This window comes from Rhinatrema bivittatum, chromosome 4 (assembly GCF_901001135.1).
Source record: "Rhinatrema bivittatum chromosome 4, aRhiBiv1.1, whole genome shotgun sequence".
Lineage (NCBI taxonomy): Eukaryota > Metazoa > Chordata > Amphibia > Gymnophiona > Rhinatrematidae > Rhinatrema > Rhinatrema bivittatum.
The window spans coordinates 118,551,784-118,673,679 of NC_042618.1; the positions used below are offsets into that span (position 1 = coordinate 118,551,784).

The window sequence follows — 121,896 nt, forward strand, 5'->3', positions numbered from 1 at the left end:
CAAAGCGGGGAGTAGCTGGCTTGTTAAGGCGGTTACTACCCCAAACCAAATAAGCCTGATACTTCACTTTCAATGCATATCCTGCTTCAACGGCAGGGGAGAAGAAAAACTGATACTTCACGCATATCCAGCATAGCTCTCTGCTTCAACGGCAGGGGAGAAGAAAAACAACCAATAAGGGCTGAATAACACAGTCTGGGTAAAACAAATAAGCATGGGTGTAGCTTGCTTACTGCGGCGGTTACTTCCCCTACTACCCATAACTAATCAAGCTTGATATTTCACTTGGTTGCAGCTCCATCACTGCTCTCTACATTAATGGTGGGGGTGGAAGGGAAATAGAACCAAAGAGCTAAGAGAAACAGATAAGTATGAGAAAAAAATGTGAAGCTTGCTGGGCAGACTGGATGGGCCGATTGGTCTTCTTCTGCCGTCATTTCTATGTTTCTATGTTACACAGTATTTAATGTGACCATGCTACTTAACATGACCACACTATTTCACACAGTATTTAATATGACCATGCTACTTAACATGACCACACTATTTCACATCATTGTACACTTTTTTTTTATTTTTTATTTTAGCATGAACATGCTGTTGGGCTATTTTATTTTCTTCCTGCATGCTAAAAACTTACTTCATAGCCCACAGGGAGGGTAATTTGCAAGGATGGGAAAGTCTCTGGGTACTTTTTACCTGCAGACTTTCCACAAATTTTCAAAGTGAAAGTACACACATACTTTTTCTTTGAAAATTCTCAAAAAGTACATGCACAAACTCCGCCACAAAATTTATGCCTTCTTCTGGCATGGTGTACCTTGTGTGCGTGGATTTATGCGTATCCCCCAGCTCCACCCCTTGAATGCCTCTTTTTTCCATGCATAAATGTACATGTGAAATTGACTTCCTCGCATACTTTTTGCATGCAAGTCACATTTTTTTAAGGTGCCTTTTATGCACATAAATGGCTTTGAAAATTAGTCCTTAAATGACATTTTACCATGCACACTGATTTTTTAAATCACAGATTGTGTTGCATAAGCACCATCATGTTAACAAAGATTACTACTCTATTTTGAAATTTGTTAATTTTTTTCAAAAGTTCCCCCAAGTACAAATTAGAATATTGCAGTGAAACAGAGATATAAAATATTAAAGATTAAACCTTATAAAAATGTGCATCACATGTTGATGTAAAACAAACTGACAAATATTGTAGAAATTATTTGTAGATTCTTTTGGGAAGACTGAGGGTTGTGCATTGTTATAAGGTGAATGAAAACAAGAGACTACAAAATGATCTTCTGAAACGGAAAGCTAAACTATGGAGACTAATGACCTGACTTCATCCTTTGCTTCTGGTTCATGAATCGTGGATAAGCATTACCTCCGCAACCCTAGAAGTTTTGCCATCGCTTGTCAATTAGGGATGAGTGGCTGCCAACACTGATTGGCTCGACCTTCTGCCCAAGTGTTTCATGAGCACTGCGCTCAAGTTTCGATTCTGAGCTCGCTCGGAAGCTGTGATTTGTGCAACAACTGCTATGATGCTGCTCCTCTGAAGGAAGAAAGATTAAGAAGACTAGCAACTATTGGTGGCATCCAAAAGGAAACCCACTGATTGAAGGTATATCATGGGGGGGGGGGGGGACGACAACGAGCCTACCAGCCCTCCTGTGAGATGTAGTTATCATTTGGACATTCAAAAAAGAGCAAACAATATTTTTTACACGCATATTCGTGATAACGCATCTTTCTAGTTGTGTGTGTGTGTGTGTGCGAAAAACTATTGGTTTATACATTTCAATTTCACATATATCAATAAAACCTACAATCTTTACATTTTTCTGTTTTCGTTTCTATTTGATTGTTCCCTCAAAATATGTGACTTATGTGTTGCTTTTAATAGCAGAAAACTCCAATTTACTTTTAGTCCTGAGCATAATTAAGGTTTACAACTGCACTACAAGTTTGCAAAAAATATTATTTCTTTTCATTTCAGAAACAAATATTCAAAGCAAAAGAATTTCCCTACAGTCACCCCTCCCCCTTTTTTGTTTCTTGGAAAAATAATTGCATGACAAAAAAAAAAAAATCCACTTCCTCACTCCTACGCTCACACGCTTTAGGTGATGAAAAATAATCGCATGATTTAATGTACAGGTTAAGGATTTCCGTCATTTATTTAAAGAGACCAGCATCAACCCTGCAAATGTAGCTACATTGCACTTTAATGGCTCTCCTGCAGTCTACTGTTTCCCTCGGCAGTCCCAGAAGGACTAGGGAATGCTGGGCTATGCTGATGTAACCAGGCTCCCTGAGATTCCCATTCAGACCTGGTTGGCTGTAAACCCGAGCTACGCCTCCGATTTAGATGAGGTCACCCTGCTCCTTTTTTTGGCTACTACACGATCTGCGCTGTATCAGCATTAAGGTCAGGCTGATTTCTCCCTGAAGTCGCAGGATTCAAGGACTCGAGGAAACGGGCAGAAGAGGAGCAGCAGAAAAAAAAAAAAGCAACGGGGAGCTGTCCCCGATGTCTCTTGCAGTTCACCCTCTCATCCAGGTCAGATTGGGGATTTTTTTTTTCCTTTGGCTGTTTGCAGAGAGCGGCATTCTTTGCCCCAGCTGCAGTCTCAAATCTCATCCGCATCCGGGGAAAGTCCAGGTTTTAGCTGCTGTCTGAAGTGACACCACTTTGCTCAACCGATTTCCGTGATCTGCTCAGACTGGAGGAACTCCATCGCTTTTTTTTTTTTTTTTTTTTTTAATGGAAAATGGGTGGGCTTCTTCCGCTGTCGGTCACCAGGCACGGTTCTAGGATTCACCGTGAGCTGGTACAGAATTAGCTGTTTGTTTTTCTCCTTCCTCACTTTATATTGAAATCCATAGCAGGTGAGAGAAGGGGTTCGGCAGAGCCCCATTTCCAGCAGCAGTCCGGCTGTAGCCTTTCCCTCTTCAGCACCTGGACAGCGCTTTGCCGGTTTCCTGCCAAAAAAAAAAAAAGGCAGAACAAACCCATCTGCAGGAATCTGCAAACAAGATCAGTAAAAGCATAAAACTGAAAGCCTGAAACTTCTGCACTGGGGCAGCTCTCTACGCCTATCTAATATGGTCTGCACAGAAGCATAGTGGAAATTTCGACATTACACAAGAAATCTTTTTGTTTTTTTCCTTCTAAAAATTACTGCTTCTTCCAATACATAATTTTAAAATCCTTCAAAACGTTTGTTTACAAATAAACTTTACATTCGGCGGCTAGCCTCGCGGGGCGCAAGATCTGTGGAAGGCAAATTAACTTCAGCACTTGGACAGTTCCCACAAGCGGCTGAAGAGTAACCAAAGAAGAGGAGCGGATAACAGGCTCGAGGAGGAGCTTGCAATCTGCAGGGAGCAAGGCTGATTGGAAGAGAGAGAAATTACATTCTCCCAGTTCGTCAAGACCAGATGAGCAACAGTCAAACTGACTTTATCGTTTTGTATTTCCAGTGACAGCGTGGTACAACAGTTATTGGGATCACCGAGAGAAAATTGGCCACTGCCGTCCGTATGCAGTTTTAATGTATACGTCAGCTGCAAATATGATCGGTATATTTTTATTACAAAGGTTTTCCTATTTTTCTTAGGCAACTATGTGGAAATTGAAAACAATTTTAATATGTATGGGGTCACATTAATTTTCACAATCTCAAGTGCATAACCGCAAAGTAAAGGTGCCTGATTAGCACCCTGGAGAAATACAGCAATATCCATGAGTTACAGTGTTAGAAAGAAACCACATTTCATTCTGAGGTTGGTAAAACTTTGGAAGAAGGAAAGACCAGACCTGTTTGGAACTCATAGGATGAAAAATTTCATTCTTGTGGGCTGAGGATGCAACCGTCAGTATCCCAGGAGACAATAACACATCTGGAAGGGATTTAAAGAGTGAACCAGACTCAGATGCGACCCACGATGGCAAATGAACCAGTGATTTTAAATGTTTATGATATGGTGAGTATTACATTGACATGCATCACATGAACACCACCTACTAGTGGGAGAAATGATTGAATGTCTAAGAGGTCCTATGTTGTCATAGGTAGAATAAATTATGATGTGATGATCTTATGACAGTACTAGGAACAACCGTTTTGATTGTTAGATTTGTAACACACCTTACATAAGAAAATTGAACTAGATGTTATGTATATTATTGGAAATAACCTTTACAGAGATCAGCTGGATTGGTGTGATAACTCCTTATGTTTACTACCAGAACTAAGAATCATAAGTCTGAAAAATAAGCAACAGTAAAAAAGATGAGAAATTGCATATTCACAGTGAAGAAATCTTTTATTGCAGGTAGCAAAGCAATATAGCCAAGACAATCATAGCCTGGACAGCAGATAACACCATTATGCAGTATTATCAATTCAATGAATCCCAGTAAAAAATGCAACCTTAAAAGTTATAGCTATGCCATAGCCTTCTTTATCTGAATGTCAGGGGAGAAATTAGTGTTTTAGCCTTATAAATCCTCTGAACTAAGTGAAAAAAAAAAACAACCCACATAAACTCAGTGCTCAAAACATAGAAAGCCTATGAACAGATGGCTTTATTTATTGGCCCCTTTCAGCTCATAAAGGTAATTTTTATATGGCTTACCCCCTCAGGACAACAATATTATATAGCAAGTATTCCACTGATATTTTATGCAGAATTTGTTTTTCTTTCTTTCTTTTCTTTTCTTTTTTTACTATTTTGAGCAAAGGAGGAGGAAATATATGATACCAACCAATCTGAACAACTGTATTAAGAGAGGCAAACATTGTCAACTGAAAAGGATTGAATAGCTGTAAATATATATTATTATGATGTAATATAATATTTTAGTGTTATACTTGGGTTCAACTATGGCTAAATCATAGAAACACCTGCAGAGAAATATTGATTATTGGACATAAATATTGCTGACATTTATAATCCTTTTCAAATCAATTATGATCAATAATTTTGCACTAGGCATCAATAAGCCTTCATGATAGAACAATACCGTCTTCAGTGAATTATTCCCAACTTATATGTACTCAACTCTGTCTACTGAGTAGCCTAAACTATATTTCTCTTCCTGAATAATTAGGCTCTTATCCCTCCGTATAAGGTTTCAAACCCAGATTAAAATGCCACACACTACAGTGCTCCAGTTAGGGTTTCCACTTCACCCAAGTCAACCCAAAGAGACTGAGCCAATCCTAGTTATCCACATTATATGCCAAGAACTGTAATTATGATTTACTTAGAATAAGTAGGCCTCCAACTCCAGGTATACAATGGAGCAAAACCAGGATGGGATCAGCTTCTTCAGGGTGACCCGGGTAAGGTGGACACGCTCGCTTCACTTGAAAGGTCAGGCTGCTTATTTATCCACTGTATACATTATATACCACCTAATCATAAATTTCTTCTTCTGCAAATGCATTGTTCTGGTTCTTATGGTTTTTGATTAATAGTCCAAACCCTCAAACATTAAGCTAAAATAGCAGCAGTAGAACAGGCTTTTTCATGGGAATGATCATAGGAAGATCACATTTAGGTATCTCTTCAAAGAGGTTTATTGCTTACTTTATCTCGCACAAAAAAGATTACTGTATACTTTAAAAAGTGGACTACATGTGTGTGTGCTATCCGGTGCACACGCATGTTATAAAATCCAGGGTCGGCGCGCACAAGGGGTGCACAATTGTGCACCTTGCACGCGCCGAGCCACACTGCCTTCCTCCGTTCCCTCCCAGGCCGCTTCAAAATCGGAGCAGCCTGGAAGAGAACTTCCGTTCCCCCTAACCTAACCTTCCCACACCTAGCCCTACTCTAACTGCCCCTGCCACTCTGTCGGAGGCCTCTGGCTCTGCCCCCGGCCCACGCCTTTTGTAAATCCCCAGGACTTACACGCGTCCTGGGGCTTTACACACGTCGCCGGGCCTTTTTAAAATAGGCCCGGTGCGTGTAACCCTTTTAAAATCTGGCCCATACTGCGCATTTACATTTCTGTATAGGGATTGCTAATACCTTAAAATACACTCTAATTTCCAAATTGCTCTCTTTCTTTCTATCTAACTTTTAAAAAGGTGCACAGGCACTTTTATAACAGGCATGCTTATATGCACGCCTGTTATAAAATAGCCTGACCATGCGCACATGTGCGCGCAATTTTAAGTGGATGAGCACCTATGTGTGCAATCGCCATGTCTACCATGTAAGTGGGGGGGATTTTAAAAGACACGTGCACCGAAACCATTACCAGTTTTACCAGTTTGATCCTAGTTCACCCAGGTAAGGAATAGAACTTCCAAACCCTCCTCATTTAATAGCGTCCCTTCTTCCCTGCTTGCCCTGACTTTTAAAACTCCGCCGCTCTGTCCATTTATCTTTATTTTATAACTTGCACATCATCCATAGCAGAAGTAAGGTTACACAGCAGGGACCCGGGCGCAAACCTGTGTGCATAAGTATTTACTCTCTAATTTCAAGTTAAAATCCAGGAACTCCCATACCCATGTCACACCCCTTTTTAAAAACTTGTAATTTGTGCACATATTTTGTGCACATATGCACATATCCAGATGGCTTTTAAAATCTCCTCAGCATGTGCTGGCCCAACTTGTGCACACATCTCTCAGTTTTGGTGCATGCTGGGCTTTTAAAATTCACCTTTTTCTGTTTATTACTGCATTTGAATATCTGTCTATCCTAGAATATTTACCTTTAGTTTATAGAAATTCAGATGAGGACGTTCAAATTCATCCTAGTTAAAAAAACAGTTTGCAAAACTTTTGACTGTCTGACATCCTTTTGGACTCTAGCACTTGAAAGATAATTCCTTTATGCCAATCAGTCTGCTAAAATAATTGAACAAATGCACAAGAATGCTCTAAAATTATTTAAAAGAAAAAACAATGATAAAAGCAATTCATTACACATGCCAAAAGTTTTAATGTTTTCATTACTGCTATAGAAATATGTACATAAAGGCTGTAAAACTTCAGGGGGCATGTTACCACTGTCAGTGGGGCTGATGCAATACAGTGTGCTCAGCCGAGCGCACTGTTTAACCCGCAGTTGGACATGAGTTGTGTAGGTGTAACCTAGTCCCCTTACAGGTAGACTTTGAAAGGTGTTTCCCAGCGCATGCACACGGATGTGTCGATTTTATAACATGCGTGCGCCAGCGCACGCATGTTATAAAATCATTGGGCCGCGCGCACACATGCGCATTTAATTTTGTAATCCATGTGCAAGGGGGGAGTACAGTTCTGCAAAATTTGCACGGTGACGCATCCTGGCCTTCCTCAGTTCCCTACCCCCTACTCTAATCTCCCTTCCCCTATCCTATCTACCCCCGATTTTTTTTTTTAATCTTTTGCTCCTCAACAGAAGCAGTAGCAAGATGTGCGCACCAGCAAGGTGCTGGCACATGCTTCCTCGGCACAGCAGCAAATGGCCGCTGTACTGGATGCCTCCAGCCCCGTCCCCCAAGTCTGCCCCTCCCAGCCCCTTTATCTAGGCCTGGCACGTTGGTGCATAACGGGGTTATGTGCATCGCCGGGCCCCTTTGAAGATGGGCACGGTGTGCGCAAGGCCCGGCCATGTGCGTAATCCCCATTTTTTACGCGTGTGGGGGATTAAAAATCAGGCCGTTATACAATAAGGGGATTAGCGACTCCACAACGCACATCTAATATGCGCCGAAACTAATAGCGCTTATCACATGCCAATGCATGTTGAGGAGGCTATTAGTTACCTGAAATGCAAAAAAAAAATGTGCGTCCAAAATGCATCCTAGAGTAGGCATTAGTTTCTGAGCACTCCCAAAAGTTGAACAGAAAAGCAGAAAATACTGCTTTTCTGTACATCCTCCTACTTAATATCATTGCGATATTAAGTAGGAGGAACTAAAAGATAACAAAAAAAAATGTTTTAAAAAAAGTGCTGGCGGTCAGGTTTGGGAAATGGATGCTCAGTTAACAAGCATCTGTTTCCTGAAACCATGGCTGTGCGCCTGTTACGGAAGGCCTTCCTGTTCGAGAAGGCCTTGCATGCTGTTATGGGAGCGCTGAGGGAGCGGTCCCACTCGAGGGGATTGTGTGCCCTTGGGCCTCGGCACGACCCCAGAGAGCTCCAAGGCAGCTCCGTGGTAGGTGAGGCGTGTCCCACCATGGGCTGGACAGGAGCAAGGCTGGACTGAAGATACTGACCCTCCTCTGGACCTGCACGCTTCGGGAAGACCATCAATGCAATAGTGGTCTTATGAACAGTCCTCCGACCATTCCAAGCCCTTTCGGACCTGCTGCAAGGTATGGCAAGAAGCGGCAGGCTGGATGGAGGCCAGGGCAGTGAAGACCAGAACATGGGGATTCAGACGTAGACTCAGGAACAAGGTACTTGGGTGGACAGACATAGACTCAGGAACAAGGTACTTGGGTGCACAGATGAAGGCTCAGTAACGAGGTACTTATGTGCACAAACGAAGACTCAGGAACGAGGCACTGCAGGCACGTATTCAGAAGCAGGATCAAGGACTGGGTTGAGACTGCGATGCAGTGCGCCCTACACAGCCACTACCCATGGGCTGGTTGCGGAACACGCTTGCATGCGAAGCAGGCTCTAGATGAGGTGTGGAATAACTGAAGCTGGAACATGGCGAAGATTCGGTAGAAGCCTGTACCAAGGCGCACCCTACACAACCCATCCTAGGCTGGTCACGGACCACGCTGGAAAGGCACAGGTTCATTCAGAGTCTTAGGCATGGACAGACACAGGGCAAGGAACTCCGAAGACCGGGATGGAAGCAAGCAAGGATTCTAAGACAACTCAGGTCTGAAGCGGAAGTTTTCCAGAGGCTTTTACTTGCACAGGTGAACATGGCCTTGTACCATGAGCGCCCTACAGAGCCACTACCCATGGGCTGGTCACGGACCTCAACATGGCACGCCAGAAAGGAGGCAATGAGGAACCTGGGGTACAGGCATCAGGAACAGACTAGGAACATCAGGACTGGATCTCAAACATCAGGAACAGGTGACGGACATCAAGACGAGACATGAAGCTCCAATGAAGAACAAAGGCCTGACGGAGCACTGGAAGGCGAGACATTCAGGACCATGCATTGGCAAGGCAAGGCAGAACTGAAAGCAAAGTCCTTTTGTAGTGGAAGAAGCAGGCAACTCCCTGGGAGGAGTTTAGATAGGCCACACCCGGCTGGCCCTATAACTAAAGCGAAGAGCTGTGGGCTGGCCCCTTAGGAAGGCGGGGCGAGGCCCAAACCAGAAAGTCCAGGAGGAAGAAGAGCAGGCCTCAGGCAGGCCCAGATGGCAAGGAAGGCCTCCCAGGCCATGGAGCAAAACCGGGATAGACTGTCCAGGCAAGGCCCCGGCTTCGGAGCGGGCTCCAGAGAAAAGGTGAGAGGTCTCCTGTGGCACAGCTACAGGAGGAATCGTAACAGCGCCAGTTAGGAAAATGGATGCCGATAAATTCAACAACTGTTTTCTTAACCGGCGGATGGCTGCTGACAGCTGACTGCTCGCGGGTGCCAATTATCAAGGAGGTGCTATGGGCATGCAATCGACCCTAGTGCCTCTTTGACAACATGACCCCTAATTTAAATATTGCATGGCACCTCCAGGAGAGGTGCCTGGGGGCATGTTAGGAAAGCAGGCACTGAACACTCAGCACCCGCTTTCAGTGCCTTTTTTTGGCATCAGCCCCAGTGTTAGCTGCTATGTAACAGTCTGATTGTGTATTTTCTTCATGCATACTGCATTAAATATCCACTTTGTTCAAAACACAGGATTCTTGATGTCCTGTTCAAGTTTATTCAACAGTGTTTACTGAATTTTACTAAATAGCATCTCTAGAAGTACATATTTGTATTCAAAAAAGACCATTCCTGAAAGGAATAACTATAGCAAAAATTTAATTGTCAATGACACCAAGGTGGTTTACAATACAAATATCACAAGTTAATTTTATCAAATATAAAAATATGAATTCGTGTGGATCCAATGCTTGTCACATCCAGCAGAGCAATACTGCTCTCTGGGAATAAACTCTCCTCAAGGTCAAAAGTATTGTTTTTGTCACTGGAGTTCTGCCTTCCTCACACAAATAAAGGGGAAACCAAAGATTCTCAAAACTCATTTTAATTTTGTGATTTTTTTTTTATTTGGAGAAGACATAGCAAATAGTTTCTTTGGTAAAAAAAAACCAAACCAAACAAATCCACCTCTAGCATAGAATGGCCAGGATACCAAATAAAGGCATGGATCTAGAAGTAGGGTCATGCTTGGTAATTCCTCAACTGATGCTGCAAACCACTTGCAATGACTTGACTCATTAACTTCTTGTTAGCCTATCATTGTGGATTATTTTGAAAACTTATGAGGTCAAGCGAATGGTCAATTCTAGGAGTCCAGTTTAAACCATCAAGTTAAACAAGTTCATTGTCTAGGCCACTGTGGTAATATTCTACAAATGACTGTGATGAAAGCATTGAGATAGTCTAAGTTGTAGTAGAGGTAAACCAATCCAAAATGGGTGATCTGGGAACATCTTGACTGGTGAGCTGTGGCTTGACTGTTTGTTTTTTTAATCTAACCCAATGATTCATAAATCGGTATTTGTGATTTATAGTTCATGATTTGTGGATTATAGGTTATGAATCTTGAATCAGTTTTGAGAACAGAAAGTATTTTGGAATGATATAAAGGAGGTATAGTGGCAAGCTCAAGATGGAGAATGGAGAGTTGGGTAGTAGGAGAGAAGTTGAAAATGTCAGTTTTTCTGATGGTGGTATTTTAGTCATTCAAGAAATTTATTTTATTTATTTATTTTTAACTTTTCTATACCGATGTTCCTGTAAGAATACAAATCACACCGGTTTACAATGTAACTGTAAAAATTCGCTTAGGAGCGTTACATAGAAGAAATGTGATTCACAATTCATTTGAGCTTTCACAATCCTACCCAGTGAGCCAGTGAATTGTAGATCATGGACCATGGAGTGTTTGATTGATATATGGTGATTTGATCCATTGCAGAATGTTCTTGTTAATTCACTGCCATGGGACAAAGATCGCACTATACCACTGATACACAGGACAGCAAAGGACATAGATGAATATAGTAAATGTCTGTCTTAGCATAAAATCTATGACAGTTTCAATTTCCACATTATAGCAAATTTGTGGGATATATTACACACTCATAAATTGAGCCTTGAAAGCGTGGTTCTAGTGCATAAATTCTAAAAGGTTTTCCATCACAATTACTTGCTAGCAGATGGGCACATATTGTTTGGTAATCTTCTTGGTGCAGAGGTTCTTCTTTATAAGATATGGGCTGCTTGTCAATTAATTCATCTGTTATGTTATAAAGACAATGTGTTAGAGAAAAATTTAATTTCTGTTAGAAATAATTAATATAAACCATTTGTGGGGGAGAATAAGAATTTAGTTTAATATAGCCAAGGAATGTTCAGGTGTGTAATTAATTTCTGAAACTTGAATTTTATGGTGTTTTTACTTGATGATAGCATTTGCTTTTTCACCTGTAATACTTCCTTTAACATAATAATCTTAATAGAATTACTTCAAGCCTGGAAGCTGCTGGCTTCTTTTGTTTCTGTGTGCTTTGCAGTTTCCCTCCTATCTATTTTGTTTATTGTAATCCAGATGGCCAGAAAGCAGCAGTAGCTACCAACAAGGAGCTGCCTCTTAAAACATGAGTCTGGAGATCCTGGAAATATTGTTTAGGTGATTATCAAAGGATGGTCTTTCTATTTGGTCTTTATTTTAATTCATTACTTAGTAATCTAAATTCAGAGATAAATTAGCAAAGAGAAGTGGCACTTATTAGTAAAGGTTAATTAAGGCTTCCACTTACTATGGCTTACTAGGAAGGAAAGTGCGGAAAACTCAGTGAAGCATTAATGCCAAAACAAAGTGCACAGATGCTCATACTTCCAAGACATGCTTATTAAGAAACAAAATTGCACCATTTGACCATGTTACAAAGCAGACTGCAGTATATGTTATGGTCCTTGATGTATAGCCACAAACAAGTTCATGTTGCTGATAAATATAGCGTGACCTGCTAAACTCAGGGGTAAATAACTTACAGAGTGTTTGTGGGGAAGAAAGCATATTCATTTATTGTATTTATTCATTCTTATATTCCACAGCTTCCACATTGCATTCAGGATGGATTACACTCATAACATTCATATAATATAAACATATAATATAAAACAAAAAGCACAAATCAATAATTCTTTCATTTATTTGTTCATATTTGATTGACAATCAGAACCTCCCAATGAAAACATGGCATAAGCACTGAGATTTAGTTGTGGGGAGAGCGGGTAAAATGGGAGTTGAGTTCAGTCTGTAGCATTGCAGCGGGAGGGGAAAGTAGGCAGCCTGGGTGGGCCTTGAAGTTATCTGCTCTCATATTATGTTTCTGGATTTCAGTGATATATACGTTCCTGTACAATACGAAGCAGATTTTCAAAGCAATGAAGAAAAAATGAGAATTGTCTAATTACTCAAAAAATATGCAGAAAGAGTAGGTTGAGAACTTTGCCTTTACATTTAATGTCAAATATGCCTCTGTGTATCAGGGCTGGGCAGTAGAGTCAGTCATCGCTGATCTCCACACTAATGAGAAGCAGCTGAAAATATTTAAATTCTAGTGAGGGACATTATCGCCGGCAGTAGCGCGGCGAATAGCACCACCTTTTTTGGTGGCGCTATTTGTGTGAAAGGCTGCAGCTGGCCGCACTGTGGCTGGCGACATCACACCGCCGAGGCGAACGACTGCGGCCTTTCGCAGGCCCGCCCCGCCCCCTTTTTCGCTGGATTCATCATTCTGCGAAGAATGATGAATCCAGCCCTATGTTTGCTCGAGTAGCAGCTTAAAATTAGGAGCATGCATACGTGTGCTAGGCATATTTTAAATCTTAAGTGCGTAAATGCATCCATAATTTAAAATTCCAGCTTATGTTTGCTTGCGCGCCCAGTACATGCATATATGGGTGCCCACACACTCATTTTAAAATTAGTCTGTAAGATTTTAAAAGACACCAAATAATTTAGAATCCCTTAAATTGAGAGACTTGCCTACTCCATAACCAGCTTTTAAAACTTTAGCAACTTAATAAAATTAAGATGCAAATAGAAATCAAGGAGCGAATTGGGAGCTATCCAGTCTTTTTCACAGAGTGCCAGATATATTATTATCTACTTGTTGGCAAGGTGCTGTAATGTTAGCACTCAGGACAAAGAACTCCAGGCTCTCAGACAACGAGTACAATCTCTGGAGGCTAGAGTGGCAGACCTGGAGAAGCTGAGGCAGATAGAGAGGTATATAGCGGAGACCGTCAGGGACGTAGTAGAGCAATCTCAACTCCAGTCAAGCAGCCTTGTGTTGCTTTGGAGAAGTGAGATCACCTGGCAGGATAACATCACCTTGGTGTGGCAAGATGTGATCCTGTAGCTAAGACCTACCCTATTGCACCAAGGATGTGTCTCCAGGGCCATGTACCCAGGAGGGAAGGGTTAGGATGGCCATTATAGTGGGTGAAGTCGATAATTAGAAATATAGATAGCAGGGTGACTGGTGGGCATGAGGATCACTTGGTAACTTGCTTGCCTGGTAGAAGGTGGCAGACCTCATATGTCACCTTAATAGGATTTTAGTCAGTGCTGGGGAGGAGCCTGCTGTCATGGTATATGTGGATACCAAAGACATAGGGGTGTGCGGGAGGGAGGTTCTGAAAGCCAAATTTAGGGTTTTAGAGAAAAAGTTGAAACCTAGAACCTCCAGGGTAGCATTCTCAGAAATGTTTCCCATTTCTTTCATAGGACTCCAGAGACAGACAGAGCTCCAGAGTCTCAATGCATGGATGAGATGCTGGTGCAGAGAAGAGGGTTTTAGGTTTGTTAGGAATTAGGCAACATTTTATTTGGGGGGGGGGGGAGGGGGAGCTTTTCCCAAAGATGGAACCAGGCTACTGGCACTAACCTTTTTTTTTTTTAAAAAGATAAACTAGATGATGGGGGAAAGCTGATGGTTTGGAATGATACCTTTGAAGGATACTAATAAAACAGGGAAGTTAGGGTATCTCCATAAGGAGGTTGCAATAAATGTTAAATAAGCCCAGATACCTTTAAGCAAAGAGCAGACAGAGCATAACAATTCCAAATTACCCCTGTCAACTGATAAGCAGGTTATTAATACATACAAAAAAAATACTTTGAAATAGCTGTATACAAATGCTAGAAATCTAAAAAATAAGATGAGAGAGTTAGAAGGTATAACACTGAATGAAGAGGTAGATGTACAGTAATTGGCATCTCAAAGACCTGGTGAAAGGAAGATAACCAGTGGGACATTGTGATACCAAGATTCAAATTATATTGCAATGATATGATGGATTAAGTTGGTGGAGGGGTGGCACTATATCTTAAAGAGGGCATAGAGTCAAACCGAATAAAAGATCTGCAGGAAATAAAATGCACTGTAGAATCTTTTTAGATAGAAATTCCATGTGAGAAGGGGAATGGGAATAGCAGTGGGGGTGTACTAAGATCCATCTGGCCAAAATGAACAGAAGATGAAATGCTAACAAATTAGGGAAGCTAACAAAATTAGCATCACAGTAATAATGTGTGATTTTAATTACCTGAGTATTGGCTAGGTAAATGTCACATCAGGACATGCTAAGGGTTTAATTGAAATAAATGACTGCTTTATGAAGCAACTGGTACAAGAACTGACAAGAGGGGGAGCTATTTTAGACCTAATCCTGAGTGGTACATGATATTTATTTATTTATTTATTTAAGTTTTTTATATACCAACATTCAGGACGGTGGTCCCATCATGCTGGTTCACAAGAAACAGGGGTGAAATTATAATAAACTTTACCATTTAAACAAAAGTGCAGAAAAGCAGTTACATATAACAAGGAAAACAATAACTTGGAATGAGAGAGGAAATGAAGATCAGATAGCACGTATAGTACTTGAATGTAATCTGAAATGACCAAAAGTCAGAATATAAAAAAATAAATAAATAAATAAATAAAATATGATGCGAGGTAATGGTGTTTGGGGTCACTTGGCAATAGTGATCATAACATTTATTTATTTATTTATTTAGATTTATGTTCTGCTTTTCAGCCACTTCAAAGTGGATTACATTCCATGATCCAATTTGACTTGATAACTAGAAGGAGGATACCAAAGACATCTATTGTGATACATTTAACTTTCAAAAGGGAGATTATGAGAAAATGAGAAAAATGGTTAGAAAAAAACTGAAAGGAGCAACTGCAAAAGTTAAAAGTTTACATCAGGCATGGATTTTGTTTAAAAATACCATCTTGGAAGCCCAGACCAGATATATTCTTTTTTTTTTTAATTTAAACTTTATTGAATTTTCAAAAATCATGACACAACACTGTCATTTACAGATTATGAGTGTCTACAACGCACCCTAAGGAGAGAAAACAAAGAAGAAATACAAACTACACTGAAATATTTATATTCCTGTAAGCACTCAATGTACAATGAAATTGGGGGAATCAACCTCTCATGAGCAAAAAACAAAGCAAGTTTAATTCTATATAAATACTGGTACTAATAACCCCATACCACTTCTAATTGCGGTTACCTTTAATCAAGAGCCACTTCCCCCAACAAATTCTTGGCTTCTAAGAACTTTTTCAGATCTGAGGGTTCATAATAGACATAATTTACATTATTTAATTTTATCATGCATTTGCTGGGATACCGAACAACCATCTGGGCCCCCACCTTATCTGCAAGCTGTTTTAAAGCCAAGAATTCCTTTCTTCTACTTTGTGTTCATTTTGTTACATCTGGAAAGATCCATACTTGTTGATTATAATATTTCACAAATCTATTTCTCAGAAACAGTTTAAGCACCATATCTCTATCTGATGGAAAAATAAATCTAACAAGAACTATTCTTCTCTTGTAAACAATTTCTTCATTTTATGACTCCAGTAGTTCTGTAACATTCAATATTTCTTGTTGTTGGTCTTCCTGTTCCACTAGTTCTTTATCTTTCCCTCCTCTTTCAGGTAAGAAATATATTTTTGCAAATGGCGGGAGAGATTCTTTCGGTATTTTTAATACTGTTCCAAGATATTGCTTAAATTGTTCTTGAACAGAGATTCCTACCACCTGTGGGAAATTAATTACCCTCAGGTTCAGGTATCTCAAATCATTTTCAATTCTCTCCATTTTAATATGATTTTTCAATTCTCCTTGTATTAACCCAGTCTGTATTTTCTCTATTTTTGAAATCCTCTGTTCTAAGTCCTTTATTTGTGTCTTCTGTAGATCATTCTGTTGCTCTATATTTAACATTCTTTTATTAACATCTGTAACCACATTTGTAAGAGTGGTAATAGATTTTTCCAAAGTCATTATAGCAATCCAGATGCTATCAAGTGTTATTTTAGCTGGTCTTTCTAATTTATGAGGTAAAGAAGGCTCTGACCCTAAGATTCCGGCACTTATCACTCTCTTGTGTGTGCCGTTACCTTCTCCTTCATCTAATTTACAAGGTTCGACACCTCCTCCACTTTGTGTAGCCTTGTCCCCTACTAAAGAAGCATTGGACTCAGATTATTCCAGCACAGATAATCCGGCTAGGGGAGGTGAAGGCGTAACCGACGCTCCCGGACTCAAAGATATTAATGAGGCAGGTGATCCCTCCTTCTGCTCAATAGAAGGGATCCCAGCGCCTCCTTCATCGGGAGTTATATCTGGGGCCTAGATTAAAATACTTTTCAATTTTAAGCTGAGAAGAGGTCGCTGGGGAGGATGTAATTGTTACCTCCCTCAGTTTCCCCTTCCGCTTTGTATGTGGCATTTCAAGATACCACAAAGAAAATAATGTCCAGGCCAGATATATTCTACACATTAAAAAAAGGTGGAAGGAAGGCCAAGGTAAGGTGAGAGAGTCTATTCTAGCCAAAAGAACATCTTTCAAAAAAATGGAAAAGGGATCCAAATGAAGAAAACAGAAAATAGCATAAGCACTGGCAAGTCAGATGCACAGCATTGATAAGTGAGAATTTGAAAAGCAGCTTGCTGTGGAAGCAAAAACTCATAATAAAATAATTTTCAGGTATATTTGAAGCACAAAACCTGTAAGAGAGTTAGTTAAACCATTAGATAATTGAGAGGTAAAAGGGGCACTAAGAGAGGAGAAGGCCATAGCAGAGAGATTAAATGATTTCCTTGCATTGGTCTTTATTGAGGATGATGTAAGGACCTGTGCCAGAAGGGATATTTAAAGGGAATGATTCAGAAGAACTGAAACAAATCTTGGTGAACCAGAAAGATGTAATAGGGCAATATAACATAACATGAGAGGTTTTAGGCTTTAGCAGGGTTGGAGGACAGAACATTCTGAAGTCCAGTCTTTCCTTCAAAGAGCAGTGCTTTATTGTACTTTATTTAAAATAGTAACATAAGCAGTCTGCTTACCTCAGCAGCGCAATTCAGAGTTATGGCCCTCACAGTTAGGACAGACTTATAACAGGAGTTGCCTTCTCACAAATTAAAAGTTAAACACACAATTAGGACAGAAATGTTGAAGAAAATGCTTTCTCCTTATTCCCGATACCTGCAGTTCTCAGCTGAGCCCTGATGTTGGGCCTGGGTCTGGGCCTGGGTCCTGGCGTTGGGACCTGGCCTCTGGGCTGAGCCCCAGCATCAGGCCTGGATCCAAGCTCTGGCCTAGGCTGAGGCCCAGGTGGAAGGACCTGAACTCCAGATTGAGTCCAGCATCGGGCTTGGACTTGGGCCAAGGCCCAGGTAGGGACCCAGCTTTTGGCTGGGACCTGGCCTTGGCCCTGGGTCCGGGTCTTGGCCTAGGCTGAGGCTCAGGCATCGGGACACGGTCTCTGGGCTGGACCCTGGCATCGGGCCTGAACCTGTGCTGAGGCCAAGGCGCTGGTGTCGGGACCAGGCCTCCAAGGCTGGGCCTTGCGTAGGGCCAACAATGAGGCTGCAGCTGCCTACCATGGCCTAGGTCTAAGCAAAGCTGAGGCTTTAGCCTTGGTCCAGGCTTGCCAGTGGATCCCCCTCCTTGGACCGAGTAAGTGGGGGATGGGAAGGATCCTGGCCCTGGCATTTTTCTGGGTTGGAGGGATGGGTGGTGAGGACAAGAGGCCTCGGAAGGCCCCATTTCTCCCCCCCCCCCCCCTTTATGTTTATTTTGTTTGAAATGTTTATTTCATTCTTTAAACTAAATAAACATGAAAGAAAACAAAATTTGTGGGCAATCCGTCCCCTGAAAATGAAATGAAAAACAAAACAAATTTTTTACCGCTGTACGCCCCTATGGACAAGTTCCTAGAAGAAAAGTCCATAAACCATTTTTAAGGTGGACTTGGAGAAATCTTCTCCCTATCCCTGGGTTAAGCAGAATGGAATCTATTGACCTTTTTCTGAACTGGATTGGATGGACCTTTGGTCTGACCCAGTATGGCCAGTCTTAGTTCTTATGAAGGCACTCTCCCAAAAATGAAATCCCAGCAGCTCCCCTTCCCTTGCAGCCCTCGCCAGTGTGAGGTCTATGGATGCTGAACCAGAGCCAATACTGTCAAAGAAAGGAGCGCTATGCTGGAGCTACTGCCACCAATGATCTAGGTCAGCAAACATGCTTGCATCCAAGTATAAAATTGTACTCTCCACTTGTTGTTGGCTCTGTCTTCCCTCAGAACCCCCTTACCTGAAGGAGCCTTCATGTGGTAATGGGTCAGGACATTCTCAATGGCTTCTTCCCCACTGGCACTGGAATCCAAAATGGCATTGACTGTCCTGAGACTTTTCTTTGCCTTGCATGAGTGATAAGAGGGTATTTTGGAACAAGTGGCTTCATCACCCTTGCAGTGTCACTGGGTTAAGAGGTAGGAATGTATGGACATTGCTGCTATTGGTAATATCTATGCATTCCCAGCCACAGGAAGCACCCCCAACTGCAATATTCTCTAAACCGCAGTATATGGTTAATAACATGTAAAAACTGAGTGCTAAAACCTGGTTTTATTGCAGTTTTAGCAAATAGGCCTCTTCGCTAGCTAGCACTGAAAATTAGTGCTAGTCAGCTAAGTTTCTCCCCCCTGGGACTGTGCATTCCCCAAGGACAGCCCAGAATTTGAGCAGCCACTTAGTGAAAAAAGTGATTTATCTTCTCCTTGGAGCTAGATTGACATAGGAGATGATCGAGGCACCTAACTCCATAGATAGGTGGCAAGATTGGTTTGAAAATCTACCCTTATGGCTTCAAAACACTTGCTATATTGTAATGTACCAATAGACAGGAGAATCTTGGGATTTTTATTTTAAAAACATGGCAGCAATTTCTTGAAGTAATTGGAAGCATTGAAAGCAAGGCAGAGCACTTTAAATTTTCTTTAATCACAGAGGGAGCAAGAGAAAAATGTATGTACGGTGCATGCTTTATTGGCTTATAAAATAAAGAATGAGTACCTTTGCAAGAGAATTGCCTCGTTGTTTTTCTGTCTGTTCTGATTTCAAGGATTCCCACAGTCTTTCTTTAGCTCGCTATATTATGTGGGTGGATACAATCCCATTTGTAGGCCCATCAGTCAAGAAATGCCAGATTAGGCTTAGCAACAATTGCTTGGCAACAGATTAGCACTGACATGCATGTGCATTCTAAACAGCAGATTTGCAGACAAAATGTAAACATAAAAAGGCACAATTTAAGATGTTTGAACTGTTATGAATCAGCATGGAAAATGGGTGGTGGGAGGACCACAGTTTTCGCACACACAAAAGCCAATTACCTCATCTAATTGAACACAGTTTTTTCTAGCATATCTAGTGCTGGCTGCTGAGAGCTCCTGGTAATCAAACAGATTGGCCAGAAATTGCCCCATAAACCTAAAATGAGTCTTTGACTTCAAAATATGGGGGGGGGGGGGGGGGGATCACAGATTGTGACCCATTCTCATTTAGTAGTGCAAGATATTTTGGGTGGGGGAGACCCTGGGATTTGTCATTGTTTGAAGTGTTATGGAAACTGATTGAATGTTTGATTCTGCAGTCCTGCTAAGTGTTCTCTGGATGGCATTTGGTTTGATATGGAATCAATGGAATGCGGTTTCTGGGATATTTTAGTGCGACATAGGTTAAGGGGTTTTGATGAGGTTGTCCTCTTAAGAGTAATAGGAAGGCAGAATTGATGGGGGCATAGCCCAAGAAGGTATAAATTCCAGGTCAAATTGGTTGTGGTTGCCCTTTCTAGGTTGGAGCTTGGGAAGATAGGGATCTCCAGGAAGCAGAGCTAGCCTGTGGGCTGATGGGGGCCCAGGATCTCCTCCTGTATGGAATGGATCCGGCAGAGGCTTTTGCCCTCAAGGGAAACGGCCCAAAGCCGAGGATGGCAATTTCTTCCCTGAGGAAAAAAGCCTGAAGAAGTAGATAAATGGGTGACCCACCAGGAGGAGAGCCCACGTTGGCATTGTGCATCCAGCTGCAGATGGGCCACCTCCAAGAGCTTCTCCAGTTTCCTCCATAGTCCATTCTGCCTTGGGCTCAAATCCTGGTGGATCACTCATTTACCTACTTCTTCAGGCTTTTTTTTCTCTCTTCATCCTTGGTCCTTTTCCCTTGAGGGGAAAAAGCCCTGGAAGGAGACGCCCAGGATGGAGCAAGATTGGCGCCTGAAGTCAAAAAGTTGTGAGTAGCTCATGGGGTCAGGTGCGAGTGGGTATAGAAGCTAATTGAGGATTTTTGCTCCATGTCCTCAAGAAACAGAGAGACTGAAACTTGGAGGATGGAAAGGGATATTTGTGATAAGGAGGGTGGATTGATGGATCTAAATTCTGTTCAAGAGTGGACTGACAGATTGGTATTCCAAACCTTGGGGTACCAGACAGTTTGATATAGGGTATGGCTTATTCTGACTTCGTATCCCATGAACTCTGAGAATTCAGTGCAGACTGTATACCTTCTACTAAAATTGTACCTAATTGCTGGCAGGAAAATCCAGAAAAAGAAAGTTAGTGGGATTGGTTAAGCCTGTGAGTGGTATGATTTTGTTTGTGAAACTCTATGTATGCCAGCACTAATTGAGCAATGGGGGGGGGGGGGGGGGGGGGGGGGGGGGGGGGGGGATCAGATTCATGGAGAGGAGGATAGGAAAGGTTTACCTTGTACTTGCCAGGAAAAAGTATTCTGCTTCTAACAGGGTCCACTTCACCATCTGCAGGACCCAATTTTTTTGAATCCACAAAATAAATTGGCGAGATTAACCTTCACCATATGGGGACAGATCCTTTTGATATTTTATGTGCCTGGTTGGAAGGGTTACAGATAGAACCAATCGCGGGTTTTACTGACAACCATCAAGAAAATACTGGCAGTGGTCAGCAGCTGGCACTTATAAGTGCGATGCAATAAAATGTGGGTTAAAAGCCATGCTAACTTTTAGTGTGTATATTTGTTTACTCATATGGTAAAAAAAAAATGTATTTGCATGGGATACAGTAAGCAAATGGTATACAAATAGACCATAAGTTTAAAAACTGCTCTAAACCAAAAAAACTGCATAAAAAATATGAATAAACTTGAAAATCTATGTTAAACCTTGAGTAATGGAGAAACATGCGGTAAAAACAGAAGTGGGAAGGTGCTGGAAATGGTTGGAAAGTGTGGCTAGCTGTGGATGCCCACTCCAGGAAACTTGCACTTTGAGCTTGTCGTGCCCCGCTAAAATGGACTTGAATGCCAAATTGGTGCTCTGCCTCCCAATTTTGGGCACGATCTTGCATGCAAGGCCATTCTGGCAAGGCACGGAAAGTAAAACCAAAGCCTGAACTCTCTTGGGCGGGCATCCAGAGCCGAACGGTATGCACTTTGGTGCTGTGAATCCTGACTTGGCACAATATCCCATGCAAAGCTGTATTTAGCAAGGCACGGCAAGTAATAAGGAAAAGTAAACTCTCTGGGGTGGGCACCTACAGCTGGATCACAATTTCCAACCAATAAGGACAATGTAAGCAGTTTCCAGCCCCTGCCGAGGCAGAAATCACAGGCTGATCACTCTGAGGATGGTATCTAGAACATGTATAGCCAGCATATCTAACATGATTGCACCCATGTTACTCTCACCCCCCACATACCATTACATGAAGCATTTACGATAAACCAACGTGTCAGCTCTCTGGGGCGGCACCTAAGCTGAACAGTACACACGTTGGCATTGTGCATCCAGCTGCAGATGGGCCACCTGCAAGAGCTTACACTTTGATTTAACATTAATACTTCTCGCTATGGTTTCTCAGGGGCGGGGGGAGGAGAGTTGACAGTAACAAGAAACCCCCCCCCCCAACAATTGCACCCACTACTTTCAGCATGTCAGCTATATCATAAAATGCATGCTTCTCCTATGCTTCTGGCAATGTAATTCCTGACTTGCTTCATCATGGCCCACAGTAGTCTATTCCACTTGCTACAGCCACCAGTGGTAAAAAATAAAAAAAAAATGCAAGGCACTGTTAGCTTGAGCCAACCTGGTATGGCATGTCCACGAACAGAGGATCAATATTTGTAATTGCTTTAGCTGGCACAATGCTGGAAATGGAACTCCTGGGTCTGAGGTGGAGTAAAGGTTTACTCACATTTCTGGTAGTCAATGTTATCCTATTTCTATACCCAGAAACAGCTAGACACTTTCACATGGTGTACAGGAATAGAATAACATGGCCACCAGAAAAGTGAGGTAACTGTTACTTCACCTCACACCCAGGAGTTAAATTTTCAGTGTTAAGAAAAAGTGCTTTAAGCTGTCTGCCATTTAATGTGCCTCCCTGTATTGCTGGGGGAATAGTTAATACCTTCATTATCATGGGACTTTACCTGCACTCGCAGTAATCTTAGCACAGATTTTAACTCACAGTTTAGTGCAGATTTTTTTCCATGGAAAAAATCATATTCAATACCAGAATTAAGTTAGCACTGAAAAGTCTGTGCTAAAATGCTGGCTAAAACCTGTGGTGAGATCAGCATACCTTATTACATCAGATTCTAAGTTCTCTCTATGCAGGAGATACACCCCAGTTATAAAAGCTTGCAATGAGCTTATAAAGTTATGGAAAAAAAAAAAGCAATGTTATTAAATAGAAAATTTATGTAATCAAGGTACATCTGTAGATTGGATTTAGTACAAAAACCTCCATGTTCAAACTTGCATATCACTGTTGGACATTTGTCATGGATAAAAGATGATTAAAAGGAAGAGTTAGTACTTAACACGTTTTCAGGCACACCAAGGAGTGTATCTAGCTGTAATTAAGTGTCTAAAATCCACAGGTAAAAGTCATTGTTCATTTCAGAGGTAGGTAGCTCTGGTCCTGGAGTGCCATAAATAGGTCTGATTTTCATGCATGAATTTGCATACAATGGAGTCAATACATGCAAATGTATCTCATGCATATTCATTGTGGATATCCTGAAAAGCAGATCTTTTTGCGGAACTTGAAAACCAAAGCTGCCTTAGTCTTATTCTGGACTTCCTGACCTAATTCAAATGTATGACTAAATGGAGCTTATTTTCGGTGTGCATTGTTGCATTGATAAGTTAGGTGTCTAAAATCTAAAATCTGCATTCTGGCTTTCTTTACCTTATTTCACAGGAAACATGTCATTTATTTAATCACAGTAGTGTGCAATTTCTAAATGTTTTTGAACCCACCTCCAGCAAGTCAGGGAGAGAAAGAGGCAGCCAGAGAACCAAGAGTCTATTTTCAATGCTGGACTAATGAATAGGTGTGTCAGCATTACAGATGAGACAAATAAACTAAACTAGTTTAAATCTTTCTGAGGACTTGAGAAGCTCTGAAGAATCCGACAGAAGAGGCGTAGCTTACTTATCTGTAACTGTGAAAACAGCAGCTATTTTAAGCTTATTCACAAATTCTTTTCAAATCACTGTTAATGACACAGGAGTAAATAACCAGTGTGCCGATAATGGTAGAGATCTATTTATTGATGCAGTTCTCAGGAGAACTCACCCGACTACTTATTTTCCTTCTGACAAAACAGTAGCAGAAATGTACGAGACATATTTAACAATCCTTCAGTTTCTATTGGTTTTGGAGGTGATAATAATTCATGTACCACCTGCTAAATTAGCAGAGCTTTAAAATGCCCCAAATTGTCCCCTTCTTTCATTTATAGGTTGTGTGCAAAGCCAATGTTTCAGCACTGTTTTCTCTTTAGTTTTTTTTCTGAGATCTAAACATATTTGTTTTTATTTTTCAACACCTTTCTACATTTTTGAAACACTACATGCTTTTGTTTGGTTTTTTTTGTTTTGATGTAAAGACTTCAGTCAGATGATTGATTTTCAGATACCGTAGTTGTGTTTCATATTTAAAACCTTGTATCAGGATGCTTGATTCTGACGAATTAAAGCCAGAATTGCACTTAATGGGTTCCTTTTGCCAGCTACTGCCGCTATTTTGTTAGAAAGCAGAATAGTATGTGTTTAAAAACAAGCTATTCCTGCTGCACCCTATAGTCTACTTTTATAAGTTCTAGTTTGGATATAAATGCAGTGAACATTTCAAATAAGCATCATTTTTTTGATAACGATATCTTTGCACAGCGGTGTTTAAGAAGATATGTGTTATGGTGTGATAACCAGACATCCAGGGCATAGTGCAAGGAGCGGTCAAAGGTTAAATGCCTCTAGCACCTAAGAACTGTGATTACCTAAAGTGCTGCTATATTGGGAGTGATGAGTCATAGCATGGAGTTTTCTAAGAGAAGGATGCCACACATCTCAGTACAAGAAAACAACTATTTAATTTTGTTAACTTTGAAGTCATTAAAACCCAAATGTAGACCTCTAACATCTCGTACCATTCAGACCAACATAAATCTCCTCTGACAATCAGAAAATACCAAATGTATTACACCACTAAACTACCCACTCCTTGAGCTGTTCTTGCTTATGGGATCCCCACCACCCCACCAATGTAACAATATCGAAACACCCTCTGGAGCATTGCCGAGCGAAAGCCCAAAGCCACTGCTGACATTACCTCTGTATACTGTCTCTAAACTTTGACTATTAATTGCAACAGCACCTTATTACTGATTTCATGGTTGTAACTCACTTTAAACTCTTTTTCAGGTCGATCCAGTAAGGGCAGGTAGGAAGAGCTGCGTTAGTGCCGGGCGCACCCGCGGTTGCCGCACGCACAGTCCGGCTCTCCTACCGCTCGATCCTGTACTCTAATCTCATGCAAATGTAAGCAGCGTCCAAGAAGCGTTAGGCGAAGCGTTAGGCCCGCGCAACCCATTTTACTGTATAGGCGCTTAATACAGCGCCTATACAGTATCCTGGGTGCGCTGGTACCTGTCATTTCAAATGACATTTGAAATGACAGGCACCAGGAAGTGGATCCCAACTTTAACCCTAAACCCTAAAACCTAAAACCTAAAAACCTAAAATCCCCTCCTCCCGAAGCGGCTCGACATGTGCCAACTTACCTTTTGTTGTTTTTCAGCCCTTTCAGCCTTCTCTGCCGTCCTCTCTGCCGTCCTCCGGAGGGGGGGCAGCCGTTGGAATAGTATATCCTAAATAAACAATGATGATGATCTGGTTTCTTTCTCACAGAAAAGAGATCTCTTTAGCAGCTCTGAAATCTTCTCAATATTTGTAACATAAGTCATTGAGTTACTGAGACTTTTTTCATTTTCTAAGAGAAAAAAGCTTAGTAAATAAGGCCCCTACTATTACGTTACCCTAGCTTACATTTAGAGGATATTGTAAATATTTTAAGCAATTTTGGAAAAATGTCAGCTATAAATTTTGTTTGCATTAGGTTGTTATTGAATTTTTTAAAATTCCCAGTTAGTTAACTATTTACAGTTGTACTTTTAATATAAAACAGTTTTTAAATAATTGGGAACACTTGCATTTAATAGAAAATATTTTAGGTCTGACCATAACAGGGGAGAATTAATAACTTCAACTATAAAGGACAAATATTAATGCTCAAATAAAAGCCAGATCCTTTGTCATGTGAAGTAGTTGAAAACTGCCCCACAAGTTGTTATAACTGAAGAGTTCCTAAATGTTCTTATGCTAGACAGCCATTAATACTGCCGGTTCCATATATAATTTTGAAATATGTTCTACAACATATTTTCCTCTGACACTGAATCTACATCTTTGATTGGACTTCAGACTGACAGCAAAATGGACCAACCAGTAGTTCTGCTAATCTGTCCTGACTCTTCCCATTTTCTCTAAGATAAATATGCATGTTAACATATAGGGGTAGATTTTATGAATCTACGTGCGCGTGTACTTTTGTTCACGCACCAGGCGCAAACAAAAGTACGCTGGATTTTATAAGATACGCGTGTAGCCATGCGCATCTTATAAAATCCGGGGTCAGCGCGCGCAAGGGGGTGCGTGCAAGGGGGTGTTCCCTCCACCTTCCCCTCCCTTCCCCTACCTAACCCATCCCCCCACCTCTGTCACAAAAGTTACGCCTGCTCGAGGCAGGCGTAACTTTGTGTGCTTCCGGGCCGGCTGCCGCGCACCATGTTCCGGTCTGGGGGCTGGTCCGTAGGCCACAGCCACACCCCCGGAACGCCCCCGGGCCGAAGCCACGCCCGCGGCACCGCCCCCGGATGACGTGCCGGCCGCGTCACGCCCCCCGATGATGCGTGGATCGCAACACGCCCCCGGCATGCCCCCCCCCCAAGAAAGCCCCGGGACTTACGTGCGTCCCGGGGCTTTGCGCGCGCCAGAAGCCTATGCAAAATAGGCTCGGCGCGCGCAGGGGCATTTTAAAAGGGTTACACGCATACCTTATGTGCGTAACCCTTTTAAAATCCGGCCCATACAGCGCAGCTCACTGCTTCAACGGCAGGGAGGATGAAGAAAAGAGGATTTATATTAAGACAACCAACAAGGACTAAATTGCACAGGCTGGGTAAACAAATAAGCGTTGGAGTAGCTTGCTTATTGCTGCGGTTACTACTCCTAACCAATTAGACTTGATATTTCACTTTTATGCAGCTCCAGCACTGCTCTCTACATCAATGGCAGGGGTGGAAGGAAAATTAGAACCAAAAAGTTACCAATAAGGGCCCTGACCTCAGCAGTTAGAGTAACAGATAAGTATGAGAAAAATAACTGAAAGCTTGCTGGGCAGACTGGATGGGCCTTATGGTCTTCTTCTGCCATCACTTCTATATTTCTATGTTTCCTTATTTTCCAAGGTATAAAAAGCCCATAAAAGTGTATCTAGACCAAATGTAGAACATTTTTATAACTTGTTGAAAATGTTTTGTGTGAGTCTGGCTCACCTTCCTCCACACCTCAGGTTTCAGCTCTTTTGGAAGCTCTAGCCTTGCTCACTACCACTTATGACAGAAGGAGGCAGATAATAATATGAGGGGGCATTAGGCTGCCCTCTAACCTCTGACAGTTTTAGAGTCTTTTACAAAGCTTTCAAGTTTTTGCTGAGCTGCTGCTAAATGATTGAAGCTGAATCTTCTGTAGCTTGGTAGAAGAAAGCACTTAGTATGAGCCTCTCTGTCTTTCAGAAATTACAGAAACTGCCCACCCTTGCTTCAGATATGCTTTTAGACTGGCTTTTTCTGTGTCTTAGGGGAAAAAGGGGAATAAGCAGTCAGATGAGAAATGGAGGAGACAGAGTGAGAGTAAGAGAAGGGAGGATTTAGAATTGAAATGTTTCTGCTAATTGGGTTATTCTAGCTCTAACTCATTTAGAGGACAAATAACTTTGAGTCCTATACAATAAGATGCATTTGGCAGAGCTCACAGTTCAACCCTTTTTTTGTGTGCAAACTTTACTACCAATGCAGCAAGCAATTTTTAATGCAAAACATTTGCAAACAATAATGTGCATTTTGGGGTAGATTTTCAAAACTAGCGCGCATGCATCCATGTGTGTGAGCTACCCAGTACACACACATTGACGCCCGATTTTATAAAATCAAGGGTTGGCGCGCGCAAGGGGATGAACAATTGTGCAACTTGTGTGTGCCGACGCCCACGGCCTTCCCTCATTCCCTCCCAGGCCGCTCCAATTTTGGAGCGGCCTGGGAGGGAACTTCCCAACCCCCTATCCTAACCTCCCTTCCCCTAACCCTCCCACCACCTAGCCCTAATCTAGGACCCCCCCCCCCCGACCTTTGTTCTACCTGTTGCGCACCCCCTGCCCTGCCCCCTCCCTGCCCATTTTTCGAAGCCCCGGGACATACGCGCGTCGCCAGGCCTTTCTAAAATAGGCCCAGTGCGTGTAGGCTTTTGAAAATCTGGCCCTTAAGTTAGTGCTCTCACATGGAAATTCCATGCTAAGGATGCATTAGCTAATACCCCCAATGCAGAGAAGTGCACAGGCTTACCTGGTGCTTTCTTAGGGCTAGAAATTTAACTCCTAGTCAGAGGTGGAGTAAGGTTTCAGGTCTAATGTTAGACTATGGGCAGAAACTAGAGTTCCGTGCCAGGACTATACTCAGTATATTATGCGTGGAAAATATTTTGTGCACATTACTCATATTTTATGTACAGAAAAAATGTTTTATGTGCACAAAATGTTTTCCACACGTAAAATATGATTTATGCATGTAGAGATCTCCATGGATTTCTAACAAAAGGATTATTTCATTGTTATAGGGGGAATAGAAAAGTAGTTAGTTTGGGTTTCTAGCTCTCCCATGAGGGAGCTTCCAGCCTATATAAACCTTAACCTCCATTTTACTGTGCAAAATCTCAAGATGATCCTTCCAGAGAGAGCCTGTCCATGGCTGTGCCCTGGTTTTGTTTATTTTCAAGAAAAAAGGCTTCTGAGGTCTCTAGGAGTGAGACCTGGTTTGAGAGAGGAATCAGAGAGCCTTTCCGTTTTTTAAAAGACCACGTTTTGGAAACCTTTCTTTTCCTTGAGAGGGGAGTTTTTCCACCCTCTTCATTTCAGGTTTTGGTTTCCCCAGTGTATGTAATTTTGCTTTTACATAAAGATTCAGATTTTTCTTTCACATCCAAAGGAGAGATACCTTTCACTGAGAAAGGACCAATGATCCATTAGTCCTAAGTGAAGAGGTGACACTGAAGTCATCTACAGGGAGAAAGATCTGGGCATCATAGTGGATAATACTTTAAAATCGTTGGATCAGTGTGCTGCAGCTGTCAAAAAAGCAAACACAATGTTAGGATTAGGAAGGGAATGCTGAATAAAATAGAGAATATCATAATGCCTCTGTATCCCTCCATGGTGAGACCACACATTGAATACTGTGTGCAATTCTGGTTGCTGCATCTCAAAAAAGATAAATTTGTACTAGAAAGGGTACAGAGAAGGGTGACCAAAATGATAAAGGGGATTGTTCAGCTCCCTTATGAGGAAAGGCTAAAGAGGTTAGGGTTATTCAGCTGAAAGAGATGGTTGAGAGGGGTATGATAGAGGTGTTTAAAATCATGAGAAGTCTAGAATGGGTAAATGTGAATTTATTATTTACTCTTTCAGATAATACACGAACTAGAGGGCATTCCATGAAGTTAGCAAGTAGCACATTTAAAACAAATTGGAGAAAATTATTTTTCACTCAACACAAATTAAGCTCTGGAATTCATTGCCTGAGGATGTGGTAAATGCAGTTAGCATTGCTGGGTTCAAAAAAGGTTTTGACAATTGCCTGGAGAAGTCCATAAACTGCTAGTAATCAAGTTGACTTAGGGAATAGCCTTAGCCACTGCTTTTTTTCCGGCATTAGTAGCACAGGATCTTCTTAATGTTTGGATACTTGCCAGATATTTGTATCCTGGATTGGCCACTGTTGGAAACAGGATACCGGACTGACCCAGTATGGCAACTTCTTATGATAAGGAGTGGAATAGGAAAGAAGGAATTTTGTAAGTTCATGTTCACCTCAGAGAAGATTTAAGGAGGAGTAAGGCAGATGACCATCAGGTACCAGGAGTAGTAAGGAAAAGGATGAACTACAGGAGAGGTAGGAGAATTGGAACTTTGTATTATGCATCATCTAAAATGGAGTAGAAACCATATTTACCAACCATGTGGGAGGGAAGTTTCCACTTGCCCTAAACTGACAACTACAATTAGAATTGGCTTTATTACCCAAATTAAATTTAATGGAAACTGAAATCACAAATCTGTTAAGAACTGAGAATGCAATATCAACTTGTGGATAATGAGAGCTGTAAAGAACTTTCATAGAAATACAGAAACATAATGGGATTTGATAAAATTGCAATAAACAGGGTCTTGAGGATTATTCTTTCCTCCCACTCAGGGCATCGTGGACACTCAGATGAAATAATAGCTTAGGAAGAGTTATACTTTAAGAGACTGTTTGAAGTATGAGTCCTGGAACCTTATCCAGGATTATCATCAGCCAAGGGGTTACATACACAAAAAATGCTTTCTGTGCAGAAAGCATTTTTTGTGCGCATAAATCCTACTTTATATACAGAAAACATGATTTGTGTACATAAATCATGTTTTCTGTGCATAAAATATGAGTTATGAACATAAATCATGTTTTGCTGTGTGTTAAGCTTTTCTTTGTGTGCATTTTGTAACTCCTGATGTATTAGCATACTATTAGCTTACTGCATAGGAAGTTGTAAAATATAAGCTTATGTGTTAAGAAACTGCACTGAATTTCAGCACAAAGTTTTATCAGTCAGCTTTTTGCTTTGGCCCATATGTGAGACTAAACTCCAGTTAGAAAATTAGGTTGATCGGATATTTTAGTTGGTGTTGCGAGCGATGTAAGCACAAGTCCCTTTTGCCGTGGTGCAAGTGATGCAACCTTGAGGGCAAATCCCTAAGGTCCGTGCCGACTGCAGGCGAACAAGTCTTTGCAAGGCCAAACTAAGGGAAAGTCCAAAAGTCAGTAACTATGGACAGAGCCGAAGACTTGGACGAAGACTGTGGCTGATGACTTAGACGAAGGCTGTGGCTGAAAGCTTGGATGAAGACTGTGGCTGATGACTTAGACGAAGGCTGTGGCTGAAAGCTTGGATGAAGACTGTGGCTGATGACTTAGACGAAGGCTGTGGCTGAAAGCTTAGATGAAGACTGTGGCTGATTACTTAGACGAAGGCTGTGGCTGATGACTTAGACGAAGGCTGTGGCTGAAAGCTTGGATGAAGACTGTGGCTGATGACTTAGATGAAGGCTGTGGCTGAAAACTTGGATGAAGACTTGTAGCTGATGTCTTGGATGAAGGCTAAAGCTGAAGACAAGACTGTGGAAAACCTTTGCTGAGGCATCGAGGGAATGTCAACAGGGCCCTTTTATAGGGCAAAGAGTCCTGACATCATCTAAGGGCATTGCCAGCTTTTCCACCATGGGTGCACCAGTTGCAGTGATCCTGACAGCATTCCACCGCGCTGTCACCCAGCAGTGTCTCGCCGCAGCAAGGCCCACCAGTCCCGGGGTGAGTACAGCCAGTTGTGGGGTCGACCCGCAAGTGGCAAACATAACAGATGGTTATAGGGTGGCCAACTTGAAGTACCTGAAAAGGAGGACACTTGCCTCTAAAAAGGAGAACGAGTATCCAAGAAGGAGGACAAAATGCAGCAAAAAAATTAGCATTGAATGTGCATGCAGATATAGTTAGCAGAAAAGAATTTGAATATGCTAATTTGTTTACATAGATGCAACATTACAATTCATTACTATAATTTAAAACATTCAAAAAAGACCTAAAAACATTTTTCTTCCGCAAATTCTTCACTGACCCTCTGTCTTCTGGCCATACCAGCCATCAAATGAACTCTCAACTATAATCTCCAACCAATCTTACTTACCCTCCTCATCCAATCAAATAATAATTATTGGATTTGACTTGTTTTATTTCTGTTTATGCTCATTCTGCTATAATGTTTCATTACTGTTAAAAATGTTCACTTTGTAAACCGTTATGATGGCTCTACCGAATAACGGTATATAAAACTCATCAAATAAATAAATAAATAGAAATACAACTCATCATATTATAGAGAAGACTCTAAGTATTGCAGATTACAGTATATTTAGAATTTAGGTAAAATAATTCCCTGCCCCAAAGAGTTTACAATTTATGTGCGTTCCTTGCTCTATCTCTCTCTCTAGCTCCCTACCCCTACAACCTTCTTGATATCTATGAATGTAACCTACTCCTAAATCCCTCTTCCACTCCTCCAGTTCCCCTCACTCTCTTCCCCCATATCCAAATCCCTCTTTCTCCTGCCCAGTACCAGGTCCCTCAACCCCATGTACAGCAACAGATCCCTGAGCCCCTGCTCCTTGCCAGCAGCAGATACAGACCCTTTCACCATCACCAGGTCCCTCTCTCCAACCTGTCCCACCCCCTTTCCCCTGCCTAGAAGCTGTTCTCCTCCTCCCAATCCTTCACCTTTGCCTCTCCCCCTACCAACACCAGTTCTCTCTCTTTCTGTCTCTGACATACAGTAAACTTACTCTCTGATACATACGCACATGCACTCTGCTGTTGTGGTGCTGCTCATGTACTCATTTCACTTCCACACTTCCCCCAACCTGCAACAGAGATGCAGCAGCATCACACAATGTTTTTGCACTGACTGGCAGCCCTTCTCCAGCCTGTAGCAGCCAATTTTTCCCTTCCCCATATTCTCATTCTTCCACATACTCTTTGCCTTTGGCTACTCCTCTTCTCTGAGCTCAGGCTGGCTTCAGGCACATAGAAACTGCTGCTTGTAAGCTGTTTTGCAGCTAGTGACTACCCCTCCCCCCTTATTACACTGGCTGGCAAAGGAGTTTCCCCTAATTCACGCCCATCCTTCCTGTGACTAACTTTGCTTCTACCTTCATATCCACAGAGTTTTCCCATTGGCTGATGGGGTCCCACATAGTCCACTTACTGCTGCAGTCTGCTGTACCTTGGTGAAATTTTTATTTTTTTGCTAGGTAGGAGGGCAGGGGTCTGGACTCCCAGACAGGGGCAGAGAAAAGGGGACACTTGACCACCCTAGTTGGTTGTCAGCAAGTAAAGGGTGTATAGCTACCAATACTAGTGATAGAAATGCAGATTGGAAATACTCAACCTTTTCACAGGGCTGGTGTAAGGGTATTAAACGCCATAGTCAAACCTTCAGCCTTGTGCTCCCTTTCCCAACCCCTGAATTAAACTTGCAGGGCCCTCCCGCCCTGAGATTTTGATAATGGTATTAATGTATTTATTTAATCACACTTGATTTCTCACCATTATTGGGCAGCCATCATGGAGAGGTAGAGTAAAAGCATTAAACTTAACAACAAATATGTTTAAGAAATCATTTCACAGTTTCTGATGAATGTGTCATCTGTGATTTTTGGGGATGGATTGGAAAGAAAAATCTGAAATAGATATATTTAATAATTTAAAAAAATGCATATTTCATTGCCTCTGAAATTGCTGACTGGTCTAAACAAGGATGTTCCCCTTACTATTTACCATACAAAAAAAAATTCAAATTCTATGGTCACCTCAGTAACTGGGACACAGATACTTTCATAGAACCCTTAAGAACATAAGAAATTGTCATGCTGGGTCAGACCAAGGGTCCATCAAGCCCAGCATCCTGTTTCCAACAGAGGCCAAACCAGGCCACAAGAATCTGGCAATTAACATAGAAACATAGAAACATAGAAATGACGGCAGAAGAAGACCAAATGGCCCATCTAGTCTGCCCAGCAAGCTTCACACATTTTTTTCTCTCATACTTATCATTTTCTCTTAACTCTTGGTTCTATTTCCCTTCCACCCCCACCATTAATGTAGAGAGCAGTGATGGAGCTGCATCCAAGTGAAATACCTAGCTTGATTAGTTAGGGGTAGTAGGGGTAGTAACTGCTGCAATAAGCAAGCTACACCCATGTTTATTCCCTTTACCCAGACTATGTCATACAGCCCCTATTGGTTGTTTTTCTTCTCTCCTGCCGTTGAAGCAGAGAGCCATGCTGGTTATGCATTGAAAGTGAAGTATCAGGCCCTTTTGGTTTAGGGTAGTAACCGCCGTAACAAGCCAGCTACTCCCTGCTCTGTGAGTGCGAATCCTTTTTTTTTTTTTTTTTTTCTTCTCCCCTGCAGTTGAAGCTATTCTGGATATGCGTGAAGCCTCAGCTTTTCTTATTCCCCTGCTGTTGAAGCAGAGAGCTATGCTGGAAATGCATCGAAAGCGAAGTATCAGGCACATTTGGTTTGGGGTAGTAACCGCCGTAATAAGCCAGCTACTCCCCGCTTTGTGAGTGCGAACCCTCTTTTCTTCTCCCCTGCCGTTGAAGCAGAGAACTATGCTGTATATGCTTGGAAAGTGAAGTATTAGGCTTATTTGGTTTGGGGTAGTAACCGCCGTAACAAGCCAGCTACTCCCCTCTTTGTGATAGCAAATCCTTTTTTCCACATTTCCTCTTGCCGTTGAAGCTTAGAGCGATGTTGGAGTCACAGTAAGCATCTAAACACTAAGAAGATCCAATGCCACTGATGCAATTAATAGCAGTGGCTATTCCCTAAGTAAATTTGATTAATAGCCTTTAATGGACTTCTCCTCCAAGAACGTATCCAAACCTTTTTTGAACCCAGCTACACTAACTGCACTAACCAAAACCTCTGGCAACAAATTCCAGAGCTTTATTGTGCGTTGAGTGAAAAAGAATTTTCTCCGATTAGTCTTAAATGTGCTACTTGCTAACTTCATGGAATGCCCCCTAGTCCTTCTATTATTCGAAAGTGTAAATAACCGATTCACATCTACTCGTTCAAGACCTTCATGATCTTAAAGACCTCTATCATATCCCCCCTCAGCCGTCTCTTCTCCAAGCTGAACAGCTCTAACCTCTTCAGCCCTTCCTCATAGGAAGGGCTGAAGAGGTTAGAGCTGTTCCATCCCCTTTATCATTTTGATTGCCCTTCTCCTGTACCTTCTCCATCACAACTATATCTTTTTTGAGATGCGGCGACCAGAATTGTACACAGTATTCCAGGTGCGGTCTCATCATGGAGTGATATAGAGGCATTATGACATTTTCCGTTCTATTAACCATTCCCTTCCTAATAATTCCTAACATTCTGTTTGCTTTTTTGACTGCTGTGGCGCACTGAGCCGACGATTTTAAAGTATTATCCACTATGATGCTTAGATCTTTTTCCTGGGTGGTAGCTCCTAATAAGGAACCTAACATCGTGTAACTACAGCAAGGGTTATTTTTCCCTATATGCAACACCTTGCACTTTTTTCACATTAAATTTCATCTGCCATTTGGATGCCCAATCTTCCAGTCTTGCAAGGTCCTCCTGTAATGTATCACAATCCGCTTGTGATTTAACTACTCTGAATAATTTTGTATCATCCGCAAATTTGATAACCACACTTAAGAAAATGCCATACTGGGTCAGACCAAGGGTCCATCAAGCCCAGCATCCTGTTTCCAACAGTGGCCAAACCAGGCCATAAGAACCTGGCAATTACCCAAAAACTAAGTCTATTCCATGTTACCATGGCTAATGGCAGTGGCTATTTTCTAAGTGAACTTAATAGCAGGTAATGGACTTCTCCTCCAAGAACTTATCCAATCCTTTTTTAAACCCAGCTACACTAACTGCACTAACCACATCCTCTGGCAACAAATTCCAGAGATTAATTGTGCGTTGAGTAAAAAAGAACTTTCTCCGATTAGTTTTAAATGTGCCCCATGCTAACTTCATGGAGTGCCCCCTAGTCTTTCTACTATCCGAAAGAGTAAATAACCGATTCACTTATCCTATTCCTTTCCAGATCATTTATATATATATTTAAAAGCATCGGTCCAAGTACAGATCCCTGAGGCACTCCACTGTTTACCCTTTTCCACTGAGAAAATTGACCATTTAACCAGTTTGTAATCCACAAAAGGACATCGCCTCCTATCCCATGACTTTTTAGTTTTCGTAGAAGCCTCTCCTGAGGGACTTTGTCAAACGCCTTCTGAAAATCCAAATACAGTACATCTACCCCTTCAAAAAAATGAAGCAGATTTGTTAGGCAAGACTTCCCTTGGGTAAATCCATGTTGACTGTGTCCATCAAACCATGTCTTTCTATATGCGCTACGATTTTGATCTTGAGAATAGTTTCCACTATTTTTCCCGGCACTGAAGTCAGGCTCACTGGTCTATAGTTACCCGGATCGCCCCTGGAGCCTTTTTTAAATATTGGGGTTACATTGGCCACCCTCCAGTCTTCAGGTACAATGGATGATTTTAATGAAAGGTTACAAATTTTAACTGATAGATCTGAAATTTCATTTTTGAGTTCCTTCAGTACCCTAGGATGCATACCATCCAGACCAGGTGATTTGCTACTCTTTATTTTGTCAATCTGGCCTACTAAATCTTCCAGGTTCACAGTGATTTCATTCAGTTCGTCTGACTCATCACCCCTGAAAACCATCTCTGGAACTGGTATCGCCCCAACATCCTCATTAGTAAACAGAGAAGCAAAAAATGTATTTAGTCTTTCTGCAATGGCCTTATCTTCCCTAAAAGCCCCTTTAAGCCCTCTGTCATCTAATGGTCCATCCGACACCCTCACAGGTTTCTTGCTTCGGATATATTTTAAAAAGTTTTTATTATGAGTTTTTGCCTCTATGGCCAACTTCAATTCAAATTCTCTCTTCGCCTGTCTTATCAATGTTTTACACTTAACTTGACAATGCTTATGTTTTATCCTATTTTCTTGAGATGGATCCTTCTTCCAATTTTTGAATGATGCTTTTTTTTTAGCTAAAATAGCCTCTTTCACCTCACCTTTTAACTATGACGGTAATCGTTTTGCCTTCCTTCCACCTTTCTTAATGTGTGGAATACATATGGACTGCACCTCTAGGATTGTATTTTTAAACAATGTCCATGCCTGTTGAACACTTTTAACCTTTGCAGCTGCACCTTTCAGTTTTTTTCTATTTTCCTCATTTTATCAAAGTTTCCCATTTGAAAGTTTAGTATTAGAGCTGCAGATTTACTTATTGTCCCCCTTCCAGTTATTAGTTTAAATTTGATCATGTTATGATCACTGTTGCCAAGTGGCCCCACCTTTTTCTCAATTACGATATCAACTGTCTACTTCAAGATATGCATACATTCATATCTAATGTTCATTGTATTTATTGAATTTTATTAAGTTATTGTTTTTTTGATTCAATCTCTGTCATACTGTTATGAATTTAAATGTAACTGATTGTTATTATGTAAACCGGAGTGAAGGCAATGTCAGCTATACCTCGGTATATAAACAAAAATGCTAAATAAATAAAATAAAAAATAAACTCTCTCCAAATCCTGTGTTCCACTAAGAATTAAATCTAAAATAGCTCCCTCTCTTCTTGGTTCCTGAACCAATTGCTCCATGAAGCAGTAATTTATTACACCCAGGAACTTTATGTCTCTAGCAAGTCCTGCTGTTACATTTACCCAGTCAATATTGGGGTAATTGAAATCTCCCATTATTATTCACTGCCAAATTGGTTAGCTTCCCTGATTTCTCTAAACATTTCATCATCTGTCTGACCAGTTTGTCCAGGTGGACGGTAGTATACTCCTATCACTATACTCTTACCCAACACACATGAGATTTCTACCCACTCTATACCCTCCCGGACATAAAGTGCCACACTCCCACCAAGTTGATCCTCCCTATCATTGCGGTATAATTTGTACCCTGATATAGCACTGTCCCATTGGTTATCCGCCTTCCACCAAGTCTCTGTGATGCCAATTATGTCAATCTCATCATTTGCTGCTATACACTCTAACTCTCCCATCTTACTTCTTAGACTTCTGGCATTGGCATACAGACATTTCAAAGTGTGTTTTTTGTTTGTTTTAACAACCTGCTTTTCAGTTGTTAGGGATAATTCAGAAATCATTAGCTTTGGTGATTTTTTACCTATAGGCACATGGACTTCATTTGCTTTTAATGGAACCTCTCTGGGATGCCCTAACTCTCCTGTTGCATTAGTATCCTTCAAGGATACGTTTCTTCGAACCATGCACTGCTGAGTGACTGTCGGCTTTCCCCTTGTTCTAGTTTAAAAGCTGCTCTATCTCCTTTTTAAAAGTTAGTGCCAGCAGCTTGGTTCCACTCTGGTTAAGGTGGAGCCCATCCTTTCGTAAAAGTCTCCCCTTTCCCCAAAGGTTTCCCCAGTTCCTTACAAAGCTGAATCCCTCTTCCCTGCACCATCGTCTCATCCATGCACTCAGACTCCAGAGCTCTGCCTGCCTCTGGTGACCTGCGCGTGGAACAGGAAGCATTTCAGAGAATGCTACCCTGGAGGTTCTGGATTTCAGCTTCCTACCTCAAATCCTAAATTTGGCTTCCAGAACCTCTCTCCCACCTTTTCTTACGTTTTTGGTGCCCACATGTACCACGACAGCCGGCTCCTCCCCAGCACTGCCTATAATCCTATCTAGGACACTCAAAGGTTCATATTAACTTTTATCTTATTCTCTTCTCTTGTTAATTACTTTTATTTATTGCTTCTGTTATACCCTTGTTTTATGTAAACCGATCCAATATGGTTTAATTTACTATGAAGGTCGGTATAAAAAACTGTTAAATAAATAAATAAATATTAAGAAGGCTTTATCTGGTTAAATATTTGAATATTTCCCACCTCTCACTATTTCGATTTTGTCCAAGTAATTTATTACCCACACAAAATTTAGCCGGATTTAAAGAGATGGTGTAGGATGCATTCTGAGGCCATGGGGGTGGGGATGAGGATTTTTGCTTATAATCTTTTGAAGGTGGGGAATTGGGAGGGGAAAGGGGGAAGGAGGATTTGTATTGCTTAGTCCTTACAATGTTTTAAGATTTTGGGGAGGGGGGGCAGAAGGAGGGCTTCTTGCCCTGAGCTATAATTTTTTTTTTTATATTGGAGACTGAGGGGGACGTTCCAGCTGCTATTTTGTTTTTCAACATTCAGTAAGCCGGTGGGTGGAATAGTAACCCAGATAACTTTATCCGGATAACTTTAGCCAAGTATATTCAGGGGTACACTTAGGGGTATAGTTTTAAACCTACGTGTGCGCGTCCATGTGCGCGTGCTTCCTGGTGCGCACACATGGCCATGTCGATTTTTTAACATATGCGCGCCAACGTGCACATATGTTATAAAATCCAGGGGCCGCACGCATATGTGAGTGTGGCGCATGCAAGGGGGGGGTGGGATTATGCAATTTTTGCGTGGCCACGCATCCCGGCCTACCCCAGTTCCCTCCCAGTCCATTCCAATTAAGGAGCAGACTGGGAGGGAACTTCCCTAGCCCCTACCTAACCTCCCTTCCCCTTCTCCTCTCCTCCCCACCCCCTATCCCTATCCTATAGGGGTGTGCATTCGTTTTGAACTTAAATGTAAAACGCTACTTTTTTTTTTTTTTAACTTAAAAAAGTGATGAGGCGAAAACGATCGGATTTCCAACTTATTCAACATAGCTATGTTGAATACGTTGGAAATCGCGATTGTTGATCTAAATAAAAATTTAAACCCCTCACCCTCCTTAATCCCCCCCCCCCCAAGACTTACCACAACTCCCTGGTGGTCCAGCGAGGAGTCAGGACGCCATTTCTGCCATTTCTGAACTCCTTTGCGAGGAGCACGTGATGTCGGCGCCACGTTGGAGTGACGCGGCGTCACGTGATTCCCCGCGGGTTCGCTCCGGGACCCTCGTTCGACCCAAAAGGAATTTTTGGCCAGCTTGGGGGTGTCAGCCCCACCCCTCCCCGCCCCCCCAGACTGCCCCTTTATCTGGGTTCGGCACTTTGGCGTGTAACGGGGGTTACGTGCGTGGCTGGGCCCCTTTGAAAATGTGCACGCTTCGTGCAAGGCCCAGCCACGCACGTAACCCCCATTTATTAGGAGCACAAGAGAATTAAAATTCGCGCATTAGTCAGATAGGTTCTGCTGAATATTTGGCTTAAATAAGTTTAGGTAACTTTATCCAGATAAGTTCTCTGCTAGTCAGCGTTCTAAATATTGACCTTTATGAAGCTATCTAGCAAACCAGCCATACCTAAACAGCACTAACTCCTGAAACTCAAACAGCAACAACCCTATTTTTGAAAAGAAAATGCTGCAGATAGTATACTGGTTTCTAGAACAACAATACAATTCTTATTGAGAAAACAGAAAAAGCCAAATTGCTACAGATCCCTGCATAGAAACTACACACTAGCAGAATACTTCACCTTAGCCATCCAAGCAGAATGCAGAAAGATCCTCACCAAATACAGAATAAGTAACCACAGATTAGAATCAGAAATATGCAGACAAAATCTGAATTCTTCTTTGATGTGCTGTCTATGGCAACATCACCCCTCCTCTCTTTTTCCCTGTAGACAGGAAGGGAAAAGAGATAGAAAACAACAGGAGGAGAGGGGCTAGATTAGGGAGCAGAATAGCTCTCCTTTGCTGTGGTCTGTGTACCCCAGCTTCACCCCCTCCCTTTCTGTTCCCTGAACAGAAGATGGAGTGGCAGGGGATGGAGGGGAGGGAAAGAGAAACAGTAAGAGTATAGGAGCTGGATAAGAAAACAGAACAACTCTTCTTTGCTATGCTCTGTGTACTTCAGTCTCACTGTTTTCCTTCCTGTCACCTGCACAGTAGGGAGGGAGTGGACAGGGAAGAACAGGTGATAAGGGGATGGATTAGGGAACAGGGTAATTCTTCTTTGCTGTGATCTGTGCATTCCAGCCTCAACCCCTTCTCTCCTGTTCCCTGTACTGGAGGGGAATAGGAAGAGAGGAGAATAACAGGAGGGCTGGAGTTGGATTAGGGACCAGAGTAGATATTCTTTACTATGTTCTGTTCTGTCTGCACTTCAACCTCAGCCCCTTCCCTCCCGTTCCCTGAATATTGCTTGAAAGGGAAGGTGGCTTGAACAGTAAGCAGAACAGCTGTTTTCTGCTGCCTAAGACAATAAAGTATTCTCTCCTGCTGCTCCCAAAATTGTAGCTCTCTGGATGATTGCCTAGTTCACCTAATAAGACCTGGTTTTGTACTGTTGGTTTAAAGATGAATCTAATATTTTTATGAAAGGTAGAACAACAGATTGTATAAGCATACTTATCTGAGCAAATGTTTAACCACCCCTTGAATAAATATATATAGATAGAGAAAAAGATGTGTGTGTATACATAAGAAAGACTCTAAAAAGTTGAATTATTACAGTTTGAAACTTGATTGCATTAGCCCTAGTCATTAACAGGTTGAAACCATAATGATTGGTGCTTCTGTTCACAAGATTCACATTTGCGCCAGTTCAGCCATTTTGTGTTTCTGTTGCTATTTGCCAAATATGTACCCCTGTATTCTTCTGTGCACAAAGAGAAAAAGAATGTGTATAGCAATGGAATTTTTTTAACATTTTAATTCCAAAAGTTAAGAATAGCTGAATTAGTCATGAATGAGGCAGGAACCACTGACTCATCAAACTACTTTGTCCAGATCTCTTAACTAATGTTTTTTTATGCATGTTAATAGTTTTGGTCAGATATCAGCTCATGTTATTTTTAAATTAATTTAAGCTGCAAGAATTTGTCCCCATTTCACCAGCAGGCGAGGCAATATTACAGTGGTGCTATTGTGTGATTGACAACACTTGCACAACCATTGGAAGTTCTATTTTGTTTTAAGATGATTCACTGGCGATAACATATGTATTTTTATGAAGTTATGGCATAGTACTTGGGCTGGGTAGAATGTTTTATTTTCATTGGATAAGTAATGACTGCTTATTTATACTAATAAATCAATGAATTAAAAACAGGTGGCAACGGTGCCTATCAAATTAATGCTCCTGTCCACCTTATCTACATGTTTGGTTCTGACCATAAAGTATTTGAAAAAAATAAATGTAAAATAAGGGGATTTGTTTTAGCAGTTCTTCCCACTGAAAAATGTTCCTACAATAGTTCCCAGGATGCTTTGTCATTCTTCACTCCAAAGCCCAGCATGCTTTTCACACTTGCTGTCTAGGTGGGAACCTAGTGCAGACAGGTAGATTTATTACATATATAAAATATGAATGTGCCTTAATTTATTGGGATTCACTTTCCAGAAAGCTTTTCTTTGTGTTGCTGGTATTCGGTTTATTGTTTGAGAGTTTATAGAGCATTCAAATTCAGGGTTTATTACAACAAATGTATTTATTTATTTTCAACACTTTTATACTGCATAGTACAAAAAGCTCTTAGTGGTTTACAATAAAACATTCATAATTTTTAAAAACATGCTCAAACATATTTTTTCTGCTGCAATAAAAAGAGAAAAAAGTTTGGCTTTACCTATCGTTCAATAGTTGTAACAATATCCACCAGCGTTAACTTTCACATTCCTGTTCGAAAAGTTCATGTTTTTAGGGCTTTTTAGAAGCTTTACACTCTGACGTTTATCGCATTTCTTCAGGCATGGTGTTCCACAGGTCCGAACCCACAATTGAAGACACGCGTACATGTGCTTGCCTTAATGAGGGTGAATCCAGCAGACCCTTATTTTGGGAATGAAGTGACCGTGAGGGTATGTAGGTTCGAAGCACAGCACCTAACCATGGCATTTTAGTAGTATGAATCCATGTATCTATTAGCATGATGACCTTATATTTTATTCTAATTGAAATAGGAAGCCAATGTAAGGAAAAGAGCACAGGCGTTATATGAGCCTGTCTTTTTACGCTCTGGAAGCATACGTGCTGCTGCATTTTGTAAAAGTTGTAGAGGGCGGATAGATAGTGGAATAGAGGTACCACCAGTAAAAGAGAGCTACAGCAGTCAGGTGCAGAAAATTTCAAAGACTGAAGGACTGACTTGAAATTATTTTTGTTTAAGAGACGTTTTAAATGTTTGAGCATGTGCAGTTTCACGTAACCTGATTGGATTTGGCCTTTTACGTGTGCCTTCATCGATAGGCAAGAGTCAAGAAGGACTCCTGGATCTCAGATGCAGGTGCAGTGTCCTTGCCTCAAAGACCTTACAACCTGAGGTCAGAGGCATTGCTAGGTACAGCTTAGGCCTATAGAGCTCAAGTTCAGAGACCCTGTCCCCTCCCCAAGATTTTGATAATTATATTCAACAACAACAATTACTCCCTTCTCTTTGGGAGTGATCCTGTGCAAACACATAACATAGGTAAGTGAGATCCTGCTGACTACACAAGCAAACATACTGGAAGAGCGAAGGAAATATGCCATATTCTTTGATTCTTACATGATTATTGATGGTTTTCCAGTTTCTTATCAAGGGGTTAGTACCTACTCTCTTTCACTTGGTGAGGTTCTCCTTGCTTTCACAAAATGTAACCCTCGCCCACCACTTTCCATATAATATAAATAGGGAGGCCAATACTGAAATGGCACTAGGCTATTAAAATGGACTTAACTGGTTTAGTAACAGCCACTGTATATTCATTTGCTGTCACTTAGCCATTTAAGTCACTTAACCAGCTCAGGGGTCGATTTTAAGACCCGCACATGTGCATCCATGTGCGTGGTTTTCCTGGTGCGCACACATGTATGCGCTGATTCTATAACATGCGCACGCTGGCACGCGCATGTTATAAAATCCAATAGCCACGCGCACAAGCGTGCCGGATTTTAAAATCCACGCATGCATGTGCAAGTTGCCTGCAACTCATGCGTGCAGGGGGGAATTTTACAAAGCAATGCGCAGCGACACAAGTGGGGCTTCCCCAGTAACCTCCCAGGAACTTCCCTATACTCCTATCTAACCTTCTTACCTTTTCCCCTCTCCTCCCCAACCCCATCCCCTACCTATTAGTTTTCTTTTGTTTTCGTACTTACTTCAACTTCTGAGTTGAAGTAACCTCCATGCACCAGCTGGATGCTCTCGAGCGCTTCCCCGGGACAGCGGCTAATGGCGCTGTCCCGGCCCGCTCCCCTGCCCCTCCTCACCCAGACCACTCCCCTAAGCTCGCCCATTTGGAGAGGCCCGGCACTTTGACATGTAACGGGGTTTATGTGCGTGGCCAGGCCTTTCCGAGAATGCATGCAGCGCGTACAAGGCCCGGCCATGTGCATAACCCCCCATTTTTACATGCTTGGCCCTTTTAAAATCGGGCCGTAAGTTTTTTAGACACCTAACTTGGGGGCAGATAATGGGCATAAGTGGGCAACATTACTTAGCCAGCTAAATTATCCAGCTAAGTAGCAATATTGAGCCTTTGCCAGTTAAGTTATCCAGGCTAAATTAGACCTTCTCAATAGCAGATCTATTGTGTTCCGTACATGCATTGATAGGCATTTTGCATTACAGAAGGTAGTGCTCATAGGGTAATCTAACCATAAACTTTTGCTCACAAACAAAGAGTTTTGCTTACAGCAATCCAATCCTTATAGGGATCACTGGTGTATACATAAGCAAACCTGTTATACACTTTTACACCTGTTAACTATATTTATTTTTATTTATTTACAAAATTTATAGTCTGCACATTTCCACGCTTCAAGGAAGATACAGATTAACACATGCATCAAATAAAAACCACAAAAGCTAGTACAAGACGATCAAAAACCAATAGTCCTTTTTTTTCTTGTAGAAGAATATCCTCTTATGGTATTATTCTTATGCCTAACTTTTCCTCTGTATTCTGATTTGATGATTTTATTGGAAATTCTGATAAATAAAAAGTAAAAAAAACAAAAAAACAACAGCCTGCACCTCTATCCGGCTAACTTAGATAAATGGATATTTTTTTAATATCTACCCCAAAATGCACACAAAACATACAATAACTTAACATAGGCAATTACCTTTTAATCACAGGATTCTCGGCAGATATTGAAACCTTCACATCTGCAGATGGCACCTGGGTGGTCTTAGTAGCTCATTAACAATATTTTTAGATAATGCTTACAGCGATACAATAAAAGCTTACTCTAGGAGCCATACAACTGCTAGATCAATGTGCTACATACTTATTTACCAAGCTCAAAATAAAATGCTTTTTTCTCTCATTGATGTTTGGATGGGCTTTTTTTCTAATCATGTTGGTCATGGTCTCTCTTTTCTGCTTTCCTCTTGTCTGTCTTCTCACTTATTTTCCAGACTATTTTCCATTTTCTATGTATTCTTTCTCCTCCCCTTTATCACTTTTTCACCTGTCTCTTTTCCTTTCATCTCACTTTGCTCCTTTTCTGCCTCTAAATCTTTCCCTTTCATCACTGCCTCTGCATACACTCTGTCCTTTCACAGCTGCTTCTCACCCTCCACCTTTTTGCTCCTTCACCATCTTTCATCCTCCAGTTTTCCGAACACTTCACCTCCCTGACTTTCTCCTCTATTGCTCCTCCATCACCCTCCCTCTGATTCACGCTCCCTTTCCCCAGGACCCACCCTGACTCTATCTCATTCATCCCTCCAGCCTTTGGGCTGACAAGGGGTTGCTGCAGTGGCATGCCTTCCAAAGATGGGAAGTCAAAAAATGGAGGGGGGGGGGGAAAAAAGAGAAAAAAGACCTCTAAAAAGGAGTCATGCTAACTTTCCAATCTGTCTGCAGTATAGCATTTGTGTGCTTAAGTGGCTGCACAGAGAATAATGCTATAATTTTAAAAACTGTGTGGCAGGAGCGGCACAGTTTATAAAATACCACATATCTCTGCTCCGAAAGTACATGTCTATTTCTAATGCAATAAAATGCATATTTTCTTTACTAATTTTATAAAACTATATGTTATGCTCAGGCTTGTGAACCCTTGGGCCGACGGGAGGATGGTATACCTTGGAAGAAGATCCGTAGGTTCTCCCGTCGGGTGGCGAGGCAGGAACAGAAGATGTGACCAGCTGACCCTTGGCACTGTAGACCAGCGTGACTGTGAAGGCGGACGAAGAGTCTTGACGTCGAGGAATGGAGGTGTGTCTTCGCCACTGGAAGTTCACGGTCCCCCCAGGAGGAGCCCATAGGGACTTGGACCGCTGGGTCTTAGGTGGACCTTTGAGAGGTCAAGGAACAGACGAACGGTGCAAGGGCTGACTGGAGCTTCACCCCTGCAAGCCCGCGGTCCCCCCAGGAGGAGCCTGTAGGGACCCAGGCTGCTGGGACTTAGGTGGGCCCTTGGAGACAATGGTCAGGAAGAAGTCCAAGGTCAAGTGCCAGAGGGTCGTCGCTTACCAGTCCGATGTCACACACCGAGGGATCACCACTTGCCAGTCCGAAGTCACACACCAGAGAATCACCACTTGCCAGTCTGAAGTCAATACCAGGAATCACCGCTAGCCGATCCGAAGTCAATACCAGTAATCACCGCTAGCCGATCCGAAGTCAGGAACCAGGAATACCAAGACGAAGCAGGAACAAGAAATCAAGACACTGGAACTCACCAAAGCAAGCAGACCTGATGAACAACGAAGTTGCCAAGTCAAGGAATGGTCAGAGGAAGTCTCCTTTTATACTTACTCTGGCCCTGTGGATAGGAATCAGCTGTGAGTGATTAAAGGGACGAGGTCCCTTTAAATCTGGTCAGGAGGCGTGGCCTCGCGCCTAAGATGGCGGCGGCCATCTTGGGTCCCGGGCCGCGGAGGAAAGCAGCAGCTGCCGCGAGGGAGGAGCAGGGACGGCTCCAGACCCGGCGGCTAGTCTGGAGGCTCGCGCCGACGCACGGGGGCACCGGGCCCGAACACAGGGCAGTCTGCCCCGATGCTGCCGCCGGTGGCCCGGTCAAGCAGAGAAGGTAGGGGGCTGTGCCCGCGGATGGCCGCGGGCGCGGAACACAACACTATATGCACATATTTTACTCACAAAATAATTGTGATACCCAGAATTAAATGCGGAGGCAGGAATTTTATAAGTATCACAACAAAAAAATGTGTGGCATAAAGTAAACTGGACAATAACAGTGTAACCTCACAAAGATTGTTTATTTTACATATGCACACTGAACAATGTGCACGAAATTAAATAACAGTAAACAACTGTGTGAATGCGAAGGACCCCGACACAGCCATGTTTCGCATCAAGCTGTGTCAGGGGACCGGAAATTTCCAAATATGTATATTGTGTAAGGAGCAATATATTTTTTTAGCAGCTGAGACACCTGCTGGAAACCAGCTTAAAAGTTAAGATGTGAAAAAGTTTTTAGAATTTGGCTCGTAGCGTGAAGTTCAATGTGAGTCTTGGAAACATCGCGGAGAGAAGTGCTTCAAGGCACCGGTAGGACCGGCAAGCTGCTTAAGTCAGGAAAATTCAAAGAAGTTTATTAAATTCATTATTTAAATCATTTTCAGATTCAGATTGGGCACGAGTCCCAGACCTGACACAGAATGAATTTTGTAACAAACAACCCGATGTCTCAAAGACAGAAGGGGGTAGATTTTATAATTTTGCGCGAGCGCGTACTTTTGTTCGCTCACCAGGCGCGAACAAAAGTACGCTGGATTTTATAAGATACGCGCGTAGCCACGCGTATCTTATAAAATCCGGGGTTGGCGCATGCAAGGGGGTGCACATTTGTGCAACCTGCGCGCGCCGAGCCCGGCGCGCTGCCTGTTCCCTCCGAGGCCACTCCGAAATCAGAGCGGCCTCGGAGGGAGCTTTCTTTCCACCCCCCGCACCTTCCCCTCCCTTCCCCTACCTAACCCACCCCCCCGGCCCTATCTAAACCCCCCCGTGCCATCTTGTGCTCCTACCATGTGACAGGGGCTGACCAATGGAACCAATAGCCCCTGGGACATAGTAAGGGCAAAGCCTATCGGCGCCATTTTGATTACTGGCAGCCAATGGCCTGAGTGCAGGAGATCGCTCCCGGACCCCCGCTGGACCACCAGGGGCTTTTGGCAAGTCTTGGGGGACCCTCCTGACCCCCACAAGACTTGCCAAATGTCCAGCGGGGTTCCGGGAGCGACCTCCTGCATTCGGACCGTCGGCTGCCAGTATTCAAAATGGCGCCGATAGCCTTTGCCCTTACTATGTCACAAGGGCTACCGGTGCCATTGGTCAGCCCCGTCACATGGTAGGAGCACAAGATGGCACCGGCCATCCAGTGCTCCTACCATGTGACAGGGTCCGGCCAATGGCACGGATACCCTGTCACATGGTAAGGGCAAAGGGCCATCGGCACCATTTTGATTAGTGGCAGCCGACGGCCCGGGAGCGGGAGATCGCTCCAGGGACCCCCACTGGACCACCAGGTACCTGTAAAAAGTTTTTGGGGGGGTCGGGAGGGTATGGGAAGCTAAGGGATTAGTTTTAAAGGGTCGGGGTGGGTTATGGGGTTATTTATTTGTGCCGTTTTTCCCGCCCTCCCCCAGTACGATAAGAGAACCCCCATGATCAATATCGTGGGGTTTTCCTATCATTTTTGGAGAGCCCCCAGTTTCTGATGATTTTGAAAATATTGTCCGATATTTTCAATCGTCCGAAGCCCAATTCACATCCCTACAGTTTATAATTCATGAAAGGACATCGCCACCTATCCCATGACTTTTTATTTTTCCTAGAAACCTCTCATGAGGAACTTTGTCAAATGCCTTCTGAAAATCCAAGTACATTACATCTACAGGTTCACCTTTATCCACATGTTTATTAACGCCTTCAAAAAAGTGAAGCAGATTTGTGAGGCAAGACTTGCTTTGGGTAAAGCCATGCTGACTTTGTTCCATTAAACCATGTCTTTCTATATGTTCTGTGATTTTGATGTTTAGAATACTTTCCACTATTTTTCCTGGCACTGAAGTCAGGCTAACCGGTCTGTAGTTTCCCGGATTGCCCCTGGAGCCCTTTTTAAATATGGGGGTTACATTAGGTATCCTCCAATCTTCAGGTACAATGGATGATTTTAATGACAGGTTACAAATTTTTACTAATAGGTCTGAAATTTCATTTTTTAGTTCCTTCAGAACTCGGGGGTGTATACCATCCGGACCAAGTGATTTACTACTCTTAAGTTTGTCAATCAGGTCTACCACATCTTCTAGGTTCACCGTGATTTGGTTCAGTCCATCTGAATCATTACCCATGAAAACTTTCTCCAGTACGGGTAGCTCCCCAACATCCTCTTCAGTAAACACTGAAGAAAAGAATTCATTTAATCTTTCCGCGATGGCCTTATCTTCTCTAAGTGCCCCTTTAACCCCTCGATCATCTAACGGTCCAACTGACTCCCTCACAGGCTTTCTGCTTCGGATATATTTTAAAAAGTTTTTACTGTGAGGTTTTGCCTCTACGGCTAACTTCTTTTCAAATTCTCTCTTAGCCTGTCTTATTAATGTCTTACATTGAACTTGCCAACGTTTATGCATTATCCTATTTTCTTCTGTTGGATCCTTCTTCCAATTTTTGAATGCAGATCTTTTGGCTAAAATAGCTTCTTTTACCTCCCCTTTTAACCATGCTGGTAATCGTTTTGCCTTCTTTCCACCTTTCTTAATGTGTGGAATACATCTAGATTGTGCTTCTAGGATGGTATTTTTTAACAATGACCACACCTCTTGCACACTTTTTACTTTTATAGATGCTCCTTTCAGTTTTTTCTAACTATTTTTCTCATTTTATCAAAGTTTCCCTTTTGAAAGTTTAGCACGAGAGCCGTGGATTTGCTTCCAGTCATTAAATCAAATTTGATCGTATTATGATCACTAATGCCAAGCGGCCCCACCACCATTACCTCTCTCAGCAAATCCTGTTCTCCACTGAGAATTAGATCTAAAATTGCTCCCTCTCTCATCGGTTCCTGAACCAATTGCTCCATAAAGCTATCATTTATTCCATCCAGGAATTTTATCTCTCTAGCATGTCCCGATGATACATTTACCCGTATCTATATCATCATCCTCAAAGACTATGTTTATTACATTTCCTGCTCCTTGGGTTATATACTATCTTTTCTCCTTAATAAAGTCTCTCTCACAGCTGTGTCCTATGTCGCTGAGACCACGCCCACCGATGGTGAGGCCCACGGGGCAGAGACATCTCTCACCTTGGCCCAGAGTTCACAAACTCATCAAAACCATAACACTAGCCTGTTTGAAGTTAGAAACTATTGTATTTATATTGATGCTAGAAAGTATTGGCCAAGTAATATATTTTAGAACAAAATTCTCATACATGTCTTAGTATATGAGACTACAAAGCACCAGTGAAATCTGAGAAAAAGCAATCCAGATTATGATACTAATACTTTCGGTGCAGGGAAGAACAGATCTAGCACTTCCTGACATCCATGGGATGAGCACAATCATTGTAGACCATGTTGTTAGTTTTCTGTGTTCTTCTAGAGCAATTTTCAGACTGTTTACATTGGGATAATGTTTGGGGGGGTTTTATTCATGGACCTTACATCAATTTTCAAAGAAAAAGTACCCATGTGCTTTCAGTTTGAAGCAAACTGCAGATTTTTACACTTTCTTTCTATGCATGTAGTACTGAGAATGCAATGTGTTATTTTCTCCCACAACCCAACTCCCCCCCCCACCCCAAGAATGCCTTCTCTAAATGCAGCAAAAAGCGTGCGCATTACTTTTAGAAACATTGATGATGGCCAGTCATTTTCAGACAACCCCGTGGCACTCTAGGATGATATCAGCAGTTCTGCCGTATATAAGGACACCCTGGACCTCCCTGCCATGCCTCAGCAACAGGTCTTCTGCTTTGCAGTACATGTTGCCTTATGTTCATGCATTTCAGAGCCTTGTCTCATCCAGCCTTGCCTCGAACAGCTTTGTCTCTTCCAGCCTTGCCTCATCCACTTTTGTCTTCCAGTCTTGCCTTGTCCTATTTGTCTTCTCCAGTATTTCTGTATTTCCGTATGTCTTTGTCCACCATTGGCCTGACTCTCAGGGTCTTGATCTCTTACTTGGAACTGACCCCAATTTCCTGCAGGCTAGATCTGACCCCCTGCCAGGACATGACCATTCTTGCTAACCACCTGCCTCAACCTTGTCCTGTCTCTGACTCTGTTAGTCTGCTGCCTGCCCTGACCCCGGTGTACTTCTGGAGTTTAATTCTTCACCACACTAGGGACCTGTCTAAGACCTTCTGGCCACAAGAACCCAAGTGTTCAACCTGCAGGAGAGGTGGTTGGTGAAGGTGAAGTTACAAACTGTTCCATCTCAGGGTGCATTCGCCAGCTGCCGGCATAGGCCTCATGGGTTCACCCTCGAGGCTGTGTCAACTATGCTGCAGCACGAAGGGCTCACACACCCACTACTCTTTGCACTTCAGTTGTAAAACAAATTCCCTTTGCTGGTTGTGGGTGGGCAATGGGGTACTGAGGGTTTCTAGGGGACATTTATTCAGCACTGAAAGAGTTATGGTATTTGGAAATGTAAAAATGAGGAGAATAAAAATATACCCATATTGCCCTTACAGGGAAAATATACAGGTATGTACAATGAGACATTCTGGAATATTGCAACACTCATCACAGATCCTAGTTCTACTCTCTGTTTTTAGAAGCAGTGATGATGAAAAGATTCCTTTTCTGTAAAGCCTATTTTATTTCCCAGCAACCATGGTAACCCATTTAAGCCCCCAGACCATCCTTCTCAATAACAATTTGTTAGATTTTCTGAGAAAGCAATTTTTTTAGAGCTTGGCTTTTTTTCCTCCCCGTTTGTCTAACCTGGGAGCCAGTGAGATTAGCGCACGACTGACTGCTTTCTTTATCAGCACAAACCCTTCATGCATTCTGAAAAGAGGAGGAGATTTCTGGGAAGTACATGCAGGCTCATGGTCTAATTGCTTGTTTACTTTCCATCTTGCTTTCATATACATTATCTAATCTGGTCTCTTTGAATTAGGAAAATGCTAATTTCTGGGAAAAGGTAGATTAATATAGTTTTTCAAAATTTCCTTTGTATAGAAGCTCTGGTACTAACATTGTGGCTTCTTCCAATCCTCCATATCTCACCAGATGTGTTCTCCAAAAGAAAGCAGCACAGATGAATACATTTTAATGTTTGAGACTCAGCCAGCTTCATAGACCAATGCATTGCATAGTGCTGCACACTATTATGGTAGAGATCAATATTTAGCAATGATGTAAGGGACCAGGTACTAAAGTGAAGTACATTCAGCTGGTTACCCCTCCTGACTAAGCCCCAGTACCCTGTGATAAAAATCAAATGATGTTGCCTTGTATACCAAGCTAATAATATGCAAAAATACCACACAGTATTTTTACCATGGTATCATGTGATATCCTACTTATCAAGTGCAAACCCTGTTTTAGCAGGGAAAAATGTGCAGTTCTTGCTGTAGGCGACCTAACCAATCAATCACCACCTTTGGACAAGTATAAAAATCTGGCCATCAAAGTCACTTGTATTCAGTATAGCTAGAAGATTGCAAAGAGCTACCGGAGGGAGGAGATGGAAGAGGTGGGGGAAGGAGAGAATGAAAAGACAAAGGAGGTAGGGGAGAGAGAAGAGGAGAGAAAAGGAGGAAGAACAGAAATGCTGGATGTGGAAATGACATCACAGACAGGGCATATTGCCAGGGACACTGCTACCCCTACCCAGGAGCCACAACACTGCCAAACAAAATGACCCCTTCTCCACCAGGTTTTGGAGCGCTGCTCAGCACTGCTCAGTAAAGAGTCCAGCCAGAGGTCCATGGTGACAAAGGACACGCTCTAGAACGAGTCAGCCATAGCGTTGAGGGTGTCCTGGTGATACTGCATACCACTGCAAGAAGAAACGTTGCCAGTTGGTATCAAAAATAGTTTCATCCAATCAAGATTGGAGGAAGGAGGCCATGTTGCATTCAGAGCTCTGGCATGGAAGAAAGCCTGAAGTCAGTCCTAGGAAAGGAACAGGTCAAAGGCCCAGGACAGTGATTTTGGGTTTTGCACTATCTGATTGGCCTCCATTACAGTAGTGTCTTCTTTCCCTCTTTCCTCCCTTCTTTCTCTCACTCCTTCTCCTCTCTCTTTCTTGTGCCTTCTTCTCTTTGCCTCCAGTACTGCAGCCGAAGCACAAATAGAAGCTCTATGTTAGTGAAAGAATTCTTCCTATGAGATGTAGCCTTCTATACATTATCTGCTGAAATTTGCACTTAATGTCACTCTATAGAGGTTGATTTTTTTCTCTCTTAACCCACAATTAATATTACACCACTTACCGCACTTTGGGGCAGATTTTAAAACCTGCGCGCGGGCACAGATTTGTTCGGGCAACCCAGCACGAACAAATCTATGCCCGATTTTATAACATGCGTGCGCAGCCGCGCGCATGTTATAAAATCCAGGGTCGGCGCACGCAAGGGAGTGCACAATTGTGCAACTTGCGTGCGCCGAGCCACGCAGCCTGCCTCCATTCCCTCCAAGGCCGCTCTGAAATCGGAGCAGCCTCGGAGGGAACTTTCCTTCTGCCCCCCCCCCCACACCTTCCTCTCCCTTCCCCTACCTAACCCGCCCCCCAGCCCTACCTAGAACCCCCCCTACCTTTGTTGAAGAAGTTACGCCTGCCTCCTGGCAGGCGTAACTTACGTGCGCTGGTAGACGGCTGGCCCGCGATCCCGAGCACAGCGGCAAATGGCCGCTGTGCCTGGAGGATCAGGCCCCACCCCGCCCCCCGGACCAATGGTCAAGGGAAGATTATTAGGTACACAAGGGGCTTTGCACACACACACACACACACACACCCTCTATTTTATATGAAAAAAGAACATTCAAATTTACAGTCTTCTGAGGCAAAAATGTCATTTACAACATGCATATTATATTACATGCACTTCTGTGGTGCTAACCAGAAAATCCTGCAAAAAAGACATTTGGAATGCCTATGGAATTAGACCTTTTTGCCATGCATGTTGGGCTTGGCCCTCAGAAAGCCATGAATAAATGGAATTACCATTACAATATAGTAAACCTATACCAAAACAACCCTAACTGCCAGCACTCAAACACTAACAACCTTATTTATGAAACAGCAACACTACACATATTACACCAGACCCTAGAACACGAATACACCTCCTATTAGGAAAACAGAACAAATCAGATTGCTATAGATCCCTACAGATAAATTATTTGGTAGCAGAATATCTCACCTTGGTCACACATGGAGAACACAGGCCAAATAAAGAATAAAGAGACCAGAAATTATAAATAGAACGGGCTGAGAAGAACTGAACTGGAACCCACAACAAGCCAGCCTCTATATACAGAGCAACAATGGAAAAACAGAAACATTACCATTCTTCATAAAACATTGGATAATAAAATAAAGAAATATAAAACATCAGTCATAACAATTGAATCATATTCATAAAAAGAATAAATATTTCAAACCAGTTAACAAATAGAACATCCAAAATTTTCCAAACACCAATAAAATATTTCAAGAATAAAAAATCCAGTAATTAAAAAAAGTTCTAATATTTCCCCGCAAAAAGTAATAAAATATTTCAAAACAGCACAAATTTCAAATTATACCCAATAATTAAAACTAGTAAGAATTTAAAAAATCTGCTCTCCATACTTGGGATCTTTTGATTTCCAGTCACCCTGAGATTGCCATGGATTGGGGGAGGTAGGACAGCATAAAGTTTATCTTCTCACACATACAAACAATAACACATTCATTCTCTTACACACTCCCTCTCTCATACACATGCCTATGCTCTCGCACACACTCCCTCTCTCACATACACAGGCTCTCTCTTCCTCACAAACACATTATGTGTGTGTGTGTGTGTGTGTGTGCATGCCTGTGAGAGCCTCTATGTGACACACAAACTCTCACAGGCACACACACTCACACAAACACACAGGCTCTTAAACAGACATACACATTGTTGTCGAAATGTGGGTAGCGGTTCCATCTCTGATGTTTTCGTGTACTCTTGGGCCCCGATGCAGCCACAGAGGAGATCCAGCAAGCACCGAGGCAGGTGAGAGGTGCCCCAGCATGGGTTGAAGATGGGGAGTGATGACCTCAACCACAGCCACACCTGTACACAACAGAAAGAGACCCAAACAATGCAATGTTGGTCTCATGAGTGGTCCTTTCGGACCTGCAGCTCAGAGCAGCAACTGCGACAGTGCAGACAGTGGTCAAAGGATGAGGACATCAAAGACAAAGACTTGAACACATGAAGAATGCAATCTGGATATGTAGAGTGAAAAGGAACCCTGGTCACGTATATGAAGAAACTCTGGAAAGGCTATAAGTTGCTTGAAGAAGACTTGGTCGGTACCAGATGTCACGCGCCCTACACAACCTAGCCGGACTGGTCTCGGACCATGCAGGCGGTGTGCCCTACACAGCCTGGGTAGGTTGGTTGCGGACCACGCTAGTGGTTTCCCACACAAGTTAGCAGAGCTGAGTTGGTACTGCACATCACGTGCCCATATTCTCAGCCAATGAAGACAGGTCATAGACCACGCTGGTGGTTCCCCACACAGAGAAGATAGGAGATGAAGTGAAGACTCCGATGAAGCTTGTTCCAACTGCAGCCAGCACAGCTGATAAAGGCCAGACAGGGCCAAGCCGGAACGGATCGGATAAATAGAGTTCATTCGTGAAGAGGAGGCAGGATGCAGACTCTGAAGATCCAGGCAAGGTTTAGGGTTCGAGGGGATGCCTCTACGATGAAGGTTAAAATAAGAAGCTGGAACCTCTTGGAGACTTGTGCTGCTAGGATGAAGATGTACCGGATAAAGAAGACATCAAGACGAGACATCTGGAGACCTTGAGACGATGAAGACGAAGATGAAGCGTGAGAAAATTACGAAGACACAGGATCCAACATATAACAAAATGCCTTGAGAAGCAGATGACGAGAAGTCCTAAGGAGGACTGGCTCCTTGCGAAGGCAAGGAAGGAATGAAGACAAGACCTTTATATACTGAAGAGGAGGCAACTCCCTGTTGACATCATTGGTGGACCTCCTCCTCATTGTCCCTTTAAGAAGGGAAGGAAGACGTGGCCTCACCCCATAGAGGAACAAGGGAGTGCAGGACCTTGGAGAGTGGCATCCCTACCGTTGAAGACGCTGGTGAAGGGAGGAGCAGGCTGCAGGCAGGCCCCGATGAAACAGGCGGCTTCCTGCCACTGGGGAATAGCTGAGGACGGCACTGGGCCGCAGGAGAGACAGCAGATGAGGCCCTTCCCCACGGAGGGGAAAAGGTAGGACCGGCGGCCTCCAGGCCGCATGGAAATGGTGTTGGTGACCTCCTGCCGCATAAAGATAGCAGCGCGGCACCAGCCGCACGGAGAAGATGGACGGCCTCCGAGCAGTGCTAAAAATAGTAGCGCAGCTCCTGCCGCCAGGAGGAAGTGGTGTGGCCCTGGCCACATGTAGAACGCCGGCAGCCTTCGGGCCGCTAGAAGAGCAGTAGCGTGGCTCCTGCCACGTGTGTAGTCTCAGCACGGCACAAGCTGTGCTGAAAAACGTCGGCAGCCTCCGGGCTGCTGAAGAAGGCAGGGGAAAAAAGTGGAGAAGCTGTCCATGAGGGCAGAATCGTAACACACATACAGACAAGCTCTGACACAGGCTCTTACAGATACACATGTACACACTCTCTCATACAGACATGCAAGCTTTCATAGAGACTCTCTCACATAAACATGCACACAAGTTCTGTCACAGACACAGACACACACACAGCCTCCTCTTTTCTTTAGGCCACAGAGGGATTAACTCTATCAGAGTCCCATCTGGCCTCCTCTTCACTTTGTGCAAAGGCACGGTGTGCACACCCAGTTGCACCAGGCCTGCTTCCATAAAAATTAGCAGTTTCAATCTCAATCCTTTTCCAAGAGTTCTGAACAACTTCAAATCTCAGTTCTATGTACAAATCTCTCTTCAGTAACTAGGCCCAGCTTCCTTAGCATTCAGAACAGCTCGATTCCAATTTGTTACTTAACCCTTTTAGGATGACTGCACATGTGGCAGGAGCCACTCCCCCAACTCTGCTCAGAGACTCCAGTCAGGCACAGGGTTTCTACAGGTCCTGAAGACCCTCCTTATACCTTAATTCAGTCTGATTCTCAGATTAACTTCTTTAGATACCTCGTCACATTTCTCAGGCTTTCTGAGATACCGGTGGGGTATGTCTGTCCAACTCCTCCTCCTTTCCCCTGTAACCCTGGAAGAGGGTCACAGCTGCTTCCTTCTGCTGGCTTGGTGACTCTCAGGGAGCCCCCACCCACGTTCTAACCAGGGTAATATACCCTTTCCAAAAGCCAGCCCCTAAGGGCTGAACCAGTCTGTCTGTCAGAGAGTTACAATACACTCCCTCTGACCATTAGATGACCTTACACTTTCCCCTTTCATAATACCCTTGCTCTTTTCCTTTAGGAGGAAACACCAGTCTCTCAAACATTATACACTCTGCACCTTCTCTGTGGTGCAAAGGGGCCACATAGATAAGTAAAATTTAGCCGGACCAAAAAGAGGTGCTCCAAGGAAGTTTCAGGGAGGAGTCAAGTTATCCGGCTAACCTACGCTCACAATCACAATCCCAGTGCACCTGGGATTGTGATTGTGATCCCAGTGCACCTGGGATCACAATCTCTGCTGATCCCAGGTGCACTGGGAGCACCTGGGATCAGCAGAGATTGTGATCCCAGGCCATGGAAAGGGTCGTATTGGAAGGTATGGGGTGAGGCCTTGCCTACATGTAAGGGGGATAGTTTCTTAAATTCTTACTGGGAGAGAGGGGGAGAAGGATGGAGGGCCAGCGCAGTTCTATGCCTTTTTACATTTTTATTCTTGCCATTTGAGGGATGCTCCTAACCTAATGGGGGTTTGAACATGAGAGTTGCTTAGGTAGGAATTGAGCCCAGAGGCCCACAGTGCAATCTTTAAAAAAATTTTTTTACACGATCACCACTTACTCAAATAGCTTTTGAAGATATACAGGTAAGTGGCAGCTTATCTGACTAACTTAACAACCTATCCAGTTATATTCAGACATAGCCGGTTAGATGTTAAGTTATCTGGCTATATGTAGGCAGATAACTTTAGGTTGGTACAGTATATTCAACGGGACGTTTATCCTGCTGAATGCATAGGGCAAGTTATCTGGCTAACTGTAGCCAGATGACTTGTCCACTAATCAGCCTATTGAATATGGAGCGCCGGAAAAACACCATTTCCCTAGTACTTTCTTACTCCCGTCATTGCCTACCTTGGATTCTTCATGCTAATAACCTCTCAACTGCACACAAATATATTTATTTGATTCCACTGGAAAGGGTTCCCAACAATAGTACCCTGTGCCACGGAAACATCAATAAACACTGATTTTTGGTACCCCCAAAGAACCCCTAATTAGCTGGAAAATAAACACCTAAATTATCAATTTATAAACACCTAAAACCAAGAGCCCTGATTTTAATGTATCACCTAGAGGTGTGCAGGGGAAGAAAATTTGTTTTGTTTCATTTTTTCATTTCAGTATTTTTTTAAATTTGTTTTACAGTTTGTTTAATGCTTATTTCAGTTTGTTTAATATACCGAACCAAAATAATAATTAAATAAAAATTAAAAATCCCAAAAGAAAAAAAAAACAAAAAGCAACTGGCCCACTAACCCTTCTCCCCCACCCTCATCCCGATGCCAAAAGACCAAAATTACCCTCCCCCCAGCTGTTCTCATAAGCCCCCTTCTACCTCCTAGATGTCTCTTACCTTTTTCCTGGTTCAAATATGGCATCCATCAGCCCTGAGCTGCTGTATTTTGTTGTATGGCCAGTCTCGGGGTCAGCTGGTGTCATTTTTGAACAAGGACCCATCAGTGAAGCAATGGTTAGGGATTGCTCCTGCTCTTTTCTATTTTGTAGTCCCCAGGAAGAAGGTGAGAGACCTCTGGGAGGGTTCTTATGGAAAATGACTGAGAAAGGAGGGATGGAGGTTAATTTTGTTGCTTTGGTGACTCTCAGGTTTTCTTTTTGCTAATTTTTTTTAAAACAAAAGATAATGAAAAAAAGAAATTTGGAGTGATTTGGTGTTTTGTCTCATTTTCCATTTTGTTAAAAAATGAATGCACGCCCCTAATTTCACCCATATCATAGTTCGCTTACATTCCTTATACTAATGGTTGTGCTCTGATTGGATCATTTAACCAAACACACAGTTGTTTTGCTAATTTCTGTACTTATTTATTTATTTATTTATTTATATGTTGTTATTCCTTTATAGAATTATTACATCAAATAGTATCTTGAACACAATAGAGAAGATGCATTACCAAAAAGAGCAACAAAAGCTAATACTTCCACATGAAATCAATTTATATCTTTTGCTTAGTCCTCAAAAATAGAAGGATTCCAAGAATTTAAGACCATGAGGGAATGGTATCCAGGAAACTGAAAAAAAAAGGAAATTAACATAATAAGCCCTTAACCCAAACTTTGAGCGTTTATATAGGATACTACAAATAACACAATTTCAAATACTAGAACTAACCAGACTACCTGCTCTCTTAGCATCCAAAAAGAGAGCAGGTCGAAAAAAGATATAAGTAGTATTCTCCAGCTTCACAAAACATTTACAGGGGTAACGGATGATGAATTGTGTGTCTAAGGAAGCTACTTCCTGGTGCATTCCCAAACATTTTTTACTGTGGTTTTGGATCGTTTTACATAAGTCTGGAAGTATCCAGACTCTACCACCAAGAAATAATGCATTATGATTGTGAAAATAAAGGCATATAATAGAGTCCTTATCTTGGACAAAGTCAAAAGTCACTAATAATGTAGTCCTATTGAATTTGTTACCCCCAACTCTTTCCAATAAACTTGGCAAGTTCAAACTGTCCAGAGATAAGTTCCCATCTTCCTGCTGTCCCCTCTGCCCTTCCACTACTATTAATCAATAAGGATTAGTAGCCTGGGATCTATTCATTTAGGGGTCAATTTTAAAACAAGCGCATGTGCGTCCATGTGCGCACGGTTCCACGCGCATGTTATAAAATATGGTTCCTGCGCGCATATGTGCGCCAGATTTTAATATACGCATATGCATGTGCGGGCAGGTCGTGACTCGCACACATGGGGGGGGGGGGATTTAAAAAAATAACATGCGGCAACGCGAGTAGGCCTACCCCAGTTTCCTCCCAGTCCAATTAAGGAGCGAACTGGGAGGGAACATTCCTATCCCCCTACCTAACCTTCCTCCTTTTTCCCCTCTCTTCTTCGACCCCTAATTCCTACCTAGCTAGCCCAGTTTTTTTTTGTTTTCATACTTACTGCTCCTTCAGAGCAGAAGTAACTTCAGCGAGCCGGCCGGCTACCAATGCACGCTTCCCCGGGAAAGGCCCTAATGGCCACTGTCCCAGTCGTACCCCGTCCCACCTCTCCCCACCCAGACCCTGCTCCCAGCCCATCCCTTTTATTTATTTTTTTATATTCTGCTTTTCACACTTTTTTCAGCACTTCAAATACTGTAGGTATTTCCCTATCCCTAGAGGGTTTACAATCTTTTAGGGTCATTTTCCAAGGTGCAATAGCCCATTATCGTATGCGTTAGGGCATTATCACACACGATAATGGACTTATTGTGGTGGTAAAATTAAGGGAAGGGGTGGCGGCACCGCTGCCAGCAATAATGTTTTGGACATTATTGGAGGAAATAGCACCACCTTATAGCATGGCGTTATGGGGGCAGTACAGCCACACCCTCTCACAGCAGCTCATCATTCCACAGGCCCAAGTTTGTACCTGAAGCAATGAAGAGTAAAGTGACTTGCCCACAGTTACAAGGAGTAACAGTGGGATTTGAACCCTCCCTAAGTGCATAGCCCACTGTTATAACCACTAGGCTACTCCACTCCTACAGTTCATTAATTCATCACTTTAGGCAATAAAAATCAAGGGCTTGAATACTAATACATTTCTTAACTAGTGCCTGAAAAGTGGAATATAAATCAAATAAATAAAAAAAAAAATACCTGTAAAAGATGGGTTTGATTTTGTTTCAGAGAAGCAAAGAGAGAGAGAGAGAGATAGCCAAGAGGGGAGATGTTACCTGCAGCCCACTTGTAAGCTGTTGAAAAACAGAGTTTTACTTTCATGCATGGAGTTTATTTGCTATTGGACTATCCTGGAATGCCATTTTCCAGTAACTGGAACAAGCTTAGTCTATTTTGTAGCAAGGGCGAGTATGGTGATTTTGAGATTTTATTTTTAGACATTTAAACAGTATTAGCATAGTCCCCACACTTTATAATCCATCAGATAGACTAAGTTTAGGGAATAACCAGAAGATTTGTCACAGTTTTATTTAGAATAGAGAAGGAATTTCTGTTTCATTTTGGTGAGATTCTGGACATTTTCTCTGCAAAACAAAACTTGATTGCTTGGTCCAAGTGGATTATTAGAAGTCATTGCAGATTCCCCAAGCATCTTACAACTGCATTCATCACCCAAAGAACAACTGCACTGCAGAGAAATTCATCTCATCTGGAGTATTTGATAAGCATATGATACTTAATTGAGAAATCTGGCCAGAATTTAGATGGGAATTTTGGGAGCTCATTCTTAATTTGCTTGAACTGAGAACTAAAAGAAAATGCAGGGTTTATAGTTTTCTGGTTATAATTTGCCATAAAACTAATTTTTCTATCTTTTCCCTTGCTAATAAATTATTTTACTATAAGGCCATGGATTTCTATCTCCTATAGAGTTTAAGAGTTTCAATGTATTATGTAAATATGCATGCACTGATTTCACGTACATAACTCACAATAGTAATATTTTGGGTTTTTATTTTATTTCATCGTTTTCTGCTCCAGCCTCTACTCCCCATCCCTGGGAGAACCCATGTTAAGTCATACAGCTGAGAGGTGAAGTTATTTATGTGGCCCTTCCTATGGGTGGGCTTTACATAAATATTGGAATACTACAATAATAAATAAATGGGGAAAGGTAATAAAGGAATAAAATACATTATAGAAATGAGAGTCTCAAAAACAGTCCCAACATTAAAATAATGCCCAAATGAAAAAATGCAACAAAAATGTATTGGAAGAAATATTTCCCTTAAAATCAATAGTTGTAACTTGCCATCTGAAATTGAATTTGAATGAAAGACTTGCATTAAAGAAAAATATATATGCTTCAACCCCTTTCTGAAATTTTAGATCATTCTTTTCTTGCCTCAGTTCCAGAGGTAGCACATTCCAAACTAGCGGGACCATGTAGCTAAATGTAGTATATTGAGTACTTTCATGCTTTATAGTAATAGGCAAAGGAATGCTAAGTAAATCTAGGTGGGGTGAACAAAGAGTATGAGAGGGTTTAAAAGGAATTCATAGATCTGTTAGATACTGTGGATAACTGCTATGCAAACTCTTAAATACAATGGAGAGAATTTTAAACTTAATTCTGAGTACCACAGGAAGCCAATGGAGTTCAGCCAAAAGGGCAGTAATGTAGTCACATTTTTTTTGCCTCAGGTATCAGCTTTGCTGCAGTATTCTGTAGCAACTGGATACGTTTCAGTGCTACAGCAGTGCAGCCCTGATAAACGGCAATCATAATAACCAAAAGTGATATATAATCATGGTATGGCACTATTTTTTCAAGATCTTTTCTTCAGACATTTTTTGTATATGATTAAGATAACGAAGATGTAAGAAGGTGGTGGAAATAACAGTAGAAACTTGGTTTTGCATTGATGTTATCATGAAGCCTCAGTACTTTCACATTAATATACATGGGATTGAGAGCTCATGGGTCTTCCACCAGTATCCCACACCATCACATGGCCTCTGAGCCTTCTAAATAGTGGAAACACATTCCTGATATCCCAGCATGCTTTTTGATCCCCTGAAGATCAATCCTGATTGGTCCTGGGTGGGTGGTAGAACCATACATCTGGCTATTAGTAATTTGAGCCTAGATTATTCAGTGTGTTTCTGTGGCTCCACATACAATACACCAGTCCTGACTTGTGAGCATAGCCTAGTTCAAAGTCAATTATGGACATTTTTACCCTAACAACCAGAATTCTTTTTTACGTTTTGAGTATGGGCCCCTTTAAATTAGCAACTTAAACAAAGAGAGTCAGTGGTTAACCACAAAAATCAAAGTCAAAAGCAAATAATGTGGAACCCAACAAATTTTTTAAAATTATAGCCTAAGAAGGAATCAGCAAGCCTGACGTTGTGTGACTTCTAAATAAAAGACACCAACCGGTCTTCTAATCATTCACCTTCATCATCTTTTAATACTTCAAACATTATTTTTATAACATTTTTTTCAATTTTTTTTCTTAAAATAATCCTCCATCCATAGAGATTATCACGACTCAGACTCTTGGAAGTAATTGATTAGCCAGTTTATTTTTATCCTGGTAACCAGGGAGAGGAAGAAACATGAGACAGCCTCCTTCCCCCAACATCTGCTCCTGTATCCTTCTCCACCTCCCCCCCCCCCCCCAGCATCTGGTCCTTGCCTCTCCTAACCCAGTATCTGCCACATTCTTTCTCTCCCCCTCCATCATCTGGCCCTTTCCCTCTTCCCCCAGCATCTCCCCTGTTATTTCCTTTCATCTTCCCCCAGCATCCTCTCCCCTGCCTTTTACCCCCCCCATTCTCTAACATCCTCTCCTTTATCTCTTCCACCCCTCAATCCCCATCTCCCCTTCCAGAATTTGCCTTTCTCTCCCTCTCCCCTGCTGGAGACTGCCATCTTCCCTGTGTTTTGCAGTGGAGTTCACTCCTTTGTTTGTCCCACGTTTCCCAACCTAGACTTGCTGGATGCCTTGCTGTCTTGAAAAGTGGTCTCCAGTCCAATGAACACTGCTTCATTACAACGCTTCTGGCATCAGTGAAAGGCCCTGCTCCAGCCTGCTGGTTGAGTGGGTCAGCATCAAAGGAGAAGCGCAGTCAGTGGGGCTGAGAGAAAACTCAGCTTGCAGGCTGGAGGCCATTTCCTCTACATCCTGCATAATAGAACTGCCAGACTTAGACAAGGGGAAACCATTGCATGAAGCCCATTCATTTCCAAGAGGCCCCTGGGATTTGTGGGGGCCTCCCCATCTCTTCCCTTAACCTTTCCCCATCAGAAATCAAGATTTGAAGGTAAAACAGACAAAAGTCAATTGATGACCAGTAGAGATCCATGTCCGCCTGGCTAAATATTGACTCAAGTTATAGGACAAAACACTTGCATTCTGTCCTTTTTGAAACCTGCACAGCTTACGTTTATATAATGCTGTATGTGTCAGATCACACAGCTTTATCAAGTAGCTACAAAAAAATGTAATGTGAGTGGATTTTTTGCATCATGTGACCATATGCACATAAGTGCAAACCTCTCCCAACCTTGCCCCTGAGACCACCTCTGCTCACTGCTGGTAAACATGCGTATATAGGCCATACATGCATAAGTTTAGTGCATTTTTGGGTAGATTTTAAAAGGGCTGTGTGTGTGCACATAAGTACATCTATCTTGCTGTATGCAAAGATATGTGCACGTGAGAGAGAGAGAACCTCTGTATAAGGCTCAGTCTGATACTTCTCCTATTTACTCCATTATCCCTCCTACTCCGTACATAGTTATGATAGCACTGCTAGCACTGTTTTTAGTTAGGCCAGCATTGTTCATGCTCGTGCATTATCTGTTACCGTATTTTGCCCGTTGCGATTTCGTCCCTCTCTTTGCTTTCTTTGGTTTATGTATCCTCCCTCTCCCCACTACCTGTTTTATGTAATTTCCATTCTTTAGTTTCGCTGTAAACCGATATGATGTCCCCACGAATATCAGTATAAAAGACTCGTTAAATAAATAAATATATATATGGGGTTCGGTGGGGGGGGTGTGTGTTAACAGACACATTCTGAGGTGTCCATTGTAAAATTGACATCAGTAAAGAATTTTAGATCTTATAAGTAATGAAAAGAAGTTGATTTGTATAATGTAGGTAGCAGAGACTGCAGTGTACAAATCAAATAGAATTTTCATCACTTATAAGGTCTAAAATTCTTTACTGATGTCAATTTTACAAAGAATGTGTCTGTAACAACACCCCCCCAACCCCAACCCACCTCCTGAAATCTCACCCAGAATCAAAGTGCCCCCTTACAATGGTCCATACATAGGGGCAGATTTAAAAAGCCCTGTGCGTGTAAATCCAGCTGGATTTACGTGCGCAGGGGACTTGCGCGCCTATGTTGCATACGCCGCCGGTGCGTGCAAAGCCCCGGGCCGTGCGTAAGTCCCTGGGCTTTGCTTGGGGGGCGTGTTTGGGGCGTGTCAGGGGCGGTGCGGCATTCGGGGGCATTCCGGGGGCGGGGCCATGGGAGTGGTGCCGGCACGGGGGTGTTTCGGGGGCGTGGCTGAGGCCTCCGAACCAGCCCCCGGGCAGAGGAATGGCTGGCCGGCGCATGTAACTTTCTGAACAAAGGTAGGGGGGGGGATTTAGTTAGGGCTGGGGGGTGGGTTAGGTAGGGGAAGGGAGGGGAAGGTGGGGGGGGGCCGGAAAAAAGTTCCCTCCGAGCATGCTCCGATTTCAGAGCGGCCTCGGAGGGAACGGAGGCAGGCTGCTCGGCTCGGCGCACGCAGGTTGCACAATTGTGCACCCCCCTGCACGCGCTGACCCTGGATTTTATAACATGCGCGCGGCAGTGCACGCATGTTATAAAATCGGGCGTAGATTTGTTCGCGCCGGGTTGCGCGAACAAATCTACGCCCGCGCATAACTTTAAAAATCTACCCCAAAGAGTATCAGACTGACCCTTATAAAGAGGCTTTCTCTATCTCTTTCTCTCTCTCACCCACCTACTGAGGAGCTGTAACACCCAAGTCCTGCCCCTTTTCCATCTACTTTTTCTGGGCACATGTACATCAATGTACACTCACCCTTCCTGGCTATTTAAAATTCACATGGCTCCCACGTGGCTCACTTACATGCATATGCTGGCTGTTTTTGTGCGCATAAGACTTTTAAAATCTACATCTTAGGTTTTTGTGACGGTGTATTGCACTACTCCAGTAAAACGAAATGCACAGGAACAGGGTGGCTGTTGTTCAAAATTAAATCTTTTTGCTGAAAACGTGATTGCAAGTGTACAAATCATAGGAGTTGTGTTTCTGAATATTGCACGCACACCCACACCCACGTATACAGCTTTGAACATCTGTTTCCAGATGAGTGACGTTTGCTAATATAACAAAATAATCTGAAGCAAAGCTGTTGGCACTCATTTTGTATTTGTTGAAATAAGAAGCTCTCCTTCAAATCAAATGTAATCTGCCATAGAGCCAAGATATTTTCTCCTAAGGAATTGCTTTGCAAATGAGAAGGAACAGCAGCTAAATACTTGAGCTGTCATATATGGTCAAAGACAAGGAAAGCTTGTGGATTAAAAAGGCAGGAGCTCAGTCTGAGAGAAGCTTTTTATGTATTGCTACAGAGGGACATTTTTGGAGAACGTACTGAAAGGAGAAGTCACAGTGGACCATTCAATTAAAACACTGAAATCTGCAGCTTTATTCAAATTGAGAGAGAGAGACAGAGAGAGACAGAGAGAGAGAGAGAGAGAGAGAGAATATGGCAGATGTTCTCCTAATGCCTGGAAACAAAGCGCTTAAAAGAATAAATAATAGGGCTAGCCCAGTGGTTCAGTGACAGTGTTGTATGCTGCCAAACAACATGGGTTTGAGTCCCAGCTCAGATCTCCCACCTTTCTCCCTCTCTTTCCTCAGCAAGTGATCCCTGGCTGCCTCTCTCCTTCCTTCCCTCAGGCTGAGTGGCAGAAGCTTGTGCCACGGTTCCCCACCACCCTGCCTCCTCCTAAGTGCCAGTACTTTGTGAGGCTAATCTTATGAGCTTTGAGCATGATTCTAGTGCTGGCAGTGAGGAGGGAGGTAGCGGTGGGAGAGCACAGCACAGGCTTTCACTTCTCCACCTGGCTGGTTCCCTTTCAGCTGACAGAACCTGGGGATCCCTGCCAGCCGCCCTGATATGCCCCATGGCACTTTTCTCTCTTCAGCTGGCAGCAGCTGGGGAGTCCTGTCAGCCACCCTATTCCACCCAGCAGCTCCTCCTTATCATCCCTTAGCTGGACTCCAGCACTGGAACATTTTTTGTTGCTTCCCACACCCCCCAATTTTGGCATTGTAGGTAACCATCTAGTTTACCTACAGGTATGGTTGGCCCTGGATATTGGTCCCATTCACATACAGGATTATTACTCCTATTGGTCTTGCAAGAGGAATGACTTCCCTTGCCTTTGAACAAGTTCTCAGATCCGGAAGAGAAGAAGGGTTGCAGGCATCAAAGCTTTTTAATGCCTTGAATTTTCAGAGTTATTTCAGGATTCCTATCTCATATGCTCTCTGTACAGAAGCAATGCAATTTGATGCCCTTCACATGCTTTAACTTTGACATTCACATTCTAAAGCAGAGGCAGGCAACTCCAGTCCTATAGTGCCACAAACAGGTCCGGTTTTCAGGACACCTGCAATGAATATGCATGACACAGCTTTGCATGCAATGGAGGCCGTGCGTATGTATTCGTTCTGGATATCCTGAAAACCTGGTCTACCCCTGTTCTAAAACAGCAGTTGCCCTTTGAAAACATTTCTGTGCTGCAGACAATTATTCTATTTATAGCATTAAAACTGTAGCTTCCCTTTGGCAGAGTGCATGCCCAATGTGGGTCATTTGTCTCTGCTTTTTTTTTTTTTTTTAATGCTCTGCTGGGTTTCTCAGTATCAGGTAAGAGGTAGGGTAAAAGTAGAGCACAGCTACAAGTATAAGGGAATGACAGAGACAGAGCCAGAAGCTTGAGAGGGAGGTAAGGCAGAGGCCAGGGATCAAATTAAAATGAACCATGGCAAGTCTTGGAGGCCTTGGGCATGACAGAAAGGGAGTACCTTTAGATGATGTAGGAAATGTATTAATTTATTTTCATTTATATGCCGCCTAGACGTAGGCCCTGGGCGGCGTACAGAAAAAAACTTACATAACCAAGTTAAAATATACAGAAACAACAAAAATACCAGACAAACCAAAATCCAGGATGCAATCATCTCTATCTAATTAATGATCCAAGCTACGAAATATTGCCTGCTACCTGAGCTACCAACCAGGAAACATTTTTTGTTTGGTCTTGGTGGAAGATAGTGACCCTAAGATGACTGCCAGGAAATGCATTTCTGTAATTCAGAAGCTGAATGATATGATATAGCTTCTATTATTCCTGTATGGAGTTAAAGTGATAGCCTATATTTGCTTCAGGACACCTTTTAAGGTACGTTTTTAAGGCACAGCGTTGGTTGCAGTTGCCATGTCTGTTCACCTGTACATACATGTGAGGGGCCCTCCCATGGACGATCTTTTACTGAGGTGCCAGCACCTTTGACATATTTCAGTCAGATAGGCAAACGATCTGATGTGGTTGCATCATTGTAAAGGCTGCTCTAAAACGGCATCGACCTAAAGGGATTTCTTCCAGCAGTTCACTCCATGTCTGGTGACATTGCAGCGGGAGTTTGTTCATTTTGCATCTTCCAGATGTTGGTGATGTCAGGTGCTTGGCTCTGCATATCAGCAAAGAGAGAATGAAGGTGATGCATGTTATAATAAAGCTAATAATGTATTATATGATTCAGATAAGGTCTCCTATAAAACCTGCATAAAGGGGGTTATTTGGTTTACCCTAGGGGCATCTGAGCAATGTTTGTATAACCTATGATTTTTTTTTATGCTGCAGTTGACAAATAACTTCTGTCCCTATATTTCTTAAGTCACAAATTTGGATGAATTGAACCCAAGCTGAAAATCGTAAATGTTATTCAGCTAGAATATAGTTTTAGTTCATAGTGTATTTATGTTGCTGTTGTCACTCACTGTGCACAGTTTTCTTTTCACAGCTCTATGAAGCAACACTGTGTGTTGTTACTCACATATGGCATCAGTATAGTAGCTAACTTCGCTATCTAAATCTCATAAGCCCAATGCAGTTCCATATGCATTTTGTTCATGAAGAGCTGCAGAGTTAAACTAAAATAAATAACTCAAAATAATATTCACTTGTCAACCTAATGCAGTGATGGCCAACCTTTTGAGCTCAGTGTGTCAAAATTCATAAAAAAACCGAGCATAACTCGGGTGGTGTGTCACTTCTAGAAAAATCCATAATTTTGTGATATTTGTAGCTCTAATCAACAAAGTTATAATTTTAATATATATACTGTATTTATTAATAAAGCAAAAACAAATAATTCTTTACCTTACCTGCTTAGTGACTTTTTTGTTGCTGAATTTCATTGGCTAAATCTTCAATTGAAGGTTGGTATTTCGTACACTTCAAGTCCAAGCAAGCGTTACAAACTTCATCTGTCAGTCGGTTTCTTTTATTGGCTCCCATTCATGTTCACAACACTCCCTCCCCATCTCCCAGGCATGCACACATTCATTCTCACACACACAGACCCCCAGGCAGGCACCCATGCATTCACACACATACACCCCCAGGCAGAGTCCCATTCATACACATTCACACACTAAAGGTAGACCACCCCTCTCTTTCTTTTGCCAGCAACCTCAGAACCTCTCTCATTCCTCTGCTGCCACTGTCACTGATGCCGCGTGGCTATTGCGGAGGTGCCGATTGCTGCTACTGACACTGAAGTCCATTCTGCTGCCTCCTCTGTGCAGGCCCCGTGGGCTTCCACTTTCTCCATGCTGATCTCGTACATTGTGAGATCCGTTGAGAAAGTGCTATTCTTGCACATTCCCAAAGAGTACATGTGCCAATCACTAAAAAGTACATTTTTTTTTTTTTGCCTTTGCTGTCTGATCTTAGTTTTCTAATTGGTTGGTCACAGGCTTTTTTTTCACCTTCCCTTTCTTATTTTTTTGCCAATTCCTTTTATATTGTCTTTTTTTCTGTTTCTTTTTTCTCCATCTTCTTCCCTCAAACACACAGTCAGGTTCTCATTCTCACATGCATTTCTCTTTCTCACACACACAGGCTCTCACTGGCACATGCTCTCTCTCATACAATCATTCATATACACAGGCTCTCACTGGCACATGCTCTCTCTCATACAATCATTCATACACACAGGCTCTCACTGGCACATGCTCTCTCATACAATCATTCATATACACAGGCTCTCACTGGCACATGCTCTCTCTCATACAATCATTCATATACACAGGCTCTCACTGGCACATGCTCTCTCTCATACAATCATTCATATACACAGGCTCTCACTGGCACATGCTCTCTCTCATACAATCATTCATATACACAGGCTCTCACTGGCACATGCTCTCTCTCATACAATCATTCATACACACAGGCTCTCACTGGCACATGCTCTCTCATACAATCATTCATATACACAGGCTCTCACTGGCACATGCTCTCTCTCTCTCTCTCTCTCACACACACACACACACACACACACACACAGGCTCTCACATGCTGTCTCTGCAAACATTCAGGTCCTCTCTCTCAACTCACCTCATACACGCACTCTACGGGCCCTCAGCCTCTCTCTCACCTCTGGGCCTCCTCTTCGCGGGTCGCCGCAGGATGGGCTCTGCAGCGGCCCTGATCTTCTCGGGCCACGGCAGCCCTGCTACCGGGCCTCTTCCTCTTCTTGGGCCGCTGCGACTTGGGATTCGCAGCGACCCGCGGCGGCTCCTCCTCTTCTGCACGCGCTGATTCGCTTCCTCCTTCCTGCCCACGCGGCTCCGGCAACGTTTACTTCCGGGGCCGCACAGGCAGGAAGGAGGAGCATCAGCGCGTTGTCTTGAGCCTCATCGCTGCCACGCATGAGCCTCCCTGCGCCCGGGGGCATTGGTGGAGGGTAGGGGGAAACTAAAAAACACATTTAAAGGCTCGGCGCAGCTGAAAAAGAAAAGGCTCGGCACAGCCGAAAAAAGAAAAAAAAAAAATTCCTGATAGTCCTCGAAACGCTGCGCGTGTCAGCCAAAACGGCTCGGCGTGTCACCTCTGAAACGCGTGTCATAGGTTAGCCATCACTGACCTAATGGCTCAGTGGTGGTGCTGTGTGCTGCTGCTGCCAGAAATCTTGATTTAATTCCCAGGCCTTGCTTCTGCTTCTAGGGCTGGCCAGGGCCGGGGGTTGCTGCAAGGTAGCATTCACAGTTCCTTAGGCGGTGTTCGGAGGGGGAGTCTTAACTAAGGTGACAGCTACTGGCTGTTTGCACCTAGACAGGGTTCCAGAGGGAGCTGTGATCTCTGGCCCCTGGCTGAGGACTGTCATTGCCATGGATATAGGCTAAGTAGGAAGGGGCTGTAAAAATTGGGGGCACCCCTGGGTAGTTGCAAATGAAGGCTTTTGATGCCACGCCCAATAGATTCCACTTCTGATTGAGCTGGAATCCCAAGGGAGCAGGAGGAAACTGCTGCTGCCAAGGCAGAAATTGTAAAAACTGGTATTACATAATTACATAACCTTCTCTCTCTCTCCACACACAATAGCTGTTATATAAAGTTGTATATCACCTAGCATGAACCCAGTTAATCTGAATGTGCATTTTCCAATAACAGATGACTAGCGGTGAGGTCTGTACACGTTTTCTGTGTAGATATCATGACATATGGCATGGGCAGTGCCAGTTGTTCCAAGGCTGCCCTTCCTTTCGCCACTTCCCTGCTGAACAGCTTTAGTCAGATCCGATGTATATTCTTGCAGCACAAGCACTCAGGAGAATGTTGGATTTATCAAAAGTCGGTGATTGTTCTAACAATAATTTTTTTTTTTTTGTTCTTGACTAGGATTATTACCATGATTGTCCTTTCATTTGCTTAATATGAACCCAGAGGATGAGGGGAAAGGGCAGGAGGAAGGAATGGAGGATAAGCTTATAAACCGATATGAATTTTGAAGGACAACTGTGTTCTTCTGCAAAGGAGGACCCATTCTGTTTTTTTTATTTTTGCTCTGTGGCAAACTATCAGGAATCTATTGCTTTCCTTTTAAACCACATCAGCCACATTTTGAAAGGATTCTTCCAGCTGAGGCTCCCTGTGACTAATGGTTGTGGAGCAGCTACCACTGCTGCGAATTCCCCCTTCTCTTTCCTCTCCCTGGTTTGATAGACAACTGAGTGTCTTCATCCTTCTAGTGATTCCCTCTTGAGTTGTGGCAGTGCTACGAATGACTGTTGGTCATAAGAGCCATTGTTAAAAAGAAAAGGGGAAATTGCATAAACAAAGCCACAATAAAGTGGGATGGTTAACCATAGAGGCTGAGGTTTCCTCTTAAAAATACATTTTCCATTTATTATCTATGGGGAAAACAAGTAGTATCCTTATTGTCTCTAATAAGTAATTCTGTAAATCCTTAGCTTGCTTTTGAATTTCATGTTCTTTCCTCACACATTTCCTTTTTTTAGAAAGGCTGTCCTGATATATCAAAATGGAGAAGGAACAGGACAATTTCGAACTTCCAGATGAACTTTGTTTGACTTGTATTTTTGCCTGCATGAGATGGTAGAGGATATGGTTGGACTTTTATGTACTTTTCCTTACCTAACATATGTTAGTTACAAAAAAAAAATGTACAAGAGCAACTGTAGGAAAAACGTTCGTGGATAAAAATTATATATGGTCAAGCCACAGAGGATCGGAGAAAAGTTCAACGCTCAATTATGGAAATCATCAAATGAAGAGTATGAAAAAATTGGAAATAGTCCTTACAAGGTGTAATAGTACAAATAGTTTAATTTTATTAGAATAATGAAACTCCACCACTTCTTGAATGAAAAAGGTCCATTTAGAACAAGATGATGTCCCCCGACATGGTCACCATGTTTCACTCAATGGGATGCATTGGGAGGGACCATAAAGTGCAATTCAAATAAGCTACAAAGGATAAAATGAAAGAGTAATAAGGACAAGCAGGAAAAAATACAGCAAGAACAAGTAGATGTGAATCGGTTATTTACTCTTTCGGATAGTAGAAAGACTAGGGGGCACTCCATGAAGTTAGCATGGGGCACATTTAAAACTAATTGGAGAAAGTTCTTTTTTACTCAACGCACAATTAAACTCTGGAATTTGTTGCCAGAGGATGTGGTTAGTGCAGTTAGTATAGCTGTGTTTAAAAAAGGATTGGATAAGTTCTTGGAGGAGAAGTCCATTACCTGCTATTAAATTCACTTAGGGGTAGATCTTTAAAAAGTACACTGGATTTTATAAGATACGCGCGTATCTTATAAAATCCGGGGTCGGCATGCGCAAGGGGGTGCACATTTGTGCAACCTGCGCGCGCCGAGCCCAGCGCAGCCTGCCTGTTCCCTCCGAGGCCGCTCCGATTTCGGAGCGGCCTCGGAGGGAACTTTTCTTCGCCCTCCCCCCATCTTCCCCTCCCTTCCCCTACCTAACCCACCCCCCCCTAACTTTGCGCGCATCGGCCGGCAGCCCCGCTCCGTCCTCCGGTCCCGGGGGCTGGTCCAGAGGCCTCGACCACGCCCCCGGGCCAGCGCCATGCCCCTAGGCCCGCCCCCGAAACGCCGCGTCGTTTCGGGAACGCCCCCGGACACGCCCCCTCCCCTTTTCGAAAGCTCCGGGACTTACGCGCGTCCCGGGGCTTTACGTGCGCCGGCGGCCTATGCAAAATAGGCGCACGAGGGCCCTGCGCACGTAAATCCGGAAGGATTTACGCGCGTGGGCCTTTTAGAGAATAGCCACTGCCATTAGCAATGGTAACATGGAATAGACTTAGTTTTTGGGTACTTGCCAGGTTCTTATGGCCTGCATTGGCCACTGTTGGAAACAGGATACTGGGCTTGATGGACCCTTGGTCTGACCCAGTATGGCATGTTCTTATGTTCTTACTAAATATGCTTGTAAGGACTATTTTACATTTTTTCATGCTTTCTTCTTTTGATAAAAATTATATATTCCATGCCTTAGGAAAGATAGAAAGAAGTTTAAAAAAACTGCCAGCATGGATAAATGGTGAGGTGAAAGAAGCTTTTAAAGCTAAATAAAATCATCATTCAAAAACTAAAAGGTGGATCAATATGAAGAAAATAGAGATAGTATAAGCACTGCCAGGTTAGATGTAAAGTGTTAATAAGGCAGGTCAAAAGAGAATTTGAAAAGGAGGATGCCAAAGAGGCAAAAACTCAAAATAAAACCTTTTCAAGTATATTTGAAGCAAGAAGCCTGTGAGTGAGTCAGCTGGACCAGTAGATGGCCAAGGGGTATAAAGGATTCTTAGGGAAGCCAAAACTATAACAGAAAAACTAAATGGATTTTTTGCTTTGGCCTCCACTAAGGAGGGTATCAAGGAGATACCTATGCCAGAAACACTTTGAGTGTGATGATTTAGAGGAAATGAATTAAATCATGAAGGAGTAGCCTAGTGGTTAGAGTAGCAGGCTATGCCCCAGGAGACCAAGGTTTAAGTCCCACTGTTGCTCCTTGTGACCTTGGCCAAGTCACTTTATCCTCTATTGTGTCAGGACCAAACTTATGGGGTTATTTTCTAAAGGCTTATCCAATGTGATAAGGCCCTTTTCGCGTGCAATAGCATGCATATTCCAGTCGGGACAGTGAGGGGAGGAGTCGGGGTGGCGAGGGGGAGGACTCAGCGGTGTCTTTGCTGGTGGCGATAAGGTTAGTGACGTTATCGTCGCCAGTAGCGCACCAAATAGCACCACCTTTCATGGTGGTGCTATTCGGTGCGAAAGCCGGCAGTGAAGACACCGTGGTGGTGCGAAAGCTGCAGGCTTTCACAGGCCCGCCCCCTGTTTTTGTTGGATTCATCATTCAGCAAGCACTCAGGAGAATGTTGGATTTATCAAAAGTCGGTGATTGTTCTAACAATAATTTTTTTTTTTTGTTATTGACTAGGATTATTACCGATGAATGATGAATCCAGGCCTTAGATTGTAAGCCCTCTGGGGATAGGGAAATACCTACAGTACCTAAATATAATCTGCTTTGAAATACTGAAAAAAGTATGAAAAGCAGAATATAAAAATGTAAATAAAATGATGTAATAGAACAAATCACCAAGACTGGGTGGTATATACCCCAGAGTTCTGAAAGAATTAAAAAATGAAATTGCAGACTTATTACTAGTAATCTCATTCAATTTAAAGGTCTCTAGGGCTTATCTGGGAAACTACAGAGCCATTAATGCCAGGCAAAATGATAGAAGCTATTCTTTTTTATTTATAAGATTTTAAATTTCAACACAAGTATCACTTGTACCAGAAAATCAAGACACGACTGTTGTATCTGAAATATAAAGTAAATAATGAACAAAATAATATATAAGACATAACCTTGCCTCAACCTCACGACAATATGGTAATACAGAGATCCAAGAATGGAGTAAAAAGCAAAAAAGAAAAAAGAAAATTGTTAATGTGGAATAGGCATTGAACAATCCTATTTGCACTATATACATAATAAACCCTTCTTCATCAACTACTTTTTAGAGTCAAGAAAAAAATATTAGTTGTGATGGTTCAAAAAAACATACTTGACCTGTTGTAATATTAATATATATTTACAAGAAAACCGAACAACAAACAGTGACCAAGGGCTAAGACCTCTTAGCACATTGCCAGAATTTTTTTTTCTATGCTCCTGAATGGTTCTAGAAATAGCCATATTTTTTGTCCCATAAATACAGTCAATCTATTCCAGAAAAAGTCTCGAAGTAGTATCTCAATCTTGTAAAAAAGCAAAAGAAACCAAAAGGGTTGAAGCTATTTTGAGGAAGAAAATTACTGGCCATCTGCATAACCACAGATAGAGTAGCTTTGTGGTTAGAGCAGCAGGCTGAAAACCAGGGTTCAAATTCCACTAGGTGTGAAATCAGCACCCGATGTGGTCAGATGACTAGGCTCCTCTGAGAGGATGAATGTGGTCTTGACTGAATCATCAGGGAACAGTGCTGGTTGGAGGGAAAAGTGCAGATAGTACTAATTGATGAAGCCCCAGTATTATTTTGCATACCTGGGAGGAGGAGGCAGGCGTATCGTTGGGCAGTCATCACCGGAGGGGATGGTGAGGTTGCCACAAGAGGTGTTGGTGTAGCTGAGGATGCAGTGGAATTTAAGGAGGTAATCCATGGAGGTGGTCAAGGCCTCTAGAAACCACTGTTCCTAGATTTTGTGGGCCAAACCTGGAATAGCCTGAGGGCAGCTGCATCCGACGGGTCCATGGTTTCAGCAACATGTTGTGTGTGAGGACCCTTGGGTTGAGTGGAGTTGGTGCAACATGCAAGGAGGAGTCCTGTGGGTCCCCACGGTCGGCAAGCGGAGTGAACAGAAGTGGATGCCCAACTGGAGCTTCACCAATACCAGCCCATGTTTCCGGAGCTGGCTTGAATTAGGCGTGGGCCTCTGCAGAGGTGAAGAACCGATATGTCCGAAGAGGTGCAGGCCAGGGATGGTATCCAGATGGTGGTCAGTGGCAGGTGGAGTTCAAGCAGTCTTGGTATCCAGGCAGTAGTCAGTAGCAGGCATAGTTCAAGCAGAGGCAGAATCCAAGCTGAAGTCAAAACTGAGAAGCTGCCCGGGGAAGGTGAAGAGTGGAGAGAGACAGGGAGGCAAGGAACCGTACAGGGAAGACAAGAGGACTGACCACAAACAACAGGAACAGAGGGCTGATCATGAAGAAGATGAGGCAGGAACTGAGGAAAGGGAACCAGAACACAGGAATCAGGAACAGGAACCACATTGAGGTAAAGCACTACTCCAAGGAGGCGATGTATTGCTGAGGCATCAGTGTGTTGTTGCACTGGTCTTTTGTAGGCAGGGGGGTCTTGATGTCATCTGGAGGCGCTGCGGGGATTTCCTGCTATGGGCCCTTTAAATTATGGCAGTTCAGGTGCATGTGCGCCTAGGAGACTCCCCCTGCAGACTTCAGCAGCGGTTTCAGTGGTGGCGTTAGCCTAGCTCAGGCATGGTACGATAGGTGGTAGCTTTGATGGGGGACACAGCCGTGGCATCGGGAGGCCATTGGAATGGGCCTGGGCTGGAGGTAAGAGCGGTGGTCCGTGGACCTGACCTACAGACCACCAAGCGCAACAGAGGCACTGAAGCAGTGTCATCCATCATCATGCAACTCATTCCCATGGAGAAGCTGATTAATGAAACCATCATCCATGCAGAAAATATCCAGGGGCTAGAAGAAACTATGCAATCACAGCCTGGTCAGTACAAACCTTAGAGATTCTACAACTACATGTGTAATTTAGGTCCACTACTAGATACCTTCAGGTAAAATGGCAAAGAAATATGTGCATACAGACCAGCCTCCAAATGGGGCCAAAAAGTTCAGAATGGAACGTTTATGGTGTCCTCTTTTTTTCCTGCAGGCATGCACTTACAAGGCCACCACTCTCTGGAGCAAGCACAGAATCCATCTCATATCCACTACCTCCTCCACAAGACTCCTCACCATCTCCAGGGAAACTCAGAACAGCCAAAAGGAGCCCTAGACTTAAGGATTTCTTTATATGTCCTTGTGTGCTTGAAAATTTAGTGGGTCAGTGAGGCACAGCACTTGGAAGTAACTGTGTCCCATTAAAGAGGATCTGACAGAAACTGATGGAACACATTACAATGTCACTTACATGGGATCTGTATAAAAGGTGCTTTTCTTTCCACCTCATACTAATGTCCAAGTCACTGAGCAAGACACTGGCATTCCAGAGGTTTCTTTATCTGACATCATGTTCTATGTTTCTATGTAGAAAGCCACAGAGGACATCAGTGTTTTTAATAATGGGATTCCTCTTATTTTCCTATCACATCCTCTCCTACACAAGTCCTGATCCCTTGCACAACACTCACCTCCCTTCACTCCCCAGATAAAGGAGAAGGGGGTTACAGTTATGGGTCCAAGAGAAGTTTCCCCCAAATAGCCAGTAGAGAAAAATCCTGCAATGGTGTCCCTACATTAGTGTGATGAGAGACGGCTCCCTTTTTGTCCAGATTTCTACCCTTTCCCCCTGCTTTACCTGAGTCAGTTCAAAGAGGTAGGCCAAGCTGAGTCATTAAGGGAGAAAAGAGAGAAAATTTGCATGTGCACCCCCCCCCCCTAATCTATACAATCTTAGTGTGGCGAGAGCTCAAACGTTCCCTGGAGAGGGGAGGCCCCACGACGTTCCCTTCTCACTCCTGGCATGCTCATGTGCTTCCCAAGCTGGCTAGTAGTGGCACCATGCAGCATGCCGGGAAGAGTAAGCTAAGTCACAGAAGGACTTGAGCCTGTTCCAGCTTTCCACAGTACCACTGAACAATGGTACATGGTTGAGTGACTAAATGGTAAGATTTTACTTACTGTTTAATTATTTAAGCATTTAGCGGCCAATTTGATAACACAGCTCTTACAGGCAGGCTTCAGCCATAATTCTCAAAGTGGGCTTACATGCATAAGTGTGCTTTGGAAATTAGTGGGTACGTGCAAATCCTTGCGTGACGTGCATGCACACTTTTATTGCCTGCGTGGGAGCAGGTACAAATGTTCACCCATACATTCACGCGTACACTTTTGGTGTTAGAAGGTGTGAGCATAAAAATAGTTTCCCTGCCGTAACTCTGTCCTGGGAATGCCTCATTCAGGCAAGCTTAAGAGTACATATGAAATTGCTTGCACGTGCACCTTTACGCATACAGCCCTGGGGTACTTTTCAAAAGGCCTTTACATGCATGTACAACAGCATTTCACACGGGTAGATGCTTTTGAAAATTCACTTCTTAATATTTTATATCCCTAGTACAAGGATCCCTTGCATCCCATCACAATGCTTTAAAATGTAGCCCTCTACGTCCATGGTAAATAGATAAGAATAACTTGCATATAGATGGAAGCTAGTTCCTTTTACAATTCTCCTATCTGCTTCACAAGTCTATCTCTGATCATCCAAATTCATCCTGGAATAGATTTAACTTTAAATGTATTAGACAAAATATTGAGTAACAGCATCTATCTGTTTACCTTTCTTTCTCGATCTCTAGGGTCGACTGTTATTTGAAAAATGCACACTGGTGTTTGCTCAAGCTTGACATGGCACCACAGCCCCATGGCACAACATCTTTCCACAGTTATGACCGTACTAAAGCCTGCAAATCATTTTGCTTCTGATTGCAAGTCACAGACTTCGCTTGCTCAACGTTTAAAACAAATAATTCTTTTTTTTTTTTCAGAAAGTTGGCAGCTTAGTCTGCCAAACTCTAGAACTTTTGGTCTAGTAGGTTTTTGAAGCACATGAGGGCTTATATCTTTACATTTCCCTTTCCTGGGAATTGTTTTATACTCACCCAACTGAAAAAGTGCCTTGGAATTTTGAAACCAAATCTGGCAAACAAAACTGAGATTAATCCAGTGTCTTTTGAAATGTTAAGCTCCATGGCCATTTTGTGACTTTCATACCACCATATGGTGAAGAAAAGTACAACACGTGTGCATTTATATAATAGTGAAAAATTGTGATAAAAAGTCACAAAATGGCAAAACTATGATTAGAAACATGAAGAGCTGCTATGCTTAGGAGGATTTAGTCCCAATTTATGAGTCCCATTCAGCAATATAATTTATATTAAAGCTGTAGCATGCAGGAAGAACATACCAGGGAATCTTTATATGATAGTTTGATGATTTTCACTTGGCTGTGGGAAATTTATAGATTTTGTATTTGGGATTCATTAGTTCTCTTACCAAACAGCTAGTTACCAAAGTGTCTCTTTTTCAGTAGATTTAAGATATCTTTAGCAATTAGGGCTAACATGCTACAATGTAAATTATTTGTAGGTTTGCCTTGGGCCTTAAAACCACTATGGGGGCAATTTTCCAACTGCCCGCAGAAATGTGAAATTAGAGGGTAACTTTTACCTGTGGACTTTGCACCAGTTTTCATAGGGAATCCTTTCCCTTTATAAACTGCCTGAGAAAAAATAGATGTGTAAGTACAAACTCCTCTCTAACCTCTCTCCAGGAATGCCTGTTCTCATTGCGGGTCTCGTAGCATCTAACGCATAATTTTACCTGTACATAGGGTGGGTCATTTTCAAAGACTTCCTTTCTGTAGGTGAACAGCCGCTTACCTATGAAAAATGGGTTTTGAAAGTTGCCCTCTTAAGCAAGGATTTACCTAACTAAAGGGACCCCAATTGATGAAATAATCATTTTTCTAGAAAAGATTAAGTAAGGGCTGCCAGAATTGAGTTTCCAATTTTCTTGATCAGAGATCTGCCTTCCAAAGAAACAATATAATTCTTATTCTCTCTTCCATATCGGACTTCAGGGACAGCACATCCCAAAAGGCAAACTAGGCGGTAGCCTAGGGTGCCAGTTATTAGGGGCGGCAAAGAGCAGCCAGGGGCTATAAGTGGAGCCCATCCTACTCCCAGCCAGGAGGAGTAGATAATGGGCGGGCCACGAGCAGTGCCTCTGTTTGTGTGAATGAGAGAGCAATGATGTTAGAGAGAGGGAGGGAGCCTGTGTGAATGAGATAAGGAACCCAAGAGTGTGTAAGAGAGGGGGCTTGTCTGAGTGAATAAGTTCGAGGCCGGAGCCTGGACCGGGAGGGGGCGGGCGGATGCAAGCCAGCAGGTTCCCCTAGGGTACTTAATACTTGTTACGAGTGCCGTCCGCGGCAGACCCGTGGCACAGCCCCCTCACCTTACATGGACTCCAGTTCCTGGTTCCTCCTTGCTAACAGCAGTGGGCCGCCGGCAATGACCTCGGGCCGCCCCCAGTGCCTCTGGCTCTGCCATGGTCCCCAGTGTTTCCAGTGAAGGTTCCATTGCTCGTTGGGCCTCTCCGCGTGGTCCGCAGAGAGACGCCGCCACCCGTGCCGCACTCCTCCCTAGGCGCGTGCACATCGCTAATCCTTTTGAAGGGCCTGCGGCGGGAACCTAGCCTCAGCCCCAGATGATGACTTCAGACTCTCCAGTGTATTTAAGCTCAGGCCTTGCTCCATAGTGTTGCCTTTGCAACAGGTCTCCTCGTATTCCGAGTACTCGTTGCTGATAGAGAATCCTCTCTATTCCTTGTTCCTGACCTTCGTTGTTCCCGGTTCCTGTCTTCATCATTCTTGCCCTGTCTATGTTTTGGACTGACTCTATGGATATCAACTTTGCTTTGTTTGACTAGCTTCAGCCTATCTCCAGACCCAGATCTTCGCTATGCCCAACTACTCTTCTGCCTATCTCCAGACCCATACCTCTGCTACACCTATGCTTGACTTCTCCATGATCAGACCATCGCCTTGATTGACTGCGCTATAGACTTCTCTGTGTTCAGAATTCTACCTTGCTTGCCACGACCTCCGTTAGCCGCTGGCCCTGATCCAAGCCTGTCATTGACGCCTCTCCTAGCCTACTCCCTGGATGTGGACTTATCAGGCTTCGGCCTATCTTTGCTCGAGTTCCTCCAGCTACTCTCCATTCCATTGTCTCAATGAATATTGAGAGAACATTGAAAATTCTTGGCCCAGTGTTTAACTGGCAGCTGCATTTGTTGCAATCTGACTCAGTTTAACACACATTGATTGACCCAATTTGGTTTTTCTGCATTGCATCCATTGACTTGTGGTTCTACCTTTTCTAGAGGATATTATTGTTTTTGAGAGTTAAAACTGATATTTGTAACATAGATTATTTTATTATTAATTTTAATCCACTTGGCGTTATATAGATAAGGAAGAAAATCAAATCTAAAAAAGTACATTGGAACTACAAGTCCATAAATGCAATGGGACAAAACAAGAACTAGATCGGATCCTCAAGGGACTGGATCACCTGGGTTAGGTGGCAACCCTAATGGGATCGGAGTCACAGCTAAGAATGTTCACAGCTTAAAAGCTGGCAAGTGGCCCAGTATCTAAAGGAGGTATTTTGGCTGTTGTGGCTTTCAAACCTACCTCACATGTGTCTGTAGTCCTACTACTTCTGTATGACATCAGCAGATACCATATGCGTCCTGAGGGGTGTCAGAACACTTGGAAGTTCTGCCATTGATACTTTCAGGGCTAGACTGGAGCCTCGTGTACTTCACGCATGAAACTTGATGGCCTAGACTGAGAGTCCCTGGGATCAGCTCTAGTTTTTATGATTTTACTCAGGATGTTAAAAAGGACAACAGGATTGGGAGCGTAATTTTCAATAGCTGCTAAGGGTAGTAACTGCTGCTCCATGCAGGTTACCCCTTACCTTCATTTCCACCCTTTAGCCACTAGTGATCCTCTATGTTTATCCCAAGTTCTTTTGACTTCCATTATATGCAGAGGCAGCAATTTTGTAAAGTTGTCCGATGAATGTACTTATCCTGCTTATGAAAATACTTGCATGTGAACATACTTCCAAACAGCAATTCGCCAACACCTCTACCAGTGCACCTAGACCTTTCCCAGTTCACCCACACCCTCCATCACTTGCTCCAGATCCTCTAGCTAAAAACTGCAGACAAAAGAGAAGTTGGATTTAATTTCTGCGACTTGATTAGCAGGTGTAAAATCACGCGCACGTTTGATGATGTATATACCTACTTCGTTTATAAAACACGTAAATGCATGCGTCCTTTCAAACTTTGCCTGAAATACCCTTGAAATGCCCCCTTGGTATGTGCATGCCTTTCTGCAGTGCAGTGACATTATGTGCCTGCTCCTGCCCTTCTGAAAATTCACTTACTACGCACAGAAGTTACTTACATGTGTACATGCCAATTTTACATGTAAAAACCCCGTTTAAGTTTTTGAAAATTCACCCCTAAATGTACTGCAGTTTTGTTAAGCAGGTAGGTGCTTTTTGTGAGCACTTTGCACGCGTTGGCGCGCGCATGTTATAAAATCAGCTACCCACATGCACATGCGCACCCAATTTTATATCAGCGTGCGCATAAGGGGGGCATTTTATAAAATGTGCATGGTGACGGACTGGGCTTTTCCCCCAGTTCCCTCCCAATCCGCTCTAATAAAGGAGTGGACTGGGAGGGAACTTCCTACATCCCCCACCTACCCTGCCTGCCTTTTCCCCTATCCTCCCTGACCTCTAAACTTCTCTAACAAGTTGTTTTTTTTTTGTTTTTTTTAAAATACTTACCTGCCCGCGTGGCTGTTTAAAAGTTACCATCCCCGGGAGTAGTGACTTTGACCCACAAAAATAACACTCTCCACATTGAGAATGGGGTGCCAAGAGTGTTTACTGTAACATCTCTCCTTCAGTGGTGATGCTGTGTCAAATGTGTAGTGTCCATCCATTCATCCAAATACATCCATCAGACAGGATTCACGTTCATCTTGTAGCAGGTTTTCATAGTGATTTGGTTTAGGGAGCTCCTACCCCAAGGATGGATCTCAAGTGATCTGAAGTGGATCTCATACTGTCACTGCGGTGCAGAAAGGCATGCACATACCAAGGGGGCATTTCAAGGGTATTTCAGGCAATGTTTGAAAGGGTAAGTACTCTATCTGAAATTCTGTGCATATGCATTGCTATAAAACAGGATCCTTTTCTTAAGAACTATGTTGACACAACTCTTCCCAGATATGAAACACCATCTTGGCACCCTGTTCCACTTCTAAGGGGTGTGTATTTATTTAAAATGAATGGTACATTTGAACTTAAAAAGTCAATTCTGGTTCTTTCTGGATGGGAAAAAACTGAAACTAGCCTAGCCCAAAAATACCTGAACAATTTTGGGTGTTTTCACTTCATTTCAAAATTAAAAAAAAATATGTGGCCTAGCCCAGCCTCCTGGCCCCTCCCCCCTCCATAGGTGATTCTTGAGGTTTCTCAGGGGCATTCCATGCCCCTCTCTCCTCCCCCACCCTCCGCCTACCCAGTTAAGTTGAGCCAAGCCCAGTAAGGGCCTCCTTGAGATCCTCCATCCCCCCTCTCCACTCCCTGGGAAATGAGCCAGGGACAGGGACCTCAGTGGCCCACACTTACTCCTTCAATGGGGCTCCTGCAGGAAGAAAGGGACAGGAGGAGATCCCCACTCACTCTTACCTCATTGCATCTCTTTAAAAATGGTACCTACTTGCCCTGAGACTGGTGCTAAAGTGATGTCCAAATGGCACTAGTTTCAAGGCTAGCTATATGGCTGCCCAACAAAATGCTGCCAGCTGGCTCTGAGAGTGTGCCATTTTGACATTAGTTAGTGTCAGCCTCTATGCCACTTTCAGAGATATGGGGGGGGGGGGGGGGGGGCAGGAATGAGTGAGAATCACTTCTGCTCCTTTCTTCCTGCAAGACCTCATAAGGGGAGAGTTGTAGGGGCCAGAGAAGGCCCCAGAGAGGGTAGTCTGGGCTGGAAGGGAGAAAGTCTACCCCCGCTGGGGCATCCTTAACTCTTCTTATGGAGGGGATGGCGCACAGGGTTGCCCCGGAAGGGGCAGGCTTCTATACAACAAAATGGCGTCAGCCACAGGGCCAGCCAGCGTCATTTTTACATACCGACAGGTAGGGCAGAAGTACCTGGGGATTGCTCCTGCCCCATTTAGGCATTTTGGACTCGTGGATGGGGTAAGATGGGTTTGGATGGGAGGTGGGTGATTGAAGACCTGGGAGTGGTATCAATTTTTAAAGTTTGGATTGCTGGATGAAGCTGGGCTTTTTATTGGTGGGGAAGGGGGAGGCTGGGACAGAGAATGAGACTGACCGACAGTGGAGCAGATGTACTTAAGCAATTTCCCCATGCACATAAAATGGAAGGAAAGCATTAGTACATCTGGCCCAGTATGAGACTGAGACTGGGCAAAAGTGAGACTTATGTGAGACAAAAGCAGATTTAGACAGAGTTTAAGAGACAGGCTGAAAGAGAGGGACTGAGAGAGACAAAGATTGTTTTTATTCTGTGTTGGTTATTGGAAAAGCAATAAAAATTAAATGTAAAAAAACCCCCAAAAAACAGAATGAGGAGGGGGAAACATAATAATTGTCCACACTGGGCAGCAAATAAGCTAGCACCAGTCCTGAGTCCCACACAAATGGAAATTATTTTCAGAATAAGACATTCTGTTAAAATATAACCATAAGATACTCATGTCCTAGAGATATTTCTGATATTAAATGTTATATGTTAAGAGCACATTGATGATTTGTTCTGTATGACGTACTGTATTTGGCCTAAATACTGCAAGAACCCTAGCAATATCTTGATAATGGTCAAGTGTATTTGGCCTTTATCCTGAAATTTCAAGCCTTAAAGTTAGAATGAAATACTTCAGTGAAGATCAGTGTGTCTACAGTATTTATAGGCTTCAGAAAGGTATGATGACAGAGGAAATAGTTTAGTATTTGAATACACTCTAGCTAAAGATCTGTATATTTCTGCTCCAGTAATGTCCTGTTTCTGGTTTCCTTATATAGTATTGGATAAATGAGTACACCTCTACTTTGGGGATTGGAGTATTCCATTCTGGCATTGAGATCTATGGCAGAGGTACGTGACATGTGTTCTCTGTATATTTATATGGTAACATCAATAACTTACTAATCAAATTTAAAAAAAAACAAAACAATTTTAAGCTAATTACTAAATAAAATTTGCCACAATCAGAAGATTAATACATTCTTTGTTCTTATTCCTGAAAGGATGTCATGTCACAAAATTAGGATTCTGAGATACAGAAAAAAGATAAGACAAATTATTATTGTCAAATGTGGAAAAACAGCTCTTAGCATTCAATATGAAGTCCTATACATCTTATTAACACATTGCGGGCCTGATTTACAAAGAGAGAGCTCATTTTCTACTAATATAATGGTATCTTTCTTGTTGGTTCACAAAAAATCTCTGCTCTAGCAAGTGCTATTTACACTATAAACAAGGGCTTCTAGTTTTAATCAGTAACCAATGATAAAACATCGGCCCAGCCCTGATGATAAAGAAGATTTTGTTGGATACACACTGGAAAAAAACCCACAGCCCCTAACTCTTACCCCTTCCATTTCTTGCATTGGATCCTCCACTCTGTTTTTATGCCTTGTCCATGCTGATGACTTTTCAGCTGTACACATTTTCAGCAGCTGATGGGTCTCCTCCTCCTCCTGCCAGCTCTGCTGCAGAACTGAACTAATGGCAAGCATCAAGGATCTGTACTCGGACCCATGCTTTTCAATATATTTATAAATGATCTGGAAAGGAATACGACGAGTGAGGTAATCAAATTTGCAGATGATACAAAATTATTCTTAGTAGTTAAATCACAAGCAGATTGTGATAAATTGCAGGAGGACCTTGTGAGACTGGAAAATGGGGCATCCAAATGACAGATGAAATTTAATGTGGATAAGTGCAAGGTGATGCATATAGGGAAAAATAACCCATGCTGTAGTTACATGATGTTAGGTTCCATATTAAGAGCTACCACCCAGGAAAGAGATCTAGGCGTCAGGGTGGATAATACATTGAAATTGGCTCAAAATGTTTTTTTTTTTTAATTTAGATTTATATTTCACTTTTCGCACTTTTTTTCAGTGCTTCAAAGTGGATTACATTCAGGATTACATTCAGGTACTGTAGGTACCTCAATGTGCTGTGGCAGTTAAAAAAGCAAACAGAATGTTATGAATAAAAACGGAAAATGTCATAATGCCTCTATTTCGTTCCATGGTGAGACCGCACCTTGAATGTTGTGTACAATTGCGGTCACCACATCTCAAAAAAAGATATAGTTGTGATGGAGAAGCTACAAAGAAGGGTGACCAAAACGATAAAGGGGATGGAACAGCTCCCCTATGAGGAAAGACTAAAGAGGTTAGGACTGTTCGGCTTGGAGAAGAGACGGCTGAGGGGGGATATGATAGAGGTGTTTAAAATCATGAGAGGTCTAGAACAGGTAAATGTGAATCAGTTATTTACTCTTTCAGATAATAGAAGGCCTGGGGGGCACTCCATGAAGTTAGCAAGTAGCACATTTAAAACTAATCACAGAAAGTTCTTTTTCACTCAACACACAATTAAACTCTGGAATTTGTTGCCAAGGGATGTGGTTAGTGCAGTTAGTGTAGCTGGGTTCAAAAAAGGATTGGATAAGTTCTTGGAGGAGAAGTCCATTACCTGCTATTAATCAAGTTGACTTAGAAAATAGCCATTGCTAATACTGGCATCAGTAGCATGGGTTAGACTTAGTTTTTGGGTACTTGCCAGGTACTTGTAGCTTGGATTGGCCACTGTTGGAAACAGGATGCTGGGCTTGATGGACCCTTGGTCTGACCCAGTATGGCAAATTCTTATGTTCTTAAAGCTGGTGCTAAGAGGATAATTAGGCCGATGCAATACCGTGCGCTGGCTGCAGCACACGGCTCAACCTGCGATCAAATGAGTGTTTTGGACGCGTGTCCATAACCCCCAATGCAAAATGGGGGTTAGCGCATTCAAAATGCGTGTCCAATCGTGTGCATAGGTAATAGCGCTCATCACATGCATCACAGGCTATTATCTATTTCCCCCATGCCTAGAGCAGCCGTTAATTTTGGAGGAACCCAAAAAGTGGCCAGAAAAGCAGAAAATACTGCTTTTCTGTACTTCCTCTGACTTAATATCATGGCAAAATTAAGTCGAAGGAACTACAAAATTATAATGTCCTGGAAAAAAAAAAAAAAGGGTGAGAGAAGTCAGGTTAGGAAAAGGGTCACTCTAAAATTGAGTGTCTGTTTCCCTAAGTGGCTGACAGCCATCTCTCCCAGGCACCCGCTGCCAAGGAGGTGCTAGGAACGAGCAATTTCCCCTAGCGCCTCCTTTTTACCACAGCAGCCCATTTACATTTTGCATTGGGTGCCCTAGAGAGTTGGATCGGTGCGCATTAAGGGGTCGGGCACTCAATCATAAGTGTCCTTTTAACGCGTGCCGATATTGCATAGGCCTGAAAATGAGCAAGAGTGGGGAGTCTGAGGATGGTAGGGACAGAGGAGGGGAGAAAGCTGAGGACAGGCTGGTGGGGAGAGAGCATGCTGGGGCTAGGGAGCAGGAGAATGCTAGGTGGAGGGCTTGCACGGATGGCTGGAGGAATCTGAGTGTTGGTGCTGGTTACTGGGAGATATGCCAGTATTGATTTATTATGGTAGAACCTTTGTGTTATGGAAATTCAAAGAAAAGATACTCAGCAATGTACCTGTGCCATGAAAACAATAACACCAGTTTCTGTGCGTGTGTGCGTGTGTTCTTTTAGAATTAAAAAAAAACAACAAACCTAGTTTATCCTTGTGTCTCATGGCCTTTTAGAATTAAAAAAAAACCAACTAGATTATCTCTGTGCTTTGTACCCCTCTCTACCCAGCACATTCTCTGATTTATATATTGTTATCCCAATTAAAAGAGAAAGAGGCACATTTTCACAAGTGTCAATTTGTTGTCTAGAGAAAATAAGGGAGTAACCCTACTCTTAGATTAACTGCTGTCTCCTTGCTGGTCATTAGCAAACTAACATAAAATACACCTAATGAAATTAAAGGATTTTTCATTAGATTAAGCTTCCCTATTCCCTTAGTAACCTTAAATAAGCAACAGCACAATAATATTAAGATGCAGACAGCAGTAAGGTGGGGGCTATCCAGTATTTTGCACTGAATGCCACATTTATGTTTATCTACTAGTTGGTGATAAGTTGTATGTGTGCAGCCTGTATAAAGAGCTCCTGGCTCTGGAGGCTAGAATGGCAGAGCTGGAGGAGTTGACACAGACAGAGATAGAGAGAGAAGACCTTCAGGGACATAGTAGAATGGTTCCACTATTGTGAACTACTTGGTTTCTGATTGGATTAAAAGCGGTACATGAAGTTTAATTAATAATAATAATTTTATCTTTTTTATCATTTGGATCACCCTTTTTTTAGTTCTGTTACAGCTTTTTAAAGCTGGGATGATCAGAACTGCTCACAATATTCAAGGTGCAGTTTCATCATGGATTAATTCAAAGGCATTATGATATCCTCTGTTTTATTTTCCTTTCCTTTTCTATTAATATCTAATATTGTGCCTGATTCACTAAGGCATTTCTCCCATTCTGTGTCTATAGAAAAATGCCTTGATGAATCAGGCCCATTGTTTGCATTTTAAGAATATAAGAACATAAGATATGCCATACTAGGTCAGACCAAGGGTCTATCAAGCCCAGTATCCAGTTTCCCACAGAGGCCAATCCAAGTCACAAGTACCTAAACATTAGATAAATCACATGCTACAACTACTTATTAATTGCCGTAATAGTTTATGGATTTTTCCTCTAGAAACTTATCCAAACCTTTTTTAAACCCAGTTACATTAACTGCTGTAACCACATCCTCTGGCAATGAATTCCAGAGCTTAACTATGCACTGAGTGAAAAAGAATTTTCTTCAATTTCTTTAAATTAGCTACTTGCTAACTTCATGGAGTGCCCCCTGGTCCTTCTATTATCTGATGGGCCGATACAGGCGAGTGCCCGGTCTCCCGGCGCGCGCAGAGGCCACTATCCTGTGCGCGCAATTCAGTATTTTAATTTATTAAAATTAGGCCCGGCGGTAAAAAGAGGCGCTAGGGACACTACCGCGTTCCTAGCGCCTCTTTTTTGATGGAAGCGGCAGCTGTCAGCGGGTTTGACAGCCGACGCTCAATTTTGCCAGCGTCGGTTCTCTAACCTGCTGACAGCCATGGGTTTGGAAACCGGACGCCGGCAAAATTGAGCGTCCGGTTTTTGACCCATCAGCCGCAGGCCCATTTAAAAATTTTATTTTTTTTTATTTTTTACTTTTTAAAATTTTCAGGAACACCGACTTAATATCGCCATGATATTAAGTCGGAGGGTACACAGAAAAGCAGTTTTTACTGCTTTTCTGTGCACTTTCCCGGTGCCCGGAGAAATTAGCGCCTACCTTTGGGTAGGCGCTAATTTCTGAAAGCAAAATATGCGACTTGGCTGCACATTTTGCTTTCTGAATCGCGCTGGAATACCTAATAGAGCCATCAACATGCATTTGCATGTTGCAGGCGCTATTAGGTTTGGGGGGGTTGGACGTGCGTTTTGGATGCGCTATTACCCCTTACTGAATAAGGGGTAAAGCTAGCGCGTCCAAAACGTGCGTCCAAATGCCAGCTAACAGTGCTGTATCGGCCTGTGAGAGAGTAAATAACCGATTTACATTAACTTGTTCAAGTCCTTTCATAATTTTGAAGACTTCTATCATATCCCACCTTAGTTGTCTCTTCTTCAAAATGAACAGCCCTAACTTCTTTAGCCTTTCCTCATAGGGCAGCCATTCCATGCACCTTTTCATTTTACTCGCCCTTCTCTGCACTTTCTCCAATGCAGTTCTATCCTTTTTGAGATGCGGTGATCAGAACTGCACACAGTATTCAAGGTGTGGTCTCATCATGGAGAGATACAGAGGCATTATGACATCTTCCGTTTTATTTTCCATTCTCCTAATAATTCCTAACGTTCTGTTTGCTTTTTTGATCGACACAGCACACTGAGCTGACGATTTCAATATAGTATCCACTATGATGCCTAGATCTCTTTCCTGGGTGGTAACTCCTAAGTTAGAACCTAACATTGTATAACTACAGCAAGGGTTATTTTTCCCTTTATGCATCACTTTGCATTTGTCCACATTAAATTTCATCTGCCATTTGGAAGCCCAATTTTCCAGTCTCACAAGGTCCTCCTGCAATTCTTCACAATCTACTTGAGATTTATCTACTCTGTATAATTTAGGATCATTCGCAAATTTGATCACCTCACTCATCATATCCCTTTCCAGATCATTTATAAATATATTAGAAAGCACCGGTCCAAGTATAGATCACTGAGGCACTCCACTGTTTACCTTTTTCCAGTGTGAAAACTGACCATTTAATCCTACTCACTGTTTCCTGTCTTTTAACCAGTTTGTAATCCACAAAAGGACATCGCCTTCTGTCCCATGACTTTTTAGTTTTCTTAGAAGCCTCTCATGTGGGACTTTGTCAAACGTCTTCTTAAAATCCAAATACATCACATCTACTGGTTCACCTTTGTCAACATGTTTATTCACCCCTTCAAAAAAATGTAGATTTGTGAGGCAAGACTTCCCTTAGGTAAATCCATATTGATTGTGTCCCATCACACCATGTTTATCTGAATGTTTTGTTATTTTATTCTTTATAACAGTTTCTATGATTATTCCTGGCACTGAAGTCAGGCTCACCGGTCTATAGTTTCCTGGATCACCCCTGGATGCCTTTTTAAATATAGGGGTTACATTGGCCATCTTCCAATCTTCAAGTACATTGAATGATTTTAATGATAGGTTACAAATTAATTGAAATAGGTCTGAAATTTCATTTTTTAGTTCTTTCAGAACCCTGGAGTGTATACCATCCGGTCCAGATGATTTATTACTCTTCACTTTGTCAATCAGGTCTACTACATGTTCCAGGTTCACCGTGATTTGGTTCAGTTGATCTGCTGCTCCACACTAGGCCGAAGTTTCAAAGTATTCTCCACAATGACTCCAAGATCTGTTTCCCCTATGAGGAAAGGCTAAATAGGTTAGGACTCTTCAGCCTGGAGAAAACTGAGAAGAGACGATAGAGGTCTATAAAATCTTGAGTGGGGAGAAATGGGTAAATAGGGAATCATTATTTATGCTTTCAAATAGTACTAGGACTAAAGGACACTCCATAAATCTAATAAGTAGCACATTTAAAACAAATTGGAGAAAGAAATGTTTTGTTCAGCACACAGTGGAGGAGTAGTCTAGTGGTTAGGGAAGAAAGCTACAAACCAGGGAAGCCAGGATTAGTACTCCTTGTAATGCTGGGCAAATCACTTCACCTTCCATTGCTTTGGGTACTAATGTAGGGGGTCATTTTTCAAAGTGCTCACACACTAAAAAGGGGCGGCGTCAAAACCGGAACAGGAGGAGTTGGTGCGGACGCCGCAAAGACATGGCGGACAGCGAAGAGGTAAGAACCCTTTTCGCTGCCTATTTCGCACTCAATAGCACCACCTTTTATGATGGCGCTATTGGGCACGAAAGCCGGCAGCGATCGCACAGCAGAGGTGCGATCGCTGCCGGCTTTCGCAGGTCCGCCCCCCGCTTCCCCCCCCCCCCCCCATCCCCCCTGTACCGTGCAATTCACGACGCTGCGGTGTCTTAGAAAATCTAGGCCTTAGGGTCCTATTTATTAAGCATCTTCCTATAGACCCAACATAGGAGAAATATTGAATGCTTTTGAGGCACTTCAAAGTGGATTACATTCAGGTACTGTAGGTATTTCCCTGTCCCTGAAAGCTTACAATCTAAGGGCCTGATTTTTCATTCTGTGTCTATGGGAAAAACTCTTAGTAAATGAGAGCCTAAATTTGTACCTGAGGCAATGGAGGGGGGAAGTGAATTGCCCAGGGTCTAAAGGAGCAGCAGCAGCAGGATTCAAACCTCAGCTTCATTGCCCACGAAGTTCACCCCTAGACGACTCCTCCACTAGAACCCTTAGACTGTAAGACCTCTTCAGATAGGGAAGTACCTACAGTACCTGACGGTAATAAATACAATGATTTATTTGTAATTAAACTGTGGAAGCTGTTGCCAGAGGATGTAGTGAAAACAGTTAAGTGTTAAGAGGGGTTTAGACCAGAGATGTAGCTATGAAGGGGCCTTGGGAGCCCGTACCTCCTCACTTTTGTCTCGGGCTCCCTCCCCTAGCATCAGGATCATGTCAGATCTGCGTCAGCCCTTAAGGATGCAGCAGTTAGAGGGCACAGGCCATGATCCCCTGCCCCTTTAAAAATGCTAACTTGAACAGGGAAACAACTCCACCCCTGGGTTAGTCCAGTCCTCAAGTGCCACAAACAGGCCACAGTAAATAAACTGTAAATCTCTCTCATGCAAATTCATTGTGGATATCCTGAAAACCTGGCCTGTTTCTGGCCTTGAGGCCTGGAGCTCGACATCACTAGGTTAGTCCTTTAAAAATGTGAGGTCATCAAAGTCTTTATGTTTACTTTTGGCAAGTAATTATCCCCTCTTCCTCTCAACACTTTAAAAGTCCAGGAATGTCCAGCTTGATTTTGTGCTGAGTGAAAGAAAAAAATGTTTTTCTATACTTTGTTTTAAATCACTGTCCTTTGTTTATTCATTCCACCCCACTCATGATTTTATAAACTTCTATAGAGTCCCCTCTCAGCTGTCTCCTTTCCAGGCTGAAAGCCCTAACAATGTAGCCTCTCTTTATAAGGAGCCATTCTATCCCTTCATCATTTTTGTTGCCCTCTTCTGCCCCATTTCTAGTTCCACTTTGTCTTTTTTGAGAAGGAGCGAAGAAAACTGCTCACAGTATTTAAGACGCAGTCGCATCATGGAGTAAAGTGAGAGGAGGTGGGAGAGTCGCATCCATACCTATTACACACACTCACCTTCTCAGCGGCACATCTGCCGGACGGGGGTGGATGAATTGCCCTCACAACACTCACTACAGCCCCAAGGTTCTTCACTTTGGTGGGGGGGAATCAGTGTCTCTAGGCCCTTGAGGAATTTAGGTTACACTCAATAAAAGAAAAGATGTCACACACAAATGCATTGTTTTAATCCAATAAAGTTTCCTGAAGCAAAAGGGAAAAAAAATAGATGTAAAAGAAAAGAAAATAGTTATTCAAAAATGTCAGTCTTGCATATATACAAAGCAGTCAAAAATACACATTTTTTTAGATCCTTTTGGCCTGCCTTATCTTCAAGACTCTCTGAATAACAGGAATGGGACTTCCTGTTGCTTGTGCAGCTCCTAAAGATGCCTCTCTTTTCCTCACATTGGGTTAGGGAGAGTGCCTTTGATTGTGATCGCTTTACTTTTCCACAAATGGTAGACCAATAATATCTTCTGGGTCACTGGACGAGTAACCCGTCTCCTTCTCCAAACTGGAGCAGTAAGGCAAACGTTCTTTCCTCTCCCACTGCTTCCTGAGATTAGGCCAAGCAAACACTGCTTCTGCCTTCCAGAAAGCAGACAAACTCTTATGCTGGCTCTCCCTTCTACCAAGAGCTACTACTCCCCCTAGTGATGCTACATGCACACTGTGGAAAAGCCCTCCCACGTTGGACGGATTATTATGTACTGTAAATAGATTATGCGAGGTACGGTGTGCATCCCTACGTATTCAAGACCCAGCAAACCTACACAGTGATGTAGATTTCCAGCGGCTACCAGCAGCCAGCACAATGAATGCGAGCAGTCAGCCTTATGAAACACCAAATCAAAGACCTTTTTATCCTTTGGGGGGGGGGGGGGGGGGTTCCAGTCCTGGTGCCCCACTTTCTCACCTACAGATAGAAAGATGTTAGCTCTTCAAATATTATTGGGCCAAAGCTGCTGTGGGTAGAAACAGACGTCCTTGGCATTAGGGAGTCATGTTCTCATTCATTATGCAGCAATTAATTTAGGGCCTAATGCAGGAGCAGATCCTGGCCATAGCATCCTCTTGGCAGAGAGTCACTTTGTGGGAATGAGATGCCTGGGCTTTATGTGTGGGTACTGTATAACTTCCAGGTCATCTCTCTTCAGTATCCAAATGGAACTCACCTTACTAGGAACAGAGGGTTCAAACTGGGTAGTGCCCGCCCCGCTCATGTCCCATCAGACAGTAACAGGCTCATTGTTTGATGGTGTCACTAATCGATGTAAAAAAAAAAACCCCAAACTAACTATTTCCATTTCACAGTAACTAAGAAACATGGAAGCAGTATCTGACCTGAAAGTCAGACCTCATTCACACTCATAACCTAAACCTCTCATAAAAAGTGTCTTTCACCACTGAAGAGGCGCTTCAAGCTGGGGACATTCCACGTGCTGGTCTCTGCAGACCATGCTGTGCTAGAGTGGATGCGAAAGAAAAAAATCGGGAACTGCAGGGGGTGGAGGGAGGGAAGGAGAGAGAAACGTTTCTGCTCTTCTAGTTTCCCATCCTGGCTTCCGGCTTCCTTTTTCCTGCTTGGTTACAAGTGATGCTGCTGAAACTCCCCAGGACATGCCTTATTCATGAGGCGTGGACGTCAGACGCCACAGGAGAGCCCTGGAGTCCTCCGCTCTGACGCCAAAAGCTTGAAACGTAGAGATTAGCCTCAAAGAGGGGCCGTGCCACCGGAGCAGATTTTTCAAAATGGCATGTGCGAGAGGGATTGCCACTGGGCTGCAGAAGTCTGAAAAGAGAGCATTTGCTTTCATTCATTAAAAATGAACCTGCAAAGTTCATTCAGTGCTCTTGAGTAATTGAACCATCTCTAATTCACAAAAATAAAAGCTTTGTGCAATGTCACCTCTTTCCATCCCATTATCTATTCTATTTATAGACAGATAGTCACATGGCCTGACTTAAGATTCATTATTTATTCATCACTTATATTGATGACCTTTTTAAAACTGCAGTTTGTGATAAATTTTTCAAAATACATTTAAACTGATGTTTAATTCAGTTTCCCCACTGCATTCTGCTCTCAATGGGTTTTGCTTTGGCCGTGTTATAATTTTTTTTTTAGCATACTGCTTGAGCTCTGTCGTAAAGCCAGAGCAGGCTCAGGAGGAGGAAATTACAAGACTCTCCTGTGGTAGACGCAATAGTGGTGGAACGTACTCATAAGCTTGGGCTTGGATCCATATTTCCACTTGTCTAACTTCTGTAGTAAAGTTTCAAAGTGAAATCCTCTCATGGGTGTCGATTCACTCACTTTGAGGCTATAAAGTGGCCTGTAGCCAGCAGCTAATCTAGAAGGCCAGCAAATAAACATATTTATTGTTCAAAGCCAGAGCAGTGGCTGTGTGGGAGGCCAAATAGTGGTAAACTGGGTGATAACATCTTATACCCATAGAGTAAAATCACCTAGAAACAAGAGCTGTGGATTCTTAAGTGGCACATTAAGACTAAGTTGGGTCAGTTCTCTTGTTTGTCGTGGAGGATATTTTGGAGGATGATATGCCAAGAGAATGGGGCTGACTCTCTGGGATATGTTTATATAATAATGGTATCTCATACAATAGCCATATCTCCACCTCCCTTGGCTCTCTTTCTCGGCTGGGAATAACATATATAGCCTAATGGACAGACCTGTTCTAAGATTAACCTATCATAAAGATTCAACCATTTCAATTGCACAGAGAAGGTCCATTTCTTGATCCATCTGGTGTTCTTAATCCAAATCTTATAGCGTGTGCATTTATTATTTCACTTTTAGGCCCTAATAATTCCCCATTTTATGAGGATAAATTTCAGAGCCATTTACATGCATAAAATGGGTTTATGCACATAAGGACTTGTTTAATTGCTTTCGGTAGTGTGTAGAAGAGCACCTATTTTTATGCACACACAAAAAAAGGTGTTCCGGGGGAACGGCTGAGATTTACATGAATACATTTTTTATTTGAAAAAGTATGTACATAAATTAAACCACACAAGTTATGTTCTACAAACAGCAGGTGTAACTTTGTGTGGGGGAGTTTATGCATATTATATAGGGTACATTTGCTTTGAAATTTGGCAAATATTATACATTTTAGCAAGGCATAAGTTATACAGGTTGTTATAAAATTACCCTCTATAATATAACTGCATTTGTAAGGGAACAGATATCAAAGATGTCCTCTGTGAAGTTATAAGCTTTCTCGATTTAACAAAATGATTTGGCCCACAACAGCCTCTCCCTAAGGTGGTAGGAATCATCTGAATAGTTTTCCCCACTCTACACATATTATTACGATAAGTACTCACCAGACAACTAAAACAAGGAGAACATAAAAAATACAACATTACTTAAAGAGGGCTATAAATAGATACCAACTTTGAGAGAACATCCTAAACACAGCAAACCCAACGACATTAAAGTACTGCACAAGAAGCTGTGCATAAAGGAGAACATCCCTTTGGTGATACCTTTGGGTGCTCCTCGCCTCTAGCTGAATCCATTGATTGAGAAGTCAATAGCATCTGACATGCAAAATGGGTGAGGCCTCCTGGCCCGATGAATTAAAAAGCAAGTGCAGTGATTAAAATTAGCAGCAGTAGTGGCGGGGAAGAGAGCCCATGATGGGCAGATGCACTCCTTATCCCTCTCCAACTGCTATGCACTTCTCTTCTGGCGCAGCGCTTAAATGCCCAGTCAAGTTTGTTGCTGGAGACATCAGCAGCAACTGATGTGCAAAGGGGGCAGAGTCTACTGGCTCCACAAATAAAGTGCAAGAGCAGTGGCTGAAATTAGCAGCAAAAAAGCCAGCATGGTCAGGAGAGAAGGCCCACACTGGGCAGACCCAGTCCTTATCCCTCTCCAGCTGCTATATACTTATTGGGTCTTAACACTGACCGCATCATTACTTAAAGGCCCAAGTCACCATTTAGTGCCAGGGCTACATATATATAGCAATTTCATTAAAAACAGCAATAAATGCAAAATCAGAATGCTAATAAATAAAACTATACATAAAAATTAAATCATCATGATTTCTTCAAGGAAAAGCTAGATGAAATAGCTAGCTTTTGACAAGGTTCTGAAGGACAGATAATCCTTTGATAGACGAGCTACTGTTGCAAAGGATTTTCAAAAGTGGAGGGTGGAGGTGGGGCAGTTCATGAAGCATAGAAACATGACAGCAGAAAAAGACCATATGACCCATCTATTCTGCCCACCCATCCAATTTAATTAGCCTTACAATTCCCATCACTGCCTCAGAGATCCCCTGTATTTATTCCATGCTTTCATGAATTCAAAATGAGAAACCAGAGGTAAATATTCAAAGCCATTTAGATGGATAACTCACATATCCATCTAACTCCAAGTTATCCATCTAACTCATAAGTTACCTATGTAACTCCATGTTATCCAAGGTATCCATCTAACTCTAAGTTAGCTATTTAAATGTATAGTTTTCAATATTGCCCTCATTAAGTCTATCTTCTTTAGGAAATGACACACACACAAAAAAAGATTCCTTTACTGATCTTGGGGTTCAGACTGGTCTATAAACATTCAATTTTGTAAGTGACCTAAACCTTTTAAAGACTTTCAACTGTGCCTGAAACTGCACTGGTAACTTCTGTAGTTGTGTTACATCTCAAACCTTCCAAATAAGTATTGGGAGTTTCAAAAGAGCATAAATTGTGCTGTGTATCCCCTTTTATAGCAGTAGATATCCAGGTAAACCTGATATTTGACCACTGTTCACTTGCTGGAAGCCAAAATTGCTGGCAGTAAATCAGCCTCATGGGAATATATCTCAAAGCTAGGACAGGGCATGGGAGAAAAGTTTTCTTTAAAGTGATGCTTCTATTAAGATAATAAATGTTGCCTTGCTGTTGTTCACTGTATTTGTCTTTGTGTCTATAACCCGCCATCATTGGGTAGACTGGATTGAGGGGGCCCCACAGTACCAAGGATGCTATCAATGAACCAGACCTCTAATTCTCTCTGCCATATCCTTATTTCCATAGCTCCTGGGGTGCCGGGATTCACCAGGGAGGAGGAGTTATGAATCTCCGAGGCCCTTAGTGCAGTGGTGAGAATCAACAACACAGTCATTCAGTCTCACCCATTTCTCAGACACTGTCAAGATGATACTCACTGTGGAAGAGCTCAATAGATTATAGAGGCACCCAAAACACAGCTGATATGCAGTGAAAGTGTTCAACAAAAAAGGAATTTGTTTCAGTTTAAAGAACAAAATCTAGGCTAATATGCAGAATGAAAATCATAATTCCAAATGCCATAGTATCTTTGTCCATGCTGCAAACCCTTCCAGCTCTACTTTCTCTTATTGAATCAGTGTGCCGAAAACCCTTCTGTAAAAGATGGGAAAATTTTCTTCTTCCTCTAGCATGTGCTAGAGAGGCAAATATCCTTAAATCCACAGATTCCAAACTGGTTCAAAAAAATAGTCTTCAAGTCCAACTGTATCTATCCTCACTGTTCACTGATTGCTGGGTAGATCCACTGGAACTCCAGCTCTTCCAACAAGGGAACTGGTCAAAATAGTGTTTCTCAAAATCTTTCAAAAATCTGCCAAACGTCTTCAACCAGTCAGCTGAGAGGCCTGCCAGAACCCACCACTGCTCAAAACTCCTTCCTCTCTAACCTCCACTCAAAAAGATCTCCACGGCTACAACTCCCACCCAAGAGGATCCAGAGGGAATCTCTCCTGAACGCTCTCAGCACACATACAGTATATATATATATACTGAGCCCATCCCAAAATGGGGAAGGTCAAAGCTGGAGGGAGTACCTCCAGAATGCAAAACCCCACTGCAGGCAAGCAAATTACCAGGGACGATGGTGAAGCGCCATCACATGTCTTAGAAGATATGCTGGACTACTCCATTCCCGTTACATTAGGATCCTTTACATTTATAGTGGTTCTCCGGTGAAAACAAGCCGGCGCGATAGATTATAAAGCTCAGGAAGATTCTTTCTGGTACTTCTGACCTCATCAGACAATGGAATTGTGGTGGTGGGGAGGGGACATGGGGGTACAGGAAACATGATTATCAGACACTCATGCAGGAATGAACCATACTAACTTTAACCTAAGTCTCCAAATATCCAAAACTCAGACTTAATCAAGTACAGCAAAATGAAATGAACAAATCAATGTTCTGTCAAAGACCATCTGGACACATAAGATAACCTGAAGTTTTACACAAGTACTTTTATCTGTGGAGGAACTACTTCAAATCTAAATGAAAAGGAGACACAGGAAACCCTTAGAAACTTGTGGACATTTTTGAACATTACTTTGTTTGCGTGTGAATTCAGGCTGCTGGTAAGCAGGCATTACTGCCTTCTCAGCTTATCAGAAACATACACAATTCGGAGAGGTGGTATCTTGCTTCACCTCCTTCTTTTTCTGACCTACCTATGACTATGCTGAGGCATATCAAAGCTGTGTTTTATGGCCCCTTGTGGCTGCTGTTAATGCTGTACACATCACTTTTCTGATTCTTATTTACTGTTCTTTAAAGGTTAAACTCATGAGCACATGGATCCTTCCCTTGATTTGTACTAGTGGTTGACCCTCGTAACATATTAGGCAACGGAGACTGCTTAGATGTTAGGCTGAATGCTCCTTTCATCTGTGCCTTCAGTTTTAGTAATGAAAGAACCTTGAGCTAGATTTCTTGGTCCAGCAATGAGCAACAAGGACTGAGATGCTGGAAGAGCGCAGTTGTGTACTCTCTTTGATGTATTTTTATAGTTTTTCTCTTTCCTTGTCAGAGTATGCCTATGGAGGGCACCCTTACCCTTTTAGTGGAATTTTCGAGATCACACCTGGCAGTGCTGTTGAGCTTGGAGAAACCTTTAAGTTCAAGTAAGTGCTTTCATCCTCTCTCCCTCCTTATCTTATATCAAATAGCACTGGTGAAGCTATTCAGCAAACTATTATGTGCCCACATGCCCTACCTAATGTCAGAATACCTCTGTGACCATCCCTGGATTTTTGCCAGAATGCCAACATGTCTCAACCTAGGCCGAAGGTTACTTTTGAAAAAGCATTCTGGGTTTTTTTTTCATCTCAGTCTGGGAACAGATTTATTTTAATAGTGACGAGTAGAAAGAAGTGAAAATAAAATGCTAAATCCCCATATATTCATAAGAATGATCAATAAAAAGTGATGTGCAAAGCTGCTATACTGAGTTTAGAAATTATTGCATTCAGGGACAAATTTCAAAAGTAATGTGAAGCAAGACTGTGGCATCCCTGAAGAAACAGATACATTGAAGAGAGATGCAGTAGTTAGAGCAATGGACTGTGAAATAGGGAAATAGGCTTCAAATCATGATTGTCCCACTGACATTTTTTATGATCTTGAGTAAGTCACTCTGCTGGTACCCATTTACATTGTAATCTCTTTGGGAAAGAGCTCATCATGCCTGAAATTTTTTGTTGATTGTGTTTTGTTTCAAATTTTTTTTTTGTATTTATATGTTATTTTATGTGAATGTTTTATTTTGTACATCGCTTAGGCATTAAGGGGTAGATTTTATAAAACTAAGGGGTATTAGGCATTAAGGGGTAGATTTTATAAAACTACGCCTGCGCGTACTTTTCTTCATGCACCAGGCGCAAGCAAAACTACGCCGCGCGTATCTTATAAAATCCGGGGCCGGTGCGCGCATGGGGGAGCACATTTGTGCACCTTGCACGCGCTGAGCCCTGTGCGCGCTGCTCAGAGAGAACTTTCCTTCAGCCTCCTCCCACCTTCCCCTCCCTTCCCCTACCTAATCTACCCCCCCAGCCCTATCTACACCCCCCTACCTTTATCATGAAAGTTATGCCTAGCCCAGGCAGGCGTAACTCTCGTGCGCTGGCTGGCTGCTGCCGCGCGATTCCCCAGCCCGGGAGCGATTTCGGAGGCCTCGGTCACGCCCCCAAAATGCCCCCGGGCCAGAACTACGCCCGCGGCCACGCCCCCAGAATGCCCCCGAATGATGCGCCGCTGCGACTCGCCCCCCTGACACGCCCCCCCCCGACACACCCCCCAGGAAAGCCCAGGGACTTACGCGTGTCCCGGGGCTTGCGCGTGAAGCTGAGCCTATGCAAAATAGGCTCGGCGCACGCAGGGGGGTTTTGAAAGGGTTACGCGCATAACTTATGCGCGTAACCCTTTTAAAATCTACCTCTAAGTGTTAAGCGATAAATACATTTTAATAAATTAAATGAAAAATGTAAATTGCCTTGAACTAAAATTGGAAAGGCAGTCTAGAAATAATTTAAACAAGTACTAATCCTGTTATCTTCTGCTTTTTCCAGAAATCCAACTTACAGCTTGAATACAGAGAGTTTTTGGTGCATATGTGCATAGCTCTGTATCTTTGGGTTCTGCTACAGTTTTGCTGTCAGTTTTGCTAGTCATAACCCTGCAGATCTAGAAATAAAATAAGGAGGGAAAATATTATGTCACCATTTATTTCAGATGTTATATAGACTGAAAGAAAATGTTTTCAAGAGATAACCCTTGTGAAGCCATTTGATAACACTCACATGTGTAATCCGCTTTGAAGTACCGAAAAGCGGAATATAAATTAAATAAATTGAATAAATAAGTGCCTCTGGTTAGCCCGTACACTTGTCTTAAAGTTAACTGGATAAACTTAATGACATGGCCGCACAGCTGAATAAATAGATCAAGTTAGCACAGCGGCTCAATATGGACCTCCAAATATTTTAATAGAAGTAGGATTTGAGTCCTTGTTTCGTGAATCCCAGCCCATTATTTGAATCACTCAGCCACTCTCGCTCCCAACATCTCCATTTGCCGACATCCACATTAAGGCAAGCTGGGACAGCTTGTGGAAACTTAGTTCCCAACTTCCCATACTGTGCTGATCCTATCAATCCTGAGCAATACCAGTGCTAGTTTCATTAAATAGTGTTGTAAATATCTGCCTCAGCAGAGACTGCTTATTTTGCCCTATGGTTTGGAAGGCACATAGAGAAACATTTTCATAGCCATTGACATGAATAAATAGTGATCATATATAAATGTAACTTGGTTGTCTGAAAATGTCCCTCTCCTAATATGGCTAAAATTATGAGTGTTGTTCCACACCATATAAAAGCCACATTTTGTCCCAGTGTGCCACAGAAATTCTGAAAATTGCTCCCAGTATTATTAAAATTAGATTAAACTATTTTCCAAATATGTACTAATGGTTTTAACAGTTTTATGCTTCTAATTTTCTATAAAAGTGCTTAGGATCATGCCAATTGCACTGTATGCAGTTTGCACCTCTCTAGGCCAATGTCTATTTTCTTATGTGTTTCTTTTTTTCTTAACAGAGAATCCATTGCCCTGGGTACCACTGATTTCACTGAAGATGATGTGGATAAGATCATGGAAGAGCTGGGGAAGGAGTATAAAGGCAATGCATACCATCTCATGCACAAGAACTGCAACCATTTCTCAGCAGCTTTAGCAGAGGTTGGCCCATTGTAATTTTTATTGGCTTCATCAGACAGTATACGTACCATATATTGAGGGGAAAAGCAGCCACTTCCTCCAGCTCATATGCATATAATTTCTCCCTGGAAATTGTCATAATACACACTTTGATACAGTTTCTGACATATATTTCCCCCAAAGTTTTTGACCTGGCCTCTAATCTAGTATTGACCTCCTCTAATTTCACTTGAGGTTCAGCCCTTCACTCCTTCCACCACACAAAGATCGGATGAGTTAAAAAGGACCAATGCAAATTGTGCAGTAAGGACTGGTATTTGAGAAGGAGACAAGTAGCATTGTTGCTAGCAGCAGGTTGTCCTGGGCATGAAAATCCAGGGACATAGATGCTTTGTTACTTTCCCCAGTTGTTACTCTCTCTTATAGTCTGGAGTGGGTGATACATTTTGGGCCATAGTGATACTAAGTAGAGAAAAGGGTGATACTTTGCATAAACAGCAAGTTTGCTTACCATAAACGGTGTCCTCCATAGACAGCAGGATGAATTAACTATGACATGTAGATGACATCATCCGATGGCACCAGATGGACCCATATCTTTAGCTCAGTAGAACATTGCTACTGAGTATGAGCTGGAGTTTTCACAATGCCTTGTGAGCCACTCAGTCAATATTAAAGCTAAAAGCTAGGTAGTTGACTCTTCAGTGAGGCAGGTGGATAGTAAGCATGGCTAATCCATGCTGTCTACAGAAACACTATTTATAAAAATCAAACTTGCTTTCTCTGTTGATAAGCAAGGTTGAATTAGCCATGACATATGGGTAGTCCCAAGCTGAGGATCGCATTAGAGCACTTACTGGAAAACAATTTGAACACCACCGTGGAGAGTAGACTACTAGCAAACAGGCTAGTCCAAAACTGCTTGTCCAAAAATACTGTCTCTTCAAGATAGGTTATCCAGACAGTAGTGGAACGTACAGATGATCAAGTCACAGCTTTACAGATGACTGCTATGGAGACAGCTCTCAGGAGAACAACAAAAATATATGGATCTGATTTGATGAGTCTTGACAAAGTCTGTAACTGGAAGGCCAGTGAATGCATGACAGTGTGTGATACAGCCTGCTAGCCACCTGGACAAGGAATGAATGGCCAGAGAGATCAATGGATTCAGAGGATACAGACATCTGATAAGCCTGGTGTTACACGTTCCGTCCGTGGCAGATTGCAGAATGGCACTCTCTCCTCTCTGCAGTAACTCCAGCTCATGGTTCCTCGTCTCTGGTGGCGGTAGGCCGCCAGCTCCATCCTCGGGCCTCCCCTGGTGCCTCTGGCTCAGCTACAGTACCTGGCGTTCTCAGTCCAGCCACCACTTCCATTGCTTCACGTTGGGCCACTCCGCATGGCCCATAGAGAGACGCTGCTACACAGCACCGCGCCCCTCCCTAGGCAAGCGCGCATATCACCAATGCTTAAGTAGGGCCCGTGGTGGGAACCGAGTTGCGGACCCGGATGATGACGTCAATGGAGCACCGGTACTTAAGCCCGGGCTCCACTCCCTAGCTTTGCCTTTGCAACAGGTCTCCTTGCTGATCAAGTACTCGTTGCCTCCTGAGAGTTTTGTCTCACTCCCATGTTCCTGTTCCTCGCTGTTCCTGGTTTCTGACTCCTTGCCTCTACGTTCCTGCTCTTCACCTTTCCTCGGATTGCCTACATGGACTTTGACTTCACTTTGCCTGACCACACTGTTGACTCTCTCCAAGCCCAGACCTCTGCTTCGCCTGACTATGTTGTTGCTTCTCTCCAGACCCAGACCTCTGCATTGCCTGACTACACTGTTACCTCCCTCCAGACCCATACCTCTGCATTGCCTGACTACATTGTTGCTTCTCTCCAGACCTGGACCTCAGCATCATTTGACTACGCTTGACCATCTCCGTGTTCAGACCTCAGCCTTGCTTGCCACTGCTTCCAGATTGCCGCCAGCCCTGACTCAAGCTTGTTCTTTGATGCCTCTTCAGCCTACTTCCTGGACTTGGTCTATTCAGGCTTTGGCCTGCTCTTGCTCGGACACCTCCTGTCTGCCTACATTCTTTTGGCACCCGAGTCTCCAGGACACTACCTTGTTCAGTGTAAGACTGTACCATCTTCCTTCTGCTGTCTCTGAGCTGATCACGATCTCCTCATCGACGACATACAGAGGTCCACCTAAGTCCAGCCGGCCCCGGCACCCAAAGGCTCAACCCACAGGGAATGAGGGCTGGTATTGGTGAAGCTCCAGCTGGCCTCTATTCATCAGCCCACTCCGCCTGCCAATGGTGGGGACCCATAGGTCCCTACCTATGGGTTGCATCAACCTCGGCCCAAGGGTTCACCTCCGGCATCAACCTCGGCTCAAGGGTTCACCTCCGGCACAACACCTGCTAATGTGGTAGAACTCTGTTCTAGTAATGTGGAGTGCAATGGTTCCCAGCTCCAAGAGGTTTATCTGGAAAAAAAACATGTTCCATAATAGACTATGGTCCCTGGATAAAAGGAACCAGTGCTACTGGTTAGGGAAGAAACCCAAAGAATGGAGCATTTACCAGACCAATAGGTTTAGCCACACATGAACAGATATATTCAAATCAAGGAACCAATACACAGTGCAACAGGTGTAATGTGACCAAATCCAGTGAGAACTGATGGACAGCTCTCAGGTTTAGGAGCATAAGGGGACTACAAGCCTAACTGCCACTCTGTATGCATATATGTAATGAGATTTCTCACCACAGTAGGGCTCCCTTCTATTGTGAAGGATATAAACACTTAAAAAAAAAATCCTCTTGAGATGCTTGTACTGGGCTTGATGGAGGTGACTGCATCTAGACTATTTGTGTCAAGAAATGGGCTCTGGCATTTTCTGATTAGAGAAGAAGTCTCGAATTGGAAGCCATGATTTCTGTGCCTACAGTCGGAGGCTTTTGCATGGATGATGCAGAGTGCATCAAGAGTATCAATGAAGCAGGGGCATAGAGTGTGCCAAAGGTGCAAATGCATAGAAGGCACAACTGCATTGAGTGTACCAAAGTTAGAGCTGCATCTGTTATGATTCCTCCTGTAGCTGTGCCACAGGAGGCATCTCACCTTTCTCTGGAGGCCGCTTTGAAGCCAGGACCTCGCCTGAACAATTGTCCGGATCCTGCTCCATGGCCAGGGAGGCCGTCGGTGATCAGGGCCTACTCGAGGCCTGCTCCACTGCAGCCTGGACATTCTGGTTTGGGCCATGCCCTTCTCCCTAAGGGGCAGGCCCACGGCTTCTCTCCAGTCTTATAGGGCCAGTGAGGGGCGGCCCATCTGGACTCCTCCCAGGGAGTTGCCTGCATACAGCAGTATAAAAGGATCTTCACTTCAGTTCCTGTTGGCCTTTGGATTTGATGCTATGCTTGTCCAGGTTCTCCTGTGCCGATCCAGGTTGCCACTGGTTTCTTTTATTAATGGCTCCATGTCCTGTGTCTCTACATGTTTCCCGATGTTTGTTCCTGATCACGATGTTCCAGTCCTGTTGTTCCTGACTGCCGGTAATGCCGGTGTTCCTGACTGCCGGTAATGCCGGTGTTCCAGTCCTGTTGTTCCTGAAGCGAGGTAATGCCGGTGTGCATTACCTCGCTTCAGACTGCTGGTGTGCAGTACCTTGCTCTGGACTGCTTTGTGCAGCATTTTTCCTTTCCTGCACTAGTCCCGCTCCTGTGGGTGTAGGACAGGGTGGTCCGTGACCAGACCAGTGGTCCTGGCTGTGTAGGGCGCCTTGAGGGACAGTGCCAATGTCTAATCCTCCCAAATCCTCGTCCTGATCCTCGCCTATGTCTACAGTACCTTGTTCCAGAGTCTTCATCTTCAGTGCCTTGTTTTGGAGCCTTCTATGTTTTACGGTCTTTGTCTGCCCTCATCTTCTGTCCGGCCTGCCTCCTATTGCCATTACCTAGCGGCAGGTCCGAAAGGGCTTGGAACGGTCGGAGGACTGTTCATTGACCAACACTATGTTGCTGGTCATCCTGAGGCGGGCAGGTTCGGTTGAGGGTCGGACCTTCAATTCTTGTCTTTTAGCTTGTCCTGTTCCTGGCTACCCATACTCGCACCAGCTTACCTCCCACGGTGTGTCTTGGGGCTCCTCCCTGAGTCGCGCCATGGCTCAAGGGCTCACAACACCTGCTTTAGAGGTGACTGCGCTCCTCGCGCTTGTAACAGCATCAATGGTACAAATGCATCGATGATGCAGAAGCATAGAGAGTACAGATAGTGAAGAAGCACCTAATACAGACATATTGAGAGCCCTACTGGTGTAGATGCATTGATGCCTTTGAATGTATCCAAGGGTATCAACAGTTCAAATGCACTGATGATGTAAAAGCATCGAATGCATAAATGGCATTAACGCACCAATGATGCAGATAAACCAAGCGCTGCTGATACAGATGCAGATACATCAATGGTGCAGACGTATTGAGGATACAGATGTACCAAGTACAGTGATTATACTGATGCATTGATGATGCAGAAGCATCAAGTGCATCGATGGAGCCGATGCATCGAGTGCACCGATGGTGCAGGTATAGCTATGGTGCCAATGCACCAATGGTGCAGATGCATCAAGTGCACCTATGGTGCCAATGGTCAAGCGTCAAGTCGAAAGCATCAAGTGCATTAATGATGCTGATGTGTCCAGGTGCTGGCGTCAATGCATCAGGTGATTGTGTAGAGAGAGCAATCAGGTTGGGGTACTCTTGCATCAATAGTGCCCATGTCGATGGTATCCCATGCTCCTGCATTGACACTGCCCAATTCTGCATTGACAGTGCCCACACCAACAATGCCAGATGCTACTGTGTCAATGGCATCCACATTGACAGCACCTGATACTCCTGCATTGATGTTGTTGGTTGCTTTTGTGTCAACAGTACCAGAGACTCCTTCAAAGGAGCAATTGCACCAAATATGCTGGATATTCCTGTATCAAAGGCAGCAGACAGTCCTTTGTTCAAAAGTGCCAGTTGGTGATAATTTTCTCTCTGCTCAACCCAAGACTACAGAAAAATCTGGAATCTGGTGCTGCAGGGAAGGGCAGCCATGTGCGAGGAGCTCCTGCTGAATTCAAATGTATGATAGGAGAATGTCTGTCCGATATGGATCCAAGATCTGTGGAAAAGAAAACAGAGTGTTATTATTTATTTACTACTTTTTTTTACAGCATAAAACAGTAGAGATGAGCTAACTAAGCATCATTAAAAATATACAAAATAAATTCACAAGAGAGAGAGAGTGCTGCCGCATGGACGAAGAGATTGAGGGGGATTGTGAGGCAATGCATGCACAGGAACTCCCCACACATGCTTAATAGAAAAAGCTCTATTGAGCTAAAGAGATGGGTCTATTTGGTGCTGTCAGATGACACCACCTACATGTCATGGCTAATTTAGCCCTGCTTGTTGATGGAGAATTATGCATTAATTAGCATCTTATTGTACTCAGGACCGTGTATCTTATTGTACTCATGAGCATGCATCTAAATGCTACAGTTTATGATCTACTTGCTAAAATTCTAGCAAGCAACTTAGCACACATGCTAAGGCTTTAGCAAATAGAATGCTATTTATATTTAGGGTGTATGCTAAATATAAGCAAACTTTACTGAATCAGCCCCATAATATAGTAGAACTGATGTAATACAAGAAATTCAGAGAGATGCTGAAAGTAAATCTTCTTAGTTTAACGGCTGGATTGGTACCATATACTTTTAAACACCTGTATTTATTGGAAATGAACTTTTTGATATAGCACTGTATGAAGAGGACCTTGTTTTTGCATAGTCAAAGCCTTCCAGAATACTGCAAAGGATTCTATTCATATGTCTTCCTTATTATCAGAACCATTGATAACTATGAAACTACAGGGAAGCACTGTAATCAAATCCAGCTACTTTATTATAGAAAGCATTGTAGCTTTATTCCTTAGGAATCCATCTAAGTCCTAGGTCTATAATACGGCAACAAAGAATGGAAAGTGTATAATTAACAGGAGCAGGGGGCCAACTTCTGAGAGCTCTGAAATGGCCAAGGTCTCTGTGATATATTTAGTTTTCCTCTCATATTACCCTGCCTCCTGACACTTTTCCACCAACTAGTCACCCTTATTCATCCTGCCTTAAGTCTGGCCATTAATTGCTTACATGGCACGTTTATGTGCCACATGCAACCATTTCTTGTTGTGTTTTGTTTGACTTTTCAGTTGAGAGCTCTGATGATTTGTTTTCCTTCCCACGTATTCCCGGCAGGGTCTGCTAGAGTTTCTTCAATGTCAAACAGCATTCCCAGCCTGAGGCTACCCGTGATTTCAATCACCAAAGGACACTGCAGTCCTAGTATTCCTCTCCCCAATGAGCAGCAAGCAATCAAGTTGTTAAGAAAACTGAGAGAAGCTCCTAAGCCTCAGTGGGTGCAGCCATGCTGTTATAATGTCTTAGTACCAGAAAAGAGTGCAGTCTTAAAGGGACTAAGGACGACAAACCTGTAACCAAGCAACTAACTATAGCTATCAATTTTAAAAATAGAAGATTGAGAGCTTCCTTCAAGCTTTTGTGATCATGTGTACCCCTGAACGACATCATTATTTACACAATGTATCCTTTATGGAATAATCTGTGACTGAGACATTTCAGAGAAAGTCTACTCTTCTGTATAACGTAACAAGGGAATAAAAATGAGTTTCAGTTTCCCCAGGAGCATCCAATCTTTTTGGTGCAATTACACTTCACATTCAATTCCCATTAGATGAGCTGATTTAAACAGAAAATCAGATTTTCTTTTTCCAGAATATTCAGAAATCCGTCAGCATACATTTGTGGTGTAATCAATTTAAAGAAATACTTTCTGTTTTTATTTGCAATGGAAGGAAGAGAAGGTTTACATGAGTTAAAAGGTTTTGCATATTTTGCACTTGCTATTTGTGTAGATGGGCAAAGTTGGGCAGGGTAGGGGGTGGAATAGTGCATGTATATTTGAAAATCAAATGAACACGTGTTTTTCTCCCCGAGCCTAAACAACACCACAGGAATTCCTTTTTAAAATCTGACAAAAAATCTGTGTGCTATAGAATCTGCAAGATATTATAATCAGCTTTTGAGAGAGGCTATTTTCAGTTGCCATTTTGCTTGGGTAAATACTTAGTTAACTGGGTAATTGCCCTCTAAATGGTATTTTGGATATATTTCTGTCCAAGTTGATGTTATAACTTTATTTTTCTCTTCCTCTTCCTTCACACCTTGAAGTCAGATAGAACTTAAGCTGTCTGGGAGGGAGCAGTGGAGGAAAGAGGAATAGAGTGATGGAGGAGCAGGAAAGAGATGATGATGAGGGAGAGATGAAGCAATGGAGGAAAAGGGATACTACTATTACCACTTATTTCTATAGCACTAACAGATATATTTAGTACTGTACAAATTCACCTAGGAGAATATCTCTGCTCCATGGGTGATCTGGGAAACTACAGACCGGTTAGCCTGACTTCAGTGCCAGGAAAAATAGTGGAAAGTGTTCTAAACGTCAAAATCACAGAACATATAGAAAGACATGGTTTAATGGAACAAAGTCAGCATGGCTTTACCCAAGGCAAGTCTTGCCTCACAAATCTGCTTCAATTTTTTGAAGGAGTTAATAAACATGTGGATAAAGGTGAACTGGTAGATGTAGTGTACATGGATTTTCAGAAGGCGTGTGACAAAGTTCCTCATGAGAGGCTTCTAGGAAAAGTAAAAAGTCATGGGATAGGTGGCGATGTCCTTTCGTGGATTACAAACTGGCTAAAAGACAGGAAACAGAGAGTAGGATTAAATGGACAATTTTCTCAGTGGAAGAGAGTGGGCAGTGGAGTGCCTCAGGGATCTGTACTGGGACCCTTACTTTTCAATATATTTATAAATGATCTGGAAAGAAATACGACGAGTGAGATAATCAAATTTGCAGATGATACAAAATTGTTCAGAGTAGTTAAATCACAAGCAGATTGTGATAAATTGCAGGAAGACCTTGTGAGACTGGAAAATTGGGCAACAAAATGGCAGATGAAATTTAATGTGGATAAGTGCAAGGTGTTGCATATAGGGAAAAATAACCCATGCTATAGTTATACAATGTTAGGTTCCATATTAGGTGCTACAACCCAAGAAAGAAATCTAGGCGTCATAGTGGATAACACATTGAAATCGTCTGTTCAGTGTGCTACGGCAGTCAAAAAAGCAAACAGAATGTTGGGAATTATTAGAAAGGGAATGGCGAATAAAATGGAAAATGTCATAATGCCTCTGTATCGCTCCATGGTGAGACCGCACCTTGAATACTGTGTACAATTCTGGTCGCCGCATCTCAAAAGAGATATAATTGCGATGGAGAAGGTACAGAGAAGGGCTACCAAAATGATAAGGGGAATAGTACAGCTCCCCTATGAGGAAAGACTAAAGAGGTTAGGACTTTTCAGCTTGGAGAAAAGACAGCTGAGGGGGGATATGATAGAGATGTTTAAAATCATGAGAGGTCTAGAACGGGTAGATATGAATCGGTTTTTTACTCTTTCGGATAATAGAAAGATTAGGGAGCACTCCATGAAGTTAGCATGTGGCACATTTAAAACTAATCAGAGAAAGTTCTTTTTCACTCAACGCACAATTAAACTCTGGAATTTGTTGCCAGAAGATGTGGTTAGTGCAGTTAGTATAGCTGTGTTTAAAAAAGGATTGGATAAGTTCTTGGAGGAGAAGTCCATTACCTGCTATTAATTAAGTTGACTAAGATAATAACCATCGCTATTACTAGCAAAGGTAACATGGAATAGACTTCGTTTTTGGGTACTTGCCAGGTTCTTATGGCCTGGATTGGCCACTGTTGGAAACAGGATGCTGGGCTTGATGGACCCTTGGTCTGACCCAGTATGGCATGTTCTTATGTTCTTAGTTATTGGTAGAATGCTTTTCATACCTCCATGATTCTCAACCCTGACCTGCAGGCATACCTAAATGATCAGGCTTCTTAGATTGCCACAAGGCATATGCATGAGATTTGCAAAACTGGATCTGCACATATATTTATTATGGATATCCTGAAAACCAGTTCAAAAATAGAAAATCTTCACATGTATATGTAATTTAAATTAATTCTAAATTTAAGGATGTTTAAAATATAATTTTACATGCAGAGTATATTTTCCTGACTTAAAACACACCAATAGAAATGTCTCTTTTTAATGCGGCCTGAAAGTACACAAATATTCTTAGCCAATGCATGGATGAAATCGTCACCCCGGGGGATTTAATTGGCTAACTTGGTAGTTGGATTAACTGACGAGAATGTGGATCCTTTGCTTGAGGGGAAGTTGGCGCTACCTGAGAGGGCGAACCCCCGCAGGTCCCCATCATCGGGAGGCAAGGCTGAGCTGGAGCAGGGGCTGACTGGAACTTCGCCAATACCAACCCCGTTCCCCACGGGTTGAGCCTTTGGGTGCCGAGGCGGCTGCCTTAGGTGGGCCCCTGTGAAGGCAGTAGGATAACAGCCGGGAGAATCGCCGGTAGTCAGTCAGTCCAAGGTCGGAAGCCAGAGGATCGCCGATAGCCAGTCCAGGGTCAGAAGCCAGAGAGTCACCGATAGCCAGTCCGAGGTTGAAGCCAGAAGATCCGTCCACAGGAACCAATGGATGGAAGCGGGAGCAGGGCTCGGAAGGCAGCAACAGGACTCGGAAGGCAGGAACAGTGAAGCAGACTTGTTGCCAATTCATGGACTAGGAAGAGGAAGCTCCCTGAAGTAGTCCCAGATCCCTGACATCATCTAGGAGGCTGGGCTGTGACGCGTGTAACTGGCCCTTTAAATGCCAGCAGGAGACGCGGCTGCGCATCTAGGGAGGGCTGCCCCGGAAGGAGCTGCCGGCGGCGTCAGGTTGCGGCTTCACGCTGTGAAGAGGGGATCTGGGGCCGGCTCTCCTGCCGCGGAGGTTTCTCCCTGCAGCCGCGCGGGACCCAGGGAAGTTCCCGGCGTCGGAGGAGGAAGTGAGGATGGCCGGCCGCAGCCGTCTGCGGCCGGTGTGCCTAACAGTAGTTTCCTGGCTAGATCCCTTTGAAAATTGATTTCATTACTGCCAATAACATTTTAAGTGATCTGGATCACCTTTGAACATACAGTAAATGGCTCTGAATGGCTCTGAATATTCCTGGTCTAGGTTTAGATCATCAATTCCTGTTCCTTTAGAGAAGGTCAAGTGGAAACTAAATTTTATTTTATTTATTTATTTATTTGAACTTTTATTCTGCTACTTCCAAAATGATCATAGTAGATTACATAACACATACACAATTAAAAAGCACAGATGAAAAGAGAAGGGATTTGGAGAAATTATTGCCTATCATAAAATGAATTATTGGTTTTTGAAAGTGCAGAATGCTAAGAAGATGAAGAATTTGATGGAATTCTGTGACCATTCCATAAGCGACTGTGGACTTTTTGCAAGTAGCTCCATGTAAAAAGAACTGTCCAGAGGTTCTCAGGAGCACCTGCAGATTATAACTGGGAATGATTTGAGCTGTACAGTTTTGTCCAGTCACCTAAAAGGCCATGACTTTCTTTGCATTATGGTCACGTTCTTTCCAGTATGAATGTCATTTATCTTTGAACAACCCAAAAAATTATTTCAGAGGAAAACATGATCAGAACAAGCAGAATGTGCTGAGTAAGTAATTTCTACAACCTGGCAGGAATAGCAGACAGTTGCTGTTTATGTATTTTCTTTATTAAAAACAGGGAGATTTTCCTCAGAGAGAAGAGACACACAGAATATAAGATCATAATGGAGTTTATCTCTTGAGCAAGAAAAAAATGTATACATTTGTTTAATATACTTTGATGGAAGTATTATTTAAGAACACAAATATTATTAAAAATGTGATTTTTCTGCTGAATTTTTACTCATTCTAGTGAGAAACTAATATTACTAATATTTAAAAATGCAAATTATAAACTCTCCTCACTTCATTTTCAATTAAAACAGAATTTGGAAGTCACATACACTATCTTTTAAAAAGTGATCGTCTCTATGACCTATACTTTTTGATTTAGCTCGTTAAGATAAATTGTGGAAAACACTAGTGAAGAGTGACAATATCCCTTCTTAAAAGGGTTATTATATTACATCCTCAACTCCTCTCCCTAGGGAGGTTAGAAAGAAATACTGCAAGTCAGGCTTAATTTGTGATGGCAGCTACTAAGACATGTCAAGAAATAAACAGCATTTGGAAAAAATATGACAGACTCATTATGATAAACAGGCATTAAAAGGGATAAGCAGAAGCTTGCATTCTCTTCTGATCCTGCACAAATAAAACAAGGGAGCATCCTTTTACAAAGGAGGTTCTCCTGCCCTCGCTAACCCTATGCTAGTTAATTTTCAAGATATCCACTAATGATTCTATAGGGAAAAACTATAGCTACCAGGAAAGGCTAACCTAGCTAGGCTTGTCATGCCCCCCGTACCTAATATTGCAGTTAGCTGGGAGGGGATATACCCTCCAATGATGCTGTCGCACTGGATCTTCTGTCTGGTGTCTTCTTGCTTCTTCTCTCTCTCTCTCTCCCTTTCTCTCCCCCATCACTCTCTCTCCCCCAAGCTTGTATCTACCAGTCAATCTCGATCTTCTCCCATCTTTCTGATTCCCACTAGTCTCATTGTTCATCCCCACTCATTTTCTTTTTCTCTCTCCTCCAGACTCCCTCCCAACCCTAGTAGTCCATCTCCACCATCCTCTCTCAGTCCTTACCGGATTCTGGCTGCCTCACCTTATTACTCCTATTGATGCTGCTTCTGCCTCCTCTCCACTCTTTTTTTCTTCTGGACTAGCAGCAGTGCAATCTCCTGGGGGGGGGGGGGGGGGGGGGGGGAAGAAGGAAGTGATTGGCTTTGTTCTCCTCCTTCATCCTTTTCTTCCACACTAGTGGTGGTGCAGGCATTCATGACTGGCCCAGGCTGGCTTCCTCTTCCAGGGCCAAGACCAGAAAAAGCATGAGCTGTCAGAGCGGGGGTTGGAAGGAACAGCAGCCACCAAGCTGTTGAAGATGGGAAGATGTAAGGAGTAAGGGTGGAGGGGAAAGTGTGAAAAGGTGGAGGGGAAGGGAAAAATAATAACAAAAAAAAAAAGCAAACAGAAATTAGAAATAAAATCAATAGTAAAAAGAGTAACTAAATAAGCGTAAAGGAATCTCACCTGGTGCCTAATGCGCCATGCGCAAAGATACGAGATATTTTATAAAGTATACGTGTAGGTTATAAAATACTCTTTACGTGCATATGTCTGCACACATATCTTCAGAGTGAGAGAGAGAGAGAGTGAGCCTCTTTATAAGGCTCAGCCTGACACTGTGTTGTTACATTCAGAGTTATTCATAGTAAAACTGACACAATTAAACATTTTTAGACCTTAGAAGTGATGAAAAGGAGTTGATTTGTACAATGCAGCTAGCAGAGACTGCGGTGTACAAGTCAAATCCTCTTGTCAGAATTATCATCACTTATAAGGTCTAAAATTCTTTAATGATGTCAGTTTTACAATGAATACTTCTGAATGTGTCTGTAACACCACCACCCCCCACTAACCCCAACCCACCTCCCAAAAACTCACCCCCAATCAAAGTGCCCCCTTACAATGGTCCATATACTGAGTGTCAGGCTGAGCCTTATAAAGAGTCTCTCTCTCTCTCTCTCTCTGTCCCACCTGCTGAGGAGCTGTAGCAAAATGGTGTATGTGCTGGCTGAGGGAAATTATGGGTTATGTGTGTCAGTGGTGGAATACCCATGTGCTGGCTATTTAAAATTCATGTTACTTACACAAATATGTGGCTGTTTTTATGCACATAAGGCTTTTAAAATCTACCTCTAAATGTTTTGAATCCTGATTATTGTTACAACACTAAATCAATTCAAAAGTAAACTAGACAAGTTTTTGTAGACAGAGCTATTAGGCAGTCAGAAAAAGGATGGCCTCAGTGGGTCTCTAGTTGTCTTTAAACTTAACCAACCAGGTAACGACACATTGTAAATAATTATGAATTTGTGTAGTAACTTCATAATATGAACTAAGACCATTGGACTCCTTTGTCTTCTACTTTATATTTGAAAAGAGCTGGCTTTTGAAGTGTATAACCTGTGCAACTACATAGGGCTTTTCCCAAACACAAAAAAAATGGGGGCAGATTTTCAAAGGGGTACGCATACGCATGTAAGATACATGCGTACCCCCCGAAAAACTGCCCCAAGCTCCCCCTGCACGTGCCGAGCCTATGTTGCGTAGGCTGCCGGCGCGTGCAAAGCCCCGGGACGCGTGTCGGGGGTGTGTCGGGTGGTGTGTCGCGACTGGCACGTCATCGGGGGCGTTCCGGGGGTGGGGCTGGGGGCGTGGTTCCAGACCGGGGGCGTGGCGCCATTTTGCTTTGCTTTGCAAAATGGCGCCGGCCGTATGGCCATATTGCCGTATTGCAAAATGGCGCCGGCCGTATGGCCATAAGGCCGGCGCCATTTTTCATTACGGCAACACGATTCGAGTGCAGGAGGTCGATCCCGGACCCCCGCTGGACTTTTGGCAAGTCTTGTGGGGGTCAGGAGGCCCCCCCAAGCTGGCCAAAAGTCCCTGGGGGTCCAGCGGGGGTCCGGGAGCGATCTCCTACGCTCGTGACGTCGGGGGACAGGAACCAAAATGGCGCCGGCGCCATTTCTATCAACGCACCCGTGGCCCGAGAGTGGAAGATCACACTGGGACCCCCCCACTGGACCCCAGGTAATTTAAGACATTTTGGGGGGGTTCGGGAGGGTGGGGGATTTATTTTAAAGGGTCGGGGTGGGTTTTAGTGTTGTTTTAGTGTGCCGGTTTTCTTGCCCTCCCCCTTCCCCTGATTTACGATTTTTGACGATAAATTGGGGGAATACCTATTATATATCGCCTCTAATGATTTTTGACGATTTAAAATATATCGGACGATATTTTAAATCGTCAAAAAACGATTCACATCCCTAGCAAGAAATAAAGGTGGTGGATTTGCTTGGCAACAGTGATTGTAATGTAATTACATTTGACATAATCACTGAAGGATGAATATTAAAGGAAAACTACTGCAGTAGTATTTAACAGATTTCCTCATTTTATCATAATCTCCCTTTTTATAGACAGACAATAACTAAAAGGAGCAATTCACAAGATTAAAAACTTGCAGGAGACGCGGACATTGTTTAAAATTCACAATAAGAAATAAGTAACAAATGGCTCACTGTATATAACTTAATACAACATAAAAGTGAACTTGGTATATGTGAAACAAAAGTGATGAGAAGATGGTATCATACATAAAATACTCCAGGCACTGTATTAGACTTGATATCTATAGCACTCATTGTCTAATCAGATACCATTTGTGATGTTCATAGCCATCCTTGGGCTGTCCAGCATCCTTCTGAAATACAGTTTACACAAAGGCAGGTGAAGAGTGTGCCCTTTGGACAAAAAAACCTCTACTTCCCTACTAATCCCAAGAAAATAGGCTCTGGAGAGGGGCTCAGGCCACTATAGGATCAGTCTGCTGTGCCCTCAGTTTCCAATCCCAAGTAACAGGCATAACTAACAGGCCCCCCCTCCTCCTTGCAATAGTGCTCATAAACTGACAGCCTTTCCTTTCACAGACTGGCAGTGGCAACACACACAAAAACACAAACAATACAGCAGGCTAGCACCGTTCTGTGCACTCCACCTCTCCTCCCACAAGCAGCAGTTCCTTTCAATTGCAGTAGCATTTGTAGACTGACCTTCTTTGCTTTCAAATATTGGCAACAGAAAAAAAAAAAAAACCCAGTGCAGCAGGCCATCAGGGCTCAGCTTTCAATCCACGTCCATGCTTATGTCAGCCATTATAAGAGAGGTGCCATTACATCAAAATATAAGCACAATATTAATATAAGGAATCATGTTTTCAAAGTGTGTTTGAATGAATATGTAGTTATTTAGTTCTCAGTTATAGTACAACAGGATTTGATAACTGCCAATCTGTTATACTACTGGGACTATCTAGTTTGCTCAAAATATCAGTTTATGTGCTTCTTAACTCTGTTGTCTCTTATTTTGGCCTTACTGCTTCTATCTTTTGTCCCAATGCATAGTGAAGCTAATATTTAAATCCATCCAGCTTTGTAAGTTAGCCTATAAGACTTATCGGACTAATCTACATGGGATATTCACAGCAATACTGCTGAATATACCCAGATAAGTATTAAAGTTAACCAGATAAGCTTATCTGGCTAACTTTAGACCTACTGTAAGCCACATCTAACTTATCCGGTTAACTTAACCAGATAAAGCTGAATATTGCTACTTATCTGGCAAACAGGGTAATTTTAAAAGGAATGCGCGTGTGCCCATAAATGTGTGTACTGGTGTGCGAGCGGAGAGATGCTGCAATTTTAAATTGTGCTCATTTAAAGTACCCCTCCCACACATATTTCAGCTAGGGCTTTAGTGGTTTTTACACACGTATGCAGGCAGATTTTAAAACATGCTCGCGTGAGGGGAAAAAACAGTTTTTCAAAGAATTCCTCCAGTTTACCCAGTTCATATTGAGGTCTTCAAGACCCTTCTGGTTCTTCATCCTGCAAGCCCCCACTTGACCATGAGCCCTCACGCTATGCTAAATGCCCTAAAACTTGCTATCTCCAGACTTGCTCTTGATCAGGACCAGAAGTAAAGTTACGTGGATAGAAGCCAACGCGCGCCATGGTCAGCTTTTTTAAAATGCGGACTTATGCGCATAAATCTTGACCTAGCCCAGGAACGTCCATGCCTCGCTCCCTTGTTAATGCACACAAGGGTATATACCCATGTACTTCATGGCTTCTTAAATGCACATTGCTCCCATTTATGGCCATTTTTGCCGGATAGGCAGCACCATCCCGTTATGCCTACTGCCCATTCACTGACTATACGGCTAACTAGCCATTCACTTATCCGGCTAAGTGGTCCTGTTAGCAGTATTCAGCGACAATGACTTAGCTGCTAAATTCGACTTATCTAGCTCATTAGCGTTTGAATATCTATCCCTGTGTTTCTAACATTTCAACATTGTTTTTGACTAATTTGTGGGCCGAAGAGTGCACCATTCACAATAATTGGACTGGCTAAGTAGGAGATGTTTGCAAAAGCATTAAGCACATTATTTCCACTGAAGTGAAATAAAATTTAAAAAAGGAAGTCCTAATAACTTATTTGGCAGTTAAGACAAAATAATCAAACATTTTTTATGCTAGTTCCCAAAATTAGTATAATCTTTCAAGTTTACTTTCAACTACAGTGTGAACATGGCCCAAATTTGAGGATCGGGAAACATTCTGCAGCACTATTTACACATCTTTTTCTTGTGTTCAATTATTAACACCAAACTTATGCATTAAGTAATTTTTGCATTATTTCAAAATTGTGCAGGAAAATGATTTTGTTTTGTACACATACACAAAGATCTTTTGTGCAATTTCTTTTTTATTATGCAGTAATGAAACTTTACATCTAGTAGCAATGCAAATACTTGTAATTTTGTTGGCTTCTTTTGCCTAGTCATTAAAGCTGACCCCATATCCTTTAAGAGGGATCCCGAGGTTTGAGGAATACATAATTTCTAATATATCTGCATCTGTCTATCTGGCTGTAACTGCTCTTTTCTATCCCATAGATCTTGTGTGGGAAAGAGATACCCCGCTGGGTGAATCGCTTGGCCTACTTCAGCTCATGCATCCCATTTCTCCAGAGCTGCCTACCCAAGGAGTGGCTGACCCCAGCTGCACTGCAGAGTCACATTAGCTTTGGCCTTCATAAAGAAGATCAAGACGACACAACCGATGAAGAATCCCCATCCACCTCAGCCGCAGCCTCTGCCTCGGGAAGCTCACGAACCTGTAGACATACTCGAGTCTAAATTATATTTACCTGAGCCAACTGTACCCAAATCTTCATTCACCGTCACTGGCTTCTGTTGGGGTTAATTTGCTTTTAACTTTAGTTTTCATTTGCAATATTCTTCTGTTTAATTTCTATTTTGCTTCCATTACTGTGTTTATTCACCATTTATGACATTTATCCCTTACAAGTGCTCTTTTTAAACTTACATGTTTTCTCTTTGGGTTTTCATTCTGCCTCTTATTTTATCCTCTCTTTTCTTCTTGCACTTTTCTTTTTTCTTTGCTCTTTCTTGCATTAAATCCCATGACGTTCCTTCACTAAGGAACCAACCATTCCTGCCTGCAAAGCTGCTGCAATATGATTGCCCCATAAATCATTGATGTTCAGCAGAAGTAACTAAACTGGATTTTTCTTCCTCAAAACCCTCCTGTGACAGGGATCCACAAACTCTCTGGTAAAAATCATCAGCAGATGCAAGGAAACAAACACTCAGAAGCAATTGGGATATGGGTGCAGACGGAAGGTTCCATGATTTTATGGAACTGTATTTTTAAGGCCCCCCCCCCTGTCCAGTTTTGCCAACTGTGTATCCTGTACCAAAAGAGGAAGAGACTGGAGATACAAATGACTTTCTACAGCTACCATCATGAGACCAGCAACAAGCCTCCGTTTTTTTTTTCTTTTGTGGGGATTTTGCAATAACTGACTTTCTAACTGGATTGGTTGGTAGTACTTGTTGGATTTATTGGGTTTCGTTACTGGAAAAGATCCCAACCCAAATATAACCTTGATATAAGTATTTTTTATTGTAGAAATTTTGAAGGGCAGCTGGGTAGGAAAAAAGGAGGGGGGTCTATATCCGGTAAAATGTACAGATTGTAACTTTCGGTATTGAAGACAGTTTAAAAAAAAAAAACGGGAACAGTGTAAGAGATTGTGTGCAACATGACAGGACAGAAGGAAGATCTCCCCTTTAGGTGTTGTGAGCTGGAGAGGGCCTACAGGAGTATGCAGAAAACATAGAAACTTGTTCTGTTCTCCATTCTCATCATAAGTCATGGATACATGTAACCAGATTGGAAAAGTGTACCCCAAGTACACAACATTTCCAAAGACGTTCTTACAGTGAGTGCAAATTTCCCAAATGTGTTTGTATGTATGGGAAATGTGGAGGCTATTTTTCTGTACAGGAATGAGAGTTAGACTTTGTGTACATGAGTGTGTGAAACAAGTCAATTTTCTTTTTATGTGTCAGAGGCAAGAGTTGTGGTTGATTGTGTGAAAGAGGAAAGCTATTTTTACATATATGTGAGACTGAGAGCATGCTGGATTTCATTTGTGTAGGCTGGTGACAGAGATGCCATTGTGTGTGTAAACAGAGGATATGTATATGGATGCAATATTAGACCGGTTTCCGGTTTGCTTTTTTGTGTATATGGATGTGCATGTGTTGCTGTATGTGTCAGAAAGGGAATGTGTGTGTGTGTGTGTGTGTGTGAGAGAGAGAGAAAGAGAGACAAGGAGTTAATGTATGTTTAAGAAATGGATTACATATGTGTTTGTCCTTGCTGATTTCTATCTGTGGGCTTTTTCGACTTACACATGTAAATTTCCATGACTAGTCAATTTTTGTGCGCATTTATGTGGACATAAATGTGTGAATGGATGCCCTCAACATATGCACCTGTTTTCCTGAAGCTATGGAAAGTGCAGTTTTCCTGACAACAGAAAATTCCGTGTGTAAGTTGAAAAACAACATAGACAGAAATAGGCATTGACATAAGGCATTCTCCAGCATTTCCTGCAAAGAGAAAGGAAAAAGGATTCATTGGGGGGAAAATGTGATTGTTCATTGCTATTCCCAACATACGGTGCTATAATTTGGAAAAACGTACACAGAAGAGAAAGGGTGAGTGTGTTGGGGGTTCAGTGAATAAAATTTGAGCCATATAAAGTGTTTCAAAATATAGTGAGTTTTGTTTT

The 121,896-nt window shown here is 42.7% G+C and overlaps 1 protein-coding gene across 1 annotated transcript; it reads left to right on the top strand.

Moving 5' to 3' along the window:
• The first annotated feature begins 2,843 nt into the window (after positions 1 to 2,843).
• LOC115090088 (deubiquitinase DESI2-like) lies at positions 2,844 to 120,827 on the top strand. The gene is made up of 5 exons (XM_029598760.1): positions 2,844 to 3,996; positions 85,397 to 85,469; positions 100,234 to 100,327; positions 102,800 to 102,941; positions 119,687 to 120,827. The coding sequence occupies exons 1-5, from the start codon at positions 3,946 to 3,948 to the stop codon at positions 119,927 to 119,929; spliced, it is 603 nt and encodes a 200-aa protein (XP_029454620.1). The 5' UTR covers positions 2,844 to 3,945; the 3' UTR covers positions 119,930 to 120,827.
• Positions 120,828 to 121,896: the final 1,069 nt, after the last annotated feature.

Bases quoted from the DNA above. Each gene is read 5' to 3' on its own strand.
- LOC115090088 (XM_029598760.1), top strand. From the start codon at position 3,946: ATGCGACCCACGATGGCAAATGAACCAGTGATTTTAAATGTTTATGAT. The intron at 100,328-102,799 runs GTAAGTGCTTTC...TTTTCTTAACAG, and splicing joins GGAGAAACCTTTAAGTTCAA to AGAATCCATTGCCCTGGGTA. The intron at 102,942-119,686 runs GTTGGCCCATTG...TCTATCCCATAG, and splicing joins TCTCAGCAGCTTTAGCAGAG to ATCTTGTGTGGGAAAGAGAT.